We start from the raw sequence: 121,896 nt of genomic DNA, 5'->3' as shown, positions 1-121,896 counted from the left end.
AACATAAAAATTTACACTAACAGTCATTTATTATTGTGGTTTCTTTTGGTAAACAGATTTATATTAAGAAATATCATTGAGCATTCAATGCAAAGAATTATTTTTGGTAGTGAAGTGATGTTTCTGCTGTTTGATGACTTGGGATCAAAAATTAAATATTCTGGCTTAGTTTTATGCATTTCCAAAAGGTTTGTTGAACTTTGAATTTTTAGATGTTGTTCATAATGGTCTCAATGCTACTAAGAAATGGAGTCAACCCTCCAGCAGCCTGTAACACCTTGAGTCTCACTCATCATCACTTTTTTTTTTTTTTTAACAGCTGCAGTTAATTGACTTACAAAGGCATTCCACACATTGAATTATTTTACATTGATGTGTAATGCATAAATGAATTAAACTTATAACAATTATGTTGTTTAAGACACTTCCTTTTATATACCCACTTTCCATAAATGTGCTGCCCTCCAGACAGTTGCAGTCTCAGGATTTTGGGAGGTCTAAAGCAGTGTTCTTGGGAGTAATTAAGCTTTAATTGTCATGTAGCTATTGGCGCACTATGGCCACAGATGCCAATGCACCTAATAAATCCCAAACAAACAAAAAAATAATGTAGCTGTGAAAAAATCTATATTATTTTGATCAAAAAAGGGGGATGTAGCCTCCTCCTTTTGATCAAAATAATGTAATTCCTACCTGGGACTCTTGAAAAAGTAATCAAAAATGATACTTCAAAAATTTTGAATTAATCTTGAGCCATAATTTACCTTGATTTCATTTATTTATATAGTGTGAAGAGTATATAACACAACATTCCCACACTGGCATGAATGTAGAAAAGCTGTGAATAAAATATTTTTTTCTGAAATTGCTTCTCAAAAATGTATGTGAAAAAGTATGTTATAAAAAGACCTGTTTCTTAGTACATTTTTGTTTATAAAATGTACATAATATGATATAAATTTACATTTAAAGTAATTATTATTATATGATCTGAATACTTGGTTTTTTTACCATATTAACAATTATGAGAGTGCTGGATTTATCTGAAATAATAGTGGAATAAGCAATCTAAGATGTCCTATTAATATAATAGATAAACAATAATTTTGATAAAGTGGTTATTTCATAATAGCTGTAGATTGTTTGATATATAGTTCTTATCCAAGAATATTTCTATGTGTCATTTCAGCATAAATTCATTAAAATATTATTAAATGAAACATAATTAACTTTTGTAATTAATTATAATTCTTGTATTGGCTTTTAATTTAATTTAATATGTGTAAAAATGAAAATATTTGTTTTATTCAATTGTAAGACAACTTAAAGCAGTGTTCTTGGAAAAAAAGAATTGTGAAAACATTCACAAATTTGTCTTATGTTGTTTGGTAGATATCCTCAATTGAAATGGCAGAGAACAACAGTAATAATCTTAATTTGAGCCAGTTGTCTAGGGGATTTGCAGGAAAAAGAGGTAGTGTTCCATTAGCTAGAGGAGGCCGGTAAGTTTGAATGAGCAGGGTAACTAGATTAATATTCTTTCTGTTATACAATTTATCATATTTTAATCCTTAACCCGAAGTATTGGTTAGAGAAACCAAGTTGAATTTTTTTATTATTTTTTTATTTGTGATGTTGAACAGGATAACAAACTATGACTGATTTTATATCACAGCTTAAAGTTAGGGTACTACTGAGCCATTTGGTAAGCTATGTGGTGTTATCAATATTGCAAAATATCAGCTATGTTTCTCACCCTTGTACTTTGGGTTAAAGATAATGCTTCACAGTGATTTTCACATGCCAGTAATTTTGAATGGTCTAGATTTGAATCCTGCCAGTTTTTTGTCTTTTGAAAGAAGTTGAATTAGCTGGTCATGGAGTTGTAGTTTTTCTGGTTCTAACAGCCTAAACAATCCAGTTACTATTTTAATATTAGTTACCAGATGGCACACCATACATCCAGTGTGCTCAAAAAAACTTATAGGTTGCATAGCAGCATACTTTATGTACCATTTAGCATATTTGGAATAAAAGGAAGAAAGAAAGAAATAGTTTAAAATTGTTTTTAATGTTATCCTTTATTTAGCATTATAACAGATAGAAATATGAATAATTATTTATTTATTAATTATAACATTGCACCAACAAAGACTGTTGGCATTGTTGGTGCAATGATACAGATAACCAATAATACAGATGCAGCCACAAAACTAAAAGAATGCTGGAGTTGGCATTGGTGCCCTTCCACTAGAAATTTTTTTTGTTACAATTTTCCAATTAGGGGCAAATAGGATACAGTTTTCCAAGAAATTCATTGAAAAATGTTGAGTGAGCAAGCAAATGGCATATTTTGTAAGATTATCTTAAAAAAAAAAGTCATGATTGCAACTGATCTCTCACATTGTGTACTTTGTATGCTGAACAGTGAGGTTTCTGTTTTTTTTTATGTTGTACTTGTCCAATTTTAATAGTCAGTGATACACTCCATGGACAAAACCACACCAAAAAGAATGCTGAAATTCATGTTGGCATTACTTTAATTTTAGGCAGCTGCAGATGCCCATTTTTAGTTGGGAGCAGACACCTAAATGTATCAATGCTTTTAGAGCTAGGTTTAGAACAATTTATCACAGAACCGGATGTACTTAGAATTGCAATCTCTCCTCTGAAATCCTGGTCAAACTGGGAAATGAAATGACTACATCTGATAGTCAAGATTGAGTATTTTAGTGGAAATCATTGGGAAAACAGTTGAAACACTTCACAAATCATTTCCAGATATGGCACATATTACTTTTATGATCCCAAGTGACTTTGCCGAAGTGCCATTCTGGCACAAAAAACGGATGTAGTCAGTATCCCCAACAAAGAGCTTTCTCAGTTGTGTGGCCCAGTACAATATTACATTTTTTGACACTATAACAAACACCAGTGAAGTAGTTAGCTACCCAACAGAATTTTTCAGCTCTCTGAAACTACTATACACTGATGTTCAAAGAAAGTACATCACCTAGGAATTTCACATTTCTAACCCTTTTTTGCGATGGTACGTTGCATTAATAACTAGCATCACAAATAGAAATATAAACAAAAAATATTTATTAATAGTTAAGGCAAGTGCTCTCAAAATATTCCAAAATGAGCATTTGCAACCTTTATACAACAGTTTTGGTAAACATGACAATTATGGCTGAAATGTTATCAGAAGCCCTCAATTTGTTTCAGTTTATCGTTTTAAATGGAAAACAAAATGAAAAGTTCATCAGGTGCAAAGTAATATTTAGTTTAACTGTCTCTAGCCCTGATGACAGCAGCACACTGTCGAGGCATTGACAAGATCAATTTCTGAAGGTAATCAATTCATGGTTCCAAACATGAATTATGGCTTCCTGAAGTTCACTAAGGGTCTTTGATTTCTTTCTGGCAACTGCAAATTCCACATGATGCCAACAGTTCTCTATAGGATTCAGGCCCCGGCTGTTTCCTGGCCAGCTAAGAGTTGTAATGAACCTTTCTTCCAACCAATTTTTCACCTGTAACAAGCGTAAACACATTACCGTCAAACCTCTAATGAAGAAATAAAGCTAAAGTAACTACAGAAGTGCCTATTTACAATTTTTGTCCGATGACAAGGAGCAGAGTCATCCTGAAAGATACAGTTACTTGGCAGGTTGAAATGGTCAGCAGCAATTTGCCTTCCAAAATAGCCAGATATCCGTTCGCATTTACAGAACCTTTTATAAACTGCAGGTGACCTACTCGGCAATACGAAATGCACCCCCATATCATTTGGCTGGTAGGGAATTTCACTGTAGACACCATACAGTCTGGCTGGTATTCTTCACCACATCTATGGCAAATTGTGTCTCCCATCAGAGCCATGCAGATTGAATTTCTTCTCATCTGAGAAAATAACTGACTTTCACTGCTCGGGGGGCCATTTGACATGCTCCTTACACCAAATTAATCAGGCCTTTTTCATTTTTTGTGTGAGGAGGGGCTTCTTCTTAGGACAAGTCCATTTTTGAAGAGGCGTCTTCTGTGTGTTACTGCACTTGCTACCACTCCTGTATATTCTTCCCATTCTCTTTTCAGCTTAAGGCATAAGCTGAAAAGGTTTTTAAGGCATAAGCGCTTCAAAATGCCGTCTTGTTTTTGTGTAGAGATTCGTTTGTGTCTGGTTCCTTTTTTTTTTCCCTATCACCAGAACCAGTATTCTTGAGTTTGGAAAGAAATCTACTCACTGTTGATTTCAAGACACTATAAGCAATATGATGGGAAGACCATCCTTACTTATGTAAAGCAACAATAGCACTCTTCCTTCATGGCATCAACTGCATGTAACTCGCCATCCTGACGAGCAAGGAATGGCTGCAACTCTTGCAGAGCATGCTTATATAGCTGAAAGTAACAGCTGATGCAATATTACATCATCATCTACGCGTGTCAGTCTTATCTGATGCAATCTGTAAGAAATATTGCCCTTATACTTATGTTATTCGGATGAAAATTACAATTTTAAGGGGTGATGCACTTTCTTTGAACACCAGTGTATATCTTCCCCTAAACTAAAGTTCAAGAGATTGGGGTTCCCACCTTGTATTATATGAATATAGATACTCCTCTCCTAACACTCTGCAGTAAACTCTAATGATTGTCAAGAAGCTATATGTCATTGAATCATCATTATTATTAGCCATGTACATCCATTTCCATACACTCTAATCACCTCTCTAATCTGTCATTTCAATTTAAGTGACTCCAGCTCCCTGTTCATCCTCATCCTCCATGGTAGTATGGTTGTTTCACTACTTGTTACTCATTTTAAGATGTCTGGGTTTGATTCCTGTTGACAACTGGAGGAGGTTTCCACGGTCCACTTCAATCGAATTTGTAGTTATCAATTTGAGGAGAAGGTAGAAGGGTTACCCAACCACTTATTTCCAGTTTTTAAGATGACAATATGGAAATCAGCCTCTTAACACAAACTTATACAGACATAGTATACAATGAGTCACTGATGCACTTAAAACCCAACAACAACAGCCCTGTTCACCAAACTTTTGCCATGAGCATCAACAAGGTACAAAGACAAACATTCAAATTATTGGCTTCAACTGCAAAGCTCTTGTTTTTCTCATAGATAACTATATACTAGCTGCTCTACAGTTGATGATAAAAAAATAAGCCCCATATGGCAAAACAGTTAATGTTTCCACTGAAGCTCTACTTTAATAAAATATCATCTGACACTTGTAATAAAATTTGGTATGATAAATTCTTTGCTTTCAGTTTAGGTTTTTAATACACTTAAATGCTTAACTTTCATAACTTATTGGCTTGATCAGTAACTCAAGGTCTGAATCATACCTTTGTAATTCAGAGCTGTATCAGAATTAAAATAAGGTAATCAAACCTTATTTACTGTATCGGAGTTAAAATAAGGTAATTACTGAAAGCTGTACAAAGTGAGATACTATAGCTAGTTTTAGAATATTATTATAGCTGCTTAAAATGTAATCAATGATGTAGGTACTGATATTGAAAGGTTAAGATTCTTGGGCCCTTGATGATTCAAGTGGACCCCTTTTCCTGATGAAGAATGGATATAAGCTATAGTAAATTTAATTGAATTAAAAACAGTAGAGGAAGAAAGGGATCTGTGTGTTATGATATGGGCATATATAAAGTTTTCTGCAGTGTAAAAGGTTACCAGGAAAGCCCATGGTGTCCTATCAATGATTTATTGAACAATATCCTATAGAGATAGGGAGGTCATGGTCCCACTGTATAAGGCAATTGTAAGACTGCATTAGGAATACTTTGTCCAAGCATGGAAGCCTCATCTGAAAAAAGACACTGAGCTCTTGAAAGGATCCAAAGACAGGCAACTGGCATGGTGAGCTCAGTGAAAGGGTAACCATACAAGGAAAGACTCTTATGTGGGTGGCTACAGAGCTTGCCAACTAGGAACCTTAGAGGGGGACCTGACTGAGGTTTATAAGGCTCTGAGAGAGAGGTTAGAAAAATTAATGAAGGTGGTTTCACTCTTATAAAGAATTCCAGAACTAGGAACCATAAATTCAAATTACAGGGGAAGAGGTGTAGATTGTATGAATTTTCTTTTATCTAGTGAGTTTATTACTGGAACAAGTTGCCTCTACAGGTAGTTGAGGCTGATAGTTTAAAAAAATTCAAAGGTAAACTAGATAGTTACCTATGTGAGAAGTGAAGTGCATAATTTGTATTTTCTTATCTGCTTTTTTCAATTTTTATTTTTATTTTTTAATTTTTGGCATAGCAAAAGCCTGTAGTTTCATTACACTGTATGGCTACTACTAAATTACAAATAAAAAATATTTAAAGAAATAGCAAAAGTGGTGTGAATCAGAGTGTGAAGTTTCTCCCAAAGAACTGTTGGTTCCCACACTGTGTAGCATAAGTAGTGCAATGGTTAAATTTATCTTGTCTCTTTGCACCATTTTCAGACATTTAGCACTGTGGCTTATTGTGTTATGCTAAAAATTTCCATCAAGACCATATGGTTTCCTCACTGCTGAGGTACACATTAGCCCTTTGTTTGCTACATGAGGATGTGCTGAAAAGTAATGCCTCTTCATTCAATAACTTCATTGCTAGGTGGTATTCCAGATAGATTCCCCATGTAGCTAATAGTTTCTAGTTAATATGTTGGGTATTGTTGTTCATTAACAAGTTACATGGTTTAAAATGGAAGCATCTTTTAACACACATTTCAAACAGTGTGCAATTATTGAGCTTCTGAATACCAAAAACTTTAGACCTGTCGAAATTCATCAATGTTACTCTACCTGGGGGTGAATCCTGTATTCACCACTGTGATCTGAAAAAAAAAACAAGAGGTGTTCAAAGGGATTTCACTATAAAACATCTCCACGTTTAGAAAAAATTCAGAGTCCAAGCATCAGCTGGAAAAGTGATATTGATTGCTCTTGAGACTTTGTCGGTGTTATCCACACTGAATTTTTGGAAAAACGGACAACAGTCAGTGCAGTACACACACACACACATAAAAAAGTATGGAGAATTATATATAAAAAAAAAAAAAAAATTAAAGCTATGCACCTTAGAGTGAAGAGTGGAAAGCAAGAATGCCAAAAATATGAGGACTGTTCAATAAAGAATTATTATAATTTTTTTTCACAACATACCTTTATTAATCATCCATATTTTGATGATCCTTTTCAAAGTAGTCCCCATTTTATGAAATGCACTTGTTCTAACATTTCTGCCATTAAAAAATGGTGTAAACCATTTTTTGATGTGTGTTTGAGAATTGCCTCCAATGTCTTTACAGTTTCTTCTGACAACTGGAAATGTTTTCCTCGCAGCTCCTTCTTTAACTTTAGAAATAAAAAAATATCATAGGGTGCAAGGTTAGGGCTCTGGGGTGGACGAGGAACACATTTGATAATAATGCTGGCTGAGAGCTCGATGACAGTATGAGCAATTTGAGGTCTTCCATTCTTGTGATGCAGCATCCACCCACCTTCGTGCAGTTATGGTCATGTGTGATGAGTGTGATCCTGAAAAGTATGCAGTACAGTTCTGTAGTAAGGTCTCGTAACAGTCATATGACATAGTACAACATGCTGGTAAACCATTGTCAAACAAAGAGAGATGATCATAACCTTTCCTGAAGAATGAACAACTTTTGATTTTTTCGGTGATGTAGACTTTCAAACAGAGCTTTGTTGCTTACTCTCCAAGTCGAAATGATAAAGCCATGTCCCATCCACTGTTATCAGCTTGTACAGACCCTTGCCATCTTAAGTAGCTATCTGTTGCAGCTCCTGAAAAATCTCCATGCAAACTTGCCATTGCTCATGTGTGAGTAGCCTTAGAACCCAGCGTGCACAAACACATGTTATATACAAATGGTCATGGAGAGTACTGTAAATTACATTCTTCGCCTTTTTCTTCCTATTAATATTCTCAACATCTCTGCCAGCTGCCTTATTTTTATACAACTATCTTCTCTAACAATTACAGAAGCAGTATTTATGGTGATGGCAGTGGTTGGAGTTCCAGGTCTGCCAATTTTGTGGCTGAATCACGTCCATCTGTAAACATTCTAAACCACATGTGAGATATGGAAGCATAGATTTATAAACCTCTTTTAACATTTCGTATGTTTCAGCTGATGTTTTCTTCGGACAGAAACAAAATTTGAGAGCAGCATATTGTTCCTCATATGTCCTCATATCCTCATATGTCCTCCCCATGTCCATTGTTATGTAAGCGAAACTGAACAGGCATGAACTTGACTGATTGTGATAGTCACACCGTACACACAAGCCAACTGAGCAGTTGCTATGTGATACAGCTTGGTTTGGTCTTAAATTTCACAGATCAGCTAGAAATAGCAAGCAGTACAATTGTTCATAGAAAATTATGATTATTCTGAATATATTAGTGCCCAACATAAGAAATAGGCTGGTTAATAATACTGCAAGTAAAAGGTACGAGTCCCTTGAGCTATAACTAATTGTTGTTGTTGTTTAATAAATAATTAAACAAAACCAAAACCAAATAAATGCTCCTAAAAACCAAATAATTATCAATAATTATTTGGTTTTTAGGAGCATTAGAAACTAAGGCCAAATTGCTCTGGGGATATGCGGTGGTCATTCCCTGACCTTTCTGCATCCTCTGGAAAGGTCAGGGAATTTGGTGGTCATGGGCTCGAACTCCGGTCTAATCAAGCATGTGCTACGCACTGCTGCTCCTGCCCACCCGGCTAAGGAGGCGCCTTGCTATAACTAATGAACTCCCCTTCCTCCCCAAAAAAAACAACTAATTAATGAAATTATTGCTGATTAGTAAAAGGATACTGCATGGTATATACCAAGGTTGCCAGTTTGGCCTTTTCATGGCCAAATTCAACATTGTTGGTCTTTTTCAAATATACGTTTGGCCATGAGTTTTCTGTTTTGGCCATTTTTTGGAAATATGTGTTATTTACTTAAATAAGAAAAATGCTACTGCTATGTCAGCAGGTCCAATCTAGAACTCGCTCAAACAGTTGAACAAACAGACTGGCGACCAGCACTGCAGTGTAGCACCACACTTTGTGTGGCTTTATCATTGACACAGTGACTGCCTTGACATGCACATTGCAAGGAGTGCAAGCTTTTTAAAACCTCTGGATAAACCTTTTTTTAAGATGCCAAAGTGGAAGCCATCATACGATTGTGACTGTGAGTACAAAGAAGAATGGGAGGAGTATTCGTGGTTACAGAAAGTGACAAATAATAGTGAGGATGTTAACTGTAAACTCTGTCATTGCAGAGTGGAAAATAAACTCTACAATTTTGCTCAACGTGAAGCTTCTTCTAAGCACAAATCTAACATTACTGGTTTGAATCAAAGTTCTCTAGCATCTTTTGTGACTAAGAAAAATTCAGAATCTGAAGAAAATATCAAACAGCTTAATTTCAGCAAAAATTCAGAAATTAAGTTGGCAGTAGCAGTTACTTGTCATTGTTCAGCAATGGCTATTGATCATTTGAGTGAGGTTATAAAAAATCATGGAAAAGGCAGCATTTTTAGAAGCATAAAATTGTATCGAACTAAGTGCTCGCAGATAATAAAAAATGTGGTAAGTTTAGCATTAGTTACATTTGAAAGAAGATGTGAAAGGAAAGAACTTTGTGCTGCTCATTGATGAATCAATGGATAATGCAATTCAGAAGCACTTGTGTATAGTGGTGAGATTTTTTTCTGAAGATCTAGTTGTCAAAACTGCATTTTTAGGCCTAATGCCCGTATCATCAGCAACAGCACAATCTCTTTGATGCATTAATGATTAAATTGAATGAATATGATATGAATTTAGAAAATTGCATAGGATTTGCAAGTGATGGTGCTGCTTCTATGGTTGTACGTAAAAATTCAGTGTGGATATGAATAAAGGAAGTAGCACCAAATTGTGTGAAAATGAAGTGCATTTGTCATTCTTTGGCATTATGCATTAAACATGCATTTGAATAACTTCCATCCAACCTTGGATTTCTCATGAGTGAGATTCCACTTTGGTTCTCAAATAGTAACTTACATAGAGAAGAATACAAATCTATATTTAAAATATTTAATCCAGAAAATAATTATCAAGCACCCCTACCATTTCAGAAGGCTTCTAAAACTATCATCATCATCAGCCATTTTCAATCCACTGCAGGATGAAGGCCTCTCCAGCAACTTACCAGTTCCTTCTGTTTTGAGCACTGGCCATCCATTTACTACTCAAAAACTCATGAATTTCATCTATCCATCTCCGCCTTTGTCTTCCAAGTTTTCTTCTAGCTCCTCTTGGGTACCATTCTGTTATTTTCTTAGTCCATCTGTCATCATGTCTTCGAGCTATGTGTCCTGCCCAAGACCATTTTAGTTCTTTAGTTTTGATAAGAATGTCCTTTACTTGAGTTTGCTGCCTAATCCATGTGTTTCTCTTCTTATCTAACAGTCTGATTCCCAATATAATTTGTTCCATTCTTCGCTGTGTACTTCTTAGCTTCTCTTCCATTCTTTTGGTGAGTGCCCAAGTTTCACTTCCATAAGTCATGGTGGGGAGTATACATTGATTCATTATTTTACGTTTCAGACAAACTGGGATATTGCTCTTCAGTATGTGACTATATTTCCTGAATGCTATCCATCCAAAATTTATTCTTCTCTTGACTTCCAGCCATTTATCATTATTACAGCTAATAACTTGTCCCAGATAAGTATATGACTCCACCTTTTCAATTACTGCTCCTTCAATCATTATTTCCCTTTCCGTGGCATACTTGTTCATCATTACTTTTGTTTTAGCCATATTCATCTTTAGTCCAAAATCCTTACTAACTGTGCATAACTGATTAAGATTTTCCTCTAATTCTTTGGGATCGTGGCTTATGACCACAATGTCATCTGCAAATCGTAAATGGTTTAGGTACTCTCCGTTCACATCGACTCCTTTCTGCGACCAGTCTAATCTTCTGAAAGCTTCCTCAAGGGCAGCAGTAAACAGCTTCGGAGATATTGTGTCTCCTTGTCGAACTCCTTTCTCGATTTTAAATTTGCTACTGTCTTTGTCTAGTCTAATAAAGGATGTAGCACTCTCATATATTTTCTTCAAAATCATAATATGTGGAGTATCTATGCCTTGTCTTTCCAGTGCCCGAAACATTGCCTTATGCTGTATGGAGTCAAATGCCTTTTCATAATCCACAAATGCCAGGCATAATGGTGTTTTATATTCATTTGCTTTCTCCATTAGCTGTGATATTACGTGAAGGTGATCCATAGTTGAGAATCCTGTCCTAAAGCCAGCTTGCTCTTTTGGTTGTTTCTCATCAAGTATTCTTTCTAATCTGTTAGTAATGACCCTTGTGAACAACTTGTAGATATGGGATAACAAGCTAATTGGTTTATAATTTCCAATTTCTGATTTATCTCCTTTCTTATGCAGCAAAACTACGATTGCATTATTCCACTGCTTAGGCATCACACCTTTTCTAATGCACTTTGTGAAGAGCCTTGCCAATTTTTGTGTTATGTCTCTTCCTCCCAATTTTAACAACTCTACAGTAACTTCATCTTCCCCCGGGGCTTTCCGATTCTTCATTTTCTTCAATGCATGTTCTACCTCATCAGGAAGAATATCGGTTATGTTGTATGTGTTGCTACTTTGCAATCCATCTTCCCCACTGCTGGTATCATTCCCTCGCTCCTTGTATAATTCTCTATAGTAGTTTTCTGCTATTTGAATTATGCCTTCTCTGCTGTTTATAAGTACACCATCGCTATTCTTCAGTTTCAGTATCATTTGTCTTTCTGTATTACTGCTCATGGCTGCTGATTTAAATCCTTTGTTTTCCCTTAATGCTTGTTCTACTTTTCTTGTGTTAAATCTTCTTATGTCCTCTCTGAGTCTCTTTCTAATGGCTTTGCATAACTCAGTATACTCAATTTTCTCCCGGTCAGTGTTTTTCTTGCTCTTCATTTGTCGTCTTTGGTTCATCATGACAAGTGTTTCTTGACTAATTTTTTCTTCTTTGGATTTCTGTTTCCCTATAGGTTTCTTGGGCTTTATCCCTTTCAGAAAGTTGTAATATTCCTCATCGATATCTTGGTCCTGAGCAGTCTGCAGAAGCTCAAACTTGTTCTTAAGTTCCAGTACATACTGCTTTTTCTCCTCCTCTGTTCAAAGACCTTTGTATTATTTACTCAAATCAGTTTTTTCCTTTCCTTTCCTACATCTATATCAAGTGTACATCTTACCATTCTGTGATCACTTCCAACATTTACCTTATTCAGGACGGTAACATCATTCACAATATATCTTCTGTTAGTGAGGATGAAGTCCATTTCATTAGTTGTTAATCCATTTGGACTCTTCCATGTCCACTTTCTGTTCACCCTTTTCTTGAAAAAAGTGTTCATTACTGACATTCCTTGAGATTCTGCAAATTCCACAAGTCTTTCACCTCTTTTATTTCTTTCACCAATGGTAATGTTCAATATTCTATTAAACTGGTAAGAACTGAGAGGTTATTTTGCAGTATCAGAAAATTCTGGTCGAACAGATACAAAGTACAAAGCTGGATTATTAAAAGAAATGCTTTATCGTAAAACGAATTATCTGTATTTTGTGTTTGCTACACCCGTTGTAAAAGATTTTGAATCTGTTAATGCAATATTTCAGTCATCTAACATTGATCCATATAAACTGTCTAATGAATTAGAGTTAATCAGAAAAGCTCTTTACAATAGAATTTACTGAAGAAGCCATTGAAAATATCAACTATGGAGCCAATTTAAGCAAGAATTTGATAGTCATCTAAATGAATTCAAGTCAACGTTCTAGAGAAGAAGAAAGTAAAGTTCTTGAAGTTAAAAGAAGATGCCTCGTATTCATTATTGAGGCTATCGACCAACTGCAATCTAGATTATGCAATGCGATTAATGCTTTCAAAAATCTTTCATTGCTTAATCCTGAAAAAATATTAAGCCAAATGTCAAAGGGGGATTTTTCAGATTTACCTATGTTATATTTAGCTACAAATAATTTCGATGAAATTGAGCAACAATATAGGAAAATTACTGTAACAGATTGGACAGCAGAAAATGTTTTTGAAAACAATGAAATTCTAAAAGATATAATAAAAATTTGGCATGGTATCTATTGTCACTGAAACTTTAAGCAATTGGCAGCATATGCACTTAAGTGTCTTGTAACTCCAGCAAGCAATGCTGTTGTTGAATGAATATTTTCTCTTGTAACTGCAGTAAAAACAAAATCAAGAAACAGATTGCAACTTCATCTTCTAGATGCAATCATTAGAATCGGGGCATACATTGAAAATTCAATCTGCTGCAAGGATCTGCATATTACAGATAGAATGTTAAATAATTTCAAATAAGATATACTTTATACCAACAATAGTAGAATCACTGTTGCATCTACTTCACAGCAAAGTATACAGGATGAAATTGAAGAAGCAGCAGCAGAGATAAAGATGCTCTTGTAAATGTTATACAGTATGTATACAGGATTTTTTGAGGTGAGTTATTTTTGTTCTAATTGCATTTATTAAATGAATTTTACTTTGGTTTGTGTTTTGCAATGTTTTATAAATAATTTCTGTATTTGGCCAATTTTTCATGTGTGTTTAGCCATAAACATCTCCAACTATCTGGAAACCCTGGTATATAGCGTTGTTTATGCTTTCCCTTATTTGCTGCTTTCATTTCTCTTTTACTTAAGGGCTGTCCTCAATATTCTCAAATATCCTATTAGTTTCTTTTCTTTGTTTCTTTGATTCATTACATATTTTATGACTCCTATGTGCTTTATTACAAACCAGGACTGACCTCACCCTGTGGGATGGGCAGCTACACTCCCAGTACCTCAGCATAAGCCTCCCTTAGGCTTATGCTTTTCTCTTCTCTTTGTCTTTATGCTTTATTATTCTGATTTTTATATCCCATGGATTATTAGAGTATTCCAAGATGATTGCTGTGTTATTGCTATCCTATTTCTTCCTTCACTTTGCCTATTTTAGTTCCGGTTTATTACTTACTTTCTTAGATGGTAGACGACTCATCAACTGGTGCAATATGACCACTTTGCTTATTGGTGACTTGAAGTGGTGAAACCCATGTTTAGTCACCAGAGCAAAGTTTCTAGCATCCCTTCCCTCCCCATCTCCTTTAACCCATGCACAGTACTAAGTACTGTAGGTTTTGATACTTTTCGTGTTTGGGGGGTTTCATAAAAAAAATTACACTTCCCCTCATCACCAATCAATCCATTGGGTTTCATTTGGTTATTCTGCCAGTAAGCTACTAAATTATTACCTTTTCTCACTAAGATTTATTAGCTATCTTTAGGTCCAGTAGTTACTGGAAAACAGCAACCAGAAACAGATAGCTTTTGCTGATTATTATTTGAATGTATCATTCAATATATCCTTTTACTAATAATTAGCAATATTTTTATTAATTACTTTTTTTGTTTTTAGATATTTCTTTTTGGTTATAGCTCAGGCACTCGTGCCTTTTCCTTGCAGTATTATTAACCAGCCTATGTGTTATGCTGGGCACTAATATCTGCAATAGCATATATTAGGCATTCTTTGCTTCCAACTAAGGTGCCATAGCTTTACATTTTTTTTTTTTTTTTTTTTTTTTTTTTATGTATAGTTTTTCATATATCACAGTCTGGTGTAATTTTAATCATTGGATCAATGGCATTAATCAGATCTGTTAAATTTATAATGTTATTCTACATTTATATACTTTTACTTCTATCTTGAACTGGTTTGTTTAAATTTTGTTTTAATTTGATATACTGTACATATAAAAAGCATTTATTGGTAAAAATACACACATAAAATTGTGTGTATTAAAAAAAGCATTTATTGGTAAAAATACACACATTCCGTTGCCAAGCATTTATCTTCAAAAGTGATTATATTATTAGGATGATACTGACTGAAAATAATATTGATATTCATGGGTAAAATTATCTATTAATGGGTAAATTGTTTTTAGCACATAAGTGCTGGACAATATAATAGTAACTAATGTCAACTTTGAACACATTTTTTATATACGTAGATTAACATACATTTAATATTATTTAAATATCTTCGAGATTGTATTACAGCTTTGCAACATCTAGGTGTGGAATACACAAGAAATGCTTTTGCTGGTATTTCATGATGCCATACCCTAATTACTGCCTCCATTAACACAATCTTTGAGCAAGTATTTGTATAATGAACTTTATTTTTTAATAGCATTCATAGATTTTCTATGGGGTTTAAATCAGATGAATTACCAGGCCAGAATAAAGGTTTAACTAGTTTAAGCACAAAAAAGTCTTTAACACTCTTTGCTCTGTGACATGGAACTGAGTCATCCTGAAAATAGAATTCTCTGTTGTCAACCAGTTCTCTTTCTGAGGGTAGCATTTGAGAAGAAAGAATATCTTTATACACAGTGCTGTCAAAAATATTCAGTCTTCCAACACCATTTGCAGCAAAACATACCAGGACCAATACCCTGTCAGGAACTTGATGGGTTTTTTTTGTACAGGAAGCATGCAGAGATTTGCCAGTTTTGTAAAAAATATACTGCAATTGCTGCCATTCAAATTAATTTTTGTTTTGTTGCAGAATAAAATCTTCTGCCAGTCTTCTTCAGACCAGTGTTGGTACAGTTTGGCCCATGCAACACATGCTTTCCTTTTTCCGGTTGTCAGCATTGGTTTCTTGATAGGGCAATATCATTACATTTCAAATAACCTCAAAGTTCTACCTGTAGTTTTTATGCTAGTTGCCTCCTGTTATTTGGCAGGACTTTCAGAGGAAGAAAACTTGTCTAACAACTAATAGCAAACTAATACACAAACAGTATATGTGATTATTGGCTCTTGCTGATGGTATGCATTTTATTCCACAATTTTCAGCTGTGTCACTGCAAGCTTCTTCAAGTTTGGCCATTTTCATTAACTGTCACTCAACTGTTGATTTTGTATATACCAAGAATTTGGGAAATTTTAGTGTTTGTTCTTCCACATTGCACATTGCTTCATAACCTTAATTTCAGTAGGCTTTCTATGTGTAATATGGATCTTTTTCCCCATTTTCTTAACTTTAACAAAGCTAACTGCAAATTTTGCAAAACTGCAGGAACTCTATGAGAAATACAGCCTCTCTCCAAACTTTTGTAATACAAATGAGCTTAAGTAAAACCTGGATAAGAAGTTTTTCAAGGAACCAAAGGTTCAGAAATTCTTACGCAGGAAAACTTCTTAAAAGGGAAAATGACCTAAGGGTGTGAAATATTAACTGCACAAATAAAAATGAAAATAACACATACATAGGTTAAAGATCATTTTTAAGTACTATTTCAGAATTTATAAATATTTCACTCTGCCTATGGGAAACATTTTTAAACTCAGGATTTCTAATTGCTTAACATTCTGTTCATTAAACTCCTTACCAAATACTGATTACCGAGTCGAAATGATGAGCTCCTTTGGGGTTCCAACATACCTTAAGAGGTCACAATTACAATAAGGCAGAGCAACAATCCACTAAGTAATTCAGAACTGGATAGTTGAACATCAGAAGTTAACGGCATGTACATCACTGTGCTTCACATGGTCGACACTATCCAGTTATGGATAAAGATGAAAACAATTGCAAAATGCCACTTCCATTATATCAAAATGTTTATAGCAGTGTTTCCTAAATGGTGTTCCATGGAACCCTGGGGTTCCGTGAGGTAAAATTAAGAGTTTCACGAAAAAAAAAAAAATTTTTTTTAAATTTTACACATTAAAAGTTAAAAATATTGTAGGTACATTTATATCTGGTGGACGAGACAATATTTGGGTCAAGTCGCTTTTACTGCACAGCTTGTGTACTAAACTGCCTTTGTAATTGTAATCCAGAACCTGCACATTATATTGGCTGTATACTACCGCACCTACCTATCTAAATACCAGGAAACCATGGCCAAACGGCTGTAATTGGTTACGCTCCATGTTTGGATCCGTATTTCGCATGGTGGAACATTTTTTTAATATTAATAATAATAAACAAAGAATTTAAAGGTATTTGACCTTGAACCAAGAAAATTTTTCGCCTGCGGTGTATTTATTTTTTTTTTATGCGCTGCGCTAAAAATATTTAAGGGGTTCCATTATGTTGTACAAAATATAAAAGGGTTCCATGACTAAATTTAATTGGGAAACACTGGTTTATAGTAAAAAGGATTTACTGCTGAAAGCCTCAGGCTACGGAAAATTCACTAATCGAACAAGTTTGTGCCAAGCTTCATTTTAGTTCATAGTAAATCACTGAAGTAGGTGAAATAGCATCATTTTTGTGATATCGCATATTGTGAATGCCTTCACAAGTTGCCCTGATATTGAACTACCTCGAATAAGCAATGCTTTGGCAGTGGATTCTCGAATAGGCAACACTTCGCCAGTGGATTTTCGGTGGATTATTCTAATGTTACTTATTCTCGGTGGTATCCACTGAGAATAAATAACATTAGTCTTTTCCATTGTGAAGCGTTGCTTATTGGAGGTGGTGCAATATCAGGGCAACCTGTTGCGAAGGCATTCACAATATGAGATATATGTATATCAAAAACAATGGCATTTTACCTACTTCAGTGATTTATTATGAACTAAAACGATGCTATGCAATAACTTGTTCAATTACCAAAATGTTCATATTGTTTAATACTTTTTTTAATATTAAAAATAAAGAATTTGTATATTTAAAAAACATTAAGTGGGAAAACATCATTATAATAATACACTGTGTATTCTTTATCACAAACTTTTTATGTGGGAAAACGTTTTACCCAGGAAACTTCTTACGCGGGAAAAAAATATCTTACAATATATATAGAGCTGAAGACTTAAGAAACCAAACCTAGTATAGGGGAAAACTTATGTGGGAATTTCTTATCCAGGTTCACTGTATATATATATATATATAACCATACAAATAAATTAGAATGAGAGTTAAAATAAAATAATGCCAGCAGTATGGCAAGACAAGAGCGAAAATAGTAGAAATTAAACCTAAATCTGACCAAAAATAGACTGACCATTATGCCACATCTCGACAGAGATGGGGCATAATGGTCAGTCTATTTTTGGTCAGATTTAGGTTTTATTTCATTGTAGTGATTAACATCTCTGTTGGTGATATTTCACATAAATTTGGACCTGGTGCCCGTCAGAGGAAGCGCCGTTAAATTTCTATTTAATTGGCTTTTAAAATTCAATAAATTATTTAGATTTACATTTAGACTTTCTAAATTATTTTAGAGTTTCTACTGCAATATTTTTACTCTTGTTACCCTTCTCTTCCTTTCCTGTTTGCTTGATTTAGGTTTAATTTCGACTATTTTCGCTCTTGTCTTGCAATACTGCTGGCATTATTTTATTTTAACTCTCATTCTAATTTATTTATATGGTTATATTTCAAGCATCATGTAGAGAAATATGCTTTTTGCTGCCTCTGATGTATGCTGTACCATTTTTATTTTATTTTATTATGAAAAATTCCGTTTTCAACTATTTTAAACGCTATTCAAATATATGTATATATATATCAATTTACTGGACTGAATCCATTGAATAAAAAGGTATTCTTCCAGTAAGCTGCTAAATTGTTGATAAGGTATTACATTTTTACAGTATGGCCTATTGTTAGGTCCTGCTATTACTGGAAAATAACAATCAGAAACAGATAGTTTCTGCTAATTATTATTTGGATATATAGAATGATGCTAGCCCTTGATAATATGGTACATTATCAAGGGCTAGCATCATTCTGTATATCCAGATATTACTATAATATCCTATATATATTAATGCCAAATATCCTATATATTACTAATTTGCATTAATTTTATTACCTGGGCTTTTGCTGCACCAGCCAAAAAAAAAAAAAAAAAAACTGATTTCCCACATGTATGTAAGTATCTATCCAGCTGAGCTTTATATTACCCCATGCTATCAGCCTCAACCAACCATGTAGGCAATTTATTCCAATAAATAACAACTTGCTAATTAAAAGAAAGCTTCATGCAATCCATTCTAAAGCCCCCCCACTCCATAATTTAAATTTATGGCCCCTAGTTCTGGAATCATTTATAACAGTGAAAATTTCATCCTTGTTCATTTTACCTTTACTTCTTAGAGCCCTATATAGCCCATAAAATATTCTTTAAGGTATCTAATTTCCAAGATCTGCAGTCTGCATATTCATAGCCTTTCCTCATATGAGTGCCCTTTTGCCGATCTCACCAGGTATGTTGCCCATCTTTTGGACCCTTTCAAGAAGCCTTTTTTTTTTTTTTTTTTTTTTTTTAAGTGCAGTCTCCATACCTGGACACAGTATTCCAAGCATGGTCTCACAACTGCCTTATACTGTAGTATTACTATCTCCCTATCTACAAGCAAATATATGATAAATCATCTATAGGGCCTACCTTGCCACCTGCCTACACTTACAAGTTACTGTAGGTGCACTATAGCCACAGCAGCTTGTGCGCCATTAAACACACACACACACACACACACACACACACACACACATACACAAACACGTTACTGTCCAAAAGAGAGAAACTGAAAACACAAACTTAGCACATGATTGACTCCATGCTAAACATGAGCTGAGCTTGTGAATTCCATGTCTACAAATAAAACATAACACATGTGCACATTTTAAAAGTATAAACTAAAATTCAGAAGAAAAGAAAACTACCAGAAAAGACACATGAATAGTGGAAATCCCCCTGTAAAACTGGAATGGTTGGCAATTTCATAATGTTTGCAGGCTAAAAGATCTAGAATATCTTATGATAACCTACACCTTTGTTTAAGATCAGCTAACTGCTGCAGCATTTGAGTGAAAACGCCTTTAAGAAATTCCTCTAGGGATGAATCTCTACGTTGCCAGAGGTAAAGAGCTTCTTACAGTGATGAGAGGCAGTTTGTCATATCATCTAACTGCATGTGTGGTTTGGCCAAGTTGGTGGGGAGGTAATTATCATAGAATTTCTGACAAAGTGCCCAAATTTATCTTTTTTATTAGATATGTTGAGCATTTTTTTCAATAAACTAGATTTTATGAGGTTTAACTTGACAGTAGTCTTGCAGGAGCCAGCTGGGCTCTCTTTAGAATAAATTTTATTAAATTTTGGTTCAAGACAAACTTTCAGTAATTTCAAATATAGACAACTTTGTCTGAGCAATTTTGGAAGTGAACAATTATTGTTTACTAGGAATTACACATGTCAAGTTCTGCTGGACTGTTTGTGTAAATATTTTTACCTTGTGCTACTTTCAGTTTCAGTATAATGTAAACAGGCGCCTCCGTAGCCAGGTGGGCAGGAGCAGCAGTGCGTAGCACACGCTTCTTGATTAGACTGGGGTTAGAGCCTGTGACTACCAAATACGGAGGATGCGGAAAGGTCAGGGAATGACCACCGCATATCCCCGGAGCAACATGGCCTTAGTTGCTAATGCTCCTAAAAACCAAATAACAACAACAACAAAAACATAATGTAAACAAGTCTCTTCTAAAGAAGTAAAGTAAACAAATTCTCAGCTGTTGGCTAGACATCTGTTACAGAAATTAGATAACTCTTTGTTTTATGTTTAATTGTTACACAAAATGTGATTTTTGTCTTGATTGAGGTAAACTGGTTTCTTATTTTTATTATTATTATTATTATTTATCATTTTATTCTTTTATTTATTCTTTTGTTTACATGAAAGTCTGCATTTTTTCATATTTAATGGTTTTCTGAACTGGAAAATGAAAGTGATTAATAGTTTCATATTTATATTTCATGATTGTAACAATTCCTTTTCATTTTCAGCAGAATTAATGAATGTTTTGTTTCATTGAAAATAATGAGTAAAAAATAGTTTTTTTAATTTTCATTAAAAACATAAAAAAGTCACATTTAATAAATATTGAAATCCATTAGTAAAAGATCACACATTGGAATGTTTCAAACAGAATTAATAAAAAAAAAAAAAAAAAAAAAAACTTTTCTCAGAAATAAACAATAAATAAAAAATAATAATTAAAAAAAAGACAGTCATCCAGAACCTGTCAGGTGCTGGATGACTGTGTCTGTAACAATCAGGGGTGTGAGTGCTTGTTACCAGGTTAAGGATCAACGGATATGTGTAAAAAACACTTTGTGTGTTAATTGGTCCTTAAACTTGAATGCCCATGCACCGTTGAACATTGACAAAGATGCAGCTTGTGTGTGATTTTTCAGATGTTCATAAAAACTTTTCATTATCTAAAACTTGTTTAAAATACTAAAAGTAATATGTATCATTTCTAAACATTTGGATATTGTATTTTACATAGAAATTATAGAAAAAGCAAATATTTTTGTCAAATATTAAAGTTTATTCATTTATATATATTATGCTTGAAAGAACTCCAGATGGGAACTCAAATCTTCAGTGTTTGGCTGGATCTGCAAACATAAGATACTGTTATGTACTTATTATGATTTATATTGAAAATACTATTAAAAATTTTGGAACTAAATTAATGGAGAAAAATCCTTGACTGTAGAGCACACCAAGCCAATATACATCTCGTATACATAATGTTGCCTGTGCAGCACTATGATATTGCTCACAAAAAAATTATTTTCCTCAACAAAAATTATTGTGGAAACTACTACTGCACTTACACTCTGGAAAGCAATACTGCACTAAACATTGATTGATATATAAACATCACCTGCCTAGTTAATGCCTTCTGCTGCTGATCTGGCAAAACTCTACTGGCACTTCTGTGATCTAAACTTTTTAAAGTTATTTATAATATAAATTTATTGCTTGCAGTTATATACATCAATGTTTGAAAGTGGCTTTAGGTCCTAAACATGCTGAACAGGCCTGCTATAGAGTGAAGGGTTGCAGTAAGGTTCTCAGGTACTTGCTGCTATGTTGAATAACTGATATAGCAAGAGATATAGTTGATAATAACGTTTTTGGTGCATCAATTTTCATTATCCACATATTTGCAGAATTTTTCACTTAACACTATTTAAGATAATATTTTGTTTCACAATGCAGTAGCTTGACCTTTCATATATGTTCTGATGATGTTGTATTATTACCAGTTTGCCTTCTATTCGGGGACCACGGGATTTGACATTAGGGGGTGCTCCAAAACGAGTGTTCACCCCTAATATTCCAGCAAGGCGGGATCGATCTGCAAAAGGCAAAAATGAGAATGAGGAGTAAGTTCAGTTTAGCATAATTATGACAACTTTTTGTTAATGACTAGAAATAGTTTTATCTGAATTGCATAGATTTTATTTCAATAAAAGTCCATTACTCGTGCTGTGTAATGAATAATGGACTTTTATTGAAATAAATCTGTGAAATTCAGATAAATAGATTCTCTTATAATATAATTTAATTTTGATTAAAATTTATCAACAGTGATAGTCATGAAACCGACGTAAATCTTTCCTTCCTCTTCCTTTCAATGGTTATAACTTAACTGTCTACGACAGGTATAACACAGGTTGGAGGAGAGGAACATTAATACTGAACCAAATCCATTTTTATCTTTGTTACTCTATACTTATAAAATTGAAGATTTTATAAGTAACTGAAGATTTTAAAGTGTAAGTTAGACATATGGGGATACTACAATGAATTCTTTCCAGAGCATTTGATATTGGATTTGGCATTGGCTTTCCAGCCAAATTGTCAATAATTCTGAGTTTACAAAGAGAATATATAAATTTCAGTGGTTTTCCAGTTTTCACGAAGACTTAATGTCTTTAGCTATGATAGTTTCATTTTGCAATAGATATTTCATTTTCAAAATTAATGAGGCTCCAGACTACAAAATTATCATAGGGAAATAATTTGATACATTAACACTTGTAACTGATGGATGCATGCAGCTAAAATTAGCATGAAAATTTTTAAGATTTAAAATATTTTTTATCAAGGTTTCTTCAAAAATATATCCTTTATTTTTGGTGCTATCCCCCTCCCCCACTATTATTATGTTAACCTGAATTATTATATAGGATTACATATATACATGGACTTCAAAAAGTCACAAACACTGGGTTGTTAAATAAAATGAATGCTTGATCAAAACTGGGTAGGATTAATATTACTAGAATTTAAAAGTACAGTTTAATTGCAGTTGCCAGTGTATATTATAAATATTTAATTGACAAATAAAAGATATGTGCCATTTACTATCACAAGGAATTCCATTGTGGTCTGTGTGCTTCTTCTTATGATTGCAACATATGTCATTCTGTTTTATTTTTAAATCCTTTTTGTTTAAATTTAAATTAAAATCCAGTCTGGTTTTGATTACACATTCATTTTATTTAGAAAAGTTTAGAGTCAGTAGATCCAAGTCTTCCAGCCATAAACTTCACTAGCAGTGCTTGTGCATACATTCCTTTTAGAAAAATCTGTAGTTGAGTGACTCTTTTCTTTTTTATTGGAGTCATTAAAAAAATTTTTGTTGTATTTGCTTTTGTATATTTTCTTATCTCTAGTCCCTCATCCTGTGGATTTGGGCAGGTATTAGTTATTCATAGATGAGTTATTCAAGGAATAACTCATCTCATTTTGGCATATGAATATGTGATGAAGTTCCATATTTATTTCTTTCAAGCAGGAAGGCATTGCCTTTTATTATTGACAGCCACAAAAGTTAATTTCCCTCATAATTCTAAAAACTGAGAAAAGAAATGCTTAAATGCTTTTCCTTCATAGAATAATGCAAGCGAGAGATTATTGCAGTTTACTTTCTAATAACAAGATAAATACTATGGTAATCAAAAATTGAAGTATCTACTATTGGGAATAAATAAATGTATAAAATTTTGTATATATTAGCATTACCATTAGTAGAGGAATATGATGCAAGAAAGCAAGCTTATGTAGCCTCAGCCAAAAAAAAAAAACAACAACCCCATTTCACGCATCCATTCCCTGTAAAAGCTTGTCCAGTTCCTCCTTGAATTTATTTAAGCTATCAACTTCCACAATGACAGATGGAAGTTTGTTCCAGCAATCAACTACCCACTGGCTAAATGCAAATTTCTGCACATCTATTTTGCAACTGTCTTTCCTCAATTTGAATTTATGCCCCCTCAGGTTTGTAATCTGAGAAAGAGGAAAAATCCATCAGAATTGAGTCTGCTCAACCCATTCAAGGCCTTATACATCTCAGTCAGATCACCTTGCAGGTGCTTAGTCTACAGATGCTGCAATTTGCAGAACTTGAGCCTTTCTTGGTAAGAGCACTCCTTTGTTCCCCCTCACCAATCTTGTTGCCCTTTTCTGTACTCGCTCAAGCAACTCTAAATCCTTCCTAAAATGAGGCCTCCAGACCTGTATGCAGTACTAAAGGCATGGCCTGACCTGACCATTGCCTTATACAAAGGGATAATCATCTTCTTTTCCCTACTAGCAAAATTCCTGTATAACATTGGCAATACCTCATGACCTGCTCTTGCAGCCTGTCTGCATTGTTCAGAAAACTTCATATCTGACTGCACAATTACCCCCAGATCTTTTTCATTTTCTACCACCCTAAGTGTAGTACCACACAGTTGGTACGTTACTCTGGAGTTACTTCTACCCATATACCGTACTTTGCATTTGTCAATGTTAAACTTCAGTTGCCACTTCTCAGCCCACCTGCCCAACTTTTCTAGATTTTGTTGCAGTAGCACACTGCCATTACTGTCATTAACAATCTTGCCAACTTTTGCATCATCTGCAAATTTCAACATTAAGCCTGATATACCTTCATCAATATCATTAATAAATATACAAAACAACAGTGGAATGAATAAATATACTATTTATTCATTTCCAACAGCTGGCCATGTGTCTCAGCTTTTGTTATTTCATCATACGTGTAATTATCTTACTTGTTTTGAAATCATGGCAGTTTTGTTGTGAAGATTACTTGTTGCAAATTTTTTTTTTTTCATTTTTACTGGTTGTGGGTTAATGTAAAATGTTATTAATATAAGCAGTCCATTAAAGACCATCCATGCTTTCTTGACCTTAAATAATCTATAATAACATGCTTAATGGTCTGTTTCAGATTTACTTAATTTCAAGACATTGCAGTTATGGAAATTTGAAACCTACAATGGCGGACAAAAAAAAAAAAAAAAAAAAAGCTGCATCACCTTTAAAAAAGTAACATTTGTAGCGAAACGTATAAGATATTGTTTGATTACAGTCATTTTGTTTGTAGAAAAGTAAAGGTGTTGCATTAGATAATGCTTCTATAAATATGGCGTTGGAAGGGTGTACATGCTCATTAGTATAATGTTTTGCAGAGGTGTAAGCATGGCTCCATATGTTCAGTTGACACCAAGAAAAAAAAGTGTAGCTGTTGCTCTGTTCCAGGAAGGGCTTTCTACATTCAGGTGGTAGATGACTTTCATCAACTGGTGAAATGCCACCACTTTGCTTATTGGAGGCTTGAAGTGGTGAAACCCATGTTTAGTCTCTAGAGCAAAGTTACCGGCATCCCCCCCCCCATTTTTCTCCTTCAATCCATGCACGGTACTAAGTACTATAGGTTTTGATACCTTTTGTGTTTGGGGTTTTCATTAAAAAAAAAAAAGAAAAAAAAAGTGATATCGCTGATAAAATAGGCTGCCACCAGTCAACAGTACCCCGGGTGCTGAAATTAAAGCGTGAAACTGGTGATGTGAAGAGAAGACCTGGATCAGATCGTAAGAAAGTGACAACACCTTCCAAAGATCGATATTTGAAATGGCTATGCCTTCATAATCGCCATGCTAGTGCTCCTGATCTAAAACTGGACTTTGAGATGGCCTCTGTTGTTGGAACAAGTGCACAAACTATCCAAAGACGGCTTTTGGAATGTGGTCTGCATGCCTATCGGCCCAAGAAGAAGCCTTTGTTGACACAACAAATGAGGAAGAAGTGACTTGTTTGGCTAAAAATGCATGTTTCATGGACAAAAGAGCAATGGGACATCATCATCTTTTCTGACGAATCGAAATTCAACCTACATGGTTTGGATGGGAAGCGATATGGCAGAAGATGAAAATCGGAGGCATACCATCCTGACTACATAACACCAACTGTAAAGTTCCCTGTCGGTCAGATGTTTTGGGGATGCATAACAAGCAAAGGGGTGAAGCAAATTAAGTTTATTAATGGAACAGTGAATGCAGAAACCTACACTGCTATCTTGGAGGAGTGCTGGAAACCTATTATTAGGGATCACCACAGAGACGTCCAAAACTGCATTTTTCAACAGGACTCAGCACCTTGCCACACAGCAAAAATTGGTAAGTTTTATGCTATTTTGATTTAATGATGAGTTTGTCGTCTTGTCTCACAAGGCTTAAAACATACATCAATGTTTTCCCTCGTTTTTCTCCCTTAAGGTGCAGTCATACCTCAGAAATGCTGGCATTGCAGTGTTGGACTGGCCCGGCAACAGTCTAGATTTGAACCCTATTGAAAATTGCTGGTACATAATGTCATCTAAAATTGCTCAGACGAAGCCAACAAGTAAGATTCAGCTTCAGGAGAGCATTGTTAAGGGTGTGGTACCATGAAATTGGGCAACCGTATATCCAGAAGTTATTAACTCTATGCCAGATCGTTGCAAGGCTGTAATTGCAGCTCGAGGAGGAACAACAAAATATTGAGGATTTATTTTGCTGATTTACATTACATAATACTATTCTGATTTTTGTTATACTACATAATTTACAGATGACTTGTTCACTGAATTTATAGGAAATATATTAAGAAGCAGTGAATCATTGATTAGTTTCTCTTCATTTATTATTGCTTGCCATGAAGATTATAAAGAAACCAATTTAGAAAAACTGAACTGGAAAGCATAGCTATTCAGGTTTTAAAGAAATTCATGTGGCAATTTCATTATATGCTACTACTTATTATATTGAAGAAAGTTTAAAGGTAAATGTATTTTTCATTGTGATTTGCTTCTGTCCAGCAGCCATATTTATTTTATCAGTAAAACTGAAGAAAGATCATAAAGACACTTATTAGTTGTAATTATCAAAAGAATCTGAGCTTTTGAGATGTGTATTTTGAGGGATGCTTGAAAGAGTAAAATGGACAGATAGGGTTAAAAATGAGAAGGTAAGAGAAAATCAAAGTGTGATACATGTTATAAGGAAAAGAAAGAAAATTGAATTGTACATTATTGAGGGGAGAGAGTTTATTAAGAGATATAATTGGAGGGAAAGAAATGGGCAAGCAACCAAAAAGAAAATGAGAATTGTAATGCTGAATGATTTTATAGCAGCTGATGGGTTTTGTGGGTTGAAGGAAATGTCTAGAAACACAGAGAAAGGAGAAGAATGAATTCTGACTATCATAGACTTGTCATGGAAGAGAACAGATGATGATGATGATTATTATTATTTGTAATGATTTATAACCTTAACAAGAATATAGTTTTATAATCAATGTGGAAGTAAGTGAATAATTAACTCTGCATTTATGTAAAAATATGGAGTTGCAAATATGGAGAAATTTCCTACACCAAGCATACTCAATTAACTATAGGAGCATTCTTGATGTAGGAAAGTATTTCAATTAATCATATGATTGTGCTTGGTATAGTAAAGCATGCTTAGTTAAGTATATAATACAGAACAATATAAGAATGTTTTTTGAATAGTACATAAAAATAGAGTTAAGATTACTTATTTTAGCATTGACTGCTACTTATACTATGCTTTTCACACAATACATTGCTTTATAATTTTTGAAATTTTTAGTACTAAAACTGACACTAAAAGTACAAGGGGACGGGGACGAGGAAGGGATGAAGAAAGAGGCAGAGGAAGAGGACGTGGTGATCGATACGTCCAATCACAAGGAAGTGTATTTGCAGAGGGAATGGCTGAACAGAGAAAGTCATGTAAGCTAAACATATTTTACATTTTTTGTGAATATCTTTTTATCTTTAAAAACTGGTGTCTCTGAATTAATTTTAATCAGTTTTAGAATTTGTTGAAATTAGTAAAGGAAAATTAGATTTTTGATTATTATTGATCAAATATTGTAATTTGAGACTTTTTTTTTTACAGTGTTTCTAGTTTCATAAAAAATACAAAAAAAAAAATTGAGGAAATATTACAGAATAAATAAATTAAATATTTCTTTTTATTTTCATTTTACAGTGGAATGAAAAATGAGAAATTCTACTGTTTTGTTACATTTTAATGTGTTTCTTTAAAATTCTATATATTATCTCTATAGTGTGAATAGAAAATATCCTTTATGTTAGTATGTATAATAAATTGCATTTTAAAGAATTTGCATTTTAAATTTGTGAACTTATCAATATATTAATTTATCAATAGCTGCTATTAGCTGTCCCCTAGCATTAAAACCCTTCCTATACAAAAACAACAACCCATTCTAATGCATCCTTTGCTGCCTTTAAGGAATAGTGTTAGTGCTGTTAGCGGCAATAACAATCTGCATAAAATCTTCATACACAAAATGCCCACAGTTAGTATTTGAGGTCCTAGTGATGAGTTTGCAGCTTCTAGCACTGGTTTGACCTTTCAAAGAAGCATAATTTCACATTAATAGAGAACCATAATTATGAAAATTTCTCAGAGAAAGTTCTCAATTTATTTGTTCATATTGCAAATTGTCAACTTATGAGAGGGAGTGATAGATTTGTTTTTGATTCCTTCCAATCTCCTTTCCCCACTGTATAGTTAAAAAAACTTGTATTTATTCTCATATTATAATTGACTTAAGGCCCAAGGAAAGTATTTCTTTACTGTTGTAAGTCTCATGTTTCTTGTGGAAAAGTGATTGTCCTTATCTCTTGAAATGTCTGTAAAGTGAGTCAGATTGCTGTTAGTTATCCGGGGCCTCTGATGCAAACTGCCAGAAAAAGATATTAGATTGGTTGAAATAGATTTACGAAGATGGAAACCATGCTGTTGTTGGTTAGACTAAGGTAAACGGAGAGAAACTTGTAGACCACTGTGTTGAATATTTTTGTATGCCATTTTGCATTGAAATTAGTTTATTAGTTTGCAGACTCCATAGCACCTCTCCTAAAGATAGGCTTAATATTTACTTGCTTAATCCTTCAGTTGTCACATGACCTTTCATAAATGCATTAGTGGCATGGATGAATATTGTCATCAAATTTAAAAATTTATATTTGCACTTGCAGATTTATTTATTTTTTTATAATATCATAATAGATGTTTTTGCAATGTATTCAGAGATGTGATATGCAGCCTTAAGTCTCTAGAAGAAAGACTGCTGCCTTAAATAATCGAACTGTCTGATGCACAACATTGATAGAAAATATTAGTATTCATATTAATAGTTACAAATGAAGCAAGCTTCTATACCAGCCCTGTCTCCCAAAAAAAACTGCCCACCTCATCTGTCCATCTCCTCTCTAATAATGTCTAATTCTTCTTTCTTTAAGTTTATTCAAACTACCCACTTCCATAACACCAGATGGTAGTTTGTTCTGGCAGTCACTTACTCTCTGGCTGGTGGGCAGGAGCAGCAGTGCGTAGCACAAGCTTCTTGATTAGACCGGAGTTCAAGCCCGTGACCACCAAATACGGAGGATGCGGAAAGGTCAGGGAATGACCACCATATCTCCGGAGAAATATGGCCTTAGTTGCTAATGCTCCTAAAAACCAAATAACAACTCCTCCTCTCTGGCTGAGTGTAAATTTGCACATAGCTATCCTGCAGCCATCCTTTTTCAATTTTAACTTGTGTTCCAGTGTATGTGTTATCCAAGAAGGAGTAAGAAGTAAGATTAAGTTCTCAATCTATTTAAAGCCTTAAACACTTCAATTAGGACTCTGTGCAAGTGCCTAGCACTTGCACAGAGTCCTAATTGAAGCACTGCAGTTTATAGAACTGAAACCCTTTGTGTAATATCGTTGACTAATCTTGCTGCGCTTCTCTGCACCCATTCCAAGAGATCCACACCCTTCTTAAAATGAGGCTTCCAGATCTGTTTGCAGTACTCAAGATGCAACTTTATCACTGCATTATACCAGTGGTTTTTCGACCTTTTTTTAATAATGGCACCCTCAAGTAATTTATTTTATTTTGTGGCACCCCTACTCAATTTTCTGCCTGTTACATCCAATTCTCCGTATGTATGTATATAAATATATATATATTAATATTGAAAAAAAATGTTATATAATAGTTATATAATATAATTATAAGTATGTACTTTTTTATAATGAAATAAATACTTAAATTAAAAAATATATATATAAGTTTAAATAACTTAAACCCAAATTACATGGCACCCCTGGAATGTTTTTGCGGCACCCCAGTTTAAAACCACTGCATTATACAATGGGATAATCACCTCATTGTTCCTACTGACAACATTCCTGTATATCGCTGACAGAATCCCATGAGCTCTCTTAGTGGCCTTTCTGCACTACTCATAGAACTTCATATTGTGCTTTACAATTACTCCTAGGTCTCTTTCATTCTCTACTTCCTTCAGTGTGGTACCACCTAATTGGTGTGTTAATTGGCTTTGTATTTATCAATGTTAAACCTCAATTGCCATTTCTCAACACATCTGCCCAATTTTTTTAGGTTTTACTACAATAGTCTCTTTGATTACTTAACCATATTGCCAGTCTTTGTATCATCTGCAAACATAAACAATAAGCTTGATATGCTTTCATCAATGTTATTAATAAATACTGTTAACAGTAAGGGACCCAGCCCAGAACCATGAGATTCCACACTTGAACATTAACCCAAGAAGAGCAGTGTCTATTTATAACCACCCTCTGTTTTCTGCCACTTAACCATCCCTTTATCCTTAGTAGTAACTTATCCCTAATTCCACACTGCTCCAGTTTGAACAGCAGTTTTTGTGGAACAGTGTCAGAAGCTCTACTGAAATTCAAATATATGAGGTTGAAATGTTGTTTGCATAGAATTCCTTTGTTACTTCGTCATAGTAGATCAGTGTGACAGGATCCTCCCTTAACAAACCCATGGTGTGATTTCCATATAATTCTATTCTTGTTGAGATGATCCTGCAATATGTTAATATTTCACTGACATTGAACAAGGAATAAAGATGGTTTCCAGCATAGGTTTCTGGGCTGTACATGTTGAAGAAATGTTTCTCTTGAGAAAAGTACTAAATTGTTTGTTTAACTTTATTTCTCTTTATATTTAATATAAAGAGAAATATAAAGAAATATCTCCTTTTTATTCTTCAGTATGAATTTCCACATAAGAAGCTGTCTGAATTGTTGTCACACATACAAATGTAATATAGTTTTTAACAAAAACTATCTCCATCTGCTCCAATTATATTGATTTTCAAAACAAAATGCAAAAAAAAAAAAAAAAAAAACCTATAAGTAGTAGCATACTTATGGTATGCTACTACTTATGGTTTGGGTTAAATGATATAATTCAATAATATATAATAGTACAATACTCATTGTGAACATAATTCCCCTTTTTCCATTACTTTAAATATTCACTGTTTGAAACAAATGGTGTTAATCTCCATGATCATCAAGTGACACTTGTACCGATAATTCAGCAATTGGACATGCAATAAGTAAGAAACATTGACAGATCATCCCCATTTTTACTAAATTAAGACACAGAATTAATGTAGGAACCAGAATTTGATATGTGAATATAGGTAAAACTTTAAATCAAGAAAGCTTAAAGAAACAAATACATTACTTATACAGAGCCAGGGCTGCTGTGACCCTGTGCTGCCAGTAAGCGAAATCCAATTTGCTGCCCCAAAATATTTGACTAAAAAAATAAAATAAGACATAAATAATTATTATTAATTTATTGAAAAAGAAAAGAATTACAACATATCTCACATATAATATAATGAAACAACAAACAAAAATAACAAAATGATTCTGAAATTCTGGAAATACATTTTAAATTCTAAATCACAGTAATCGTATTCTATCACAATAATAAAATAAAAGGAAAATTTTAATGTTAAAAAAAAATTTACAAATCTATGTTTCCTTGCTTTAAATAGATGCAAATTTATCAATTATTATTTCATTTATGTTTATTTTTTCCAAATGATCATTTTCTATTGAAATTATTGCCAAATTAGAGAGCAGTTGTTGACACATTGTCGATCGTAAATAATTTTTCATTAATTTTAATTTTGAAAAACTCCATTCACCTGAGCCAACTAAAACTGGAAAAATTGTCTAAAGTAAAAAAAATTGGCATTAGCATTAGTAGTGGCATATGATGCAAGAAAGCAAGCTTATACAGCATCAGCCAAAAAAAAGGGGGAGGAACTCATTTCCCATTCACCTCCCCATCCGCTCCAAAAGTTTGTCCAGTTCTTGCTTGAATTTATTTAAGCTATCAACTTCCACAACAATAGATGGAGGTTTGTGCCACATTCAGCCACTCGCTGTCTAAATGCAAATTTCCAAACAACTGTTCTACAACTGTCTTTCTTCAGTTTGAATTTATGCTCTCGCAAGTGCGTAATCTGAGCAAGAGGAAGAATCCCATCAACATTGAGCCTGCTCAACCCATTCAAGACCTTATACACCTCAATCAGATCACCTTGCCTAGTCTCCAGAAGCTGCAATTTGCAGAACTTAAGCCTTTCTTGGTAAGAGCACCCCTTTGTTTCCCTTATTTGCATAAATTTTTAAAAATATATTGTAACACTTCAAATTGAGTAATATTGTCTTTAATATAAATTTGAAGTACTCTTAAGTTCTTAAAATAATGCTAAACCAGCAATATCACTCGTTATGATCAATGTCACTTAAACGTAAATCTTTTGCAAAGATTTAAAAAATCGTTATATTATAATTTTTTTAAATTCAGAAATATAAAATATTTTAAACATTTCTACATGTTCATTGATATTTCTAAACCTTTCAGTTAACGAAAAAATTGTTGTGTCCATAATTTGAAAGAAAAAATTAATTTAAAAATTTTGTTGTGGATCCTGAATAGCTTCCTCCCTACATTCATGAAATGACGTCTTTTCCTTACAGTGCTTACTTCTGGAAACACAGATCCGAATAAGAAAAAATTAATATGCCTGCAATTTCATTTACTGTATTTATTTCAAATGAATTATTTGCCTGCCGTGTTGAATACTAGTAAACGATGGAAGTCGCGCTGATCATCTGATTGTATAAAACCAATCAGATGACCAGCGCGACTTCAGTGTATGTGGGACAAGCAGTTGGATAGGTTTTAAGAGTAACACTAAGTTGCAGAATGTTAATCCCTTTGGCTCTTAATTCCTGCTTAGCAGCAGCACTAATTGACTCACTAGCCTCGATAGCTCAATAGGTGTGATCAATGCATTCCCAGTAAAGTCTCTCGTAATCCTTTCGTTATATGGAAATTTTCTTTGTTCTACTGAAACTATTATAAATGTAATTACCCAGAGGAATTTAAAAAATCGCTAAATATCAAATTTTTCTATAAATAAGTTTGTCAAACAGAGGTCCGACTTCTATATGTCAAAAGTTTTTTTGCCACCCTCCTTAAGCCATAAGCAAGGTAAGTGTCGCCCATAAGCGACACCTACCTTGCCCTGTACAGAGCTTATCAGAGGATTAATGTACACAGTCTTCAAATGTATGCTTATCTTTTGTATAAAGTAATGTTAAAATTTTAATGTTAGTGTATTTCCTGTGAAATCTACCTTTAAAGAAATAATTAGCAGAATTTTTTACTTTTTTTTTTTTCTGTAGTATCCTCACGCTTTGCCAAGGATGTAGTTAAGGAGCATATTGCCATGCCAAAGTTTACTCCTGCGACAGTGAGGACTGAAAAGGACAAGGAGGAGGATATGGCAGTACTGAAAGACTTACTTCAAGATGATGTAAGATAATTATTATTATTTTTTATTTCTTTTGATGGCATGCATGTGCTGAGCATGAATTCCAGTCCTGCAGTATGATAAACTAAATCAAAAACCAGCAAATTTCTCCTTAATGGCAAGAACCTTATTAGTGTTAGCTATGTAGTACAAGGAAGCCATAGGCTTTTGCTGTACTAGCCAAAAAAATAAATAAATAAAAATAATAAAAATACAAAATATATATAAAAAACTAAAATAAACAACTTATGTGTTTTGTCTTCTCATAAGTAACTATTCAGCTGATCTTTTAATTTTTCAAGTTGTCATCCTCAGCTACCCAGGGAGATAACATTCCAGTGATTAATTAACAACTTGCTGGCTAAAAGAAAACTTCCTACAATTCAGTAAATTTCTTTTCCCATAATTTGAATTTATGGCCACTAGTTCTGGAATCATTGATAACAATGAAAATTTCTCCTTCATTTTATTATCCCCTCTCTGAGTCTTATTCACTGCAGTCTCCTTTAAGGTACCTAGTTGCCAGGATCTGTAACTCAAATATTCAAAGTCTTTCCTCATGTGGATCCTTGTGCAGGTCTCACTAAGTGGTGTTTGCCTATCTTCGGACCCTTTCAAGAGGCTCATCCTCTTCTTTTTTTTTAGATGTCTCCATAATTTGACAGAGTATTACAATTGCCTTATACACTGATGAACCAAAACATTATGACCAGCGAGTCGTTATGCAAATCGAAGCAACTGCAGGTGAACTACGGCACATGCGTGGGTCAGGACATGGTATAAAAACACCTGATACTGAGTTCCGTTAATCAGTGCTATTCTTGTTCTTCAGGGAAAGGCAGCACACTTAAGCGAGTTTGACAAAGGCCAAATTGTAATGGCCCGACAACTGGATCAGAGCATATCCAAAACGGCACGGCTGGTGGGGTGCTCACGGTCAGCCGTGGTCAGTACCTACCGAAAGTGGTCCAAGGATGGGGGAACCCATGAACTGGCAAGGTGTTGGATGACCACAGCTCATTGATGCTCAAGGTGAGCGAAGGCTCTCCTGGATGGATGGTATGTAGCAACAGAAGAGCGACTGCGGTGCAACTCGCCAGTAATTGTAATGCTGGTGATGGGAGTAATCTGTCACAACACACAGTACATCGAACCCTGCTGAAAATGGGGCTGCATAGCCACAGGCCACTCTGAGTTCCCATGCTGACCACAGTAAACCGGCGACAGTGCCTACAATGGGCACGCGAGCATCAAAACTGGACCTTGAGTGATTGGAAGAAGGTCATCTGGTCCTATGAATCTTGTTTCCTGTTGTACCATGTGGATAGCTGGATACATGTGTGTCATTTACCTGGGTAATTGACGGCGCCTGTTGCACCATGGGATGAAAACAAGCCGGTGGTGGCAGTGTCATGCTTTGGGGGATGTTCTGCTGGGATACCCTGGGTCCAGTTATCCATGTGCCGGGCACCCTGACGTCTACCACCTATCTAAACATCATTGCTGACTAGGTACACCCTTCTGTGGCAACGGTCTTCCCCTCTGGAGGTGCCGTCTTTCAGCAGGATAATGCACCATGCCACACTGCCCGGATTGTTCGAGATTGGTTCGCAGAACATGATGAAGACTTCTAGGTATTGCCCTGGCTTCCAAATTCCCCAGACATCAATCTCATCGAGCATCTGTGGTTTGTGTTGGAAAAGCAACTCTGATCTGCAGCGTCACGGACCTTACAGGAGTTAAAGGATCTGCTGGTTATGTGTTGGTACCAGATACCAAAAGACACATTTAGAAATCTTGTGGCATCCATGCCTCGCCTGGTATGAGCTGTTTTGGCTACACATGGAGGACCAGCATCATCAGGTAGATGGTCACGTTTTGGCTCATCGGTGTACAGTGAGATTGACTTCCTCATCTCTACAAGCAAGTTTTTGATAAATCATATGGGACACCATGTGCCTTCCTTGTTACCTGTCTACATTGCTTGGAGATATTGAAATATGTGCAAGAGTTTAGATATTATATATAATAATGCTTTGTTTATGTAACTTGGTTTATTAGTTACGTAGCCTTTCTGTGCATGAATTAGGAGTACTGAGAAGTACTCTGGTGACTGCATTGTATGTTGATTACCAATAAAATGATACACTTTTAACTACTGATTATACGTAGGCTCCTTTGAGCTTTTTTATCTTTAAAAATTCTTCTGTACAGCAAAAAGAAAGGACGGAAGAAAAGTTATACCTTTAATTATTTATGGATGATTTAGAATATAAAGGGAGAATATTAATTTTTCTACACCCACACACCCAAAATCATCAGGATTGCATGAGTTATATTCAGGATTTGTAAAATTTATTGGCTGTATTAATATTGGATAACAGTTTTTTTTTTTTTTTTTTATGCAGTTTATTGATGATATAAAAACAGATAGTCGTCTTCAACCAGTGGAATTGCCATTTGGCAAGTTTAATAAGAAGTGTAAAAAAAGTCAAAAAGATAGTGATCAGGTTGATTCAATATCATTTGTGAAAAGTAAGTTTTTTTGTAATTTTCACCTTTGCTTAGTAATCAAATAAGGTAGAATTTTTAACCAGTATATTGCTATTATAGAAGATCCATTCAACTAGTTGACAATCAGAGTAATGTAGGTAAAATTTGTAATGTTTTGAAAGTTCTGAATGAATAATTGTAATATAATGCTCATACATAAAAAAACTGAAAACCAATTAAAACATTGGCATTGTTGAGAAACTACCATCTTGAGCCTTGATCAGTAAGTTTAATGACTGCAAAATTGAAAAGTAATGCACAAAAATTAAGAGTTATCAACAAGGATATACATTATAAGGTGCTAGACATAATTAAATATTTAAATGAATTGCATTACATTTAGTTGTATAAATTTTTGAAGACCTGATACTGAATGAGGTGTTTATTTGGAGAACTCATTATGTAATAATGGAATAAGTGTTAGGTTCCTGAATCATCTAAAGTTTTAAAAAACTTAAACTTCATATCAATTTGCTTTCTGTTCCCCTTCCTCCACTTCAAACACTACTCAGAATTAGGCCTAAGAGACAATGTAAAACAAAAAATAAATAGTAGTAACAGTATTTGCCATATAGTGCAAGGAAGCCACGGGCTTTTGCTGCACTGGCAAAAAAAAAAAAACCCACGTAAATAAGAAAATACAAATTATATGCTTCCCTCCTCACACAGTCATCCAGTGACTTTTGAATTTTTTCAAACTGTGAGCCTCAACTACCTGCGAGGGAAACTTGTTCCAGCAATCAATGACTTGCTGGCTAAAAGAAAACTTCCTGCAATGTAATCTAAACCTCAACAACTGTAATTTGAATTTATGACCCCTAGTTCTGGAATTCTTTATAATAGTGAAAATTCCACCTTCATTTAGTTTATTAATCCCTCTCAAAGTCTTATAAACCTCAATCAGGTCACCTTTGAGGCTCCTGGATGCCAAGCTCCATACCCTAGCAGTAAGCTACAGAATCTTGAAATAACTGGGAGTAAAGTGGAGGAGAAACTGTTGAAGATAAACACAAGAAAGGCACCTGGGGTGGATGGGATCTATCCAGTTATATTAAAGGAGGCAGCAAACCCTTAGCCATAATTATGAGGGCTTCCTTGGACTCAGGGGAGGTACCCATAGACTGGAAATGTGCAAATGTGACCCCAATTCACAAAGGAGGATCAAAGGCTGACACAAATAATTATAGACCCGTGAGCTTAACTTCTGTTTCAGGAAAATTAATGGAGGCACTGGTTAAAGAAGCACTGCAGGATCATTTAGACAAGACTTCAGTTATAGCTCGGACACAGCATGGTTTTGTTAAGGGGAAGTCTTGCCTGACCAATTTGATTGGATATTATGATGCAGTCACAAAAGAACTGGATGCAGGGAATAGCTTTGATATTATATACTTGGATCTTAGGCTTTTGATACTGTTGCACATGGAAGACTGCTACACAAATTGGAGCAGTGTGACATTGGAGGCAAATTGCTACTATGGATAAAGGGGTGGTTGAGGGGGAAAGACAGAAAGTGGTAATCAATGGACACTGCTTATCTTGGACTAATGTTATTAGTGGAGTCCCTCAGGGCTCAATGCTGGGTCCATTATTGTTTTCTGTATTTATAAATGATATTGATAATGGTATATCAAGCTTAATGTCCAAGTTTGCAGACGATACAAAGGTTGGCAGGGTTGTCAAGGACACTACTGACACTATGCTGCTGCAACAGGATCTGGAAAGGTTGAGCAGATGGGCTGAGAGGTGGCAAATGAAGTTTAACATTGACAAATGTAAAGTACTACACATGGGAAACAGCAACCCCAGAGCAACGTATCAACTCTGTGGTACTACACTGACAGTGGTAGAGAATGAAAGGGACTTGGGGGTGGTTGTGCAGGCAGATATGAAGTTCTCTGAACAGTGCAGACGGGCTGCAAGAGTAGCTCATGGAGTATTGTCAATGATATACAGGAAAGCAGGGATAAGGAGGTGATTATTCCCTTGTATAAGGCAATGGTCAGGCCACACCTAGAGTACTGTATACAGGTCTGGAGGCCTCATTTCAAGAAGGATGTAGAGCTGCTGGAATGAGTACAGAGAAGGGCAACAAGATTAGTGAATGGAACAAAGGGGTGCTCTTACGAAGAAAGGCTTAAGTTTTGCAAATTACAGTGTCTGGAGACTAGGCACCAGCGAGGTGATCTGATAGAGGTGTATAAAGCCTTGAATGGTTTCAGCATGCTCAATGCTGATGGGATTCTTCCTCTAGCTCAGAATAATCACCTGAGAGAGCATAAATTCAAATTGAGGAAAGACAGATGTAGGATAGACGTGCGGAAATTTGTCTTTAGCCAGCGGTTGGCTGGTTGGTGGAACAGGCTTCCATCCCTTGTCGTGGAGGTTGATAGCCTAAATAAGTTTAAGGCTCAGCTGGACAGGTATTTTGAACGAACAGAGGGTGAAGTGGAAGTGGTTTTTTTTTTTTTTTTTTGCCTGATGCTGCATAAGCTTGCTTTCTTGCATCAAATGCCTCTACTAATGCTAATGCTAATACCCCACATAATCGAAGTCTTTCCTCATACGGTTGTCCTTTTGCCGATCTCACCCTTTGAGTTGCTCATCTTTGGACCCTTTCAAGAAGCTCAATGTTTTTTATCAGATAAGGTCTCCATACTTGATTACAGTATTCCAAATCTGGTCTTACAATTGTATTATACAGTGGAATTATGACCTCCCTATTTATACAGGATAAAGTTTGATAAATTGTCAATAGGACACCATGGGCTTTCCTGGCTGCCTGTTTACACTGTTCAGAAAACTTCATATCTGCTTGTATTGGAACTCCCATGTCCATTTCCTTCTTTACTGTTTTTAATTCAACCCCACCATATAATTTATTTGTGGATTGTGCCATTCCCCAAGCTAAAACCTTGCATTTAGCAGCATAAAAATATAGCTGCCACTTCTGACCAGCTTTGAAGTCTGTTCAAGTCATCCTGAAGGAGTGTTGCTTAGCACTGATCATTAACAACCCTGCCAATCATTACATCACTTGGAAACTTTGACATCATGCCTTCTATCCCTTCATCAATGTCATTTATGAAAATAAGAAACAACAGTAGTCCAAGAACCGATCCTTAGGGATCCACTCCTGACGTTACACCAATCTGAAGAATATCCATTAATCACAACCCTCTGCTTTCTGCTCTGCAGCCACCCTACAATCCATCTTAAAATCTTACCAGTAATCCCAACCTGTTCAAGCTTGTACATTAACCTTTCATGAGGGTCTGAGTCAAATGCATTGCTAAACTCCAAATAAACTATGTTGAAATTGTTCCCTATATCCAGCTCACGAGTAACTGTCGAAATAGCCTACTACAGTATTTCTCAACCTTTTTGTTGTTTTAACACACTTTTAAAGGCGCTAAAGTTTTTCGGCACACTACAACACTATTACTCATCCTTATATATTATAATGATGAACATCGTGGCGAGATCCAGTATATTTTTCATTTCGACGGTACAGCTCTAAAACGGTGTTCGCAGGCCGGCCGCTAGTTAGTACACCGGACCGAACCTATTGGTAACTCTCTAGGAGGCTTCCAGATCAGCTAGTGTATAATCTTGCTACCTCTACTCTGTCAGATAGTGACTGGAGGGAGTCCGAGTAGTGTGTATTCAGGGAGCATTGTCCAGGTCACGTTATGTCAAGGATCTGGGTATATTCTTACCATATGTACGCCATATCCAAAAATTTCATTACTTCATACAGCATGTCCCACTCACTTTTTCTTACTATTGAATACACCATGAATTGTCAAACTAATAGAGCAAGCTTATCTGCAAAAAGATCTAAACCTCCCAAACACTTCCTAATTCATTTCACAAATATATGTGGTCTCAAATCTGGAACAACCTTCCTTCATACGTATTTCCTGAAAATTACAGTCTACAGAAGTTCAAGTCCGATGTCAACAAATATCTTCTTTCGTCTTCTCAACCTCCAACCCAAGCTTGGTACTAAGTACTATAGGTTCTAATACATCTCGTGTTTGGGGTTTACATAAAAAAAAAATAAAATAAAATAATAATATTTATAATATATATATATATATATATATATATATATATTCATAAACTGGAAGTTATTTCTTTTGGATGTACTTAATAATACGCTTATTATTTGTTTTAAATGCTTTTAATGTTCTTTTTTGAATATACATAAATTGCAGGAAATTTAAAAGAAAAATTATTTAAAAGAACGTACATGAAATTTAAAAGAAAATATGTAAAAATGTAACATATTTAAATATAAAAACAAACAAATATACAATTATAACATTTTAATCAGTGAGACGGTTGGGTTTGATGGGAGCACACACTTTTTTAATACGAGGATTTATTGTGGATAGGCGTACTCTCAGCTCCTCTTCAACCGACTTTAGTCTCTCTCTCTGTTTCTCTTTTTATTTAATCTCGTTTAAAGCAGAAAACTGTTTCGCATACATAGGAATTGGAAAATGGCAATAAAATTCTAATTGCCTTTTCTGAAATTCGTGGGTATTCATTTTGAATTTTGGTAATATTCAAAGTTTGCTAATATTAACATTATTAAAGCGAACTTCCAGCGACTGGTCACTATGGATCTCAGCCAATTCTTCTTCCTCTTGCAGATTAAGTTCTAACATCAGAAAATTTCTTGTTTTTGGTATCAAGGGATGGAAAGTAATGGACAATTTTTGTCTTTAATAGCTCTAATGTTTCACTTATTACATTAATTATTTTAGTATAATTCGTTGTACTAATCTAAGTATTTTTTTTCATATACTCATCTTTTCTTTAAAGGCGAACAACTTGTCAGTAGAAGTGAGTAAATTTATTTCTGGGCCTTGCATACTGATATTTAATTTTTTAAGCTGCGCAAATAAATCTTCTAGAAAAACTAATTTACAGCACCAAATTTCATCACTTAAATAATCACAAAATTTTGATTGCTCCAGCGAAAAACATAAGCACGACCTCATGCAATTGGTCCATACACATAAGCACATTTCCTTTTGATAATCACTGAACCTCAGTATGCATCATTAAAGAAAAATTATCAGACTCCAGTTACACACATAATTTTCTGAAAATACATTTTTTTGTGGTCTACTTTTGATACAATTGACCATTTTAACTGTGTGAACATGTACAAATTATAAATCTGGTACAACTGTCTTCGCTACTAGACTTGCCTGTGTAAAAAACAGTGTTGTAATAATATTTGAATTGTGTAATTTTACTAAGTTTACAAATCCTTTTAGTGCTCCTGTCATCCCAGGAGCACTGTTGGTGCAAATGCTGACACACAACTTCCATAATATACCACACTTTTGTAAATAATTATTCATTACTTTGGAAATATCTGGGCTGTTGTTCTTTCAGTGAGTTCTTTACAACAACAACAACAAAAAATTAATAATTGTGTCGTTTTTGATAAACTTGACAAATGCTATTAATTGGGCTTTCCCGCTGATATCTGTAGAATTATCTATTATAAACAGTTGCCCAAAATTATTAAATATGTTGACCAACTTGTTCTTCAATATCATCGGACATTTCTTTTATATGCCTGTTATTGTGCTGCTTTGAAAGTGGTACTGTCATTATTTTTTCACCAGCTTCCTCTACCAAATTACTTTTCACAATTACCCAACATTCTGGTAAAATCAGACTTTCTGCAATCAGGAGATATCTTTTTTTTTTTCCCACCAGTTCGGCTACTAAATAGCTGGCTTCCTGAGCTTTATCAGATATTTTAGCCATACTATAAAATTCCGTACCTTGTTTTCTAGTAGAGGCCTGCAGTCTTTTAAAATACTCCATAGTTTTGGATGATAAATCCGTGTTTTGACGATGCAATTTACTCAGCACCATTGATTCATTGGACAATTTTAAACCACACACACAATGGTAGAGGACAATCTTGGGTACCAGCATGTGAAAATCCCATCACCAAATAGTCATCATCATATTTACATGTTTTCTTCTTTTTTGATGTTGATGGTTGCTCGTTTTTGTGTTTTGTCATTTTCTCCAGGTTTGTTGTTATCAATTTGCCTCTTCTGATTTCCTTTCGTTAAAAATTTATCCATCACTAATAATTTCGAAAAAAAATTAAAATTACTTCTAGAATGTACTAATACAGTTAATTGAAAATACCTGTTCTATATGAATTAATTGAATATGACATTTTAGAGATATAAAAACACAAAAAGTACTTTTAAAACAAAAAGGAAATTTCTTACTATGCTGCTTACAAGTTGCACTTATACAACTGCAGGGTGCCTGGGAGAGAGATTCAAATGATAAGAATGGCTGAATTAAGGTGAACTGATCTAGTACTAGGAATCAGAAGGTGGATAAAGGTGAACAGATCTAGTATTAGGAAGAAAAACATAACATCACATTGACCACTGGAAGGGACTGTGATCGGTGCAGCGTAAATAAACGAATTTTTTATTTGAATTAATTTTTATTATAAAACTTAGATTTATTAATTTTTTTATTTGCATTTTCCGCAGCACACCCGAAGCATACTCACAGCATACAGGTTGAGAAACACTGGCCTACTAAGTTAGTTAAGCATGATTTACCCTTAACAAAGCCATGTTGCGTGTCATTCAGAATGCCATATCTATCTAAATTTCTCTATTGCACTCTTAATCATTGCCTCTAAGATTTTTGCTACCACTGAAGTCAGACTAACTGGTTTGTAGTTATCAAACTTCACTTTTAGAACCGCTTTTATGTATTGGCAATACATTGGCACTTCTCCAATCCAAAGGAATCTCCCGAGTCTAAAGATGCCCTCATAATTAACCTCAGTGTTTCAATACACTCTCGTACACTCTCCTTCAAAACTACAGGGTATATGCCACCAACTTTGGGAGTCTTACTTGCCTTTATGCTCAAAAGTTTTCTAATAAACAATTACCTGCAATTATGACATCATTAATTTCATATGGCTCAGCTCAGTCCAGTCGCACAGCCTCTTTTCAGCATGGTCTTTTGTTAGTAAAGACAGATACAAAGTACCTATTCACTTCATCTGCAACATCGGCTGGGTTTTCTAAGACTTTCCCATACCCAGGATCCAATCTGATTAGCTTTCTTCTTTGTTGTATTGACATACATGAAAAATTCCTTGTCCCCATCCTTTGCTCTCTTAGCCAATGCTTTGTCATATGCAGCCTTGACCTCCCTGACCTTATTTATGGTATTATTACAGATAAACTTGTACCTGTTGTTGGCTTCAGTATTTTTCATTCCTCTGTAACTGTCCTATGCTATATTTTTCTGTTCTCTTTGACGAGCCAGCTCCGCAGTCATCCATTTTGGCATTCTCCTCTTGCAACATTTTTTTAAAGGTATGTATATATCCATGGCTTCTGTGATTTTTGCTTTAAAAGTATTCTATAATTCAAATGTATTTGCAATCCCTCAGATGATGAATACATTTGAAAATAGAAGAATACCTTATAAAGAAAAACAGAAGAATAGAATTAAAGGTGACTTACCATAAAAGCCCCTTCAAACAGAACCTAGTATACTGCTAGCTAAAAGGAAAATTATTGCTTTATGTATGTATTGCATTAAACTTATAATTAACTGTTGCGCAAGTTCATTTCTCAGTTTCATGGAAGCAGCACAAAGTGAATTTTTTTTGAGGAATTTAAATATTGATTTTTTTCCCTATTTTGATTTTATAGCTGAACATCAGAGCAGGATTACTGTCAAAAAAATAAAATCAAGATCAAAATTTCATAAGAAAAAATTTGAATTTTTTTATTTGCAGTAATAACCTCTACATTTATATATATCTATATTATTTGATTGAATTTTGTCAAGTTCTGGATCCCAATTCCAGACATTTTCTTCAATTTCAGCTTGCATAAGCCCGAATTGCCTTAAATCTTGTTGAAAGGATAGGTGCTCCTACACTGATTTTCAAAAGTATTGTAAATATAAATATGGATATTACTTGTAAACACGGTTGATAAGATGGTGGCACATCTCTTTAAGTTTCAAGATAGTCTGTCCATTTGCAGAGACATAATTTGTTGATACTATGTCAAAAGATATGTTGATACTGTGTCATATACATGTGTACTCATAAGAGTTAAACTTATCACAGTATTAACTCTTAATATGCAGAAGCACATTCTAAAATACCTTTGAATACATTCAGCTCTTCAAAAATACTTTATTACCAAATTAAATATATGGGAAATTTTTGTAAATAATAAGAGTCAATTATTATGGTTATAAATTTATTCTTCTTCAAATACAATACCTGTGCTAGGCAGTAATTTTACTCTTATTTGTGATCACCTGTAATTTTTACACGTACAGTAGACTCTTGATTTTCCGGGATAGGTGTTAAAAAAAATTCCCGTTTAATCGATTTCCCAGTTAATCCAAAAATACAGTAAGTACCTGACATACGTAAGAGATACGTTCCAGGACTTATTGCGTAAGTTGAGTTTTACGTAACTCGGGAATGACTAATAAAATATTGCTACTATATCCCTGATATGCCAAAATTACAAAAACCACATAATATCCACAGAAGAATGAAGAAAAATAGTTATATATTTTTAATTAGTTCAATTAAAAACTTTATCTGAGGACAGCAGTGAAGTGGCACATAAGAAAAGAAAACATAAAAGGAAGAAAAAACGCATGTTTATTGTACTGTAAAAACTGATATGTATTTCATAGCCTTAGTTATTATAGTTGACTTCATTGGTGCTGATCACTTCAGCTCTTCTTGTATTCTGCCTTTCTCCTTTATTGTGTTCACTGTTGCCACTGACAAATCTGAATTCCGTGCGATACTTCTTAATGTTTGGCCATTTTCGTACATCCTTATTTTAATTTTCTGATCCAACTCAATTGCTTTCCTTTTCTCAATACTCCTTCTCCTCTTTTCTCCTTCCCTCTCTTCATCTTATACAAGTTTTTCTTTCCTCCCTGGGAAACTCATTCCCCAGGGAGGAAGGGTGTGCAGATGTAGGGGAGACCTTGCCCTCCTTTCTGCTAGGGACGAGTACCTGGAGGAAGTCGTACAGGTGCTCACTGCTTCCGGGTGGAGAAAACACAACATCACACTACAGAACACACACATAAGCTCACAAATAGTTTATTTTTCTATCACTTTCTCCCGTGTGGGATGAAAACTTTTAAACTCTCCTTCCTTTTCATCTGTCTTTATCCAGCATGGGATATTCCTATGTGGAATGCAGAAAAAAAAAATTTATTTTTTTTCATGATACACACTGGCCTTAATTTACAGAGTCTGTAAAAACTGAACACAGAGCAACGAGGTGGAGATGAACTTTTGTTCTAGGAGCCATCCATACAAAAATAAAAAAATAAAAAATAGACTTACTAGTACCGCTGTCAGCGCCATGAAAACAGTCAAAATAAAATTTTCTGGAAAGAACTTCACGGGATTAAGGAAAAAACTCACTATTATCATCCCACGTAAGCTCACATTTTACTAAAGCACATTTCTGGAGGTCACTGCCATAAAACAATAAAAACAATTTGCATGCACTTTGCTGGTTATTGGGCTTTTCTGCTAGTGCAATTCATTATAAACTGGTAGTAAATTTGATCTTATTCCATTTGTGATCATACCGATAGCTGGAATTCTGTTGGTTTTTACGTTATTATGGTGAAATGTGTGTCCCCTTCACTAAAATCTTCAGTCATATAAAAAATATATAAATAACGTAACATAAATCCGAAATTACGTAAGTCGCCGACTAACTGTATCGAAAAATGTTCAGCAATCTATGTAAAAAAGTATGGTGATAGATAAAAAACGAAAAAAAAACTTACCACGCACTACTTTTGTGTCCAATACGATGCTTTCCTTTATTTTTTACAATGTCACGTATGGTTTGTTCATCAACAATATAATGGTTCTTTAGAGATTTAACAGATACACTGTTTTCAATAATTTCAAGTTTTTGAAAGCACAATTCTTGCGTTTGCCCATTTTCGCAATTTCTAAACAAAAACGTTACTGTAAAAAAAAAAATTCTAACATCCCTGACAAATAATGAAACCAAATTTGCCCTTTTGCAGTGCGACGGAACACAACAATCAACGATGCACTAAAACAAACTAAACATTTGGTCACTTTTTTTTTTTTTTTTTTTGAGCGGAGGGGTGTGAAAACAGCGGGTCAAGGCATGGCCTGACCATTGCCTTATACAGAGGGACAATCATCTCCTTTCCCTGCTAGAAAAATTCCTGTATATCATTCACAACACCCCATGACCTGCCCTGGCAGTCTTGTCTGCACTGCTCAGAAAACTTCTGATTGCACAATTACTCCCAGGTCTTTTTAATTTTCTCCCACCTTAAGTGTAGTACCACACAGTTGGTATGTTTCTCTGGGGTTACTTCTACCCATATGCAGTACTTTGCATTTTTCAAATTTAAACTTCAGTTGCCACTTCTCAGTCCATCTGCCCAAATTTTCTAGATCCTGTTGCAGTAACACACTGCCATTACTGTCATTAACAACCCTGCCAACCTTTGTATCATCTACAAACTTCGATACTAAGCCTGATATACCTTCATCAATATCATTGATAAATATACAAAATAACAGTGGACCCAACACTGAACCCTGTGGGACTCCACTAATAACATTAGTCCACGAAGAGCAGCACCCATTGATTACCACCCTCTGTCTTCTCCCACTCAACCATCCTTTTATCCATTGTAGCAACTTACCCTTAATACTATTCTGCTCCAATTTCTACAGTAGTCTTCCATGTGCAACAGTGTCAAAAGCTTTCCTGAAATCCAAGTATATGATATCAAAATTATTTTTTGCATCCAGTTCCTTTGTAACCACATCATAATAACCAATCAAATTGGTCAGACAAGACTTTCTCTTAACAAACCCATGCTGTGTCTGAATTATTGCTTTGTTCTTGTCTAGATGATCCTGCAATTCATCTTTAATCAGTGACTCCATTATTTTACCCGGAACAGAAGTTAAAATAACTGGTCTGTAATTACTCGTGTCACCCTTCGATTCTCCCTTTGTGAATTGGGGACACATTTGCACATCTCCAGTCCGTGGGGACCTCCCCTGAGTCGAAGGATGCTCTCATAATTATGGCTAAGGGTTTGCTTACTTCCTTTGCCGCCTCCTTTAATATAATCCCATCCACCCCAGGTGCCTTTCTTATGTTTAACTTCAACAATTTCTCCTCCACTTTGTTCTGTTATTACAAAATCATTAAGCACCCTGTTACAATTTGATAACTTTTTGTGGCATTTTCAAACCTTAATAACTCCTCATGTGTGAATGTAGATGCAAAATACTCATTCAGTTTTTTTGCTATCTGAGCAGGATCATCAACAGTCGAACCATCGATATCAAGTGGACTAATTAGATTCATTCCCTTCCTTTTAGTAGTAGTAGTAGTAGTGGCACTTGATGCAAGAAAGCAAGTGTAGGAGCTTATGCAGCATCAGCCAAAAAAAAAAAAAAAAAAAAAATCACACCATACCCTCCAATTGCCTGTCCAGTTCCTCCTTAAATTTATTTAACCTATCAACTTCCACAACGACAGATGGAAGTTTGTTCCAGCAATTAACCACCCGCTGGCTAAAGGCAAATTTCCGCACCTCTATTCTACATCTATCCTTTCTTAATTTGAACTTATGTCCCCGTAGGTTCGTATTCTGAACAAGTGGGAGGATCCCATCAGAATTCAGCGTGCTCAACCCATTCAAGGCCTTATAGACCTCAATCAGATCACCGCGCAGGTGCCTAGTCTCCAGCCACTGCAATTTGCAGAACTTAAGCCTCTCTTGGTAAGAGGATCCCTTCATTCCCCTCACCAATCGTGTTGCTCTTCTCTGTACACGCTCAAGCAAATCTACATCCTTCCTAAAATGAGGCCTCCAGACCTGTACGCAGTACTCAAGGCGTGGCCTGACCATTGCCTTATACAGAGGGACAATCACCTCCTTTTCCCTGCTAGCAAAATTCCTATATATCATTGACAAAACCCCATGACCTGCCCTAGCAGCCTGTCTACATTGCTCAGAAAACTTCATATCTGACTGCACAATTACTCCCAGGTCTTTTTCATTTTCTACCACCTTAAGTGTAGTACCACACAGTTGGTACGTTTCTCTGGGGTTACTTCTACCCATATGCAGTACTTTGCATTTGTCAAGGTTAAACTTCAGTTGCCACTTCTTAGCCCATCTGCCCAAATTATCTAGATCCTGTTGCAGTAGCACACTGCCATTACTGTCATTAACAACCCTGCCAACCTTCGTGTCATCTGCAAACTTCGACATTAAGCCTGATATACCTTCATCAATATCATTGATAAATATACAAAACAACAGTGGACCCAACACCGAACCCTGTGGGACTCCACTAATAACATTAGTCCACGAAGAGCAGCACCCATTGATTACCACCCTCTGTCTTCTCCCACTTAACCATCCTTTTATCCATTGTAGCAACTTACCCTTAATACCATTCTGCTCCAATTTGTACAGTAGTCTTCCATGCGCAACAGTGTCAAAAGCTTTCCTGAAATCCAAGTATATGATATCAAAATTATTTTTTGCATCCAGTTCCTTTGTGACCACATCATAATAACTAATCAAATTTGTCAGACAAGACTTTCCCTTAACAAACCCATGCTGTGTCTGAATTATTGCTGCAGTCTTGTCTAGATGATCCTGCAATTCATCTTTAACCAGTGACGCCATTATTTTACCCGGACCAGAAGTTAAACTAACTGGTCTGTAATTATTCGTGTCACCCTTCGAACCTCCTTTGTGAATTGGGGATACATTTGCGCATCTCCAGTCCGTGGGAACCTCCCCTGAATCCAAGGATGCTCTCATAATTATGGCTAAGGGTTTGCTTAGTTGCTTTGCTGCCTCCTTTAATATAACTGGATAGATCCCATCCGCCCCAGGTGCCTTTCTTATGTTTAACTTCAACAATTTCTCCTCCACTTTGCTCTCAGTTATTACAAAATCATTAAGCACACTGCTACAATTTGATAACCTTCTTCCATTTTCAAACTGTAATGATTCCTCACGTGTGAATGTAGATGCAAAATACTCATTCAGTTTGTTTGCTATCTGAGCAGGATCATCAACAGTCGAACCATCGATGTCAAGTGGACCAATCATATTCAGCCCCTTCCTTTTAGAGTTTATATAAGTAAAGAAATCCTTGCAGTTTTTCTTAGCATCTTTTGCCAAAGATTTCTCGTAATCCGCCTTTGCCTGCCGAACCTCCTTTGTGACCTGATTACAGACTAGCTTATATCTGCTACAGGCTTCTGCGTCGCCTGATAATTTATATGCATCCCATGCATTTTTCTTCTCTGTCACGAGTCTCATTAGTTCATTTGATAACCATTTAGGCCTAAACCTTGAACAATATTTCTTCATCAGTATGAAAAGTCTAGTAGCTTCCACGATTAATTCCTTGAATGCTTCCCACTTAGAATTTACTGTTTGTAACATCGTCAGTCGATCCCACTGTACAGAATTTAAAAACTGTCTGAGACCACTGTACTCCCCTTTACGGAAGCAAAAACCCTTTCCTTTACCCCTGATGGTAGTTACCTCTTTGAGTAAATCCCACTTCAGCACACTGTGATCACTGCCACCTAGTGGTTCCTTTATCTGCAAATTCTTAATACACGAATGATCACTGCTGATAACCAGATCAAGAGTATTACTTTCTCTGGTTGCCTCTCGAACATTTCTCGTAATCTGCCTTTGCCTGCCTAACCTCCTTTGTGACTTGATTACAGACTAGCTTATATATATCATAGGCTTCTGTGTCGCCTGATAATTTATATGCATCCCATGCATTTTTCTTCTCTGCCACGAGTCTCATTAGTTCATTTTACAACCATTTAGGCCTAAACCTTGAACAATATTTCTTAATAGGTATGAAATGGTTAGTAGCTTCCACTATTAATTCCTTGAATGCTTCCCACTTAGAATTTGCTGTTGGTAACATCATTAGTTGGTCCCACTGTACAGAATTTAAAAACTGTCTGAGACCACTGTAGTCACTAAGTGTCCCAGTTAATCTGATCCCGGTAAATCAAGAGTCTGCTGTATTGTGTACACATTTTTACCAAAAATTAAACTTACATTTTAGTGTCGAGTATATTCCTAATGATAAATTTCTCCTTTATATCACTTTTTATTAATTTTTCCCCAAAAAGAATCAAGAAATAAGTTCAACATCCACAAGTGGATTCGATCAGATATAACAAAAAATAACTGCACCCTGCAAAATTCAGTTACCCATGTTGCATGTAACACTGTTGTTTCTGCTGAACTGCTTATAATTTGCATTTTGAAATCTACTGCCACACTACAAAAAAGTAATGGCTATATTACCCGGCTTGGTAGCAAAAACAGTTAGTATTAAAATGGCATAATGGTGCAAGGAAGTGAAATTATTCTGCATCTGCTAGGGGAGGTGGCCTAGAACTCTTGTATTATTCCCATCAAAGAGTGCTTATCCAATTCTTCCTTGAATTTTACTAATTCTGGTAGGAAACTTATTCCAACGTTCTACAAGCTATCCAAAGGTAAACTTCATCAGGTCTCATTTATTGTTTTCCTTAATCTTTTATAGCTGTGCCCTTTGTTTCATCTCACTCAGCAATGAAGTCATTCTTCCCTCATTCATTATGCAAATCCTCTGCCCCAAAAGTGTCTAGTTGCTAATGTTGCTTAAGCCCCGAAGACAACATCATTTAAGCTGTTCTTCATAGAGATAATGTTTAGCACTCTTCACCAAACTAATTGCCCTTCTTTGCACCTTCTATAGAAGTTTTATATCTTTCTTTATATGTGGCCCCCAGACCTGGATACAATATTCTAATTTGTCTTATACAGTTATTCAACTACATAAATTCATGATTTAAAAGTAATTAATTCATATTATGGTAGAACCTCATAAATCCTACATCCTCAGGAGGGAAGGAGCAGCAGTGCGTAGCACACGCTTCTTGATTAGACCGGGGTTCGAGCCCGTTACCACCAAATACGGAGGATGCAGAAAGGTCAGGGAATGACCACCGCATATCCCGGAGCAATATGGCCTTAGTTGCTAATGCTCCTAAAAAAAAACCAAATAACAACAATAACATCCTCAGGATATAACTAACCTATGCCAAAATTTTGAAAATTATGGATGTTGCCTGAGTATTCAGATGTCATTTTTGTAATTGCTCAGGTGAGCCATTATAAAAATGACAGAATGCAGTCACATGATCAATGACAAAAATTTAATTTTACCAATGTTAATTTGGGTAGAGCTTTGCACAACAAAATAAGTATGCTTTTTTCTAACTATGTAATCTAAAAATGTTGTTGCAAATCACATTTTAATATTTTTAGTAGCTAATACAGTAACTCTGATCCCTAATCTGAGTGATAGCTACCAGCATTAAGCCAAAATATGAACCCATACTAATGGATTGACCTGGTGGATATCATGCTTGCCTAAGAGTTGTGGGTTAGATTTTTATCTTTGGTATGAGTACTGGGATTGTCCAGTATATTTTAATCTATATAATATTGGTGTAGATGCACCATAGACGACTCTTAAAGAAAAAACTACGATAGTAGTGTAAAGGGCATCATTTCATCTGTATCTCATATTGTGCTCATCCTTCACGAGTTACCTTGTATTGCACTACCTCGAATAAGTAACGCTTCACTAATAGAGAAGACTATTGTTACCTGTTCTCGGTAGGCACCATCACCCAGACAGCACCATTTCAAGGCTTGTTGGCTTTCTTCGGTGGGTGGGCAGGTACCCTGGTATTGCAAACACGACAACCTAGTTTTGAAGTTAATCACTCATTATGAGAGATGCCAGGTGTACGTGATAATATTAAAATGAAACTAAATGCTATTAGGCATAATCTTCACTCGTTGTGCTCATATTGTGCTTATCCTTCACTCGTGAAGGATGAGTACAATATGATGAAATGATGCCCTTTACATTACTATTGTAGTTTTTTCTTTAAGAGTTGTTTATGGTGTATCTACACCATATGATGCCCTTTACACTACTATTGTAGTTTTTCTTTAAAGAGTTGTCTATGGTGTATCTACACTGATATTATCTAGATAATCTTAAACTCTTAAAATATTATGCCTAGTAGCATTTAGTTTCATTTTAGTATATTATAATAAGAGTTAAAAAGAATCGCCTTAAATTTTGAATGTTTTGCAAAATGAAATGATTTTGTGTTGTAAATACATAGTAACAATGATGTACTAGTGTTACATATTTCCTAGAAATATGTAACAGAGAAAAAAAATTGGTGTTTGGAAATTATTAAAGGAACATAATGCATAAATATGTTATACTTTTTTTGCAACTTTTTTTTTTTTTTTAAGTTGTCAGCCTCTGTTCTTCTACCCTCAAAGAAATACTCAAAAAGTGCCAGATTTTGTTAATTCTGGAGTTTTGAATGCTGGATTTGTTGTTGAGGGTTTTACTGTAATATCATAAACTCAGTAACTTGTCAGGATCTTTCAAATGATATATGAGTTTAAGGCATAGCACTACTTGAGCATGAACTAAACTCTGCCATAGACAGACATATATTCAAAAATGATTTTGATAATCTATAATAGATTGGCAAAATGATGTAAGGAAGTAAAACTTTGCTCCTCCCTTCTAATGATTTGTCCAAGCCTTCTTTAACTGGGAAGTTTGCATGCCCATCAGAGGATGGGTATGTAAATATCCTTCTAACTGAAAAATGTATCTTGGGATAAGGTATGCCATTTTATAACTTTAAATCAGTAAGAAAAAAATTTTAAATTGTTTAATTTTTCATATCAGCCTTAATTTTCAATCTATTATGAATACAATTGTGAATAATCCATTTTTATATTAAAAGTTTATATTTTTAATAAAAATTAAATTAATTTTTAATTTAATTTTAAGTTTATATTTTTCTCTTTAAAATAACCCCCTCTCTGCCATACTTTAGACAGTTTTTTCCACATGTTAAAAAATACTCACATTTGGGTGTTATCTTTACTGCTGGTAAGTGAAAAATTGAATAATGCACACACTGCAGTGAATGGTCTACTGAGAAACGTAAACAATATCAGAAGCAAGTGGGAGATGCATGGAGCAGACATGATCCATGCATATCCCAACTTTAGTAATTGGAATGGAGAGATGCTGCTAATTTTAAATTCTTGTTTTTTGACACAAGATAATTAATATGCATGAATAGGCTTAAGAATTTGTTGGTTTTTAATTATTTATGGCCAGACTTCAATAGCAAAACAGTTTTGATGCTGATGAATTGAAAATATAATAATTGAGAAATTTATAAATTGGCATTGATGTCACCGGTATAGATTTTGTTTTAGAAGAAACAGCTGTCATACTTTATCCTGAAGTGTTCCCATCAAAGGATTAAATTTATTCAGCCGTCACTTCCACACCAAATGAATATATCAACAATTAATTTTTTTCTGGTTGAATGCAAATTTCTGAAAATATTCTGAACCATCTTTTTTGAGTTTTATTTTTTGACTCTTTATATAGGTTGTATGAGAAAGAGTAAAGATTGTCAGCATTTAGTTTACTTAATCTACTAACTGGGAACTTGAGTAAATGAATAACTATAGAGAAAAAAAAATAGTATCGCAAAACATTACATTACACTATGCTATACTTTGACGAATGTGTATCGATTACTATTAATTGAAAATGTCAGATTATAAATTAAATGCTTGTACAATCACAACTTAACAACAAAACTGATTTTGGTAGTAAAAAAAGTTTTACACTCCATTTTGCACTCCATTTCTTAATTTTGTATTTAAAACCTAAGCAAGTGCTCAGGAGGGCTTTATTGATATTTACGACTGTAAATATCAACAGAAGCACATATTTGGAATAAATATAAGATAATTTAAAAGTAAATTTTGGAGGAGCAAATACACAATTTTAATTTGGAATGCTTGAACTAACATTATTTTAAATGTATTTTTGTATGCATGGCTTATGATTTTCTTAATTTTAATTTGCTGTTTTAAGTTAAAAAAGAAATTGAAGATATCTCAATAGATGTGGAGGAGGAGGAAAACAAAAAAATAAAATCAAAAGAACAGCAGACAGCTGAAACAACATCAGAAGCAGCAGATAAGCCAGACAAAGAAATAGCTACTAAAGAACTTTTTACAAGAAGCCAAGGTATTGTTAAATAGTTCATTCATGCTTATTGCAATTGTTATTAATTTATCATTCTTTATTATTTCTGAATTGAATAAGGTTTACAGTTTTACAAAAAAAAAATTTGTGAAAAATTGATTTTCTTTATAAGCCATGAAAATCGAATTTAGCTAATGTTTAAACCTATAGCTGCATATCCTATGATTTTCACATGTTACTTATTTTCAGCCATTTTTACTGAAAATGAAAGCTGCAGCTGCACTTTCATTTATGTTACATGACTGACATTGGCAGCTTGGTAGTAATGTATTCATGTAAATAAATCACTCTTTCCATTTCCTCTTGGAAATTCTGGTTTCTTATCCTACAAAACATGCAGACTAAACATACAGTAGAAACAATTTACAGATGACTTGTGGCATTTTTTGCCTCAGTACAAACTTTGAACAACCTAATGCACACATGTGCATTAGGTTGTTGGTCAAGAGGTGGTTATATTTTTTATGCTTCCAGAAAAAATTCAGCAATAAAAAATACCAATACCAAATTTTTGATTATAAAATTCATAAAAAAAATCGTTTGTTGAAGAGTAAAGATTGTTAATGAACAATTTTCTCAATATAGAAAAATTTTACATCCCCACGATAAAAATTTTATCTTTTATCACCATAATGCTTTTGTTTACAGAATTTGATTTAATCTCTCATAAATCCATTTTTCACATTAAATAACAAGCATGGTTAGCTAAAGCCTTAACCCTATCTTGAGTGTTGATTGTAATTTCTTACTATGAGCATATTTATATTGGAGTAAAGAATGTCAGTTGTATTCTCTATGTGTTGTGCACTTTAGGAAAAATACTAATTAAGCCATGAAATTAATTATTTGTCTGCCATTATTGGTACATTTTGCTCATACTTCGATCAGATTAGCATGAAAAGCTGTCCTGTATTGGCACAGAAAATTACAAATGCAATACAGTACTTCAGTTCAAGATGCACATTTTAACTTTTCAAAGTCCCATATAACATTTTTATATTCTTATTTTAGGAGAGCAGAAATGAATATGAATAATATATTTGACTTCATCAAATTTATGAAGTAATATGGTATCGTAGCAACCCACTTTTACAACTCTGAAAGTTTAAAGCATGATGCCACAGTAAAGTGAACTTAACTGCATCCAATCTGTGGTAAGGATAAAGCAGTGTGTTCTAAAATAGACCTCATTTTCCAATGATGGTGTAAGTGTACAATATGAAAACAAAATGAAGTTTTATATGCAGACTCATTACTTTTGCTACAGAGCTGAAATAAGTTCATTGAAACTGAGCAATAGAAAGTCATGCTGAAGGCTGTCTCAAGCCACTAAATACTCATGAACATTTACAGCAAATCCTCCCACTACTTTACCAATAGGAAGTATCCTTTTATAATTTACTCTTTTGTTCATTCTGAACTGTTTATTTTACATTTAAAATAAAGTTATGCTTTTGCTTCTCCCCCCCCCCACTTTATCAAGCAGTGTATCATTGCTATTAAACTGTGCCAGCCTTTTTTTATTAAATAAATAAAGGCTGGCACAGTTTAATAGCAATGATACACTGCTTGATAAAGTGGGGGAAAATAAGAAAAGTATCTCTTATAAATCATAAAAAGATTTTGTCTGTATTACAATTCTTCATACTTAAAAATTAGATTGCAGCCCCTTTGTGCAAGCAAGCTGTATATAATCTAGATTCAGTACCTGCACTAGGGTGGAAGTCGCCCGCCTGCAAAGCTGCAATGGGCATCCCCAAACAAATGCAATTAATTTATTTATTTTTATGCAGAATATGTAAATTTGCAGCAATTATATTGACTTACCTAATTATTATCACTTAATCTGTTTACAAAAATTTAAAGAAAGAATGAAACTTCATACTAACAGTTCGAAAGGGCGCCCACCTTGTAGTGCATTGCAGGCGGGTGCCTGCAATGCAGGCCCGCTTCCGCCGGCCCTGCCTAGATTTATAATGGATGTTCTTAGAAAGCATGGCTTGAATTAAAATTACTTATATTGAAACAAATTCCCATTGAAATAATCAGTATAAAGAGGACGTATTCCTGTCAGACACTATTTGTCTGTAATGTGACATATTGTAAATTTATTATTCATCAAAGTAGGAAGATTCTTAGTGCCCTCAATACTATATGGTGGGACAACAATATCTCCCTTAGAACAAAAAAAAAACATATTGGACAGTCATTAGTGGAATCGATACTTTGTTATGGATGTGAGGTGTGGACACTGAAAGAGGGTGACAAAGAAGCTTAGGACATTAGAGGTGGACTACCTTCGTCGATGTGCTAGAGTTTCCAAGCTTGAGAGGAAGACCTTTTAGAAAGATAAATAGCTTAGTTATATAGTAAAAATTTCAACTTCCGAGGTCTTGGAACGAATTACCAAAAAAAAAAAAAAAAAAAAAAACAACGTGTTACTGGGCTCACATTATGATATTTTCATGATACCTCCATTTATTCCTACGGGATACAAAATACATTTCCACGATTTTTTTAAGTTTGCACCGGCCTGCAAAAATATACGTAAAGTCGAATTTCTGTAAATCAAGTAATACATAAGCCGGGGAGTGTACTGATATATTTTATACATCTTCATCATTCTTTTAAGCCAATTGTGTTTGTCAAAACAATTTTATTTCTTCCCCCTACTTTGTGTCCTGTGATACTATTTCCATTTCCATCCCCAAAAATTGCAGCAACCAAAGTCTATGTAAATTGACTACTCCAGAATCTGGGAATTCTTTCACAGATGTTTTTAGGCACTTTCACAAAAAACAAAGCATACATTGTTTTTACCACACCTATTTGCATGTAACAACTTGTCTTCCAATGTAAGGATTTTCATTAAAACTTTGATCTATTTAAGAAAGATTTTTTTGATATTCCAAATTCAATAAAATCAAGAGATAAAAATCCAGCATCATATTTTTAAAGGAAACTCATAAATATCTTGAGTTGCCTGTATGTTCAGGCTTTGCTCAATTGGCACCTAATTTTCAGTGTCTATTTGTTCTATGGGAAGGTTTTAAGTTAATTTTTTTCTTCCAAAGCTCCCTCACAGAAAAACATTAATATAAATTTGGAATAACAGTTCTGATCACTTTGCAATTACAGGACTTAGAATAATCTCCAAGGTGCATTATTTGATGATGGAACATACCTGAAATTTAATGCAATATTTACATTATCTAACTTATTCTTTTTTTTTTTATCGAATCAGTGATTGGAATAGCCTGTGATGTGGTGATTGAAGGTGACTTTATGATATGACATCGGCAATTTGAGAAGGGAAAATTTGTATTCCTTGTTCCTACTCATTGTGCATGTGAACCTTGTGTAGGATTTGTAATATGGGTCTTATTTATTTAAAAAAAAAAATTAAAAAAAAAAAAAAAAATATATATATATATATATATATATATTTTTTATATATATATACACACAGCTAAACCTCGCATAATGCCAGTTCGATTAACGCGATATTCAGTTAACGCTATTTGAAAAATGATACCAATTTTCACTTTACACGATGCAAATTTCCAGTTAACGCGATCTTTTTTTTTTTATGCAATAGTTGAAAAAGATTTGAATCGGTTAATAAACGGTTAATAAACAAACGTATGCCTGCTGCCCGCCTCAGTGCGTTCCATCAACCATCGGAAGAAGACGTGTTTGTCTCCTGCTAATAAAGTCAATGCAGACTTGCATTTAAAAATTCAAATTTTTAAATGAGCCAGATGAAAATGTTACCGCGAAGGAGATAACGGTAAAAGAATTAGATGAAATCTTTCATATCGCATAGAACCTCAAACAAAAGGTTTGATGTTCTCTGCGATATTTATTTTGCCAGGGCCCAGAGAAGATTGTTGTTGGCTATCGCAAATTGATTGATGAAAAGAAAAAGTCAATACTGTTCAAATATTTCCGCAACAGTAATTTCTTCATTGTGTATTTTATGTCAGAGGTTCCCAAAGTTTCTCGGTTCATGGCGCCTTTAATGTCTCAGTAATTTTTTCAAGGCGCACCCAGACCAAAAGAAATACCTAACAGTTTCGTTTAATAGTTAGGTCCAAACAACATAATAAGAAATGCTGAAACTGTGAACTACCTCGAGCTAGTAGTTCATGCGGTGTCTAACAGATGTCGAGTATCGCTGTATTTCCCTTGAAAATTTAAAATATTCCACGGCGCACAGTTTAAGAACCGCTGTTTTATGCAATAAACATTTAATTCCATAATTATTTTCATTATCTTTTACATTATATACAGTTAAAAAGTTATTTAAAAGATATTTTTAAAATTCTTTATGGACATTCCAGAAGGTCAAGGACCAATTATAATTTTTCATATTGGTTATGATATTCGATTAACGCGTTTCCGTTTTGCGCGATGCGCTCGCGGGACGAATTAATCAAGGCAGACCTGTATATATATATATATATCTGATAATTAAAATAAATATGATATTTAAAATAAAAAACATCAGCCAGTAGTATGGCAAAAATGCAGAGCGAACCGAAACGCAAAATATGCATTCACTGTGCAAGATGTGCATTCGCTGCCTCTAATGATAGCTACATATCCATATTTATTTATTTTTATTACTTTTGCCTAACTTTTACATTACATTATATATATATATATATATTGTGGTGTATAAAGTGGTATAGTGCATTTCTTAAGGACACGATTAAAGTTTATTTTAAAAAAATTAAATGAATACTGAATCCTAATGGCTGTTATGGACAGTAGTAAACTTTAACAAAGATTTTATGTTCTTCAACTATACAAGATAGACTCATACAGATCTTTTGCATTAAATTTCAGTTTTGGAGAATCTTCTATATGTACAATCAGAATACAGCAGTAAAAATCAGTGCAGTGATTGAAATACTGTATATTTGAAAATAAAGAATAGCAAATTAGTTGTTCCTGTGATCAGAATTCATAAAATTGCTGTGGTACAAATGAAGGATAAAATAATCTGTAGAGTTTGTTGGCAGCCAACGTGAAAAAATGATTGTTGAAATACTTGGCATGCCTACAGAATATTTAATTGTAAAAAACAGAATATGTACCTGTAAAATTTAAATGTCTAATCAAACACCATTAAACATTTCTGATGAACCTCCTTCCATTCACCAGCGAACAGTTTTTAAAAGGAATGAAAACAGAAGCACAAATCAGATATAACATAATGAAATAATATTCGTTCCTGAGAGTAAAAGCACGAAAAATCCTCCCACTTCTTAAAATCCCTAAGTTTGTAGTTATGTTAAAAGCAACATAAATCAAATTATATGAATATAATAGTCTGTTATTCCATTTCATTACCATCTCATTCAGTAAACTGTTATTTTAATTACAGTAGTTGATGGCACTCTACTGTTTAATTGTTTCTATTTCACACATTTATCTGAGTTGTTTTTCTTTTTTAAGATGGGACATTGATACTATTTCAATTTCCTGACTGCTTGCCTGGAATTCCAGAAGTTCAAGAGACAAACGAAGAGGCCAGTACTTCAAAGCCAAAGGTACATTTCTGATTTTAAAAGAATATTCTGTAAGTTTTAAAAGAACATATGTAAATAACCTCCCAGCTTTGAAGGTTGGGGTTCTTTAGCGGTGTCTCACTTTGTGCTTAAGCATAGTGTTTTTATAATAATTTCAAAATTTTGAGAATTGAGAAGCACAAGGTATTTTTTAGTTATATAGGCAGATTTTGACCTCTGCACTTATATTACTAACAAATTGCTGCTCATGTTATTATCATGTTATGAAAATCTGATTGCCGTTATTTTATTATTTTTTCAAAATAGCATTAGCATTAGCATTAGTAGAGGCATTTGATGCAAGAAAGCAAGCTTATGCAGCACTAGTAATATAGCACTAGTAATGCTGTGGTACAGCATTAAGCACAACCAAGTGGTTGTACCAGGTGGATGTAATACTCATTACATCATAATTACTTCAACATATACTTTCAATAAGTGTCAGCATGATCTTTTCTTTCATTAGCCATTTTTAAGGATGAAAAAGGTGAAATAAAAATGCTTATAAAAATCATCATAACTACAGTGCTTCAAGAAGCAGGCTGGCTTTTCTTTGTATGCAGAACTGGGCAAAGAATTTAATGCACAAACAAAATTTTAAAAGGTTTTAAAAACACGCTTATTGTAATTTAACTTGCACTTATTCCGTGATGTTAGTTTGGATTGGGCTAGCTGTGATCCTGAGCCCATATGCTGCCACAAAAAGTGCCGAGTCAATTGTTAGCTGCTGCACCATTGTAATTTACAATGAGGTTGTAAGCTCTTTTGTTCTTGGTCATCCAGAATATAAATGGACATTCGTTAAATTCCACTCCCAGTTATGAATACAAAGGAAAATCAGCCTGTTTATTGAAGCAGTCATTTCGGTGATTTTTAAACATTTTTTTATTCATTTCATCTTTTTCATGCTTAAAAACAGTTGATGAAAGAAAAGGGTCATTTTGACATTTACTGAAAGTAGATTGAAGTAATTATAGTATAATGAGCATAATTACAAAAACACTGCCAGGTACATCTAGTCAGCTGTGCTTGATGCTATGCTACAGCATTAAAGTCATTATAAGGTCTTTCTTGGAGAAATCGCAATGATGGGCACAAAATAAAATTATGCTATGAATTATCTTTCTTGACCTTAAAGGATAGAGAATATGCACAGCAAAAAATGGCTGAACTGCTGCCTCTAGTATCTCAAAGTACTATTATGTAATTCTATGAATAGCAGTGCACAAATTAAAATTCAGTTTTAATTGGCAGCATTACATCAACGTTGAAAGCTGGATTACCAAATATTCATACATATATATAGTGGACACCACTTATCGTGATCACTTAAGGACATGGCTTAATTGATAACAATAGCCAACGCATGCAACTGATATTGTTTATTGTTGCAAAACAGAAATGTGTACATAAAAAGGTGGAAGCGAACAGAAAGAAAACATTAAAATCAAGCAATATAAAATACTTTAATTTGACTGTCCACTACTACTTCAAGAAAGTCATCAGTATAAATGAAACTGTCAGCATTTCTGGAAATCCATACAAGCCATTAAAAACAAAGAAAATATTATTAAAATCAAGAATTAGAAAAGGGTTAATACCCTGTTGTAAAACAGTCAAATTGAGAGGAGTAGAGATGTGGTATTTTCTTTCACAGAGTAATGACAGTGACAGCTATACAAAGCAATAATATTGATAGGTGGGACAGGACCAGGGTATGTCTGCCAGGGGCAAAGGTTGATGACATTGTAGAGAGGTTATCATCTTTTAAGGGCACAAAAAGTGATATTGTTGTACACGTTGGCACTAATGATATTGTGCAGGGGACTGGCAGAATTACTTAACAAGTACAGGTCACTGTTGAAAAAAATTCGTGAATTAGTGTTGAATTTGAAAGTGTCTGCAATTCTGCCCAGACACGATAGGAGGGAGTATATGATGAGAGCCTTGTCGATCAAATTGGCCCTGGAGAGATTGGGCAAGGCTCATGGGGTAGAATTTTTTCGCAGCCTATGCTTGTTAACAGGAGAGACTGCTTCTACAGGGATGGGATACACTTAAATAGAAAGGGTGCAAGAATATTTGCTGATGCTATCGAGACAGTGTTAGGTGGATCGGAAAACTGCCAGCTTGGTGGGATACAAGGACTAATAGATTAACAGTAGCTACTGGCAGAGGTGAAAATGATTCTTGCACTGCTTCTATTGGAATGAGCAGCAGCCTGGAAAACAAGATGCAGGGTATTTCAGAGACTGCTGGGTGTCATTGTGGTACAAGTAAACATATAGGTTGTGTTAGGGTAGTTAAGAATAGGAAAAGGTGCATGTATACTTGCATGTACACCAATGCTAGGAGTTTGGTAAATAAATTTGAGGTATTGCTCAAAACATCAAAGGCAGATATTGTTGGGATATCAGAAACGTGGTGTCACACAGATATAAGGAATGCAGAACTGGAATTTGGGGAGTACAATGTGTACAGGAAGGATAGAAAGGGAACAGGTATTTTGTGTTTTAAGAAACACAAAATCTAAGGAGGTGAGGCCAGTCGACATTGCTGGACAGTGCAGTGACGAGTCAGTTTGGTGTGACATAAGCATTGGGAGATCAAAATTGAGAGCAGGAGTGTGTTATAGGCCTAATGACTCTGATAAGTATAATAAGAAACGGTACAGGGAAAACTGAACCCTGAGGGACTCGGGGGTTCAGTGTTCAACAACTTAACAACCCTTGGTATTAAAGGTTGGCAGGGTTGTTAAGGACACTAATGACAGTATGCTGCTGCAACAGGATCTAAAAAAGTTGAGAAGATGAGCGTGAGGTGGCAAATGAAGTTTAACATTGACAAATGTAAAGTACTACATATGGGAAGAAGTAACCCCAGAGTGACATATCAACTCTGGTACTACACTGACAGTGGTAGAGAACGAAAAGGACCTGGGGGTAATTGTGCAGGCAGATCTGTATATCTGCCTGCACAATTATGAACACTTGTCAACGATATGCTGTATATCATTGACAAGTGTCTGGTCAATGATATACAGGAATTTTTCTAGCAGGGATAAGGAGGTGATTATCCCCTTGTATAATGCAATGGTCAAGCCACACCTTGAGTACTGTGTACTCAAGATGTGGCCTGAGATGCAGGCCTCATTTTAAGAAGGATGTAAAGCTGTTGGAACAAGTACAGAGAAGGGCAACAAGATTAGTCCTTGGTCCTTGAGGTTGGTCACAGACATTCACTCAGATATGCCAGACAAGCTGTACTTGCTACCTGGGAGTCTAAAACGCTGATGGAACTGATATTCGAGGGACACTCAAGTTAAGTGGACCCAGTTTCGGCGAAGTCCAGACGGTCTGTGACAGCCAAATCCTCTGCTTGCACCTTCACGATGGTGGGACTGTTAGTAATTCTGGGTATAACCTCCATGCATAAGTACATGGTGGGTAACCACCCAGGTGTGAACCAACATAAGCAGGGATCGAGGTGTGGCACCCACACCATATGGAGGAATGCTGCACCTCTATGTTACCAGGCAGTACTAGGTGGTATATGACTATCATCAACCTGTGCAATACCACCATTTTGCTTATTGCAGGCTTGAAGTGGTGGAGCCCATGTTTAGTCTCTAGAGCTAAGTTCCGGTCAGCCCTTCCCTATCTCTTCCATCATACAGTATGATTGATGACTTTTGAGGTTATGATGAACATCGTGGCAAGATCCAATATTCCTTACATTTCGAGGGTACAGCTCTAAAACGGTGTTCACAGGCCGGTCGATAGTTAGTACACCAGACCGAACATATTGGTAACTCTCTAGGAGGCTTCCGGATCAGCTAGTGTATAATCTTGCTACCTTTACTCTGCCAGATAGTGACTGGAGGGAGTCCGAGTAGTGTGTATGTGGGGAGCATTGTCGAGGCCACATTATGTCAAGGATCTGGGTATATTCTTACCGTGTCTACGCCATATCCAAAAATTTCATTACTTCATACAGCATGTCCCACCCAATTTTTCTTACTATTGAATACACCATGAATTGTCAAACTAATAGAGCAAGCTTATCTGCAAAAAGATCTAAACCTCCCAAGCACTTCCTAATTCATTTCACAAATATACGTGGTCTCAATTCTAATCTCAATGATGTCCATTTCCACTTGCAGTCTGCCAAACCTCATGTATTTTTTCTGACAGCATTTCAGTTATCGGTTGATTCAACTACTGCCCATCTCAGATGCCCAAATTATTTGCTGTATGATTCCTTTCACCTCAAAGGTGGTACTTGTGCATATGTCCATTCTGATATTCCCTGTCAGAGACTTGGCAATTTGGAATCTCCTCTCTTTGATTGCTGGCTTAAAATCTCTCTACCTCATTGTGTCAAAGTCATCTGTTGTCTCTACCGTTCTCCCAACTCCACAAATCACTTGGAGCTCTTTGACTTCCTCTCTTTGCAACTTGACTTTCTCCAGTTCAACTTTCCTAACAGTGAGGTAATTTTCCTTGGTGATTTTAATGTTCACAACTCCAGCTGTCTTCCATTTTCTAGTCACACCGACCCAGCTGGTTGAGATGCTGAGGCTTTTGCAATTACTAATGACCTTGCACAGATTGTTAATTTACCTACAGGAATACCGAACAATCCTAATCATACAGCCAACGTGCTTGATCTTTTTCTCACACACAACCCTTCTAAGTACACGGTCGAAGTGAAAGGTCCTTTAGGTACTTCAGATCACAACTTGGTGATTGTCTCTTCTCCAATGGAGCCTTTATCTCATGCCTATTCCCAACCTCGTGTTGTTTGGCATTACAAGAATGCAATATGCATTACAAGAATGCATATTTTTATAATATGCATATACTTACATTTGCATCCTTTGCTGCTGCTGCTTTGTGTGCTTTGGTGCATTTGATTTGTCGAAACGATTTTTATTTTTCTGTTATCTCTACTGGTTTTAATTCACTATTTTTATATATATATATATATATACACATACACACAGTATATAGGCTATTCCATATACTGTGCAAGTATTAATGTAGCCCAAGCACTGGATATTAAAAATGCATAAATCAGAAATTATTGTTATTTGCTTATTAATCACAACTGAAACATGAAGTTTTGAATGAATTTGAAAGAATTGTTATTAAAATATAGGAGGAAACAAACACTTTTCACCATACAAAAAAAAAAAAAAATATATATTCATAAAAAAGCAGTGACTTCCTTATTACTTGCTTGCTTTAATATATTATTATTATTTAATTAGTTATTTTGTTTCATCAATGAAAAAGGAAAAGTTCAATTTAAGAAATAATAAAAATTGAACATGCCTGAAATGTACTGTACTGCATAATTTACCTAGCTTGCTATTGTGTGTTTTTGTTAAGACCCCTGAAAGTGTTAATCACTTGGAATTTATTCAACATTAACTTCTGTCATATTACACTTCCAGGTTACTTCAGCTTATTATAAATGATAACTAAGAGTTTTCAGGATCATGTACTTCCTCTTCCTTAGAAAATTAGCATCCAATACTGTACTTACCTCATTATATATCCTGTTGTGAAATCTTTGGTACATGCACATAAACATATGGAAGAGATATAGTGCACATGCCTTGAATGATCGGAGTTCAAGCCCGTGACTACTGAATACGGTGCTGTTTCTTGTATTCAATCTATCATGCGAACTTCTCTTGACTTGTTTGGTCGTTCCGGAGTATAAACAGAAAATTTATTTTTTTTATTATGTTTTCTCTCCCCTCCCCCCTCCAATTAGGAGTGCAGAGCATATTTTCAATTTCTTCTTGCTATTCCTTGCATCTTTGTTACTTGTTTTTCTCCAAAATTTAGTAAGTTGTGATGATAAATCATTGGGAAATGAAAACGCTGCCTCTTTTTACAAACTTTTATATAATAATAAGAAAAAATTTTTATCTAAATGAAAAAAAATAACACATTGAAAATTACTTTTTTTTTTTTTTTTTTAGTATTATTAAAATCTGTACATTCTTTACTTTAAATATTTTTCTTCCAATTCACATGATAATTAGGCCATGTTAGAAATATGTTACTCTTGTGTAGTCTCATATATATATATGTTTTTTGAGAAAAATCTTAAAATTGTTCCATTATATGCTGTTATCTCTTTCATTTATAATATAGGAAAATGCCGATGCTAAAACCACATGCACATTAGCTGATTTACAGGAAGGATGCCTTGGAAAGTTGCAAATAATGAAATCTGGGAAGACACGTCTTCTAATCGGTTCTGTAGTGCTTGATGTGGAGATGGGCACATCAGTGGGATTCTTGCAGAAAGTTGTATCTGTGAAAGTGAATGAAAATTCAGGAAATATGTATGAGTTGGGACGGTTACAGCATAAAGTAGTCTGTGTGCCAGATATGGAAACTCTTCTTGAAGACTGTGAATTTTCCTGAATGTTATACTTTTGGAAAGTTTCAACATTTTAGTTGTAAATATTTGTACAGTAATGCCATTGCTTTAATGAATGTGTTCTGAATCTGGGAATTCAGAGCCTCATTATTTCAATCCGAATATTCCAACGCCATGATGACAAAGAACTCATACAGGATAACTTATTTCAATGCGAATTTAGCATTGCTCTGGATTACTACATCATATTTATATTTATATTTTGTGTGAAAGGCATAACATGGGTATTATAACTGTATGCTAAAAATAAATAATAAACACGACTCAGCATCTCTTTTAACCAGAGTTTTATTTGTTGGATTTTTATAAAGTTATGTTACAATTAAACAAAAATCTTTCTCATCTAAGGATAACATTTCAAATTCATTTTAACAGTGAAATTCATCATTAAGTCTATAAATTGAAAATAAATAAGAAAAAATCAAAATATAAAATAGCCATCAATACGAGAAAAAGTAAGGTTAAATGCACAACTGAATAATTTTAACATATAGAACAAATATAGGCATTAGCTTTCACCCATCCATTCATTCCAAATGCTTGTCTAGTTCTGCCTTAAACATATTTAAGTTTTTGACCTCCATTACAACAGATGCTAGTTTGTTCCATCTATCAACCACCCGCTTGCTAAAGCCAAATTTCTGCACATCTATTCTACAATTGTCTTTCCTCAGTTTGAATTTATGTCCCTCAGGTGAGTAATCTGAACAAGAGAAAGAATCCAATCAGCATTCAGCTTGTTCAAACTATTCAAGCCTTATACACCTCAATTAGACCACATCGCAGGTCTAATTTAGGTCTCCAGGCACTGCAATTTGCAGAACTTGTCTTTCTTGGTAACAGCAACCCTTTGTTCCATTCACCAATCTCATTTCCCTTCTCTGTACTAGTTCCAGCAGCTGTACATCCTTCTTAAAATGAGACCTCCAGATGTGTGTGTGCAGTACTCAAGGTATGGATTGATCATTGCCTTATACAAGGGGACAATCGCCTCCTTATCCCTGCTAGCAAAATTTCTGTATATCATTGACAAGACACCATGAGCTACTCTTGCAGCCTGTCTGCACAATTACCCCCAGGTCCTCTTCATTCTCTACTACCCTGAGTACCACAGTACCACACAGTTAATACATTATTCTGGGGTTACTGCTACCCACATGCAGTACTTTACATTTGTTAATGTTAAACTTCAGTTGCCACCTCTCAGACCATCTGCTTAGCTTTTCTAGATCCTTTTGCAGTAGTATACTATCATTATTATCATTAACAACCCTGCCAACCTTCGTATAGTCTGCAGACTTAGACATTAATCCTGATATACCTTCATCAATAAATACAGAAAAGAACCCTGGGGAGACCACTAATAACATTAGTCCACGAAGAGCAGTGTCCATTGATTACCACTCTCTGTCTTCTCCCACTCAACTATCTTTTTATCCATTGCAGCAACTTGCCTCCAATGTCACACTGCTCCAATTTGTTCAGCAGTCTTCCATGTGCAACAGCATCAAAAGCCTTTCTAAGATCCAAATATATGATATCAAAATTATTCCCAGCATCCAGTTCCTTTGTGATCACATCATAGTATCCATGTGCAACAGCATCAAAATATTTCATAAAATCCAAGTATATGATATCAAAATTATTTTTTGCATGTAGTTCTTCTGTGATCATATCATAGTATCCAATCAAATTTGACAGACAAGATGTAACAAATACATGCACAAATGCATGCTGTGTCTGAACTATAACTGCAGTCTTGTCTAGATGATCCTGCAATGCTTCCTTAACCAGTGACTCCATTATTTTCCCTGGAACAGAAGTTAAACTAACAGGTCTGTAATTACAGGTGTCACCCTTCATTTCCCCTTTGTGAATTGCACATATCCAGTCCATAGGGACCTCCTGTGAGTCCAAGGAAGCTTTCATAATTATGGTTAAGGATTTGCTTACTTCCTTTGCCTCCTTTAATATAACTAGATAGATCCCATTCACCCAAGTGCCTTTTTTATGTTCAATTTCAATTTCTCCTCCACACACTCAGTAATTACAAAATCATTTAGCTTCTGGCTAATCTGCCTTCACTTTCTTAATCTCCTTTGTGACTTGATTACAGACTAGCTTATATCTACCAGTCTTCTATGTTACCTAAAAAATAAATGCATCCCATGAATTTTTCTTCTTTGCCAGGAGTCTCATCAGTTCATTTGCCATCCATTTAGGCCTAAACCTTGAACAGTATTTCTTAGTTGGGACAGAAAGCTTCCAAGATTACTTCCTTCGATGCTTCCCATTTAGAATTTGCTGTTGGTAACATTATCAGTTGATCCCACTGTATATAATTTAAAAACTGTCTGAGACCACTGTAGTCAGCTTTACGAAAGCAAAAAACCCTTCCCTGTACCCCTGATGGTAGTTACATCTTTAAGTCAATCCCACATCAGCACACTGTGTTCACTGCCACCTAGTGGTTCCTTTATCTGCAGATTCTTAATGCATGAAGAATCACTGCTGATAATCAGATCAAGAGTATTATTCCCTTTAGCTGCCTCTCGAACCTGCTGCTGTAGAAAACAATCATCCAATAAATTCACAAAAGCCGTGCTAGTGTGCAAGTGACACAGCCACAAGTTCCAATCATTATCTGGATAGTTAAAATCCCCCATTATAAGACATCTGATTTACTGGCCCACTATTTCTCTGTATAGTTGTTCATTTTACTCATCAGAGTCATTAGGCTTATAACACACTCATCTCAATTTTGCTTTCCCAGTGCTTGTCACACCAAACTGACTCAACATTGCACTATCCACCCATGTCAGCTGAATGCACTTTAGATTTTATGTGTTTCTTAACTAACAGCATAACCCCCTCCTCCCTTCCTACCCTTTCTCTACACATTTCTGGTCCTCAGCACTTGGGCGTATGTGGGCATGCACTGTACCATTTTGTTCACCCCACTATCAATATAAGCCTGGTGCTTTGCTGTTGCTCTTACACTCTCTAGGAAAGTTTCTATCAGGAGTGTGTCCAGCTTATTCCACAAGTTGACGATTTCGGCTATAAGCTCTGTGGTCACCCTGTTGGTTTGCTCCTTGAACAGTGTTTCCAGGTTTTGGGAAACATTGATTTCTCATGTACGGTGCCCTCTGGCAGGGTGGGATCCAAAGGCAGTTCTGATTGTTTCTCCTCGCTGGCATCTTTTTGACTTCACTGGTTGTCACGTGTTTCTTTTGGCTCCTTAGGCTCAGTGTGTTAGTGTGTCTCCCGCTGTGAATTTGGCACTATTGCCTTCCTATTCTTTCTCTTGCTTGTCTGGGGGCTCCAGAGCGGGGGTCCACTGCTTCATCCTGGTGTTCGATGATAATGGAATGATCGTTTGGGTTTTGCTGCATGGTGTCCTGGTTATTATCAGGTTTTCCCCTCCATATCTGGTAAAATCCGGATTATCGAGTTGATTCGGTTTAACGAGGTTTTGTGGGTTTGTCACCTGTAGCAGGTCCGTAGGTGGAATAGCAGCTGAACAGTCTGTGAGCAAAGTTTTGGGCTGACCCCACTGTCCACAGTTGGGGGGGGGGGGAGAACAAACATGTATTTTGCAACTAGAGCAGTGGAATTAGTTCCCTATAGTGTTTTTGGGGTTGCTGAAGACGATGGTATTGTCAAAAACACAATATCATTCACTGGAGAAGAGTTTGTTCCTCACCATGAAAAGTTTATGGGAGGGGGGGGAAGTTCTCTAAAAACATTTTTCGGCTGTTTAAGACAGTTAAAAGCACAATTTGTTGGAGCTCTCTTTCAGCCCGATAAAAATACTGTTGGGGCACCCTCCCCAGTCAAGTGCACACTACCAACATGGCCTCTGCATTATAATCGGTGCCTCTCTATGGCCCTACTGCCAGCCACATGGTGACAAAGGACACAGATAAAAACGCTGGTAATTTGCTAAATTCCCAAAAGTTTGCAAAATTGTCTCACCTAGGGAATCCTCAGATGAATGTCTTTCAATGGGAACACTTTTCTTGGCGAACTAAACACTTAAAACTCATATTTTAACACAAGAATCAGGAGCTCGTAAAAACGTGTCTACTCGTAACAGCAGTCATATTGGCGATCAGCAACTATGACATAGTGTTAGGGTCGGGTGCCACCTGTGGTTTCCCACATCTGCGCCATATGTACACTGTGAAGAAATACAGAACACTGTAAATGCCAGAAAAAGTGTTGTGTGTTGAATGCGTAGTATTGTGTTGGATTCTGTTGTGTGTCCTGGCATTTGGCCGCAGACACCACTAGGAGGTAGCCAGGCTGCCTATTATTCTCTGGCAGGTCTCTGTCCGGGTCGCCTGTGCTTCCTGAATGGAGACCAATTTAAAAATATATAATGAAATGAATAAATAAATAAAAATAAATAAAAAGTAAGGTAGAGTGCGGCAGTATAGGGTGTACAGAAGAAGATGGGGGGGGGGGTGAAAGTAAGAGTAAGGGGATGTAGGTGAAGGCATCCCCTAAATTGACAGTGGAGCATATGCCCCACCAGGGGAAAAGGGGTAGGGAATAACTCCAGAAGGGTAAACCACTCAGCAAGAGTGCTGAGTGTGACTTATATTTTGCAGTGGAGTGGTCTAGACCACTGGAGCCTACCCAACCATGTGGGTGAGTTAGCAGGTAATCATCCTACCCTGGATGATTACCTGCTAACAAGGTTAGCAAGTCGATTCTGGTAAAACGGTCAAGTAGAGTTTTTTATTTCCGATTTGAGAAAGTCCCTCACAGGTTTGTATCCCTAGCTTGAGTTGGTTGTAGAGTTCTGTGCGTACTCTGTTAGTAATTTGTAGTGTTTTTCGTCAGAAATGAACAGGTGCTCCTGTCCTTGAGGTACATGTTGGAGTCTGGTGTATAGTGTTCCTCGAAGATTGTCATAAATTGGGTAGTTATAAAGAAGATGGTCCCAATCTTCAATTTCTCCACATATACAGTAGGGGTTATTGATGATTTCCCAAGGTAGTCAACTTAGGATTTATAGAGCCATGTCCAATTATAATATATGTACAGGAGAGAACCAAGGTGGCGACTTTGGATAAACAAGTCTGACATCCGGGATGAATTTCTTAGTTATTAGGCCCTTGTCCGTCTCTTCCCATCTTGTCTGCCAGATTTGTAGTAGCATGGCAGCTAGTTTCTTCTTTTCTTGCTTACAGTCAGTGTGGGTGTCAATGGTATGTCCAAAGATGGTAGCTGGGATGCCTCGCGACAAGCAGTAGTGCAATCCTCGACGGATAACCTCCAAGTCAAGGGGGAGGACACCTGCAAGAACCTGAAGGGCCGGAGAGCCTACTGTGTTCTCCATTTCTGATTTTGTCTTGAAGGTATGAGAGGTGCGGGAAGGAGAGCTTCGAATCCAGGATAATACCCAGGTGTTTTAGGGAGGTTACCATCTTCGTGGTTTTTCCTTGTACCTTTGATATTTGCAGGGTGCCTTTGAGAAGTATGGTTTGTCTTCTGTGGGGAAATCCAGAGCTTGTGTAGAGTCGCCCAGTCTTGTAAGATCTGTAGTGCTTGATTTCCAGTGGCCTCGAGAGCTGCTCTGGTGTCCGCTGCAATGGAGATGGTAATGTCATCTGCGAATGCTTGGATAGTAACAGGGCCCAGATCCAGGCCAAGTAACTCATCAAGGACGATGTCCCAGAGGAATGGGCCGAGGACCGAGCCCTGTGAGCAGCCTCTGTAGATAGACTTAGAAAGGTAACTTTGTATACACTTGTATAAGTTGGCTGGTATGCATACCAGCCTGCAAAGAATGCTTGACCACCAGAGCATGTCAAAGGCTCTGGCAAAGTCAATGGTTATGAGGAAGATGTACTTGTAATTAGTTTTGGCTGCAGCTTGGGTTATTTGGTAGAGAGCATCCTCTGTGAAGCGTCCTAGGCAAAATCCATACTGTGAATTGGATGTCAACCAGCTTCTGTGTAGTGTGCTAGGAGTCTGGTGTGGAGGAAGCGTTCAAGTAGCTTGCTCAATGTGGACAGGAGGACAATGGGCTGGTACGAGTTAGGCTGTTCTGGAGGCTTCGATGGGTTTTTGAGTATTAACTTTAGTTCAGCTATTTTCCAGCTTTCTGGGGAGGATCCCTGGGTTAGGAATTTATTAACCGGCTTAAGCAGAAATTGTGGATTCACCTGGGTGACCTTTTTTAGTATTTCTGGTTGAATGTGATCCGGTCCTGGGGATTTTTTATCCTTCATTTTGCCAAGGGCTTGATGCAATTCTTCCTCCACAGAATCAATGTGGTAATTGTCATTATCTAGACAACTTTGCTGCTGTTGTGTTGTGAGATGGTCGGCGTCGCTGATAAAGAGAGTATCCAAGATATTCATCCTGGATTGCTCCCGTGACGTTGTCATGATTCGTCATGGTGTTATTATGGAATGGACTACTCCTCTTGGAAGTTTGTTGGTAGTAACTTGGTACACCACACCCCAAGGGGCTGAGTGACCAGTGGTGGTAACCAGCCGCTCCCTGTAGTTCTTTTTTGCTGCCTGATCATGGAAGTGTATTGGTTCCTGGTCCTCTTATAGTCTTCACGAAGGGCTTCCACTTCAGTAGCTTGCCAAGAAGTGCGAGCTCTCTGAAAAGTTTTCCTCTTGTTATGAACAGTCCAGTGTAGGCGTTAGAGTTCAAGAGACCACCATGGAACAGCACTTGGAAGAGGTTTTTTCTTGGGCATAGACTGATTGCAGGGGAGGGTGTTATGTCAGTGACAAGCTTCTGATGCTGCTCGGGATTCAGGGAGAGGATATCACAAGAGTTATGATCCCTGATTGTTGACTGGTGAGAAGTGGTGAACAGCTCCCAATTGGCCTTGCTGATGGTATAGCGGTTGATATCGTAGTGCGGAGTAGGAGTTGATTCTATATTTCTTATGAGGCTGTATGTTATTGCTCTATGGTCAGAGGTGGTCCAGGCTTCATTGACCTGCCACCCCGACACCTTATTTGAGTTGATCTTGTGGCAACTGTTATGTGTATTGTAGCCTCTCACATAGTACTAGAGAATGTTGGGAGGTTATTGGGCCTGTTTATTATATTAAATAGTGAGGTGGCCAGAAAGTCTTCCAAATGCCGCCCATTATGACAACCAGGTCGGCCAGCTGTGAGGATGTGTCAAGCAGGAGAACAGCAGTTAACATCCACCCCCAGGATGATTTTAGCGTTAGGTAGAGTAGTGGTAACTGTTCTTAGGTAGTCAATAGCTGGGCCGATGTCTTGACTGGGTCTACAATAGAGTGATATTTAATAGAAGGCACTTAAGGGGCCAATTACATGGGCATACACACTGCCCACACCGTTCAGAGAGAAGAGATTTTGGTGACCATTATGTTCGGGTTCCGGACGACTATGGCAGCACAGAGAGTATCTTCATCTGCTTGAATTATTTTATATGTGAGAGGATAGCCTCTAACTTTCTTGGAGTGGGTGTATGGTTCTTGCAGTAGTAATATATCAATGTTTTCTTCATCTGCCTTTTTCCTTATTTCCTCTGCTACTGCACGTACTCGCTGAGCATTAAGTTGTATAAATTTAATAACACTGTTGTTGAATGGTTTAGGCCTCGCTACCATAGTCTGTCTTCAGTTGTTGGTTTCGCTTTGCCTTGATGTAAATAGGACATTTGCTGTCCCTGACTGAATGGGATGCATCCAGTTTTTTGCGCACACCGCAGCAGATGATTTGTTTGGGCAACTATGACATGACAAAAAAAAAAACTAAACTATTATATTTAGGCCACCCGAATAATTAAATTCATCTGCTGTGCTGTGTCTTATGTCTGTTAATTGCGTGTGTTCTATGGTCGATTTGTCTGTTTGCTAGAGGTAAAATCTTGCTATCTACGCCTGAGACCGACTAAATCAGCCACGGAGTGAAAAAAAGCCCATTAAAGTTCCTCGCATCATCGACGGGATTCAAACCCGGGCCTTTTCCACCCGGTGTGGGGAGGACGGTGACGGTTCCACTATGCTACCCGCGCAGACTCAGCTGCCTTACCAATGGGTAGAAGAGACACAGGAGCCCCCTACACGCAGTAGCGCTGCGTTGTGCCGCCAGTAAGCAAAATAAAATTTGCTGCCATAAATTTTGAATACTGATAAGCGTTAAACAATCAGAAAACAATATAAAAAAAAAAAAAAAAAAAATCGGCGCCCTCATGAGCTGCCGCTCGTAAGCGATACTTACCTCACCTACGCACTTGCGGCGGCTCTGCCTACACGTATCACAAAGTACTCGTGGAGAGATGTCTGAATATGTTTCGTTATGTAGTGTTATATGAAGTGGCCAGTATATGAGGAATCAACTTTCAGGAGTAATTGTATCAAAAGAGGAGATGGATAGTAGAACCACGGGGTTGAATTTCTGACATAATATCAAACAATTGCTGAATTTAATAAGTGACCCAAGATCTGATCGAACAATGTGAACAGAAATGAAAAATCTGCAGTTCAGCATCCATAAACCGCTTGTTTATTATAGTTTACTGCAGTCATTGCTTGCAGAAGTATTTGAGTCGATGCAATTGGAGGATGAAGAATTAGAAAACAAAGGTTAGAGTGTGGAGTCAATATGATGGATCCATCACCCCTTCTGTACATGCTGCAGGCAATGGAATAATTGTGTAAGGAATATTCTCGGGCCATAGATTAAGTTCACTGAAATAGCTTCAAGAACTGTACTTACACTTTTAGAGGCCTCAGATACAAAATCACTTTGGGGTATTTGTAAGTTCGGGTGTTAAAAAACCCAAAACTACAATTTAATTTAAATCTAAAGATTTAAATTTATCTGGGACCCCAGCTAGCACCTCATGCATCTATTTACAAGTATGACCCTGGAGGCTGCAGCATATTCAAGAAATTTATTAGATCACATATGCACTCCATGCATCATTTTTATCACCATCCTTCTAGACCTATTCATGGCCAGTTAGAGCAGCGATTTCCAAACTGGGAGGCGCGAAAAGTTTAACAGAAATGTAATTTTCATAACATAACATATATAAATAAAAAAATATATACATATAAATAAACTTTCATAACATAACATTAAATTTTATAACCTATTTTTTAAAGCATTTACTGCCACCTATCTCACTCTAACTAATTTAGTGCGTACTATGTATGACATATATTGATAGATTGCAGAGTATAGCATTAGTTGCATGGTTGAAAATACGGTTTCAGCGGTGTGCGATTGTGTTTTTTATTGTTTTTGGCGTTATTACTTACTGATAATAATCGTTAGTAATTTAGAAGTATTTTTTAAGAATATAAAGTCAATTCTAATATTTTTAGACGAATGGATAAATTTTTGACTGGTTACAAGAGAAAATCCACTAATAATGAAGATACTGATACAAGTAAAGATAGTGGGAATACAAGCAACAGGGAACAAGGAGGTAGAACTCGCAAGACAAGAAAATACGATTCATCCTATTTATCATTAGGAGTCACAAGTGTTATTATAGATGGCTTGGAAAAACCAATGTTTTGTACGAAAGTTTTGGCTGCAGATAGTATGAGACCAGGCAAATTAAAACGGCACCTTAAAACTATGCATTCTGAATACGCTGGTAAGCCCATAGAATTTTTTCAAAGAAAAGTAGATGAGTTTAATGAACAGAAGCACACGTTCAAAAAAATAGTTTCTGTTCCATCAAATGCAATTCTAGCGTAGTACCAAGTTTCTTACAGAATCGCGAAATGTAAAAACCACACACAATAGAAGAAACTATAGTTTTGCCAGCAGCTATTGATATGGTTAAAATAATGTTCGGCAAATCATATGCGAAACAGTTGCGACAAATACCGCTTGCTGATAATACAGCTGGCAGAAGAATCGATGATATATCTGAAGATCTTTGTGATCAGTTAGTTTCGAAATTCGCCATACAAGTAGATGAGGCAACTGATGTAGCTAAAGATGCTCATTTAATTGCATATGTCCGATATGTTGCAGAAACTAATATAATGGAAGATATATTATTTTGCAACCCCATTCCTGGAAAGGCCACATCCAATGAAATGTTTAATATAATTAACACTTTTTTGATGAGAACGACATAAAGTGGAATAACTGCATTGGACTCTGTACTGACAAAGCACAGTCAATGTCAGGACACAAGGCAGGTCTTCGGGCATTAGTTAAAAAGAAAGCACCCGAAGTTATCTGGACGTACTGCATGCTTCACAGAGCAGCTCTTGTGTCAAAAAATATGAGCGATGAACTTAACAACATTTTTACAAAAGTTACGAAAGTTATAAACTACATAAAAAACAGTCCTTTAAAAGTTAGGTTGTTTGCAAAGCTGTGTGAAGATATGGAAGCTAATTATACCTCACTTCTATACTATTGTGAAGTGCGCTGGCTATCTCGTGCAAAAGTGATTCAAAGGGTGTTTGAACTCAAAGAAGAGATTGCAATTTTTCTTGATGAAAATCATAATGAAGAGGCAAATTTATTTGGGAATGATAACTTTATTGTTAAACTTGTCTATTTGGTTGAAATTTTTGGAAAATTGAGTGTTTTGAATAAAACAATGCAAGGACCACAAATGCATTCACTGATTCAAAAAGACAAAGTGAAAGCATTCATAAAAAATTGGAGCTGTGGAAATCAAATTTACAAAAAAATAAGTTCGACATGTTTCCACTTTTAAATGATTTCTGCGCCAGAGTTAATATTGAGGCAAACAAAAATCTATTTACTGAACACTTGGATGGTTTGCTAATGCACTTTTCCCATTATTTGGAAGATTTTGATTTTACAAAGTTCGCGTGGATACAGATCCATTTGTCGATGAACAAGATGATGAATTTGGATTGACAGCTATTGAAAGGCGCCTCCGTAGCCAGGTGGGAAGGAGCAGCAGTGCATAGCACACGCTTCTTGATTAGACCGGGGTTCGAGCCCGTCACCACCAAATACGGAGGATGCGGAAAGGTCAGGGAATGACCACTGCATATTCCCGGAGCAATATGGCCTTAGTTGCTAATGTTCCAAATAACAAACAAACATCAACTATTGAAAAGGAGAAATTGATGGAATTATCATGCGATACTTCATTGAAACAAAAATTTCAGAGTGAAACCCTAGTTCAATTTTGGTTGAATCGAAGTGAAGAATATAATACTTTGTCAAGCAAAGCAATGCAAGTATTGCTGCCATTCGTAATGTCATATTTATGCGAAACGGAATTTTCTGCATTGGTTGCAATGAAATCCAAATATCGAGCCCGTTTAATAGCAGAAAAAGAGCTACGAGTAGCACTCTCCTCAATGACACCTAGATTCGATAAACTTTGTGCTAATAAACAAGCACATCCATCGCATTAAAAACAAAATAATTTAAAAATGAATATATTATTATTACTTATTATTATTATTACTAGCCATATAGTGCAAGGAAGCCGAGGCTTATGCTGCACCAGCTAAAAAAAAAAATTTCCAAGTTACCCAGAGAGAGAGAGAGAAAGAGCGAGAGAGAGAGAGAGAGAGAGAGAGAGAGAAAGAGCGAGAGAGAGAGAGAGAGAGAGAGAGTAGAAGGGAATCACCAAGAAGAGAAGAATGATGGTATCCAGCTCAGGACCCTGGGTGTGCCAAGCCCATACTCACCAGATGTGAGCCCCTGGGGTTATATATATATATAGTAAAACCTTGTTATTATTCTGTCAATTATGTTTTTTTTTTTTTTTTTTTCATTTTTTGTATTAATACATTTTTTACCATTTCAAAATGTATCTGTATTATTTTATGAAATAAAGGGGGGCGTCAAGATTAGATTTTTTTAAAAGGGGGGCGTAGTAACATAAAGTTTGGAAACTACTGAGTTAGAGAACATAATGGTAAATTCAGCCTCCCTCCCTTGGTCTCCATGTCTGAATCCTACTAATAATAATCTAGTCACATTCAGAATGTGAAGCATTGTTGCTCTTCAACAATGGCTTAAAATTACACTAGATACGTTTCGGCCACGATTAATATTTTGGCCGGATAGCGGACGTAAAAAACCGTTTCCAAACGATTTCTGTTCGGTTAAACGCATTCCAAAGAATTTTCGTCACTTATATTAAATGTCTTAATCCGGTTCCGCTAACATTTCCCATTTTATGGCAGAAAACATTTATATTTCCAGTTTATCGATGAACCGTACTTCATTTTTAAGTCGAACGAGTTTAGTTGTCAAACATATCCGCCACCTGGAGTAAGGAATGCGACGATTTGATAATTTCCGCTATGCCCGATTAGAGAAGGTTGGATAACTGTTCTTGACCTATATCGTCCGTTGGGAGATATGGCATACACAAAGAGAGAGAGGATCTACCGACATAATTCGCTTGATTTACTGAGTTATCCAGTAAGCTTTCCACTAGTTTCCGTTGAGTGCATTCTATAACACGAAATTCAGGGTTCGTAGTGTTACACTTCCCACGGAAAGATTAAAAAACAAGAAAAAAAAAAAATCGATAATTAACCAAAGGTTAACTGAACCGTAATTCAAACGATTTTCATTGTGAAGTGCTCCCAGCTGAAGACAACTTAAGCGAATTTACCTAATTTACAAACAAAGCAATAAATAAAGCTACTTGTATTTTACAAACAAATAAATTTATCTCAAACTAATATCACTGGCTTTCCCACTAACCTGTAACTTTTTTTTAAGTTACGGCATCTGAAAAATGCATTTAAGCAGAAAAAACTTTTGAATTCATGGCATACTTGCATTTTAAGGGTATATCAACATTGCCGGATTTAAGGTTGTTATGATCTGAATGCGTGACGTCATTCTTGCAAATCTACGTTTAGTGCACATAATAAGATATCTTACTACTCTGGTTTAGTCAGTGAGTTTAGTGTATCGTGTTTATACATAGATAGGCAAGTTACAAATATCGTGCGGAGTTGAAGTGTACTGAGATATCGTTCATCATGGTCTATTAATTTATTTTTTTTTATAATGTTATCTTTCCTAGAATAACACAACGGCGACATGTAGGGGAAAGAAACATTTCCTCCCCCATGCCGTTGCATTGAATCGGAAACTGTGATTCGTCTCTTTTTTTTTTCTCTCCTTCTTCTTCTTCATAATTTTACTTTTCCTAGCATAATACAACGGTTTATTATTATTATTATTAGTCATATGGTGCAAGGAAGCCTGAGGCTTAATGCTGCACCAGCCAAAAAAAATTGAGTTACCCTGAGAGGGAGAGAGAAGAAGAAGGGAATCAACAAGAAAGAGAATAATGATAATATCCAGCTCAGGACCTTGGGTGTGCCAAGCCACCAAAGGTTATGGTGTACTGCATTCTGACAGTTTTGTTGTTCACTATTTTATGAGATTGTTAACAGCATGCGAAAAAAACTGGGTATACGCAGCTTTAGTATGCGGTACGTTACTTTAATTTTAGATGGTACTGCATAAGCTCACCAGATGTGAGCCCCTGGAGTGATGTGATAATTTTACGTTTCCTAGTAATACAATGGTTTCCCCTTATATAAATAAATAATTTTTTTTTTAATTTATTTATTTGCTATTGTATTAAACCCGAAACTGAATCTATGTATAACTGACACGATACACTGAACCAAAATTTGTAAAAAATACGTAAGGGGCATGGATATACCCCTAAAATGCAAGTATGTTGTTATGGTGTACTGCATTCTGACAGTTTTGTTGTTCGCTATTTTATGAGATTGTTAACAGCATGCGAAAAAAACTGGGTATATGCAGCTTTAGTATGTGGTACGTTACTTTAATTTTAGATGGTACTGCATAAGCTTGCTTCTTTGCATCATTTTTCCGATACTAATGTTAATACTAAATCATAAATATAATGTGAGCTTCGCACTCGCGTTATAATTTAAGATTTTTTTTTCCCTTGAAAGAATATTTTTCACATCGCTCCCCCCCCCCCCCCCCCCAACCCATGGAAGGAAAATAAAATCCTGCTTATCCAGGACTGGGCAAAAACACATTGTCTGACCATATCACCATCAAAAACAAACTCTCTGCTTCTTAAAGGAACAAAGGAACTCTCTGTATTACAAGACTGCCATAGATTAAAATTGGAAACAAGACTGTAAAGTTGTCGGAGCAATGCAAATATCTTGGCATAGTACTAGACGGAACCTCTCTTTCCAAGCTCATCTCAAATATATCAGAACCAAAGAAACTAAACTGCCATGGTTGCTAGGGTCTCCCGTCGGGACTAGGGTCTCAACAAGTGAACCCTCTCGCTGTATTACAAGACTATCTCCATTCTTGTGATTACTTATGCAGCCGGAGTTTGGTTTAGCAAGACTACGACGGCAGTAAACAGACGAATCCTGGATTCCACTCAACGCACGGTTTTGCTCTCCATCTCTCGCGCCTGCTGCACTGTGAGTACTCACGCCCTCCAGGTCCTGGTGGGCCCTCCCCCTCTACTTGGAGGTGGTGAGAAGAGGAATGATGTATCATCTTTCTAAGGGCGTGTCTCAGACCTGCTTGGGGTTCGAGCTGAATCTAATCAACAACCAAAAAATGGAGAAGAGGAGACTTTAAGCACACATGCAGGGGGGTATGGCAGGACCGCTGGACAAATTCAACCAAGGGAGACATCACCAGGAGATTCGTCGTCCCAGATATCAGCAGAGTCTATCCAAAATCCCCGACATGATTTTCTCCAGGCCTGTACGCCAAGTATTTGCTTACTGGCCATGGTTAAATAAAGGCGAAACTAACAACCTTTGGCCTAGGAGAGGACCCAACGTGCTCCTGTGGAGGAACTGAGAACTGGGATCACCTCAAGCATGTCATCGTAGAGAGTGCCCTCTCTACGATGACCTCTGCTGCCAGCTCATCACAAAGCTGACTTATATACCAAAAGGCAAAGAAAACCACCTACTGGATACTAAGGAAGAGTATCAAGCTCTCGCAAACTACGCACAGCAGCTTTTTTCGAGGAGAAGACAACTAATCGCAGTAACGTGATAATCCTCCCAACTAATTGAACCCAGGGACCCTGATGGTACTGGAACAAGGCAGGAAAACTTGACCAGCATTACCATCATTGATGTGAACCACCATCCTTGCGGCGCCTCCGTAGCCAGGTGGGAAGGAGCAGCAGTGCGTAGCACACGCTTCTTGATTAGACCGGAGTTCGAGTCCGTCACCACCAAATCCGGAGGATGCCGAAAGGTCAGGGAATGACCACCGCATATTCCCGGAGCAATACGACCTTAGTTGCTAATGCTCCTAAAAACCAAACAACAACAACCATCCTTTCTCCAAAGATGTCACCCACCAAAGACAACTATCAAGTGAAGAACAACTTGCACAGGAACCACCACCAAAATGTTCCAAAACCTACGAATAGAGACAACCCACGAATTAAGACATCCTACAAAAGACAAAAGGACTCTTAAGGATGTGACCAATAACAATCTCCTAAACGAAGACTTCAACCACACGGACTGAAAATGCCGCCAGCATGCCACTAGATGTCAACTGGCACCTGTCATACTGAACCGGGTGCCCTAATTCGGTTCACTTTAAACCCCTTTTCCCTGGTAGGGAGGGGAGGTTTTTCTACCTCCCCTGCCACCTCTTTTCTCCTGGTGGGACTGTCCCCACTGACATTTCTGGGGTTGCCTTCTCTATCATCCTCATACTTCTACCTGCCACCCCCTTCTTCAGTCTTCACCTCTACTCTAACTGAATATACGCGTTTATATATATATAACCCCTTTAAAAGGACTTCGTTAAACAGAGGTCCGACTGAGTAATTTAGAATTATAAAATGGTTATCAGTTTTATACAGAAATATCTTAACAATAGACAGTAAAAAATGCAAATTTAGTTAAATAATTTTAAGCTTATTTGAATAGTAGGTAAACGTGAAAAAAATTTACGGAATATTACAAATTTCAAAATGCAAATTTCAAAGTGCACTGCATCCAAATGTCACACGTCACTGTTAATAAAGGTGCCGGTACGCAGTACCGCCCCTAAAAAAGCACTATATATAGTGCTTTTTTTTTGGGACGATACGGGTATACCCTTGCCACTGAAATCTTAGGAAATTAGGTGGCAAGGCCTGCCAGAGTACTTCTAATGCGATCCCTCTATGCCTGACCTACCTCCTCCGGGAAAGTTGTGGGCAACGGGTGGTCCCACCTCTAGTATCAGCTTTTCTAATCCCAAATTCGAAATCTTTTTTGCACTGATTAGAGAAGAAAAAAACAAAACAGAAAAGTCAATGTATTCGAGCGGATTACTGAATTCCCGATATTTTAATATATACTTGCATACACTACTCTACCAATTTATTGGAGACTCCAGAGGTCTGGTGTCTTGGGCCACGTGGTAAAACAGACCTATAAGAAGAGTTGTAGTACCTTGGAAGAATCATTAAAGGTGTACCATGGGAAAGGCAGGCGATATCAGCGACCGCACTAGAGACGATCGTAGATGCTCGTGCATCATGGGCAGTAGTGGAGTACTCTCATCTATCAACGCAGACACTGTCTAGAGCAGTGGTTCTCAAACTTTTTAATGTGAAGACACCCTAAATCCATTATGAAAAATTCCCGGCACCCCCAGCACCGGGTGCATGGCGTTGGCAGAATATTTTGTAAGGTGGTGCATGTGGAAGGGCAATGAGGGATTTTTTTTTTTTTTTTTTTTGAAAAATGCATGAAAGAAACGTTTGGCTTTTGGAACAGAATTTTTAAACAAAAATCCTTTTATTTAAAAATTGGCCTCATACCGCATTTTATGCACAATTTCTATGTTCATTACTATCTTGATTTTTTCTCTTTTTAATAATAATAAAGTTTTCCATGGCCACTGTTTTAAAGTATTTTAAATATAAATATTAATTAAAACTTTAACGTTAAAAACATGCTCGACTATATGCATAAACTAGACACACTGATATGCCAAAGGCTAAGATCCGCTAAGCGAGTATGGGCGCTCGCAGCGGCGCTGTGCTGTGCTGTTTCAAATACAGTATACGCGACGGACGGCTCGGCTCTACGAGGCTGTTCTGTATATGTAGGTGTATGTACATAAACACTGCGATCAGCAATTATTTCATAACGACTTCCAATTTACACACTTGCATGAAAATCGACGACCTTTTGTAGCGACGGCCACAATGTAAGCCGATATTAAATTTGACGTCGCGGCATCCCTATAAAGAGTAAGCGGCACCCACAGGTGCCGCGACACCCACTTTGAGAACCACTTGTCTAGAGTTTCAATCAAAAGCTACTGAAATGGGTCTATGGTAACACATTTAGTAACCCATAAAGCCTCTTGTTTGTGAGCGGAACAGCAATGAAGAGAACGGCAGCAATAGTCGGTGCATTGCACTAGAAACACGTAAAGTGGCCTGATGAATCACGGTTCACACTGTTTAATACAGACGGACGCATGAAGTTCGGAGGAATGCATATTAAGTAACGGGATCCCTAACGCATCGAGCCCTCTGTGAAGGCTGGTGGTGGTGTTCTTGTATGGTGGACTGTTTCATGGTATAGCACGAGCCCCTCACATTTTTCTGAATATCCTTGCTTACTACAACAAGCATTATGAGTTACCAAGAACCGAAAAGGCTGGCTGTACCCGGACATATGTAACCACAAGGCTGGTTGTACCAAGGCTGAAAAACTTAGAATAACTCACTGGAGAACCCTACATCCTCCACTTGAGATAGGCTAACTACAGTCTCGAATGAAGAATACTTTAGAAATATCGAAAGGAATCGAACCCAGCAACCAACTAATCTGATGGATTTAAAAATCATCTCGAACAGGAATAGAACATCGCTAGGGGCACCTGCGCACACCAAGTTGAATATACAGTATTCCAATTCTCACGCGGAAGTACAACGGATATTATTACCGTCCTCAGTGGGGTAGCCAGCATTTTTTGTCAGAGAGTACATTCACAAAAAAAGGCACCAATTGTCTAATGCTAAACGCGCCACATTACCAGATTTCCGCGTCGGGGGGGGGGGGGGTACAATGTACCAGCTGACTCTACCCTGGCTACGCCACTGACCGTCCTCCTATACCGTGTGGAAAAATCCCAAATTCGAATTCCGTCAATGACACGAGGAAATTGACTTTTTCACGATGTGGCCGAGTTTGTATCGGGTGAGGGTTGCATAGCTTTATCTTTCAGAAACTCAGGTTTCTCGACCAGCAAACAAATCACAGAATACTGTACATACAATTTATGGACACAATATACTGATACCTCATAGCTTTAGTTGTCATGGCATTTAACAACACACACACTCCATTGTATTTAGAGCAAAACTGCCTGTTATTCCACTTAATGTGAACAAAGTACTGTATTAAGGCATGGGCGAACGAGAAGCTGGACTAGACCTTCGGTTGCATTTTTGTAGGGGAGTAAATATGAAATAAATTTTACGTTATATAGCTCTCTCTATATATTGGAGTGTTTTTGAACTTTTTTTTACTGCGTAATTCGCTTCTGAATAGCATGAATGAAACTCTCATCAGAATTTTATTTTTGCGATGAATGGTTTACTCTGTACGGATTTCGATGTCAGCCTAATTCGTTTTACCATCTGATATAATAACACGAAATAGGACCTACACTACATTGCGAAAGGTGTAAGCCTACTTCTTGATATAATGCTTCCACAATTGTAGTAATAGGGACATTACCTAGTACGAAGATAACGACTGATTACTCACTGATGACAGTTTTATCCTTCAGCACTCGCTGATGGATCAAGCTGCCATCATGGAGAAATCTGTCTAGAATACCTTTTAATGAATAGTTCTTCAAGCCCCGCTCCTAATATGAAGTAATACTTAGCTCTTACAGTTTTTGTAGTTAACTTCGGTTCTGTAACTGATGCAGGCTCAGTAAGTCGATGGAGCTGAGGATAGGCAATATTATGACTTTAGAAATACAACGGATGATGCAGGTGTATTGTGTTCAGCGAGTCCTGTTGAAAGGAAAAATAATTAAGGGGAAAAAATTCATGGAAGCTAGGCTGCGCAGCACCTAAAGTAATAAAGATGCAAGTGCTAGAAAGATGTGGTCTCTTTCTAAACTAAGAAAGTATAATGTATTAAATTAGGGGGTGTGGTGGCTCGCTAGAGTCTGTTATTATATTTTGGATGGTTTGTCGAGCCCAATCAATAAAATTGGTTCGGAAAATTCGGTAAAATTGGAAGAAACCCCACTGTATCATTTCATTTACAAACGACTTCGATATTCATAGCAGGTAGAAAGTCCCAATGATTTATGTTTTATCAAGTAGAATGATATTCAAAATTAGTTTTTAAACAGCGTATTCCGTGAATTCTTTTAACATTTTGGATTATAATTATCAAATGTATCCATAAATATGAACAATTTTTTGTAGATGTTTTGTTGGTATGGTATACTTTCACATAGGTCATGATTTTAAATGTCACTAGCGTCAATCAGGCTTAATTATCGCATTTTCCGGACTTTAGGAGCAACCCGGCTTTAGAAGGCGAATTTCGGGAAAATATATTTTATTGCATATATCTGAAACACCATTTCACAAGTAGACTAAACAAAATATCAGTGTAGTATGAATTTACAAGCAGAATCCCAAAAATTCGGTACAGTCACGCTCGTCATTACCAATGTTTTGGTCTAAACCTTTTACTTTTTTCAAAGGGTTCATCGTCTTCAGTGCCATCAAAAAGGAAAGTTTTATTGAGCTTTTCTTGGCAATAACGAATAAGTTCTAGTGAGAAATGCGAAAGGCTTCCCTCGGATATGCTAGGCAACAACGATATAGCCTCGGTTTACAAAAAAAAAAAAAAAAAAAGGAATTAGCATTGCGTGCGCATTCGGACCAGAAAATACAGGGGTATTTTAGGTACATTTTCCAGGAAAAAAGTAAGTCAAATGGTCCGGAAAATACTGTGATAAAAGTCAACGAAAATTGGTAAGTTATACGGCTACATCACCAGATGGATAAAGCATTATACTGAAATATGCTCATTAGTTCGTACGTATCTTAATATTAGAATCCAGTAGAGGGTTTTTGTATATCTTAACATGGAATATGATTACCCTTGCCAGCTACGCAACACTCACGACTCGTACACGTTAGTTTTCAAAAAGTCTGGTGGTACTGGAAAACTGTTCAAATCCACATAAAATTTTCTGTTTATATTTCACTACGGACATAGAAGTCAGAGGAATTTGCACGATTGGGTGGGCGGGTGAGGGGGGTACATGAATATTACTGTATTTTGTGTTCGCGTGAATTCGAACACGCGGGAGGCATGTGTAGTTGTACTTTCATTTGACTGCTTGGTTACGGTTGTCCTCTCCTGAGGGGTATTTTCCTCCCGAAATATATGTCCTCCCACATAGCATCCCATACATGCTCAATGGGCCTCGAGCCTGGAAAACTCGGAAGTAAATTCGCTTGGAAAATATCCCTAACTTTGACGAAAGTCATTTACCAGTTGCGCTCTGTAGAAGAGAGTATTATCATCCATTAGAAGGAACTGAGACGTCTCTATGCCACTGGGCTATGAAACAGTACTCATATTGTGCATAATTGAAATAAACGACGCACGGTCACTCTTACCTTCCCAAAATTACCTATATTTGCATATTAGAAAACAATATGCTCATTCGCATTTATTGATGAACCATTTCAGTTTCGTTTCCAAAAGGGGTAAGAGTGCAAACTCACTGTACCTTAACTTTTGTCCGTCAGTGTGCTTGCTTTTAATAGGATGATTTAAGATTCTAGGGAAATGGGGTAGAACTCCTGTAAATAGGTCACTCTAACTTGGGTCCAAAAATACCCTTCGTGTGCTTTTTATATCTGCAAACTGCATATATTCTATAATCGGGTTGCCCGTTTAAGGGATGAAAAACTCAGATTTACACCAGATAAAATATGCAAATTCCTGTAAAGATCAAATAATGACAGCGTGAAACTTATAACAGGATACTAATCGCCAAAACACAAATGTGGTTCATTCTAAAGCGTGTGAATCGATTTATCTTTTTCTTTTAAGTCTAATATCCGTATTGGTTAGCCGATCGCTGTTAAAGTGCACAAACGCTTCCCAAATGCGATTTACCTCAGTATTGCCTAGTACCAACTAGTGCATTCGAAGTTAATGTTATCAGCAAGCAGCTGGCAAATAAAAACCAAGTCCGATACGCTTCGGTTAAAATTCAACGAAGGTCAGGTAATTCGATCGGGCGTTAAATCTACCCCAATTTTCCAGTGCAGTGGTGTAAAAAGAACTGATCATTTGGAAAACTAAAAGAAACAAATGCGTAAATCACGAATCCCTTAGGAGTCCAACTTAAAAATGAGGAGGTAGAAACAATAGGTCGTGTGGAGAGATTAACAAGCAGAACACCTACTAGCCTAATTACCACACTTGTGCAAATTTAAGGAAACTGTTAGCAGTTTTAAGCTAACCATAACTTTATAAAAAGTTGATCACTAATTACGTATCAAAAAAAGGATACTTATACTACTATTTGGGGTAATTTTTCTCGCACAGTTGGTGATATTTGTTTATCGGGTATAGAGGTCAAATGAGAATGTTTTCAAATTCTTCGAAATGTTTTCTTAGTCATTAAAGTCATGTGGACCGAAGTCTCACATCAGTTAATATTAGTACTGTTTATTTAAAATTTTCAGGTAAATGCTGTGTACCTTTCCATATAGTATTAAAAAGGGAGGCTTCCGACAGTTGAAAGTCTGGAACAGTCTAAACAAATCTTGCGAAATATTTCATCTATCTACAGAGATTCACTCATATCTTTATATATGTAAAGTAAAAAAAAAAAAGAAAGTATTATCTAAAGCAGAGATTCTCGATCAGGTGCCACGGCATAACATTTCAGCTTTACTCTACGCTGACTCGCCAAAAAATCAGAAACATTTTGCACAAGAGACAGTTAAATGTACGGTATTGCAAATGTAAGTTGTCGGTAAATAATTCCCACTTTCCTGAGGCTTCTCAGTCGATTCGGTTTTACAGAAGACTGGTGTTCCTTCCTAATTTCAGAAGTTTCATTTCATTTTTATTCAGAAATCATATTCATAATTAAAAGTATTCAATGAGGGGAAGATGAAAGGAGAATGCAGTTCTTAAAAAAAAAAAACAAAAAAAAAAAGGCGACAGAATAGAAGGTTCGGTGTGCAGCAAACGAGACTGAAAAATTTAATTTAGGCAAAGAAAGACCCATTTCCAACAGAACTATATAGTGGGAGTTGAAGAACTTGTGATCTGGTAGTCGTGTACCCAAACGAAAGCCACTTCTTCCTATGAAAAATCGAAAGATTCTACTGAAGTAATGCCGCCAATGCCAAAGCTGGACTGTGAAACTGTGGAAAAAGATCATGAGGTCTGACGAGTCTCTTTACACTTCGCACCAATGGGAGGACGAAAGTGTGGCGTGAACCTCATGAAGCCATTCATTAGACTGTCTCGTAACCACCTGGAAGCAGCTGAAGGTTGTATCAAAGTACATGGGGCATGTTCTGTTGATATGGGGCGCCTCCGTAGCCAGGTGGGAAGGAGCAGCAGTGCGTAGCACACGCTTCTTGATTAGACCGGGGTTCGAGCCCGTCACCACCAAATACGGAGGATGCGGAAAGGTCAGGGATTGACCACCGCATATCCCGGAGCAATATGGCCTTAGTTGCTAATGCTTCTAAAAACCAAACAAACAAACAAATCTGTTGATATGAGCTCAGTCCGCTCATACCATCAGTCCTTGTTACCCCCTATGAATATCTTTCTGTCGTATCGGACCAACTTCACACTGAAATGCTTCATTTTTACCCGAATTGAGATGGATTCTTTCAAGACGACAATGCAACTATCTTGTGTATCTGAATGGTTCGAGGAACGTTCGCAAGATTTTCAACATCTAACCCTGGTCGCCTAATTCTTCTGATCTGAATCCAATTGAGAATGTCTGGGATGTGTTGGAGAGAGCAGGTCGGCTCGCAGCAGTGGACATATATCCTGATGGAAGAATGGTTAAATCTAGAGCTAGACTTTCTCTCTCTCTCTCTCTCTCTCTCTCTCTCTCTCTCTCAGAGACCTAATGGAATCCGTGCCACGACGTGTACGGGCACTCGAGAAAAAGTAGTGCTACTATATAATGAACAATGTTTCGAATTTTTTGCCAGTGAGTTCATAATCGTTGCAGCAATAATCGCATGACGGACTAAAAGAAGACATCTCACGATCGGCACCGACAACTTCTTTCTCGTGATGCAAGCAGAAATCAAGAGCAATTGCACAAAATCATGAATACTTCTAATTCTTGATAGTGGATACCCATACAAGTCAGCATTCTCAAAACTAAACGTATACGTAGCTGCACTATACTCTGAAATCCTTTGCCTAAGCAGAAGAGACATCTGTTTGAAGTGGTATCGTGAAAAGCGACAGTGGTCACTGAAGCAGTGAAAAGTGTAATATTAAAAAATAAATTTTCTGATTATATACTCTGCGACGACCAAAAGAGTTCACAAGACAGGGAGAATACAAGAAACAGCACTGCATTTAGCAGTCACACGAGCTTCAACCACAGTCACTCAAAGCATGTACACTTATGCGTCCGGCGTCTGACCACTTGGCTACGACGGCTTCTGATGAATCTTATCTCGTACTGTTTATTCTTCTACGGACACATGCAAGAAATGGCACTCGCCAAATTTAGGTAGTCTAGGATTCATCGAACTTAAAAGAGCCCTGGAGAAACTGTGGCACTTGGCCTCAGTAAATCCGACCTTGACCAAAGAACACGACAGAATAGTTGGCACTATTCTGCTCATTAACCTTGGAGGGCTTTTTCCAATCAAGGGACATCTAATCACTGTTGCGGACCGACCATCCTGATATTACTGACATTGTATCCAGATGGTAATGGTGTTATCGTCTGGATGCAATCTCTACAAGGTTATGTAGGAATCGTTTGAAGAACAATCCGTACATATGTAAAAACGTCCTTGGTTTCTAACAGTACCTTTGATGTGAGTCCAATGGCGAATCCAAAGGCGCCACAGAGAACGATACCTGCCAACGAATATGAGAAACCCGAATAGCTTACGGGAACGGGCTAACATTACTTACATGGGAACACAACTTGTAGAATCAGTACGAAGTGTACTGTAGTTTTCATCTCCAGTAAAGGAGGATTAATTCGTTATCAACTACATTCTCTGATATTTTGGCAGGAAGTCATTGGGGGCTAGAAATTACTACTGGTCTGTTGAGAAAACTCCGTTACAATTTGTTTTTACAATTTCATTTCAGTAACAGTAATCATTAACGGTTTGAAGTTCATACGAAATATTAGTATGACTCGTGCTCCAAGTAGCATATTCCTGCGAATGACACAAAGCACTGCTATGTATTTCGGTATTAACGCAATAATAAATTATTAATTTAATTTCGCACATTTGATGTTTTGGCTGTTCTGAGAATGTCGAAACATCCCCTCACTTCCTCCCATCACACAAGAGGTTCTAAACGCGTATTTTGAGCACTGCACTCTCCCGTTTGAATAATGAGCCATGTCATTGCATTTTTTTTTTATAAGCATGATAGTTACGTCACTAAAATAAAAAAGTAAGCAGAACTCCTTAGAAGCTAAAAAAAGAAGCAAAATGCTTTCTTTTCACACAACGACTTTAAAATAAACAAAGTGCACACGACCGATTTTGTGTGTTATGCTTCGCACGAAAGCCATTTGTTAATTCCTGCTAGAGCGGCTCCTAAAGTGTTCGAGCAAGGAAAGCACTGATGTCCTATTTTACTACAAATTTAGAATTTAAAGAAATATAACATTCGTGCATTATTTTACTGTCTAAAACAAAAATAGCGTACTATTTGAATAACAAGGAAACTGATGTTTTTTTTTTTTTTTTTTTTTTTGACATAATAAATATAAAAATTGATGAAACAAATTCCACATTCCGTTGAATTTATTTTCTGTGCATTAATTGTATAGATTTTTATCTAAAATTTGTTATCACATATAACAAATTTCAGATATTTTCGTTTTAATTTCATTTAATTTAATTTAAAAATTGAAACAGAAATGATTTTTTTATTTCGAATCCACAGTACCGCACTCTAGTGAAAGATTATGGAAGCACACAATACTAAAAATACATGTGGAACAAATTCATAAAAAAAAAAAAAAACCAAGAAAAAATATCAAAAGTTTAATCGAGTAGACCACAATTACAAGAAATAAATTAGACCTTGAAGGGGGGAATGGAATGAAGACATATGGTGGTGGTGGTACAGCCATCAAAATATCGGACATAACTGAGTTTGACACAAATTCGAGCGATCCCAGGACTCTTATAAACCCATATAGGAGGGTGTAGAAATAGTTTATACACTGCTCGACAAAATTAACAGAACAAAATGTTTTTCAGAATATTTTATTGCGAACACTGTCGCAGAAGGCAAATATTTGATATAATAGGCAGCCTGGCATACATATTCCGAGTACCCAATAAAAATCGATCTACCACCTTACAGAGTCGCACATTATGCAAATTATTCATGCCTATAAAAACACGGGTTGAGACAACATCACTTCATTCCCATTTTTTTTTTTTTTTTTTGCATGTTCAGTGGAACAGACACGTATCTCAGGATGGCAAGTCATCGTCGTTTAGATGACTTTTTGAGATGGTGGGCCGTTGTACGAATGAAGCCGGGCAGGCGTAGGTTGTACGATGGCTTAACGTTTCCCGCAGTGTCATTTCGGCACTATGAAAGCAGTTTCAGGAGACAGGAACCATTACAAAAAGAGCTGGCCAAGGTCGCCCGAGGGTTACGTCAACCAGAGCAGACCGCTAACTGGCTCTAACAGCAAGACGGAACCCTACAATGTCCTGTACAATGTCATCAACTGTCTCTTGAGGTTACTGCGGCCACAGGTGAAAACATTTCAGGCGCCTCCGTAGCCAGGTGAGAAGGAGCAGCAGTGCGTAGCATACGCTTCTTGATTAGACCGGGGTTCGAGCCAGTCCCCACCAAATACGGAGGATGCGGAAAGGTCAGGGAATGACCACCGCATATCCCGGAGCAATATGGCCTTAGTTGCTAATGCTCCTAAAAACCAAATAACAAACGAAAACATTTCCAACCGGATTGTTAAGAAGGCTCAATTCAAGTGGACTCTACGCAAGGTTGAAACCAGTTGTTTGTATCCATTAACCCCAAACCACCGCAGAGCTCGTCAAAACTGGTGCCATGAACATGTGACTTGGAGCCCTGACACGGGAATTTTTTTTTTTTTTGAAATAATTAAAAATTTTAAATCAGTGTAGGAACTGAAATGGATTTATTGAAAGGAATGGTTCAAGTGTAAGCCACGTTATCCCAATTTGGAGGGCGCCCCTCGTTGCCTAGCTGTTTTTCTGATGGGATCCATTAAATATAATTGTCTAAGAAAAGACTCCAGAATATAGATTATTTGATATACTCTGAAGTATTCCTCCAAGATGTATATCAGGCGAGGAATCGAGAGATATCAAAAGCTGATTAAAAAGATAATATCCAGCTGATCGAGCTTATCATTCAAGGCTTTCTGTGCTCCGAAGAGAATATCCGGGGATTTTTTTTAGAGTATAGATCTGTTCTGCAGGACTGAGTTGAGGTAGAATGGTCCGTGAGAAAAGTAGTGTTGAATAAATGCTGGGTGCATAAGTTTTTCAAAAATCTTCAATAAGAAGCATCTTGCAGAGAACGAACAGATATCTTGGGGTTTCTAATTTTAAGAAATTGTTCGACATAACAAGTTTTCTAGAGCTCAGGTGTGGTGCTCACGTTAGAATCTTCTGGAAGGTGTAATATCTAAAGGTTAGAATGAATAAAATACTAGAGTTAATCTTCCAATTTAAATCATGAGGAATTTTTATTTGGTCTAAACTCGTTAAGTTTGCACTTTTTGTCTTCAGAGAGCTTCCTTGCAGAAAAGTAATTCTCTCTGTTCTTGTATATCCGCTTACTTTCTACACTTATTTCTATGGCTGTCTCTTTATTCTCCATATATATTGAATTATATATATATATATCTCTCATCTTCAACACTTTTCCTCAGTTGATCGCTGGAGGAGATTAATGGTCTCGCCCGACACGCTCCTGTGCCATTTCCGGTCTCTGTTCACGTGGGGAGGATAACTCCAATGATCCTTCAAGTAGTACGAAAGGAGCTGTGATCTTGCTATCTTATGCGCGGTCAGTGTAAATTCCTTTGTTCACAAATGAGGCGGTCGCCTTTGAAAGTTTCGCTTTTAATTCCGTAATTTTATCAATGTATTTAATTTTTATTTCACATTAAATATACAGTTATATTCTTATTTAGCTTTATATTTTATTAAATATTCTGTCGTTTATCGGGTTGATGTACTTTATGAGAGTTATGAGTGCTTCTCGATATCTTCACTACTACGATCTTCTTTTCTTGATGTTTTGTTCAAGAAGAGAAGATCGTTCATCCTTCTAAGCATTATAATTAAAGTGTTTACATTGAGAATTCGGCACACTTTAAGGTTAAATGGCACATCAAAGTAAATAAAAACAAAGTCGCATTTAGAATGGTTCGATTAACCCAGAACATACGCGACAGATGCAGAATGTAGTCTATAACATGCTTTTTATTGTACCTTAAACCTAATAAACCACGGGCATTCAAACATTTGGTATTGCACGCATCATTAGAAGAGGAATTGTTTTTCAAACGGTTGTAGTGATGGAAAACTTGGCTTTGATTATAGCTTACAAATTGCTCCACTGTACAGTATATACTCGTCAGTTTAGTATTGCGTACCATATTGCTCTAGGCGATTTTGAATACCCGTACATTAAACTGGAGTGTATAAAAGATGACTCCTTTTGGTACGCCCTAAGAACAAGGATATTGTTGCTAAGTTTAAATCGATTGAGCTTATTTGATGTGAATTGTATTAGTGCCTGTCGCGGATAGATATCAAGCATCAAATTGTGCTTCAGGGTAGCTTTTGTTCGATCTAGAATAAATAAAATTGTTCCGATTTTTATTTTCTTTTTTAATTATAATGTATTTTTTTGTATATCGCTTGATGTAGCTTACTATGCCTTATAGCTTTACTCCAAAATTCAGAACTTCTGTTTCTAGACGGGTGTACATATTCGTATATAGTAATTTTTAAGCTCCGTGAGGCATGTATTTTTTTAGTAAATACTGTAAAATAGTCCACCACAGTTCCGTTTAGTGCTGTGCTTTCTAAAATCTTCCAATCAGAGATGTTAAAATATGCTAATAAGTAATATTAGTAGTGCAGTAGAGAGAAACTCGTGGTAGCCTCACAGTTTGAGCGTCAAATGACTTACATTCGACCCTGTGTCTATTTTTGCCTGTTCTATTAAAAAAAAGTGGAAAGTTTGTGCCTTAGGTTACTGCCTTATTAAAGGTCACAGGTAGACTTACACTATATTAAAATGTGCCTTTTAGTCGCTTTCATGAAAGTTATTTGGTGTCCAATACTTTTGATAACACAGTGTATGTACGAATACAAGCCCATGTAACAAAATTATTTTTATAAGTTCACCTTGGCATGTTTGTAAACTGCGCAGTCGCCTATATATAAAAAAGCTCTTCCACAAATTTGAACTGCAAAAATGTGAAGCTTTTATTATTCATACAAATCTCATTACGTGCATTCCTCGCCAGACTGACTATGCCCCTCCCCGCCACCTAAAAAAAAAAAAAAAAAAAAATCAGATAAGGAAAATGCGAAAGGTTTCATGTTCAGATACAACCAGAAGTTAAAATTACATTACAAAATAAAAATAATTCCATGTTTTTCTTCACGACGATGGTGATTATGGCTCTTAGGAAATCCTGCTGTTGAACAACATACTATTAGAATTTGTACGTACAGTTTTCGCCTGGTTAGCGAACAAAACACTGCATGATTTTTAACAAAACGCATGAAGGTAAAACAATAGACAATATACAGCATTTCAATGAGCTCAAATACGAAATAAACAGCACTGCTTCTTGGCTTTAAAGTGTTACAAATAGTAAGCCTCTTTAGTTGAAGAATTAGAGCTGAAAGTATGGAACAAAAATGTGGGAACGGAAAGATTTGGCATTTTTTTGCATAAGGATGTTCTGGAGGCTATTCTGGCCATACTTCGTTTCCTAAACCAGTAAGGCATGTTTCCACAAGGTCGTCACTACTTATTTCTTGAATTCAAGAAATATCCAGAAAATTAGTTCCACTCCATAGTGTGGCTCATTGAGTCTGAAAAAATTCATGCTTTTGATTACTAGCGAAAAAACAAAACAAAATAACATAAGAGGGAAAAAACGTTTGATAAACAAGAATTACGATAAAAGAATGAGGTAAACGGAAAAATAAACAGAAAGCCAAAGAGGAAGTTATGCAGACAGAATAGAAAATAAGAGTAAGAATAATTCCCCCGTTGGGGTTTCATCCCGTGAACATTAGACCTGTCTTCGAAGACGTTTTTCCTATACTTACGGGATCCAAACCCTCCAATAGACATGCAAAATTATTTTATGTTTCTGCAAATAATGGTGAAGAGTGGTTATTAATATAAGAGAACTGTAATAGAGCTTGTCGAGGAATTATACGCAATTTCTTTTGTTTCTATTAACGAATATACGAGGGGGATCAAAAGTTTTTAGAACAGAGTATATAAAATATATTAATAAATTATAGAATAGGTTATTTTGATAGCCTAATTTCTTATAAAATAAAATGAAAAAATTGTATGTCAATATTTTTCTATGAAGTTTCAAAAATTAAATTTTTTTATATTGGAAAAAGAATGAATATCCAGCAAATCGAACGTCGTTCATTAATCAAAGTTTTGACCAAAGAGGAGAGAAGTGCTAAACAAATCCATGAAAGAATGATTAGAGTTTTTTGGGAAAGTATCACGCTTGTTGCAAGATGGTCAACAGAGTTCAAAAGTGCAGTCAGTTAAGGGTAATCCAAGATTCGGTCGGATATATGAGGCATTCAATTCTGAAATAATTGTCATCGTTTAAGAAAAAAAAATTATAAATCAAAAGAACTAAAGATTCTGAGCTTAAAAAAGTACGTAAAATTTTCTATTGAAGCATTTTATAATGTCCAAAGTGTGTGCAAGGTGGGTTCCCCGAAACTTTTACATTCGTGGCAAAAATCGGGTGGAGTTATCAAAAGAGAATATAAAATTAATTTTTGCTAATCTAGATGGATTTTTATCCCGTTTGGTGACTAATAATGAAACTTGGCTATATTTTTATGACGTTTTGAACCACCCCACCATCACCTGAAAAAGTGTTGGTTTCAATTTTTTGGGAAGCAAAAGGATTGTTGTTAATTGATTACCTTGCACTGAAAGCCACAATAACATGGGAATACAATATCTATTATGCAAGTATTATTCCAAATTTAAAGCTTCAATTCAGGGGGGGGGGAGAAGAAAAAGTTAAGTCACTGAGTTTTGCTTCTCCATGACAATGCACCCGTGCATAAATCCCGGGTCGGACAGGCTAAAATTCATGAATGTGAATTTGAACAATTAAACAACCCCCGTACAGCCTATGAACAAATAAACTAAACATTGGCAAGGTATTTATTCAGAAACCTCAAGTCTCAGAAAACTCATTTTAAAGATCATAAAGCGATAAAAGCACTTGTGGAAGCCTTGTTTGATGCCAACTTGAAGAAAATTTTTGATGGAATAAACTCTTTGCTAAATAAATACAATACGTGTATTCAACTTCGTGGTGAATACATCATAAAATAAAAAAAATAAATAAATAAAAAAACAGAATTTTGTAACTGTCTTTTATACTCCATATTCAGTACTTTCCTACAATATGAACACATTATGAACAAATAAAGAAAATAGGAGCGAATCCCTGGGAAACTTCACTTATCCTATTTTAAGTTCTCATGCAGTACTCGGGCAGTATGTCACACACACCCGATCTAATTGGAAGATCTATAACGCACAGCAGAATATGCAAACATCTGTAACTTTTATCACGGTTAACTAGTTAATGTCACGCAGAGTTTGTCAATTTAAAAAGCCACATGACTCGTAAAAGAACGTTCTATTTTATTAAATTGATAACTGTATGAGCAGTGAATTGTTATGCGAAAATGATTTCACAGAGGGAAGTCGAGACCGACTTCTTTAACTGTAGCTTCACCCAAATAGAAAGAAAATAAAATAAATAAGATGGGTTATAATATTTTTATGCTTATCATGAAGTCGCCATTTAAATTATTCCAATTTTCTATTAAAAAAAAAAAAAAAAAAAAACAGCAGAAGTTATTCAACAGGGTGTTTCAAATTTGCAGAACAATTATGGAAGCATGTTCTACAGCAAAAAAATAAAGAAAAAAGTTTCGATAAACATATGTCTCAAAGGTCTTTACTTCTTAAATATTAAATATTAATCAATCATAAATCAGAAAAACCGTGTAAAACGGGAAAAAACATTTTTAAGTTTAGGCTCAAGTCATAAAAATATGACTGCATAAAACGGGCTTAAACAATACAAAACAGACGTATCAACATAGACTCATACCAGGGCTGCCCAGTATATACCAGCAGTGTCAACGTGTCTTTTACCTGAGTTTCAGGTTTCACAAGGGACTGCCTCTTTACAGTGCGGAATTTCTTAGTGATATTATGGAAGACACTACAAACTTGTTTACTTTTGCCGAGTTAATTGATATTTTATTTTAGCGTGAGGTTCATAAGAATTCAGTAGGCTGCTGTTCATAGATGCCCCTAAAAATTTCCAACTCGACGAGTACCAAATCGCAAACCATTTGTTGTCGAGAAAAGACTTGTAGAAATAATAGAGGAAGATTTCAGCGAACTGCACACGTTGAAGAACAAATACTGTACTTCGTGCTGTACAAGATCTCCTACCACAAGTACCAGAAAGTTGTCAGATCAGGTAAAAGTTTCATCTACAAGCGTATAGAGGTCATTACAATGAACAGTAATTGTATCCATTTCACAGTATTCCTGTACAAGATTTTTTGCTACAAGATATGAATAAACGCAGAAACTTTTGTCAGCGGCTCATTTTGCAATGTACTCGTGATCCACGATTTTTCAACTATGTTCCCGTTACATGCGAATCATGTTTTTACAAGAAATGGAATCCTTAGTTCTCGAAACCCTTATAGATGGGCTGAAGAAAACCAATAGGTGATTGTCAGTATTCATTAACAATATTGATGTTTTAAGGGAAATCTTTTTTGGTTCTTATTTTTTCACCAGTAAGGCTCTCGGAAATGCATAATAAATAGCATAAGACATGTAAAATATTTACACAAACTGTACACTATGAACAGTTTCTGTACAGGGTGTTTCAATTAAAACGCACCCCCGGGTTTATCTCACTGATTTGCAGCTTTAGATTATTTGTCGGGAACTTTTTGGTTTTATCTGAGCTAAAATTTGTGAATTTGATATAAAATTTGACTAATTAGTACTGTTCAGAACGTATGATTTACATTTAAATTCTGTTTAATCGATTACTCTTTTCTCGATGGGAAAGTTGTTTATTTACAGAGTTCTTTCCTTAGTGATGGTGATAATTATTAGCTTTAGTTAGATCTTTGAAACTCAATCAAACTTTAGTATCGGCTATTGTTTTTTTCTCCATTTAAATAAAATAACTTTATCGTTGGAGAAAAAAGGCAGTTGATTAGCAATCAATTTTAACATCAAATTAAACAATTTCAGCCCAAATATATAAAAAAAAAATTCCAGACAACAAACAGCCTGAAAATAAGCGAGACCCCAGTGCCTCTTAATCGAAACAGCCCTCTTATAAATCAGGGTTATTTCAATTAAGATGCACCGTTTGATAAATGATTTGAAACTTATAAACATTTCTATTGCAAATTCTAAAATTCAGATATCAAGAGAGTGAATAAGATTATTTTTGCGCTTTAATTGTAACTATGGATATGAAAAGGTTTTATTTCCAATAAGTGTTCGCAGCTTCATATGGTTGCTTCAACCATTCGCAGCTTCAACCTTTTTTTATGGTTGAATGACAACTGAGTGGGTGACCCTCTCCACAGTCCTGCTTATCGATAAAGTCTATGGACTACGCTGGTAAAAAAAAAGAACATTGTTTTGATAATGATAATGCTCTTTGCTTTGGACTTTATTATTTTTTAGAAGACCATTAGTACTAAACGATCCACGATCACCGTTTCACAACGTGACCAAGGTCAGGCGGAAAGGATAGGAAATAAAAAGTCATTACCATTATAATTTAGTATGGAATTTTAAAGCACTTATCCATAGCCTGTAGCAGATAGTCTCTGTAATAGAGTTCAGTGTGTCGAGATAAACTGATTCTGGTTTGATAATGTTAGGCGTATTGGGTTTTTACAAATATCGTAAAAAAAAAACAAAAAAAACAAGCCTTCTGGCATTAGTTCCAGTTCGTTGATAACCGAAATGCGCAGAGAAATATGTTGCCACTGTGCGGAGCAGAAGTCGAACTAAGACGGTAGGAAGAGCCTCAATCTAGTTTGCAAACAAACGTTCGGGGTCAGACGGAAACACCTTAAAATATCCTGTCACTAGCTTCAATACCTTTCAAGGTGACGAAGAGTTCATTCCATACCAAGTGATAATAGTTTTAGTCTTGGAATTACTTGCTATGTTCAAACAATATTATTATAGGAAATTTTCAAATTGCTTTCTTAATTTATGTTAAACGTGTTTATAGCTGGTAGCCTGCCCGTCAGAATTCCTTTATTTTACATTTTGTATGCTAGTTTTCTTCTTGAACATAATACTGTAAATGATTTGAAACTTAGGCATTAATGCCATTAATATGGGAAAAGGGAGCCGATACGTAAAGAGGTAAACTTCACAAGTGGGATCTACCACAGATGTGAAAGAGAAAGCCAAGTTTCGTGAGTAGATTACTGTCTAAGTTTATAGTAATTGCCTTGATTGTGCGATACAGTTCTGAATCATACAGGTAAACCAGGAGCTATTTAAGCGAGAAAGTTAGTATTAGTACTGGCCATACGGTGCAAGGACGCTAGCCTTTGGTGGAACAGGCAAAAAAAAAAAATAATAAATAAATAAATAAAATATCCATGCGTTTCCCTCCTTCTGCAGATACCGACCCAGCTTACCCTTGAATTTAAAAACTACATCAGCCTCAACCACTACGGAGTTTATTCCAATAATGGAGGCAAGTTATTTCAAATTATGAAAGTAAACATTTAAATGCATTTAAAAGCTTATTATTGAACAAAAAGTATTTATTACGGTGCATTTTATTGGTGTTAAACAATGTTTAATATATATATATATATATATTTTTTTTTTTATTGATTGTGCTTTGCGGGTCCGACCAAACTATGGCGACGCCGTAGTCTACTGTTGTGTGCTGATACCGTACTGATAAAGGCTAATCAATGTAGTGGCATAAATGCATCGTAGTGTCGGGTTATGTTATGTTATGTTGTTCGCGTTGAGTGACTGACCACCTTAGCTCAGATGGTAGCAGAAGCTGCTATCATCGGTTACCATCCCTGGCACGTGCAGTCGGGCCAGAGATCTACTTCTCTAGCGTTCCTATTGCAGTACTAATCGATCTCAATCCCTGTATGGGAAGAGGAGGATTTAATAGAATTCTTTAAACCATTTCCCTATTCTATAAGCCATTAGTCTATGTCGTCCAAAACACAGTTAAAATAAATTGCAGCCATTATCAATCCACTGCAGGATGGAAGCCTCCTCAACAATTCATACTGAGGGAAATGGACCATAATCTGCCACGCTGGTCCAGTGCGGGTTGGCAGATCGACCGTATTTAGTAGTGAGGGACTTGAACCCCGGTCTACTCAAAGAGCGTGTGCCACTGCACTCCCGCTCCTGACCACTCGGCTACGGAACACAGTTATACGTCACTAAATACTCAATGCTGAGCAAATCTCCATTCCGTTTTAACTGTATAGTCCAAAGAGTGCATATTAAAGATATTGTCCATAGGAAAATATTTTCACGATCATATTTAAATCCTCAATCCATTTAATCAAAATTATATATCATTCCTTAGTCCGTTTTCTTCACAGAGTACATACGGCGTATATACTCTGTGATGAAAGGCAGAACTACTGCAAAAGCCAGTAAAAGTGTAGTGTCTAATTTATGTAGTGTACTGTGTTTTGTTCTGTTGTGTCTGGCTGCTTGGCCGCAGGGCCCTCGTGGTACACTATATTTCCTGCCATCACCACCACTGGGAAGTGAGCCATTACACCCTGGCTGGTCTCCGCCAGAGTCGGCTGGGCTTTCTGTATGGAGACCAAGTAAGTAAAAAAAAAAAAAAAAATGTGGGTAACGTTGTTTGTTTCCAAAATGGGACCATTACCAACTCTAGAGAAGCCAGCATTAGTTAACCGAGAGACAAATGTATTCAATCCCAAGTTTTTTTTTTTCTTTTTTTTGACCTGCTACATAATTAGTTATGATGGTGGCTTCATGACAGCCAATTGTTTCCATTATAGACTGTTGGAATCTTACGAATCATGACTTAGGGTCGAATCATGACTTTTAAGCGTCTGGATGCAAAGACAAAAAAATTTTGTCTCCTATTACATGAAAAGATCCCAGTGATGTAATACTATAATCATTTTGGCGCGCCTGATTGTAGTCGCAGCAGTCCGCAATGTCGCTTCCAGCAGTCTTCTTTGTCCATTGTCTAGTACCGTACACAATTTAATGCCTGTTGACACTCTTAACAAACACCAAAGGGGGAGCAGCTGCCAAACAGAATTTTTCAACTCTCTGGAGGTAGCAGGTGTACATGTCCACAATCTGGAGCTCAAGTTGGTGCTACTACACGCCAAAGCTTTGTCAACTTCGAAGCTCTTTATTTGTGGTATAAGAGTGCAACATTTTTGATGGGCTCTTTTGGCAAAACCAGTTGTGGAAATAATTACTGCTTCTTTCAGTATGTGATTGCAATGCTTCACTGCAACTGTTTTCTCAATGGTTTCGTTGAAATTATTCCACTCTGATTAAGAGATGAAATAGCTACAATTTCCAGTTTGCAGACAATATTGATTTAGAACCACTGAAATAGGATGCCCTCTGTTAGTTATTCTTCTCTGCCGCCAGATTTTGCTAAGTGAGCTGTGTGAGAGGCTGGCTACGTAAGCGAAGGCCATATTGAAAAACTGACAAATTTAAAAATTAATAATTGTAAATATCTATATTTAGTAACCAGTACTAAATATAGTTAATAAATATAGGTATTTACATTTTTTTTCTGTAGTATTTAAATATAATAAAAATTTGTCACCCCCAACATTATGAGATTTGAGGATTTATTGGGCTTGCTGAAGGACAGTGTATAAAAACAATTCCCACAATGGAGGAACAGAAAGCCAATACAGAATGGAACTGCAAACACCATGTTCAAAAATTACAAAAGATGTTACTGAATATGATGAAAAACAGTACGTGCATGTATTCAAGATGGACATTTTCAACATTCATTATATATTTTATTATTACTTATCGTAATTATAGTTGTTATAATTACTTAATCTGAGAGCAAAAGAATTAATATATTTTAATTAGTGTTAATTGGGTTGCGCAAATTTTGAATCACCCTGTTCAAGCACCACTTTAAATCTACTTCAGAATCTAAATTTGGGCTGGGCCATAAAGATGGCCTTATTCCATTGTCATATCGTACTCGTGCTGTGCACTGAAGGTTTATTTACAGGAGAAAGGGAGTGTTTATTAGCTCCAGGGTATACTCTCCTTTGATGGTTTAATGGTTTAATAACAATGAGGTCTTGTCAAACCACATGCATATTCAACCAATATTACGGGAATATTTTAAGTGAGACTTCTGATTATTTCTATTATAAAAGAACGCATAAAAAGGAACAAATTTCTGAGAATCTCTAAAGTAGCACCACATCCGACTGCACTGGAACAATCCCTTTTCACGCGAAGTGACTCCAGTAATATTATGAGTGTCGAACTTGTAAGCATGAACAATTGGGTCAGTGGCAAAACCACAGTGAACGATGTGCGTATAATGGGCCTCCCCGTAACGGTCTGGAGACGCGTGCAGTCCGCCAGGTTACCGTTGATTGGATCACCGCGGATTCATATATAAGAAGAACTTTGTCGAAAAAGAGGCAAATGAAGAACGACAGATGAGACTAACAATGGAATGGATTCTTGTGGTGAGTGTTTGTACCGCTTTTCTCATACATATTGTAAGCTACTCATTGCGTTTGTATGGTTTCTCTTTTCCATGATAAAGATTATATTTATTTATGTGGAAAGATTTCCTAATGCTCTGCATTAATGAACTGTCCGAGCATTAATTAAGAGACAATGATAATCGGACAAACTTTCATTCAATTATCATTTTCCGCATTAAACTGAAAATGTACATTGTCATTCAAATTATTATTCACTTTATATTAGCTGGATTTTTTTTAATCTTCTTTACTATTGCGATCTCTAGCGTTCATCTATTAATAGCATTGCTATATTTTCTTGCCTCCATCGTTCCCTACATGTTTGTACCTCCTCCTCAATGATTAATTTCTCGAAGTCGTGTTTTTGAGAGTAGCAATTAAGTTCGATAGAGCTGCCAGTGGATTTGAATAGTTTCTCGCAGACACTCTGCCCAAAGACTGACGTTCAGCAGAATTTTCCATTGCTGATTAAATTCGTTGTTTAATTTAGTAAGCCGCTTGGTTACTCAATTTTGTTTCACAGAAATAACGAACTCCATCTTCATCACGATTATCGTGGCATTGCACTTCCTTCAAACAAGCAGCATTGCCGGAAGGTTACTTTTCCATTGATATAAAGGACGAGACCATACTATCCTTCAAGTGACTCCATGAAAGCAGTTAAAATGGTGAAGTTCGTTTTGTGAGATATCGGTATTTCAGCAATTTATTAAACTTGAACAAAACTTTTTAATATTTCAATACATCCGCGAACTTCCGCCTAACTTTAATAGAATTATAATTATTTATAACTCTATTAAAGTTATCTTTAATTATAACTTAGAATGAGGCTTGCAATAGTCAGTTCCTTATATGGTAATTTTTTAAACAAGTTTTCCTCGAAATGGATTTAGATTATGTGGAGGTAAACATATTTCGTTAAAAAAATATGCAGAAATAATTTGAAAAAAGCATTTTTGTCTTAAGAACATTAATAGTTTGCTGCAACCGCAATTTCTAAATGTTTATTCTAATTAGAACTATATTCTCTTGATTCTTGTAGTTACTGGTATTCTGGAATTTAAAGTAAATTATAATGTGTTGTTTCTGAGTTAAGAACATGCGTAGTGAAATAGGAAACGTCTTCTTTGCTGTAGCTATTACAAAGAACATATCACTATAAACAGGATGCGTGAGCCAGTCACAATGCCAATTCCTCATCAGGCTGTACACCAAAATGCAGAATTTTTGTCGCCACTTCCTGTTCGACATTCTGAACTAGATTCACTTTATCAGCGAAATCCTTGACTGAGTTCAGCAATGATAAGAATGACAAAGAAATAATCATAGGGTCGAAACATGGGTTGACCTTCCAGATGAAACCATCCTAGATCTGCACAATATCTAGGTTTCTTCGATATAGGTGGAGGGGTAGTTAGAGGTAATACAATAGTATTACATCTGACTCACCCCTTTAAAAAAAAAAAAAAAAAAAAAAAGAACGTTTTCGAGGAACTTATTGAAGTCTTTTCAAGAAGCTCTGGGTTAGTTCAAGACAAAGCTTCAAAGTTTTTTCCCAAAGAGATTTCTGATACGCAGACAAAACCGGCCTTAAAAACATCCAGTTTCTAGTGGAAACTGAAAACCTATGCGGTTCATTTTGAGATAGATTCCATACAAAAGTTTTAAAAAAATCTGAACTGAAAAACTTTTAGTATTAAAACCTTCCATGTCCCAATTTTATGTATTAGTATCATTAGCTTCATCATAACATCCCCTCATATAATTTACGTAAAAATCTGTCGGGCAAACTTTGTTATCACTCTTGGGCCATGATCTCATCTGCTGTTGGACCACTACACTTGAAACGCACCAGCATTTGAAGTGGTACGGTCAAACCGCACTATTTCAACTGCTGATGGGTCCACGGGCCTACAATCCTGTAAATAAGACATCGCAGATGATCTTACACTCTAGTATAGCCTGCCGTTTTAGGGAGAAAAGTATAACTTCTGAATAACTTTTTAATACGGAAATTAAAAATAAAGATGTGAAAAATAATCAAATATTTACTTGTGCTCTAAGCTTTAAGTAACTTTACATTACTGGTACTAATAATAAAATAACATTATTTCACCTTAAAGACATTTTTTTACGAAAGAACAATGAGTTTTTTTAACTAATTGGAGAAAAATCTATTCAGCATTCAACAGACTTCGTATTATTTCTATTTGACGAATCACTGATGGAAAATTTCTCCAAAAATTTAAAGTAGTCGAGTGTCATTCTTAGCAAAATGAAATAAAACGCTAACAAAGCTTATGGTATTTATGTTTTAAAATTTACTGGATTCGTTAGTTTTAAGGCACGCCAAAATAGCTAAATCTATAGGCATCAGTACATTGTAAATTAATAGCACACAGCATTCTAGGCCGACTTCCGGGAGAGAAAAAGAAATCCTTCACTTCCACCTGAGACCGAATAAACTACTATTTCGGATAACACACACAGTGTTTACAAAGAATTCCTGGGATCTTTAACAGAAAGCAAACTTCTGATATTTTCCAACTGGGTAGAAGGAGTTACCACTGCGCTGTCTCGTAGGCTTTTTTTTTTTTTTTTCTGATTTCTCTTGCACAGTATGATAAATTCATGTAGTGCAGTTCTGATGAAGCGCTTCAACCCAATTCAAGTGACTAATTAACTGAACTAACTGAATCGCCATTGCTATAGCACAGAAATACCATTACAAATAAATAGCTCTTTCTATAACATATAACAGAAGCATAATGTTAATGTTACTTATTTCTAGTGCAGTACCGTTTCGATGGTTACTACCATCTCATTTGTGAATGATCAAGTACGAAATCAACTTCTCAGGGAAGGGAGGGGGAACCTTAATGAGGTAGACGTGATTTTATTTGTACATGTTATATGCAAATTACTAAAAATTAAAATACTCAGTACTTACCTTTAAAAGTGCTATATATCTTGAGGCTTTATATCGTTATTTTTAAAGGTGAGAAGAGTATTTCTCTCTTAAATAACCATCAGTCATTATTATACACAAAGCCTATTCTTTGTACGGAAAAGTCTCAATAGGTTTGTGTCTCACGTTCACGATTTCAACTGAAAAGTTCACACGTGACTAATACTCCACCTAATTTTCTCTTTTAGTATTCAGCCAAAAATCACAATACGAAGTTGCGTTTCCTGTGTACGTTGCCTGCATGTGATCTACTCATATTTATCAGCAATTCCTCTTTTAACATAATAAGTGGGTGGGGGTGTGCTATCCCTACTAGGGAAAGAATTTGAGCGCTACCGTTTTGAATAAAATATGTATTTATCACGTTTCTTATTATGTATTTACTTTTTAAAGAGGTTGCATTTAATATAATGGAACTTGAATCGATTTAATTATTAATTAAATAATGATCACTGCAAATTAAAAGTCATCGCAAACATTAGGTCTGTGATAATTATGATCGAGGCACCTTTCCTTCCTTTCCCAGTTTGGCAAGGAGCACTGCATACGTGGAGAGAGAGGCTCTCTGGAAAAATGTAAGAAAGGCGAGATCTGGCTAATGTTCAGTTATAAGACTAACTGAATCGCCGTCCTCCCCACACCGGGTGTAAAAGATTCGAGTTCGAGTCCAGTCGATGACGTGACGACTTTTTATGAGGCTTTTTTTACAACATGGCTCAGTTAGTCGGTCTCAGACGAGGGTAGCATGGTTTTTCTCCCGGAAATTCGGGTTTTTCGTCCAGCAAACAGAAAATTGACCACAGAACACACGCAATTTACAGATACTCCTAAAACCTTACAAAAACAACAACACTTTTCAATGCTAAAATGATAAGATTTTTTCCCCCTTAGCTATAATTCTATCATTTAATGTTGCATGATCCCTGTCTTGTACGATACAGATATTCCACTGTATTATTAACTAAAGTAGCTAAGTTCTATAATTTTAGTATTCAACCAAGTTATGTGCAAATATTGCTGCCAATATCCCTTTGCTTTCTTTTTTAGGTTCTGGAGCTGTCGTTGCTAACCTTATCCCGGGCTCAGTTCAATCTCATGGGGGCATTTCCCTATCCACAATCACCATTCGCTGACTTTAGCTTCAACCAAGGGCTTCTGTCTTATCCATCAACGTTTTTTCCTTTCTACAGCGACACTCCTTACCTCAATTATCGTGGATATGGAACTTTAAATGCACCACATTTCGCTCCATTTGGAATAAATCCCCAGAGTTCTTTTGGGATAGGCCAAGGTCTTCTTAGCGCAGCTTCTCAGCTAATCCCCAAGAATAATTATATTAAACCTCCAAGTTTCTTCAAGCGACCACTCACACTACCTCCTGGTTATAAACATGGCGGACCACCTAACAGGGGTCACAGAATATTGGAAGGAGGAAGTGGGAGTCCTAAACCCTTATTACCATCATCACCACCATCCCCATCGAACAAGGAGCCAGGATATAAACCAGAGGAAGCCTCCCCTCCCAGGACTTTTCATCCAGCTCATCATTCGCCTCCACGGGATTACCTAAGAGATGAACCTCAATATAATTCTTATCATCTACGCCAAAATTATGAAAACCGTTACAAAATTCCAACAAAAGACCCCTTTAAGCCCTCAGATGCGAATACCAACAATCTGCTGCAAGGTAAATATCCCTCACTCGCAAATTCTTTCAGAGGATCAGAGTTTAAACCACCTTACGGAGATAACCAAAAATTCGATAATCCACCTATTCTTAATTCTAACTCTCCACACTCCTTTTCTGGATCGCTATCTGCGCCATTTTCCCATTCTGGTGCTTTCAATGGCCCCCATCCGAATTCCTTTAGTCCCATGACGACCACAAATCTTCCGTTGGAAAAACCATTTTTTAATCACCAGCTACCAAGGCCCGATAACACAATGGCAGTACCTCATATAAATGCACGCCCACCTTTTCCTCCTCCACAACCATCTTATTATCATCATCATCCTTCTCCAATACACCAACATTCGAAATTTTTGTCAGAAAACCGACCAAGATATCCTCGAGAAGGATCATTTAATCTTGATTTTTATAACTCTCCTTCAGTACAATCGCCCAGCAAGCCATTATATATGAGCTCGTCAGAAAGTTTTCCCAGTCAGGGATTCCCCCTCTCGTCAGAAATGGCAGAAAAAATTAAGACCAGTTATTCCTCGTCTTCTTCCTCTTTTCTCTTTCCGGAAGGTGGTATAGACATTTCATCAATGAGTTCTCTACCATTCGATAAACCTGACTTTTCTTTAACGTCACCGTTTGAATTTGGTAGGGATCCATCCTCGTCACCTACTCTTCCAGCATCCTTTTATACATCGGGAGGAGATTTAAAGTATTCTCTTGCCGAGTTGCAGAATCAGAACAAACCTTCGTTTTCTTCGGAAGGAACAAGAGTTCGGGGTAAATTTGCCGATACTACTCCGGAACTGTCAAACTCCAATAAAGCTTCTTACAATAGTTTTTTCCAACCGACTGAAACCATTTCTGATTATACAGTCCCTGTTACAAAGAACCAAGAAAAGAAAAGTTATTCCGAGTCGAGGCCTACACCTTATTATAACCAGCCGCAGTCGTTTTATCCATCGGCTCTTCAAGCGAAACCTGGAACTTCACAATCTCCATATTTTGCACCTATACAACCCGTATTTTCGTCGGGCAATCACCTGTCTTCGTCGAAGAAGGATGATAAACAACATAATTTTAATACAGCTCTATTTACAGCTCAGGATCATATGAGTGTATCTGATATCACGAATTCGCACATAAACGGCTACACCAAACACACACCCCAAACTCAATCCACATACAATTCACCTTCATTTTCTTCCATAGTGAATTCTCCAAAGCATTCGCTCTATTCATCAAATGGTCCATTTAATAAGTATCAATTTCATTTGACCAATCCATCCGTGGCTTATCCTGCTCAAAATCAAGCTAGGTATTCAGTACAGGGCAACCCAAAGTATTTGAGTTCCACCCTCGAGCCTTCCATTGAGCAACCGGTATATACTGTTACTACTTATCCATCAACTACTGTTGATGATTCCTTAAACTATATAGTTTCAAAACTATCGTCTGAAGAGCTGTCTTCCGAAAGCTACGCACCTGAAAGCCCGACAGAACAAAATCAGCCCACTTATGAAGTACACACTGATAGCTCCTCAACTGTTGAGACTCATCAAGATCAGTCTTTATATCCATCTTCCAGTGAAATCAGTGTTATAACTTCCCAGAGAACCTCACGTAGTCATGAGAAGAAAAATATGCCCAGTGCAACAGTCTTTTTAGACACCGGAATGAAATCGCCGAACCCTTCTGATTTCAATAACAAACCGGAAGCTAGTGGTTATTCAGTGTCTCTGCTTTACCCTTCCCAAGGGCAAGTTTATTACACTTCTGTGCAATCATCACCTGACGGCCAAGTTTCCTCTTATTCGATTTCGACTTCTGACTCAATTAGTAAGTCATCAGCCAAAATGTTGAATCATTCAGATAATGTAGAACCCAACAAAGATACAAGTAATCGTGGCAGTATTGTGTATTCGCCAAGAGATATGACATCTTATGGGGAATCTTATCATACTCCCTCCTCCTCCTCCTCCTCAGGCGATTCCCCATATTATTATCAATTTCAACCATCTGCAAGTGAGCCTCAGCAGTCAAATGCGAATACACCTTTCGGATACCGACTAAAATCCTCTTCTTCATCTCTGTCAGTTTCAAAATCCAGTTCTCAGTCTGACCAAGGAAACGCAGCATCGAAAGATTTCTCTTCAAATGCTAAGTCGAACAACCACCAACAGCAGTCAGCTAGCATCTCTGATTCGCACTCATTTCAAGGTCAAGGTGATTTGTCAGACATCGTTACCATGACTATATCCACTGTCACAGAAAACCCAGATGTAGAAACCACTCCTTCTAGTGAAGATTATTACAATATTTACATGAAGTCATTGCAATCGTATAACTCTCCCGACCATGTATACCATTATGACTATCAGGACAGCGCGAACAAGGACCAGGGTTCTTATAATGCTGACGATCATCACGATATGCGATTCCATCTACCTGTTACTACCCCTTCTATCAATACTCATGATTACAACAACGAACTTGACGAAACGCCTTTGTGTGCTCGATATGTGAATGCCACTTTCTGTCTTGAGGACCCGGATTACCCACGGTAAGTTCTAATTTATTAATTTATTTGAAACCGTAAAAATTATTGTATATTGATGATCTTCCTAGGTGGATGGATCTGTCGCTCTCCATATATTTGTAGAGGTCCGAGTTTGAATTCGTACAATGAGTCAGAGAACTTATTAAGACCTGTTTAAGCGGAGCTAAGTAGCTGGTCTCAACCAGAATTGTATTATATTTTCCATAATTTTTACATTGGGTTTTCGACCAACAGAAAGAGATGAGACTAGGTCTTCGAAATAAATCTTAAATATACATAAATGTACACTGGTCAGATCAGACTTACTTGTAACCTTCACGGGTGGGAGGATAACAGACAAGTACCAAAGCGAATTTTTATGTGCTAGAATCAGGAGCATTGATAAATTATCTTTGATAACTTGAAAATAAGGCGAAATTACTGTACTCTTATTTCATTTCATTTCAAAGGTAATCATTTCTGGAAGGTCGGGACAGTCAGTGATCGAGGAACTGTTTACATAAGTCTAACCAAATGAATTTTAACATACATTAAAATATTAGGATTCATGTAATATTTTAATACTGTTTGCATTTACATGCGCTTCTTGGAAATAATTTGATACAAGAGAGCAAGAAAAATGCTTCTTTCACTAAGACAAGTCTACTTGGTCTAAATACTTGGCATTGAGTAAGTATAAAACCATAAGTATGTCAAATAAGAAATTCGTTATACTGCACAAATAACCCTGGAGCATAATCAACCCAGTAATTAACCAAGGAGTGATTTCTTTGGAAGCCAAACATCCTTGCAGAATACAGAATCCATTCAGAAACACAATTAGTTCTACTTGTGTTTCTGAACATACCACTTGATACCATCTGACGCACCTAGAACCCTACAAGAAGAAGGACAACAACAACAACGGAACGGAATATATTAAAACGTATACTTCTTAGCTATCGATGATACATTTTTGGACATGAGGTCATGAGTATTTTTGACATCAGCAACTTCGAAATACTTGTTTCACTAGTTTGAAGTTGTTCTGAAGAGTCTGATAGTATTAACTACTAATTATACGTCTTTTCCACTTTGCGTATAACAGATATTTTGCGTATTTTATATTTTCTCCTTTTCCAGTTGGTAGTGCACATCCTTTTTTTTTTTTTTTTTTTCCCGGTTTTTAGGAGCATTAGCAAATAAGGCCATATTGCTCAGGGATATGCGGTGATCATTCCCTGACCTTTCCGCATCCTCTGTATGTGGTGGTCACGGGCTCGAACCCCGGTCTAATCAAGAAGCGTGTGCTATGCACTGCTGCTCCTGCCCAACCGGCTACGGTGGCGCCCCAGTGCACATCCAGTTAAAAACTTAAAAGCCATTGATAAACACAGAAAGTAGAAATGGAACAAGAATAAATCTCTTCTTCAAGTCCTCTTGTTATAATCGCCTTCCTACCATACGGGTGGAAAAGGCCTAGATTCGAATCCCATCAATGACGCGAGTAATGTTTATGCGCTTTTTTCACAGTGGAGGCAAGTTATGCGGCCTCAGATGAGGACTGGAGTGTTTCATCTCTCGAAAACTCGAGTTTTCGGGAGATGAAATTTTGAGTTAGCAGTGAAAAGAACAGTTTCACAGCCAACCACATAATACTCCTGGGAGTATGTGGTTTGTTATCTAATATCCAGACATTATCGATATTCAGAGTTGAAAAAAAAAAAAAAAAAAGACGCAAAATACGATAATGTGGCAATAAAATTCCCAGACTGGCACAATAAGAAGAAAACACAGGGAGGGAGCACAAAAATGGTTTCATTTTTACTCAAAGTAATCACCGCCTGATTGAATGCACTTATTACATCGTTCTAAAAATTTCTGAGATTCAGCGAACGCATCCAAAGAGATGATATGTAGTTCAGCCGTAACTTTTTTCTTTATGTCCTCGACATCATGAAATCTGTCCTTTGAGGACAGTTTTCACCTTGGGAAAGAGGAAGAAGCCCGTTAGTGCTAGATCGGGAAGTATGGTGGATGGTCGATCTGCATAATGCCATGTTTCGTCAGAAATGTCTTCGCAACAAGTACGGAGGCACTGCCGTGCAACAAGAACCAACTGCCTTTCTATCGATATTGCGACCTCCCCAGGAAATGCTCTTCAATTGTCTTTGAAGCGTACGTAGAACGCAGCAATGACTCGCTCTCCCATTCAGCTACAAATTACTTGTGAATCACATCGTTTGTCGAAAAACATGATCAGCATCGTCTTGAACCCAGACTTCTGTAAACGAAACTTTCTGGACCTTCATAATGATTTTGAAGTTCAATGCATGCTCTAAAGCTTCGTCTTTGGGTCGCACTGACATACCCACCTCATCTCGAATGATAATACAGTCTAGGAATTTAGGATTGTCTTAACGTGTCTGGATGAAGTCTTCGCATGGTGACACTCTTATTTATCTGTTTATTAGAAATCACAATTTCATGTTTATACAATTTTATACTTTAGAATAATTTTTAAATAAAGTAATATGTTTACAATATTTTATTTCAGAAGGCCGCCATAGCCTAGTGGTCAGGCGCGCGGGTGCATAAGTACACGTGCCTTGAGTTACCGCGGTTCAAGCCCGTGACTGCTGAATACGGTGCTGTTTCTTGTATTATGTCTATCTTGTGAACTTCTCTGACTGTTTGGTCATCCCGGAGTATAAACAGAAAATTTATTTACTCATTCCGCGAGGCTGTGAAGCACTATTTTTCAGACTTCCATTTCCCTAAATCTTCACGCAGAATTTTACGAATCGTCTCCTTATTCATATCCAACTCATCAGCCATCATTCTGAAGGTTAAACGACGATTTCTTACCATAGTTTCCCGAATTTTTGCAACTACTCTATATCCTCATCATCCAAGTTTCTTGGATTATGATGATGATGTACTATATACGAGCCTTGGACTATATAAGAGCCTCAAGAGTAACTTAAAAATACCTGTCAGGAAACGTTGCCTGTGAACTATAAGCAAATAAGTTGAAATGATCAGCCTCAGATCCTTATAAGTTGAATGAATTTGTGGAGATCTCTCTAGATCTGCAATGATTTCATTCCAAAAATCTATAAGATTCGTCATGGCTAATCTATTTAACATAAATCAGCGTTTATCAGGAGAGCGTTTATCGGTGCAGCTCGACATGATGGCAGTTTGCTTTGTAGATTTATTTTAAAATCCTATGATTGGAACCTAAAACTATGATTACAAATAGGCCTATAATTAGTAATTTTAGTCTTGTCTTTATTTTATTGTTTTTTTTATTCTGGGCTTATTTTTTATTTTATTTATTTTTTTCATGTACTCAAGAAAATATTCCATTTTAATTTTCTTTTTACAAGCTTAAAGCAACAAAGACTATGAGGCTTCGGCACTCGGTAATAGCGTGTAATCTTTGTTCGGTTTGCCTCTTTGCTGGACAAAAAACCAGGTTTCAGAGAGCTGCAACCCTCAAAGAGACCGACTAATTCGGCCACGCTACGAAAAAAGCCAATAAAAGTTTTACCATAGAGAAGGGCATTGACCTTTTTCAGCTGGTGTGGAAAGACGATTTTCATAACCGCTGTGCTAACCGGAAACTGTGTTTTGGGTATAAACTGAGGTTATCTTTTAATATAAATTAAAGATTTTTTTTTCTTATATGAGTAGCAGCGGGATTTTCGCTGGTGTATCTGTAGTAATTTCTGACAGTATAGAGCTATCTAACGAACATTAATTAAACTTATTTCATTCTTTATTTGGCAGAGAGCAAATCAAAGCCGCCATTAACAAGAACCGAAACCCTCTATATCACCTTTTCATCGAAGTGGCCCCATCTTTGGCCGGTGGAACGGAAGCAAATACCAGAACTCAAGACAAACAGACGTATGAACTGGGAATCGACGAAGAACCATTTCGTAAGAACCATGATCTAAGTGACGGTCACAACTTTACGTGCCCGGCTGCCTTGTATTACGCTCGTCCCCTGAGAGCCCTCAACACTAATGGCCACTGGAAGGTGATTGTGAACATGGACGACGAAGATAAAAATGAAAATTATACACAGACTGTGCTGTTAGAGGAATGCAAGTAAGTTCATTTTTGTCAAACTACTTTCTTGAATAGGCTAAACAGAACTATATTTGTTATTTATAAACAACAACTGTTCCTTTAAACTGTTTCGGAAATAGGCTTCAAACTGGGTTCCATTTTTAGATATTAAACAGTTTTTAATGTTCTTTTAGACATTAAAATCTGTCAGTCTTATTTATTAACAATTTTAAAATAGCGTCTATTTTAGTTCAATAGCAAAAAAGCTACCACTAATTATAATCACTGAATAATTAAAAATTAATATTTCATTTATTTTTAATATTTAATAACTCGTCAATATTACTTACTAGTTAGCATAAAAATTGTACAGGAAAAGTGAGCCAAGAAAGCATGGAACGAATTACTTGCTTAAACAACTCCCTGTCCACACAGATACTTGTAGATAAAAATTATGATTTTAGGGTTACCCGTAAATGATTACATCTACACATATATTTATTTTGTCTGTAAATTGCGTGTGTTCTGTGGTCGATTTGCGTGTTTTGCTGGACGAAAAAACCCCCAGTTTCTGGGGGGGAACCTTGCCATCTATGCCTGAGACCGACTAACTCAGCCAGGGAGCGAAAGAAACCCATTAAAGTTCCTCGCGTCATCGATGGGCTTCGAACCCGGTGGGGGGACAGTAACGATACCACTATGCTACCCGCGCAGACAGATTCTTGTAGATAGTCCTATTGAACAGAGTATCTTTTTGGTACACAAAGTTATATCTGAAGAAGTTTCGTATTATTCAGAGAGAAGTATTTGTCGTCCGCCGTAGGTACTAACAAATTTTCTCATAATAAACTAAGGTACGACACGCCTCACGAATGTTTATACCTCATCACATAATGAAAAACTATCAGGAGTTGGCTTCATGAAGATGTGATACCATGTCTCGATTTAACAATTTCTCTCACACACACACAATTATTTCGCAATTTTTGAATGATCATAGTTTGCCAATACTATAGGATTTCAGGGGGTATTTCAATGCAACGATCGAAATAACCCTGAAAGTTTTGGATTCATGGGAGGTCCCCGTGGACTAGAGATGTGCAAATCTATCCCCAGTTAATAAAAGAGGATCAAAAGGTAACACGAGTAATTACAGACCTGTTAGCTTAACTTCTGTTCCAGAGAAAATAATGGACTCTCTGGTTAAAGAAGTAATGCAGGACCATTTAGACAGGAATGCAATTATACTACAGTCACACCTTGGATTTTTTAAGGGGCGATCTTGTCTGACCAATCTGACTGGATATTATAATGCAGTACCAAAGGAACTGGATGCAAAAAAATAATTTTGATCATATACTTGGATTTCAGGAAAGCTTTTGATACTGTTGCATATTATAGACTACAGTACTGTACATATTGGATTTTGATTTGATGTCGATTTTTATGGCGCAAAGGAGACTAAGTCCAATACAAATTGGGGCCGTACGTATCAAGAGCAAGTTACTGCTATGAACAAAGGGATGATTGAGCAGGAGAAGAAAAAGATTGGTAATCAATGAATCTCTTTGTGGACTAATGTTGTTAGTGGAGTTCCACGGTGTTCGGTGCTTGGCCCATTGTTGCTTTCGATATTTATTAATGATACTGATGAAGATATATTAGACTTAATGTCTAAGTCTGCAGATAACACACAGGTTGATAGGGTAGTTAATGGTAGTAATCAAGGTAAGCTACTGCAACATGATCTAGAAAAATTAGGCAGATTGGCTGAGAAATGGCAGTTGAAGTTTGACATTGACAAATGCAAGGTACTGTGGACATGTGTATACAGGGTGTTTCAGTTAAACGTTTCAGAACTTCTAAGAGGGGTAGGGTACATCCTGACAACTCGAAATCATATAGCAATGTGGGGTCGGAAATGCTTTCCTGAAGCGGTGTTGTACACAGAAGCACCATAAAGAAAAGAGACCGTAAGTGAGAAATCGTTTTAATAATACATGAAAAGAAGCAAAAGATACATGGATTAAAGTAAGTATTCGAAGTTTCTTCCACGGGCTACAATGCACGCCTCGCATCTCCGACGCATGGACATCCGAACATTCTGGAATACTCCACGCGAATTTCGAATTTCTTCGGCAGCTACTGCGATTCTTGCAACCAGCTCCTCGGCATTGTCAACAGGGTGTCATAAACTAGCGATTTCATATGACCCCAGAAATAAAAATCAAGACATGTTAGGTCGGGTGACCGAGCAGGCCAACGCACGGGACCACCACGTCCGATCCACTGTTGACCAAATGTGACATCCAGGTAGTTACGAACATCTCCGCTATAATGGGCAGGGGCTCCATCGTGTTGGAACCACATTGTCTGTTGAGTCGATGCAGAAATCTGTTCATCTCTCAAAAGTTGTGGCAATACTTGCTGCAGAAAGATCAAGTAGATAGGTCCGGTTAGACGACACGGTACCAGGTAAGGTCCGATGAGGTGATCTCCCATAATACCGGCCCATACATTGACCGAAAATCGAATCTGTGCTGCACGACGTCGTATTGCATGCGGGTTCTCGACCGCCCAGATATGGTCGTTATGCGTGTTGAAAATTCCTTCCCTTGTGAAGGATGCCTCATCGGAAAACAACACTTCAGCAGGAAAAAGGGGATTTGTAACACATTTTCCAAGGTACCACTGTGCGAAAGCAATACGAGGTGCATAATCCTCCGGTTGCTGTGTCTGGACACGCTGCACGTGAAACGGATGCATGTCTTGTTCTCGGAGAATCCTCCAGACGCTGCAATGGGAAACCCCGACTGCGTTTGCTAGACTTCGTGTACTCGTTCTTGGATTCCCCTGTACATGCTGCAGCACATTCTGTTCGACGGCTGGAGTCCGTGCTGTTCTTACCCTGTCCCTGTCAGCTCTTTCAAATGAACCTCTCTCAGCTAACCTCTGGTGCAGTCTTGCAAAGAAATTATGACTGGGAATACGCCTCGTCGGATATCGTTCCGCGTACAAACGCTGTGCGGCTGGCCCACTACAACACCGCTTCAGGAAAGCATTTCCGACCCCACATTGCTATATGATTTCGAATTGTCAGGATGTACCCTACCCCTCTTAGAAGTTCTGAAACGTTTAACTGAAACACCCTGTATGTAAAGGGCGGCTCCTAGAACGTTTGTTCAACTCCGCCTCGTATCTCTGTGAAGAACAGTAGCACTACAAATGGGCCAGATATGTGTGTGACGTCGGTTTGTGTGTATTATGTGTGTGTTTTGTTGTTCTGTTCTGGCCGCTTGGCTACCCAGAAGCATCAGTCACCTGGACAGATGATTCTGGGTACTCGTCCACACCACGGGAAGGTGGGCCAGTCCATGTAAAGCACGTACTGTCTCAAGAGAGACTCTGACCCACCTAATGTTGTCAGAAGGTAGGGCAGGATCCTCTGGGGGCCCATTCCAGAGGGGAAAAAAAAAAAAAAAAAAAGGATCACCCGTGGTGCTGGATTTGGAACCAAAATTATTAAAATAAAACATTTATGTAACTAAATAATAAAATAAATAAAATTAAAAAATAAAAATAAATAAATAAATAAAATTAAAAAAAAAAAAAAAAGAAAGAAAAGGAAGAAAGCACTTAATTTTGTCTGCAGGCCGAGGAAAATTTCATTTCTTGAGGATTTCAGTTTATGTATTATTAAAGGAGATCTAACCAGCTATGTATCAGCAGGACCGTTGTGCTGCATCCTGTTGAGATCTGTCGACACTGAACGCCTTCGAAGAAATACGCCTTGAGCGAAAGCCTGAAGAATCTGAAATGACTCCGAGCTTTGAAGCAGAGACGACTCCTGTCCTGATTGAAAATTAGTAAGTGCTTGAAGAGGAAGTCTGAGATCGTCATACAGGGAGCAATGAAACAAGATGTGATCCCAACTCTCTGGTGATCCACACGAACAGAGGTCTGTTTGTGATAAATTGAACCTAAGAAGACTCTGGTTCATCGATCCATGTCCTGTCAACAGGTACGACGTGAATATGTCCATACAGAACCACAATCGAACACGTTTATCAAGGAGAAATGAAACTTGTGGTATAAATTTTCTCGTTGTTGCACCAACGGGAGCTGTATCCCATCGAGACTGCCAAATGTTTACTAACTCGTTCCACAGTCTCCTTCTTTCTCTTTTAGCATCTTCTTGAAGGTTGATGGTTATTCCAAGAAATTCGGTCTCAATCTGCTTTTTCAGTCTGTATAAAAAGCCTCTATAAGTAACTTGCAAGTCTAAAGGTAATGTTCCGGCTAGTATTTGCAGAGCTTGCGTCGAGACTGTCCTGCATGCCTTAACTAAACAACGCAAAATGGTTCTCTGCAATGAGGCGAGTTTTGTAATGAAGTGTTTGAGCCGTGCCCTGTGAAACCAAGCACTGGCAGCATAAGTGATTAGAGGGAGGAAAACTGCATTGTAATAAATCCTTAAAGTTTTTCTGGAGAACCTCCATTCAACACGGGACACCCTGACAACTGCACCAGTAAATCTACGTATTTTAGATGATAAGTTTGTCAAATGAGGAATAAAATTGAGACTGGAATCAATTACCACTCCTAGAACCTTGTACTCTTTAACTATGGGGAGACGAATGTTGTTGATCTTGACCAACGGAGGACGAGTGATATCCAACTTTGATCCAAGAATCATCATCTTTGTTTTTGACAAGCTGATTTTAAGCTTATTGGCCATAGTCCAATCGTAGAGATCCCGGAGAACAAAATTTGCGGTATTTTCCAGATCGGCCCTAGAGTTACCATTTACCAAGATAGTGAGATCGTCTGCATACGCTATTATTTTGACGTTACCGAAAGATCGGGAGAGCCACTGCTGCAGCACCATGTTCCATGTAAAAGGACCCAATATAGAGCCTTGTGGGCACCCTCTAGATACTGATCTTGATACTTGGCTATGTTTAGCCTTGACTATTATGGTTCTATTGGCAAAATAATTGCGGATTAAAAGGTAAAGGTGGTTGGAGCACCTAGCCGATCGCAGACGCTCCAGGACGCTCTCCCACCAAAGGGAGTCGAAGGCACCCTCGAATTCGTGTATAATCCTTTTAGGTTTACTTTGATATTTGAATATTTTAACGGAGCACTGAATTCAATAACTCACTGTTCACCGCCACCTAGCGGGCAATCCAAATGCAAGGTACTGCATATGAGTAGCAGTAATTACAATTTAACGTACCAACTGTTTGGTACGACACTCAGAGTAGTGAAAATGAAAAAAATACCTAATGCAGTCAGATATGAAGTTCTCTGAGCAGTGAAGACAAGTGGCCACGATAGCTCATTGGGTTTTGTCGATGATATACAGGAAATTTGCTAGCAAGGATATGGAGGTGATTATCCCATTGCACAAGGCAATGGGATAATCACCTTGAGTACTGCATACAGGTCTGGAGGCCTCATTTTAGGAATTAGGAAGGATGCAGAGCTGCTGGAATGTGTGCAGAAGGGCAAAGAGATTGGTGAAGGGAACAAAAGTATGGTCTTATCAAGAAAAGTTTCAGTTCTGCAAATTGCAGCGCCTGGAGGCTAGCCATCTGCGAGGAGATCCGATTATGGTGTTTAAGGCTTTGAATGAATTGAGTAAACTCAATGTTAATGGAATCCTTAACCTTGCTGAGACTACACAAATGAGGGGACATAAATTCAAATTGAGGAAGGATGGTTCCAGGATAGATTGTGCGGAAGTTTGCCTTCAGCCAGCAGGTGATTGATTGTTGGAACCAGCTTTCATTTGTTGTTGTGGAAGTGGGCAGTTTGAATACATTCAAGGAAGAACTAGAGAAATTATTGGAGCTGATGGACGGGTGATGTGGGACTTTTTTTTTTTTTTTTTTTTTGGCTGATACTTTATAAGAATGCTTTCTTGCATCGCTTGCCACTACTAATACCACTGACATCCTATTCACTGTTCGGTTTGTGTTCACCTACTAGTTGATGAGAAGCCAGTAAGCTTAGAAACAGCTGTCCGTGTGGAGTCTCTGATTTTTTAAAGTGCAGCTGATTCACCTATTCTGGTGATGCTATACAATTTAAAAAGATATTGACAACTTATACAGAACTGAGGATAAAGGTATTTGTACCTAGATTTTAAATGGGAATTGTAAAAAATAAAAGTCAGAAAGGTTTCTGAAAGTTTCTCCACTATAAAAATCATGATAAAAAAAATTCGCAGGTAGCACGTGCGAATTTTGATTTGAATAGAGTTTTGTTATGAAAATAATTTTTTGGACATCTACTTAGCTTCCTAAAC

General features: G+C 36.5%; 1 protein-coding gene across 1 annotated transcript; it reads left to right on the top strand.

Annotated features, from left to right (window-relative positions):
- Positions 1 to 1,396: 1,396 nt before the first annotated feature.
- Polr3D (RNA polymerase III subunit C53) lies at positions 1,397 to 67,187 on the top strand. The gene is made up of 8 exons (XM_090377328.1): positions 1,397 to 1,502; positions 22,234 to 22,353; positions 27,916 to 28,058; positions 33,904 to 34,034; positions 36,440 to 36,566; positions 54,733 to 54,888; positions 60,370 to 60,464; positions 66,653 to 67,187. Exons 1-8 carry the CDS (start codon positions 1,408 to 1,410, stop codon positions 66,926 to 66,928), a joined length of 1,143 nt encoding a protein of 380 aa, XP_090233454.1. The 5' UTR covers positions 1,397 to 1,407; the 3' UTR covers positions 66,929 to 67,187.
- The last annotated feature ends 54,709 nt before the right edge of the window (positions 67,188 to 121,896 follow it).

Source organism: Mastigoproctus giganteus, chromosome 7, assembly GCF_048544385.1.
Source record: "Mastigoproctus giganteus isolate SK-2022 chromosome 7, ASM4854438v1, whole genome shotgun sequence".
Taxonomy (NCBI): Eukaryota; Metazoa; Arthropoda; class Arachnida; order Uropygi; family Thelyphonidae; genus Mastigoproctus; species Mastigoproctus giganteus.
Note: the sequence above shows the minus strand (reverse complement) of the source record. Positions and strands in the feature narration are given on the sequence as shown.

Bases quoted from the DNA above. Each gene is read 5' to 3' on its own strand.
- Polr3D (XM_090377328.1), top strand. From the start codon at position 1,408: ATGGCAGAGAACAACAGTAATAATCTTAATTTGAGCCAGTTGTCTAGG. The intron at 36,567-54,732 runs GTAAGTTTTTTT...TGCTGTTTTAAG, and splicing joins TTCAATATCATTTGTGAAAA to TTAAAAAAGAAATTGAAGAT. The intron at 54,889-60,369 runs GTATTGTTAAAT...TTCTTTTTTAAG, and splicing joins ACTTTTTACAAGAAGCCAAG to ATGGGACATTGATACTATTT.